At 28.5% G+C, this 138,502-nt stretch overlaps 4 protein-coding genes and 1 non-coding gene across 6 annotated transcripts; 2 read left to right on the top strand and 3 right to left on the bottom strand.

Annotated features, from left to right (window-relative positions):
* Positions 1 to 24,734: 24,734 nt before the first annotated feature.
* LOC135923303 (putative uncharacterized protein DDB_G0282133) lies at positions 24,735 to 63,322 on the bottom strand. The gene is made up of 13 exons (XM_065457975.1): positions 63,150 to 63,322; positions 63,006 to 63,067; positions 39,558 to 39,631; positions 38,272 to 38,356; positions 37,342 to 37,433; positions 36,253 to 36,327; positions 35,616 to 35,809; positions 33,640 to 33,795; positions 30,810 to 32,143; positions 28,665 to 29,041; positions 28,044 to 28,137; positions 26,601 to 26,899; positions 24,735 to 25,240 (listed from the first exon to the last, which is right to left on the bottom strand). Exons 1-13 carry the CDS (start codon positions 63,234 to 63,236, stop codon positions 25,068 to 25,070), a joined length of 3,102 nt encoding a protein of 1,033 aa, XP_065314047.1. The 5' UTR covers positions 63,237 to 63,322; the 3' UTR covers positions 24,735 to 25,067.
* Positions 63,323 to 69,870: 6,548 nt separating this feature from the next.
* Positions 69,871 to 69,989, bottom strand: LOC135925603 (5S ribosomal RNA). Its single transcript, XR_010571688.1, has one exon. It is a non-coding gene; the product is annotated as a 5S ribosomal RNA (ribosomal RNA).
* Positions 69,990 to 73,844: 3,855 nt separating this feature from the next.
* LOC135923704 (thymidine kinase 2, mitochondrial-like) lies at positions 73,845 to 83,844 on the top strand. 2 transcript variants are annotated; one of them, XM_065458606.1, is made up of 9 exons: positions 73,845 to 73,999; positions 74,311 to 74,385; positions 76,005 to 76,058; positions 76,151 to 76,246; positions 76,638 to 76,705; positions 79,710 to 79,798; positions 82,073 to 82,152; positions 82,651 to 82,731; positions 83,636 to 83,838. In XM_065458606.1, exons 1-9 carry the CDS (start codon positions 73,949 to 73,951, stop codon positions 83,711 to 83,713), a joined length of 672 nt encoding a protein of 223 aa, XP_065314678.1. In that variant the 5' UTR covers positions 73,845 to 73,948; the 3' UTR covers positions 83,714 to 83,838. The 2 variants fall into 2 exon arrangements, with proteins under 2 accessions (XP_065314678.1, XP_065314679.1); XM_065458607.1 differs by lacking the exon at positions 74,311 to 74,385 and having other exon boundaries at positions 73,853 to 73,999; positions 83,636 to 83,844.
* A 3,974-nt stretch (positions 83,845 to 87,818) lies between these two features.
* LOC135923705 (thymidine kinase 2, mitochondrial-like) lies at positions 87,819 to 96,196 on the top strand. Its single transcript, XM_065458609.1, has 10 exons — positions 87,819 to 87,998; positions 88,103 to 88,177; positions 89,524 to 89,577; positions 89,644 to 89,736; positions 90,106 to 90,179; positions 92,591 to 92,679; positions 93,612 to 93,691; positions 94,751 to 94,834; positions 95,613 to 95,735; positions 95,869 to 96,196. Exons 1-9 carry the CDS (start codon positions 87,993 to 87,995, stop codon positions 95,688 to 95,690), a joined length of 633 nt encoding a protein of 210 aa, XP_065314681.1. The 5' UTR covers positions 87,819 to 87,992; the 3' UTR covers positions 95,691 to 95,735; positions 95,869 to 96,196.
* A 27,422-nt stretch (positions 96,197 to 123,618) lies between these two features.
* Positions 123,619 to 137,836, bottom strand: LOC135924001 (uncharacterized). The gene is made up of 13 exons (XM_065459044.1): positions 137,772 to 137,836; positions 136,904 to 137,090; positions 135,097 to 135,579; positions 133,817 to 134,065; positions 133,527 to 133,667; positions 132,983 to 133,120; positions 130,830 to 131,109; positions 130,078 to 130,160; positions 129,344 to 129,517; positions 128,295 to 128,453; positions 126,616 to 126,977; positions 125,553 to 125,646; positions 123,619 to 124,202 (listed from the first exon to the last, which is right to left on the bottom strand). The coding sequence occupies exons 1-13, from the start codon at positions 137,823 to 137,825 to the stop codon at positions 123,619 to 123,621; spliced, it is 2,988 nt and encodes a 995-aa protein (XP_065315116.1). The 5' UTR covers positions 137,826 to 137,836.
* Positions 137,837 to 138,502: the final 666 nt, after the last annotated feature.

Here is a 138,502-nt window from a genome sequence, read left to right as displayed (position 1 = left end):
TATAAGGATCTAACTATACCTCTTACCAATTTCACAGTGGGATTTCGTTTTTTCTTTCTTTCAAATACAGCAATAATGGCAACCAAAATATTTAAATTATCGATTATAAAAAAAAATCTTCTTTCTTTCCTTGTTAAAGTTTGTATTCAAAAAGTCTTACAATCTCATTTACCTAGGGAATGGGAGTATATCCAGCAAAGGTGGAAATAAGGATAGCGCACTGCTAGAGAAAGGAAGAAAATTTTACGACTCCTGCATAAACACTGGTGCCATTCAAAATGACTCACAGGGGGTGCAAAACATCATATCTAGATATATTCATTGGCATTCTTTGGAAGAATCAGCTGGTGTGGTGGGTAAACGTCAAAAGCGAGATAGAGATTTTAGTATTATTAATTCGACAATCAATAGAGTGAGAGAAGCGCTAAACAGACGTAGGCGACCAGACGATGATAGTAACTGTAGGGAGTCACGAAGCCTAAAATTTCAAAACGGTAATATTGTTAAGGATAAATGCGGAGTCTCCTTTTCATTGTTGGGTCCTCCTTTTAACATTTCCGGGGCGACATATTACATAAAACATTTCGCAAGGTTGCTGGCGCGTTTACACGGTGAAATGAATTTGGAAGTTTTTTTCGGAATTGGTTCTCACTTTAATCCCTTTCTCCGTCAACACAAGTTATACGTCCAACCGCCCGCGTTGCTTAGCGTGTTACCCGTTATGTACGATGATTTGAACATAGAAGAAATTCCTGACAAATTTAACGAAAGTGAGGGGGAATTTAGTGAAGAGATGCATTATTTGTATAACGTTAAGCAAATCGTGGAGGATATCTTAGGAGGGGATAGGAATATGACTTACGATGTGTTGATGCTCGATAAGAAACTAGCCCAGGTATATATTGATTTTTTTTTATTTTAGATTTTGCACACCCATTAAGGCCTCGCAAGCGGAAAAGTTTTAGTAATGTCGCCTTGTGGAGTTATATATGTGTATAAATAACATTGTTTTTTCAGAATTTAATATATATATATCAAATATACATTAATCTTAATCAGATACATCCGTACGATATGTTAAGAGACTCGGAAGAAGTATCTTTAAAGACACTGGAAGAGTTCACATTCGTGAGTTTAAAAAAAAATAAATATATTTTTTAGATTTGCTAACGAAATGTTCTTTCTCCTAAATTTCCCATCTTTCCATTCAGAGTTTAGTGATAAAAACAAATAATAAAGACAAATTTTAAAATTACAAAAAGAGGATTTTTAAAGGGGAAAATAAAATATAAATTGATTTTTACCTACTACCACCAGTCTAGTAATAAAAAACGAAAAAACAAAACAAAACAAAATAAAAAACACAATAAAAAACATAATGTTCAGATCCGATATCACTAAAACGAATATTTCCATCTATTATCCCGTAAAGATACATTGTGCCTAGTCTCTCTACGAATTAAAATAAAATTTAATAATTTTTAATAAATTTTTTTTCGAATTATAAAAGAAAAAATATGCTATTTAATTGACTTCAATCCCACAATTGATCTATTTAGTGTAAGCTCGAATTTTTGGTCTGGTTACTCCATTACGACTTTTAGTCGTGATCTGAATAACAGAAACTCGACTAATTAACAATAAACACCAAAGACCAGCTTTGTGTTAAACAATTTTTTTAATTTAACCCTTTAGATCCTTAATGAACCTCCCCCCTCTATCATATATTATATTAAATTCGCTATAATCCACAATTGACCGTTTTAGTGTACTAATTTGGCCGCTCGAACCTTTGATCGGGTTACTCCATCACGACTTTTAGTTAGGAGGTCGGAAGAACGGAACTCGACTAATTAGATTAGATACACTAAAAGCCAGATTTGCATTAATTTTTTTTATTTAACCCTTTAGATCCTCATTGAACCTCCCACCTCTATCATATTATTATATTGAATTCGCTATGCTGAAAAACATATGCATTTAAAAAAAAAATTATGTAGACTAATTTGACGAATTATTTCGAATCGAGATTTACCCAAGCTGGATACGATGGCATGAACCACGGAAACATGACTATCATGGCTAACCTTCCATTTCTTCGAAATGTATCACAGATTGTCGGAGAATACTTGACAACGTGTGAAGGCTTTAAGTATAAATGAATGAATTCGAAATTATTTTGGTTTAGGTTTACAAATAAATTTTTGAGCCTTTTTTCATTCGTTCGTTCGTTTTCGTAGTCAGCTGTCTTCATGCAAGTTCCTGAATCGCATTTCCTGGATAATTTATCTATATATATATATATATTATTAACAGGACGTTGGTCTTCTATAAGTTTACGCATTTGATTAATCTCCTCATGTTGACAAGGAGTAAGGAATATAGGGAACATAAAACTGCATTCGAAAGCAGACTCATCGTAAACTACCCCCCTAATTATTCAAGGCAACAGGAATGCTACCAATTATCGTATGCCCTGTTCGAGGATTTTGTAGTAGCTAAATATATAAAAGAATATACAAATACCGAGTCGGTTAAACAAGTATGTTCTTTAATAAAAAAATTAATTTCATAAAAAATCATTAACCATGAAGGGAAAGTGGGCTAAGATTAATAACACATTGTTACATGTCTACTGTTAAAAAAAATTTTGGTAGAAAAGGAGGTGGATATCTGCGAAAAGATATTTACACGAAATGTTACCTGGAAAAAAACTAATGGGGAAGAAACATTACCGCGAAATCGTTATGGCGATGCATTTCCTCAATAAAAATGGATAATTAAAATATTACCGCGAAAAAATTTTCCGCAAAACGAATAAATATCCGTAGAATGTATTATAGCGGAAACATTATGGCGAATGCATTTTTAGGACAATATTACTTCAAAGAGCAATCTATTGCTGATAGATTTTTTTACATTTTACTGATGGGTTAAGTTATAAGTATCTGATTATATCAACGAGTAGCCACCGTTATTCCATACCAAGTTTTGGTAAAAATTAAGAAAAGCTTTTATAATTATTAGTTAATATTATTATAATCCTAGAGCACATCAGGCCCTTTTAGCTTATAAGATATTTATAGTTATGTTTAAGAGTAGGCACATTCGCTTGTAACGGTATCGCGATAATGTTTTCGCAACGAATACGCGGTAATCTATCCGTAATGCATTCGCAATAATAATTTCTCGATCAAATATTCACAATAATATTATTCGCGGTAAGAGTTTCGGGATGACATGATACGATAGACCATTCCAACACTGTTAACAACATCGCCGTCTTTAGGATAAGGTACAAGATGTAGTTAACATTTTAAAATGAGAAAATAATTTTTCATTTTCGTACGCAAATTTAATAAAATACTGGAATTATTCTAAAGAATTGTGTTATTTTTCGTTTGAAAACGTTGGTAAACAGAATATTTTTTTTTTAATTAGAAGCCCTTAAAAAGAGTTGACTTTATATTATTGCTGCCACTGTTGTTAAGCCATTAGTTCCCAACGAACGTCTTCATGGAAGGGGTGGGCATGCCTAGTTCTACATCCAAATCTCCTTAAGAGTATACCTCTACCATAAAATGTATATGGAAGCAAATTGTTCTTACATCCTCCTGCCCCCCCCTCTTTGCTTCGTATAGGCACTGCTAGTCTATAAAGCCAAATTTTATATTATGAATTAACAGGTTAACAAGATGCTGAATATAACGAGGAAGCATTTTATACAAATCATTGAAAATTGGGAATGGTTGTCAAGAGAAAATAAGACACAAATTTTGAAGACGGTAATATTTTATAAAAAAAAAAATTTAATTTTATAAATGCATTCATCCCATTTGGGTTTTTATGTTTTTTTTGGATATAGAAAAAACTACTTTTCAAATGTTACGTTTGTTTATCTTAATATTTAGTGTTGAGTATAATACGCTAAAATCTCGCCTAAGCCTAATTAAGGTTTAACCTAAAATCAGCTAAAACTAAATAGTAAACAAATTAGGCATGGGCTAAGGAACTCGGCTAATCTTTTACGTAAGATAAGTTGTGTTGTTAAATGACTTGACATTATTTCAACCAGTTTAATATTGCTTAAAGCCTTGAGATTTCGCTAATAGATGACCCCAAACATTTGTGCCGCCACCTATGAGCCAAATTCTTCAGGGCTTGCGTTATACCTTTCTGGACTAAAATATCGAGTTAGCCGTTTTTAAAAATCGACTCAAATCGAACCGTTTAAAAACGCTAAGCCTAGCTTCAATTATTTATTTATCTATAAAATTATTAAAAATGATTATTATATAATCATATTAGTTAATTACCTATCACTGATGGGCGATTAGTCGAATTCCTTAGCCGGTGCCAAATTTTCCGACTAAGTCTAAATAGGCTTGAGCCGATTTTTTCCACCTAAAAACTCCGGAAAACCTTGTGGAGTCGGTTAAAACTAGCCGATTAGGCAAGACCATATATTTTAATAAAGCAGGATTTCAAAATGAAAATAAAAAAGGGAGCTGTAAAATATTTAAATAAATTAGCTTATCAACAAAGTAAAAGTATTTTAGTGTTGAAGATGAATTCTTTTTACAGACATTAATTACTAGGGCAGTTGACTTATCAAGCTTGAATCGGGCTAGTGAATTAACTAATCTTTCTTTCTTTCTTTCTTTCTTTTCTTTTCTTTTCTTTTCTTTTCTTTTTCTTTTCTTTTCTTTTCTTTTCTTTTCTTTTCTTCTTTCTTTTCTTTTCTTTTCTTTTCTTTTCTTTTCTTTTCTTTTCTTTTCTTTTTCTTTTCTTTTCTTTTCTTTTCTTTTCTTTTCTTTTCTTTTCTTTTCTTTCTTCTCTTTCTTCTTTTCAATTTTTTAAAAAATTTTTTTTTAATGTTGATTTTTTCGAGAGATAATAAATAAAAAAAAATCTTTGAAGAATGATTTTTTCGAAACTCCGATTATTAATAATAATTATTTTTTTAATAGAATTTTTATTCAATATTTACAAAAAATAAAATGATAAGATAAAAGATATCACTTTCGATGTAGGAGGTCCGGAATATTTACATGATCTAACGAATATAGAAAAAGAGTATGAAAAGGTTTATATCCTTTGGTTTTTTCCATCTTTTATCTTTTATTCATCTCTACTGGCGTGTATGAGGCAATGATAGTTTTGCTTGTTAATTTTCTCAATAAACGATTTAATTTACGCTCTTTTCGGCTCGTGCGCTGCAATTATACCCCGACTCCTAACCTTCGATTTCTTAATATGCCGATAAAATCTATAAAGCCCGGCCCGACCCGAAAAAAATTTAAATGACTGAAATGGGCCGGTCCTTGCAGGCTTATGGGTATAGAACGAAGATTAATTATATTTCTCTGTTCGAGGTCATGGGTAGGGTTCAGTTGAAAAAAAAAGAAAAGAGCAAAGAATCGGGAAGAAGTTTTAAATGTGATTGGCTGTCTTAAATTTTTCTTATTTTAGGATAAAATTCCTTGGATTTTTTGAAATAAATAGCCTTTAGGCAGACTTCCATAAAATGCAATTTATTTGTTTACGTAAAAATTTTTTTTTTATTAAAATAGTTAACTGTAGAATCAGACTCGTACATTGAGAACTATGCCGCTTCTAGGAAGTTTGTGGCCAGCCAAACTATTGAAACGATATTTAAATTCCCAAACAATGGGACTGACATGAAGTATAGTTACATAAGTTTTATTTTTAGTCTAAAATAAAAACGTTTACAAGTTTGATAAAATAATTCGGCCCGAATGTGTTTTCCAGTTTTGAACCAATCCAATTCCTCGATCTAAGTCCAATTCAGCCAAAATTGGAATTGGTGGGACTTGAGCGGACATTCATTCCAATTTAGTCATTACATATAAAAAAAATTGATAGTAGTATTTCACCAATTAGCCAAATTTTATATATATTTTTTTAAAACATATATAAGATGGATGTTCTCGCCAAGCGAAATGATGATATATATGCATTTAAACAAGAATATCAGTAATTAATTATATATATATATATCGTATATTACATGTTGAGCTTTAAACAGCATATACTTGTTTTAAGGTTTTAATTACTTTTGGTCTTTGAATAGTTACCTTAAAATGAAATATATTGAATGATTAAATTGTAAAAAAATATATAATAAATTGCTTAGAAATCACGTATGGAATGCTACAAGAATTGTATTTTCACAAGAGTATGCCCAAGTAATCCATTTAACATTGTTTTTTTTGTGAACCAGTTAAATTAGTAGAAACATAATTAATTTAGTCTAGTATGCTTGTCTCGAGATTTCGTTTATAGATGTACCGACTTTTCAAACTTCTTTGAAAAAAATCTTCAAGATTTCATAATATTTTTTTTGTAAATGGGTTAAACACTAATTTAGTCTGTCGAGCTTAGCTTAAAGAAGAAAAAAAAAACTAAAGCTACTTCACTGACTAAATTCAATTGCTACTTTTTTAAAAACATCTGCAAATGTTATAATTTCGAAATCTTATCTCCTATTTTATTTTTAACATTGAAAAACCTTAAGTTGCGTTTTAAAGATGCGATCCATGGCAAAATTTTTTTATAAAGATATATTATATCTAAGGAGGTAATTTACAAAAATTGGGAGAAAACTTCCATGCTAAGGGATAATATTTGGGTTCTAAGTATATTTGCTTTATATGCCAAAACTAGGTATGTGAGACTTAAAACCAAAACTGCTAGCAAAATGGTCCTTGGATTTATATCACTTTTAATCATATAATTTTTAATTTTTTTGTTCTTAAACATTTTGAACAAAATAACGAATTAGGTTTTGGAACTATGGAGGAATCGGAAGCAAATATATGGTTACTTTAATCGACTTCATAGACAAATGTATAGTTATTTTTTTTATTGATCCATTTAAATTATATATATATGAACACATGCTACAAGCAACCAGGTCCATAAATTAGACCAAATACTAAAAAATTGTTTTCACCAAGGTTTATATTTTGATTCAATATAAAACAAGTTTAAATTATCATTTGGCAGAACTTGATATAGAAGTAATAATCCATAAAGTATAGTGTTTTTAATATAATCACTCCTCAAAATTATGGAGTTTAACTACATGTATTTTAGGTTAAGTCTCTATATTTAAAAAAGTGCAAATTTTTAAAACCGGGCCGGATAGTATAAAATTAAAACCGGGCAGGGCAAAGACATTCCCACATGTCCGGGTCAGACCAGAGAATTTTGTCATTTGCAAAATTAGGTACAATTGCCGAACTACTTCTTAATTTTTAAAAGGTACCACAATGCCAAAAGGGTTTTTACTGTACATGCTGGTTAAAAGAAAATTCCCAGTTTAAAAAACGCTTTTGATAAATTTAATTTAGAAATTAAGATTTTGAAATACCTACAGAATTTCATATCTTGTTTAACATTATATAGTTTTTACTTTATTTTGCCATAAAATCTCTTTTCACGCATCGATTATAAAAACGTTTTCATTTTTAATATATTTTAAATATAAAAACATATAAGACTATTACGAATTCAAGGAGAAATGGACTTGGCGCATCCAAGAATGTTTGCCAAGAAAATCTCAAGTATAAAATATTCTCAAATTACTTTCGACAAAATGTATTAAATCTGTTGTTTTTTTTAAAAATGAAAAATGGAAATTGAGTCAGAAACACGAGCCAAGTTATTTTTCTTATGCTTTCTTTCTTTCTTTCTTTCTTTCTTTCTTTCTTTCTTTCTTTCTTTCTTTCTTTCTTTCTTTCTTTCTTTCTTTCTTTCTTTCTTTCTTTCTTTCTTTCTTTCTTTCTTTCTTTCTTTCTTTCTTTCTTTCTTTCTTTCTTTCTTTCTTTCTTTCTTTCTTTCTTTCTTTCTTTCTTTCTTTCTTTCTTTCTTTCTTTCTTTCTTTCTTTCTTTCTTTCTTTCTTTCTTTCTTTCTTTCTTTCTTTCTTTCTTTCAAACCATATTCATCTTCTCCTAGGGATACAGTGAAAACAGACTAATAAAGAATGGTAGATTAAATATTCGCAATAAAATATCGGTGTTGCTGGGGACCTAATTTCGTAAATTTAAAAGAATATGAGAAAATATCCATCATTTTCCACTTAATTTAAAGAATAAAATTTTTTAAAGATATTTGATTGATATTCCTGAATTCGAACTTGAATCGAATCGAGTATAAATTTTTTTTTATCCCACACCAAGGCTGAGCTGAGCTGAACAAGTCCTAGTAAAAGTTTTCTCTTCAGTTTAGAAATTGGTGAGTGGGGGGGGGGAGGTATATAAAGCTGGGATATATTATTATTCCAACTCGAAATTTAAGGCTCTTTAGATGGTGCCAAAGATATCTTATAACAAATCGTTATTATTTTATACTGTTTTGCTTGGATGGGCCCACTATGGGTTTAAACGAAAATTTTTAAATAAGATTTTAAGATTCTTAATTATGGGTAAAATTTGATCAAATATCCTGCTTGAACATACTCTGAAGATAAAAAAAGAAATAATCATTAAAAAGAACATTTTGATTTCTCTCCCGATCTTGAAGAGATTACTTTGATTTTGAGAAGTTTGTGGAAATTCAAGGTCATAAAATATTTATACAAATATATTTATTGTTTTTCGGGTAAGAGAATTCCACTACGAGCATCAACCTGAGTTCTATCCTGGGTGGGTCTGGTTTTTCTTTCTGCAGCTGAACCTAAGGGGTTTTCGTGCACCGGGGTATAAAAAATAGCAGATCGGCAGCTAGATTATGATGCCAAAATATATACATTAAAATAAGTCTTCCATATTGTTCAGCGAATCACTATATATCGACCTTTTAACCTTAAGCAAATTTAATAAATTTATTTTATTTTATTTTGAAAATTTTTTTAAAAAAAACACGAATTTAGATGACAGAGCCAATGATTAAATTAATCACAATTCTACTCTTATCAAGCAACATAAGCTATCAAGTATTATTTTTTTTTATGATTCTCTCATATATTTTAAAAAGAAAATCATCTATGTCATAGATTATTTTATATATGTTTTATCGGGATAATCTATGGGAATTCTGAGTCTCTCATATTTGTATCATTTACTGAGAGCGAACTTAAAATTTCTAAAGTTCCGATTTAACAGGGGAATATAATCAACACTGCGATTTTCAGACAATTTAGCCTTTAAATTTTTGAATCACACCTTTTAAACTTATATATTTCATTTATATATATATATTTTTTTAAAAAATAAATTAATTTATTCACAAAAGTTTATTACAACAATTGTCCGAAATTTACAGGGAGTAATTACCCAAACAGATGTTGAAATGTATTTCCGGTCAAATCAGACTTGTTCAAATTCAAAAAATTTGCTCTAGAGATTCAGAGTTTCTAAAATCTCCCCAAAAAATCTAATTACTGGAAATATATTCCAGCATGCCTAGACTTACCTTATAATTTATGTATTTAAAACATATATTAAAAGTATATTACAATAGTTCTAGGAAAAATTTTTCTGGAACAGTGCAAACTTAAGTATATGTTGGAATACATTTCCGTTCAATTTAGATATTTCAGATTTAAACACCGCTCTTAGTTATTGATATAAAATTGAGAGCTTCCTACTAACCCTAATGAATTCCTTATCACAATACGACACACAAATATATATATAAATAAGTGAAGGGGAAATTGAGAAAAGGTTTAAGCGCAGCATGTAAAACTTCACCTAAAATTTTTGATGTGAAGCCTCAGCTTTAAATTTTAAAATTCGAGGTATTTTCCCCTCATCACTATTTACTTTTTCCCCGATGGGATAAATCAGAGCTTAGACCTATTGAAAACCATATTAATCCTAGATAGTTTTCCAATTTATAATCCATACTTTTTCTTCTTTTTTTTCCTCAGAGTCTAAATGACGATTTACAGAACAGTGATGAACTGTCGGAAACTCATATGTATCCATTTAAAAATTTTAAAGGCATTTCAAAGAAACTACAAAAAATGAACCAGCAGCAACTGTTTTTCTTACAGACTGTGCAAGTATAATAATACTATCTCTGAAATGAATAATACATATTATATAAAAATCATTTATCGAATAATGAAGAGTTTGTGCAAAACTGGGCTTAATGGGAAAGAAAATGCGTAAGTTAATGATTTTACTTATTACAACCAAAATTATATAAACTTTAATCGGCAATGTGACGTAATCATAAAATAGGTTATCGCAGGCCTGAACAATATTTCAACTAATTCGTATAATTATAGCCTGACCAATCAGGATTGGATATTTTACGGATTATGCTGGAATACACTTTTCGACAAAATCAGATTTTCACATTTTTTTTTAAAAAAAGGAATTTATTTTTAAATTATCTTATTTAGCTCGCTTTTCAAAAATTTAAATAAATTAATATTATCTGATTATATCGATGCACTCAGCTTACAATATACATATATACTTATATGTTTTAATATAATTAAACAAGAATCAATATGGCTTTAGCGATTTCAGAAGAATTTCGTAACGCGTATAGTTGCGAGAAAAAGAGTAGCACCTGTCAATTGTAATGGAAGCTACTTATGATTTTTAGAAATACACAAACAATTGATACATCTTTCGAAAAAATATTATATTTTTAACTTTGGGAACCGGGGTAAAAATTAATTTTTTGGCATTATCACTATCTTTATTGATTTATAAGCTTTCAAAATTATAAGCAAATGATTTGTTTTCTCCTTCTTATTTCTAAATTTTAAAGGGAAAAATGTTAATGTTTGGTGTTTGGGGTTAGATAAAATATCTAGAAAATCATAGTAAATAATTTTTGTGATTTTCGTATCTGACAGTTTTTATTTCTTTAAAATTATTTAATACAATAATTACATCAAGTTATAATAATATTTTAAAATATAGTTTGTATATTTTAAGATAAATCAATAAAAATTTACATTTAGGGGGAAATGTTTATAAATTTTTCATCTATTATAAGCAAATATAGAAAAAATAAGTTTAATTTTTTTCTCTTCTTATTCTAAATTTTAAAGGGAAAATGTTAATATTTGGTGTTTAGGGTTACACAATATATCTTAGCAAATCAGTATAGTAAATAATTTTTGTTATAAGCAAATATAGAAAAAATAAGTTTAATTTTTTTCTCTTCTTATTCTAAATTTTAAAGGGAAAATGTTAATATTTGGTGTTTAGGGTTACACAATATATCTTAGCAAATCAGTATAGTAAATAATTTTTGTTTTAAAAAGTTTTTAATTTTTTTTAATTATTGATATAACAATATTAATTATTATTAAACATATCAAAGTTATAATAATATTTTAAAATATATTTTGTATTATTTTAAGATAAACCAATAAAAATTTATATTTAGCGGGAAATGTTTATGATTTTTTTTAAAATCTAAATTGGAACAATTGCAAATGCATAATTATATTAGAAAGATGGGTTTAATTTCTATGGTCTATTTTTGGGGCAGTGAGTAGTAACCAATATGAGAAATTTTCCACTTCTTGTAAATATCGTTTAAAGCTATTAAATTTTTTTTATCATCGCACACTTCCAACTTACTCCCCCCCCCCCCCTTCTCCCCCATTCCAAAAAGTTACAATATAATACTATAATTCAAATTTTTCGAAAATAAGGTGAAAACTCTAATTTATTATAAGTTTATTCTCAATCAGAGCTTCACCACCGTAGCAGTGACTCGAGATCTAATCGGCTCATTTACTTGTGGAAAATTGCTTGAAATTATGATGAGAAACGTATTTACTCAACTTTAAAAATTGAGGATTTTGTGGTAGAAAATATTGAAAGCCCTAGGAGAAGAGTGGCCGTAGTTCATAGTTATAACGCAATTGTTACTTTTTTCTTGTTAAGTGTGGTAGGTTCATATTTTTATAGTTTATATCTTTTTATTTTAATATTAAATGACAATCAAAATATGTATAAATGTCATAGATTCGTAGTTTACATATGTAAACCTATATAAATATATAAATATATATGACAATATTATAAGTTATGCATGCATGTCAAAATATTGGTATGATGACAATTATTATCATTATGAAAAACGAAGATGATGATTGGGATGTTTTTTTTCGTTATGATTTAAGTGTTATAATGAAGGCTTGATATGAAATATCTACAAGATTGAATGGATAAATAGAATATATGTAGATATGGAAATGGAGAGTTTTTTTTTATATTAAGGGATAGCAAAATTTATTTTGTTGTTGTTTCTTAAAATAGTTCCATTTATAATTTAGAGGTCTTTTAGCGTAATTTGATTTTGAATGTTCCCAGGAATATTTCTAATATATTTCACAATGTTTTAAACATTGTTTTATAAGAGTTTTTAGAATTTTTGGGCACCCATTCGAGGAAAAAAGTAATATCGGAGAAATACCTATCTAGGGATTACCTTGAGTTCGATTGGAGAATTAAATAAGTTTGGTATGTTGATTAAACCCAGGTTGTCATAAAATAATCTATTTGTCTAAGTTTTTTTTAAATATTAATTTAAATAACGTTAAATATACCAATTTTTAAGTAAAATGAAATTTTCAATTTTCTAATAATAAAAATCAGTCTAAATAATTTTATGTATCATGATATAATTCGTGTTGTTGATGTAAGTTGCTATATTTCTAGAAGAGCTTTTTAACAAAATTAAATATTCACAAATAACTAAAAAAAACTACTAATTATTTGTAACTAGTTACCCAAAATTAACTAATTTTTAAGTAAAATGTAACTCTAACTAGTTGCATTTAGATTATTATAACCTGCAACTTTTTAAAAATGTAACAAATTAATTTTGTACTCTCAAATTCGCTTATTTTTTTCAAAAAAATATAGCAAGTAACTGTAACCCGTTACTTTTTAATAACGCAACATTATCAAAAAGTATCTTTAAAAACGTCAAATAACTTTTATATATCCCCCTACCTTACTCCCGATAATCATTACTTTAAAAGTGTTTATTTGATATAAACCTTCGAAATACATAAAAAAACAACTTTTCTATAACAAATTTCTCAATTTCAATAATAATAAAATTAAATTTTTCTAAGTTTTAAAAAATAAAATAAATAATATGGATTTAGCGGATAATATCAGAAAAATTTATTGCAATTGAGTCTCGGCCTGTAAGTTATCAAATTTTTGCAATCGGTTATTAGTTATTTTAACTTTAACAACGTGAGCTAACCTTATCCTGGCAGAATTATTTATATTTAATCTTCATGAGTTGTTGTTGTTGGATAGGTGGTTTATTTTCCAAAGAGATCAAGTTTGTATTTGTGTAGGCACATGTGATTTAAACGGCAATTTCCGCAGTGATTATTAAATTTGACGCGCGGATAAATAATGTTATGACGCGGAGGATAACCTTTCCTTTAAAGAGGTTGAGAGGCGTTAAATAATAATATGATTATACTTTTAAGTTTGAAATTTATATTTAAAAGTGGTAGTGAAATAAAAGACTTTTATTAGTTTTAAGAAGGAAATAAATATTAATTTTGTTTTTCCAAATGTGTATTATGAATTTAAAATACGTTCAAAGTAATCAGCAGCTTATCTCCCCCCCCATCCTCCCATTCTCAGTTCTCCCTTTATAAAAAAAATATTACTGTTTCTATAAAAAAAACTGTATAACATTAGGGTTGATGAAGTTATTGGATCAAATTGATTAAAATCAATATTATTTTTTTTCAAAAAAGTCACAATAATTCAACTCTATTTTATAAGTTTTAATTAGATCAAATTGATTAAAATCAATATTATTTTTTTTCAAAAAAGTCACAATAATTCAACTCTATTTTATAAGTTTTAATTAAATAGCTATAATAATTTTATTTATATGTAATTCGTTATGTTACAACTGATATTCTAATACTTTTTTTTGGTATAATTTATAATATATACCTAAGAAAATTTTGATATTTTGTTAATACCGAAGATTTATTCAGATGCAGCATATAAATATTAATTAGTTTATAATTAATATATTAAAATAATCAAATATTTATCAATATTAAAAATTATTATTTTTTGTTTATGACGAAATTCTTGTTAGTCTTTACCGCCAATTTAGCAACGGTTTGTGCATAAATGTCACAGGAAAAAGAGATTTATAGTAGAGATCCGCAAATCCGGTCTAGCCCGTACCCGGCATGAACTCATAGGGGGGCCGGGCTCGGCGGACAAATAATTTTTTATTTTGGGTCGGGCTTTTCGATATAAATAAATGCAAAATTTTGGTTCTAGATCGATTCGAATTAAGTCCGATGCAGATCGCTAATGTTTATATAATAATGAAATGAATGCATGCTAGATGAATTACATGGCCTCCAGGCCTCCAGTGGAAATATCTTTCTGTAGGGTATAGTCATGAGAATTAATCCCTCTAAATTTTATTTTATATCTGGTTTAAATAACGAGAATCACCATAATCAATATTTTATTTTTACTTCTTTCTTTCTTTCTTTCTTTCTTTCTTTCTTTCTTTCTTTCTTTCTTTCTTTCTTTCTTTCTTTCTTTCTTTCTTTCTTTCTTTCTTTATGGAAGCAGCGAAGGTCTTTGTTTTACCAGGGAGAAAAATTTTTTTAGGAATCAACCTGGGTTTATTTATTGCTTAATTTTTTTGAATTTTTTTTCTTCTTTGCTATAATAGAGTTTGGAAACGAGAATCTGGAATTATCGGAACCCCGTCGAATCTCAGAACTTTCTTTTTCGAATTAATTTTTGGTTCGGGTGTCAGTCAAACTCTAAATAAAATCTCATTCATTTGGATTTAATGCGTCATAAATTAATATCTTTTCCACTGGCTTTCTAATAATCGGAAGGCCTTGATAAAAGATTCCAAAGATGTCGTTTAGTGACTGACTAGGCGTAGGCAGAAAAATTATATTTTGGAGTTCGGAGCAGGGACGCTAATCGTTACCTATCGAGATTTTTGTTCAGGGGTAAATTATGGAAAATTGCTTGGAACATCTATTTGCCAGATTTCGCTCAAAGCTGGAAAAGAATTGCTTGGAACATCTATCTTTAAGGTTCGGCTACGGATCAGCTGTTAAAATTTTAAAAAATTACCTGGTTCGATTACGGGTTTTAAAAAATTATTAAAGCTTTTTTTTCGGACTTAATCAAATTTGTAAGGACGCACGCAAAAAGGTGAAATTAAATCTTACTGAGGAAATTAATTTTTAAAAAAAATTGGGATCCCCTTCAAGGAAAAAATGCTTAGAAAATAAATTTAAATGACAGATCTGAATATAATTTTTATGGGGATATACATGTTTCTTTAAAACCTTCCCACTTTTGATGGGTTTTATTTTACCAATGCACACTTGATTAATTATATTTGTCCAAAAATTCTTACCGTGAATACGTTGATACCGACACAATTAAATAGTGAAAGAGAACGCCTTTGCTTTTACTTTTATTGTCACTGAACCTCAGCCTCAAACAATCATCATGATCGGAATTAAAGATATCTCAAAATTTATTGAATCTATTAAATTATATAAGCACATAAATAAATAGTAATAATAATATCTCCTAAACAAATTAATAATGTAATTATTTTTTTAAAAAACTACATAACGCTATCTTACGATATAAAATATATGATAGTAATTATAGTCTTATTACTTAAAAAAAAATTTTTTAGCTTTTTTTTAAAAAAATTTATTATTATATTATAATTTTATAAATTTATTTGAATTTTTTGGTAAATGATAGTTTAAAAATTGAAACTATTTAAATTTTGTAAAATAGTAAACGTTTTTGTAAAGTCAAAACTAAAGAGTATTATAACATTATTTATATACATTGCATTTTATTTAAAGGTTTACCGTTACTATCGTCAATATTCTGCGTTGCGTCATTTTGCGTCCCATAAAATTATGGGATTATAATTTTTTTAAAAATATTTTTACACTTAAAATTTAACTTACTTTATCTTGAGTATGAGATAAATGTTAGTGTTGTTAAACGGTTCATTTTGAGCCGATTTACAAAAATGGCTAAACCCAACATTTTATGAATCATATTTTATTCTTGACATTTAATTCGACGAGCAAAACACAAAAAGTGACACTTTTGTATGGGCACTTTTATATGCATTTAACGAATGAATCGCCAATCTATTAGCAAATTTCTTCTATAAAGAAACCTAATATTTGATTAAGTTGTTTGTTAAGCTCGGACCTGATTGCAGCGTACGAGAGTTTTGATAATAACTCCTATAAAACGATTTGAAAAAACTAACATAATAATGTTTATTACCCTCGATTTGGGCTTATATGCTGCAATTAGGCGACACCCTAACCTTTGATTTTCTAATATATAATATATCCATATTGGTATAATAATAAGGCTCTATGATGTCATGGGCAAGAAACAGCTGAGATAAAGAAACGAGCTAAGATATAGGAATAAAGGAAATAGGGATTTAAGAAGTGATTGACGCTTTCATTTTTTCTCATTTTTAAAAAAAAATTACTTTAACTTGATTTAAATTGGCCAAAGTTTACGTTTATTATATATATAAATCTACCGAACGCATGAAACATTAATGAATGATTAATGGTAAATTCTGACTCTTACATTACGAACTATGCCGATTCAATGAAATTTCAGGCCGGCCAAACTAATGGAACGATATTTAAGTTCCCAAACAAAGGACGGGATATGAAGTAATTACTGTTACATCAGCTGTTTAATTTGAAAATCAATATAATCCATATTTTCTCTTTTTTTTCGCTCTTATAAATTGGTTAATATATATATAGTATGTGTGGGATAAGAATAATTCGGCGAAGCGTTTCCAAGTCTAAAATCTATTCGAGTCTGATATGACCGAATTCAAATTAGTGGGACTTGTGCTGACATTTATTTTCGGATTTAATTGCAAATACATTTTTTAAAAATAAATTTGGCCATTGAGAGGATGATTTCACTTTTTAAAGATTTTACTGTATTTTAGCCAAATTTATAAAGGATGTTAAATTTTTTAACATATTTAAAGATGGATGTACTCGCCAATCGAATCCTTGGTATATATGTCTTTGGACAAGGATATTAGTAATTAATTTAATAAAATTTCTTTCTTTCTTTCTTTCTTTCTTTCTTTCTTTCTTTCTTTCTTTCTTTCTTTCTTTCTTTCTTTCTTTCTTTCTTTCTTTCTTTCTTTCTTTCTTTCTTTCTTTCTTTCTTTCTTTCTTTCTTTCTCTTCTTTCTTTCTTGCTTCCTTCCTTCCTTCCTTCCTTCCTTCCTTCCTTCCTTCCTTCCTTCCTTCCTTCCTTCCTTCCTTCCTTCCTTCCTTCCTTCCTTCCTTCCTTCCTTCCTTCCTTCCTTCCTTCCTTCCTTTCTTTCTTTCTCTCTTCCTTGAATAGTTATTTTTTAATAAATATATATTACTATAGAAATCATGTACGGAATTCTACAAGAATTGTATTTTCACAAAAAATATGCCAAAGTAAACATATTTAACATTTTTACCAACAAAATGTAAATAAAATGTAAAAGCATAATTCGTAGGTCAGTTCATTAACACTGCTTATAATTCAATGGTAAAAGTTTAAGACTTTTTATAGCGTAGCCATTAAGAATTGATCTAGGAACAAGATATAATAAGGAAAAGCAGTTAACGTAAAAAATTCCATAGAAAGAAAACTTCCTATGAAAATAATATACTACTCTAAGGAGATTTATGAGTTACTAAGTATTTGCTCGATTATTTACCTAAACTAGGTATGGGATAAGGCCTGTTAGCTAATGTAAAATTATATGGGATTTTAGATTATTCAATAAATACAAATTTGCTTGCTATTAATTCTCCAAAACATGGGTAATAAGCCTGAAAATTTTAAAAACGGCTAACTCAATATTTTATCCAGAAAAATATTAAGCAAGCCTGAAAATTTTGCTCATAGAAGGCACGAAGGTCTAGGGCATATATCAGTGAAATTTTGAGGCTTCGGCAATATTTTTTGGCTAAAATATTGAGTTAGCCGTTTTTAAAAATCGGCTCAAAACGAGCCGTTTAACAACACTAGGTAATATGACAAGCTATTAAAACCCCATGAGGTGGGCACTCAAAGGTATACACTAAGGTTTTACGTGGAACTTGTTAGAATTACATTAATACCTTTTTTTTTGCTTGTTTTCAAGCTAAAGCTTGATAAAATTAGAATGTGGTGTGTACACTAATAATGCTCCCTTGAGCAGTAGGGCTTTGCGATGTGCTCCATACGCTTTGTTGTTTAAATTGAAGCGATTTTTAATAATAAGCTCTGTTCAAAAGCTCCAAAAAATTAAATTCACAAACTTTCGAAAACTTTAATGAAAATAAATAAATAAGCCATTTTAAGTACAAAAAATAAAAACATATCCAAAATATTATTCTAGAAGCAATAAAAAAAGTAAACAAGATTTTTACCAACTTTAAAAGACACCATTTTTTAAAAAATAAGTTTATTTAAAAATAAAACGCTCAACCCTGCTTATTCACAATTAGAGCGAATTCGCGACGAAGTGCGGAAAATAAAAAAAAATACATAATATTTTGTATACTTTCCCTCGAATTTACGCTATAACTATTATGAGGAGTTAGCACATCAATTTGGATGCGCTCTAAGGCTTAGAATTTTTTTTTGATTAGGTTTCATATTAATACTTTTTAATTGATAAATACTGTCAAATCTTCTACCAGTAAACAACGCCATTTAATAACTCTTATCAACACAAACTCTGAAAACTAAAATTAATAACAACTTTATTGTCCAAATATATATATATATATCTTGTCCCTTTTATACTTTTTTTTGGGACAATGAAATCACGAGTTTACACACGTGATATACAAAAATCAGGCGACTATTTTATAAATATGATAAATATTAAACAAATTAAATTTTTTTTTAAAAAAAATAAATCACATTATAATATAACAAATACAAATTTTAGTTTTTTTAAAAAATATTTCGCAAAAATTATACGAAAAAGATTTTGGAATTATGGAGGAATCGGAAGCAAATATCTGGAACTTTTAATCGTCTACATAGACACATGTAATAATAATTTATTAATTGATCCATATGAATATTTATATGCGCCCATGCTGGAAGGTGACCAGGTCGATAAATAGTTCAATAACTGGGATATTATTTTAGATTATATGAGCCATTAACTTTTATCATAACAAAGAAAGAAAGAAAAGAAAGAAAGAAAGAAAGAAAGAAAGAAAGAAAGAAAGAAAGAAAGAAAGAAAGAAAGAAAGAAAGAAAGAAAGAAAGAAAGAAAGAAAGAAAGAAAGAAAGAAAGAAAGAAAGAAAGAAAGAAAGAAAGAAAGAAAGAAAGAAAGAAAGAAAGAAAGAAAGAAAGAAAGAAAGAAAGAAAGAAAGAAGGGGGGGAAGAAGAAGAAGAAGAAGAAGAAGAAGAAGAAGAGAGAAGAAGAGAAGAAAGAAGAAGAAAGAAGAAGAAGAAGAAGAAGAAGAAGAGAGAAAATATCTCAAAATTTTAATCGTCTACATACATAGACGCATGTAATAATAATTTATTAATCGATCCATATGAATAGTTATTATGCACCAATGCTAGAAGGCAACCACCGAAAAAGTCGATTAATAGTTCAATAACTGGAATATTATTTTAGGTAATATATGAGGCTCACTTATTTTTTGACTTTTATAATTAACCCCTGCTCTTTAACTAGTGTTGTTAAACGGCTCGTTTCGGTGCGATTTTTAAGAACGGTTAACTCAATATTTTATCCAGAAAAATATTATGCAGGTCTTAAGATTTTGCCCATAGATTGCACAAAGGTTTGAAAACACCTATTAACCCAGATCTCGAGGCTTAGACAATATTTTTCCGGCTAAAATGCTTAGTTAGCCGTTTAACAACACTACCTTTAACCCATACATAAGTATTTTTGGGAGAGGTTTAAGAATTTTTTTTTTTAAAGAATTCGTAAGTGTTCGTCGTTCATTTTAGTAATTTTAGAAAAGATCCAATTTTTATATTGATACTTAGAAGTTATCCCTTAAGGTCTTTTGAAAAATTTTAAAACTATTCGACAATTAGATTAGAAGTCTATTACATATAGCTTAAGTAATTTTATAAGATAGAGTGTTTCATTTACACTTGAGAAGGTAAAATAATGTGAATTAAAATTAAGTTAAAATTTTGAAAATTGTAATAAAAAAATAAATAGATTAAATATTACGTAGTAAAAAAAAAGTTTGTTCGGTTAGTTTACTCTCGGCTTGAAAAGATAATACGTTCGTTAAAAAAAAATGGAAGATAAATTTCATAATGCGTTCATTTAAATCTATAAAACAATTAAAAACGAATGAATGAATTCGATGTTTATGTAGGGTGTATTTATATAATAGGCTATATCATAGCTACCATTGTAATAATTATAAAATGAAATTGAAGCTAGTATACAAGTTTTTTTGTATTGAAGATATTTATAAAAACACCACGCCGTCAAAAATTGGTGGGAGAGGTAAAATCGTCTAAAAAATGGTAAGCTGGGGGGGGGGGGCGTGAGTCCGCAGGTCATATTGCAACACACTCGATTTAGGAAAATTAGATAGAAAATCTTTTCTTTACAAAAAAAAAAATTAAAAAAAACAAGAAATTTTTAAAACGTACTCCCTAGCCAATATCAGGCCTTGGCTCATGTCTAACATATTTTATTTTCCACTAACCTACATCAGCCCTCAAATATATATAAATTTATTTTACTTAAAACAAATAGAAATAATTTTTTTTAGTATGTGGCTATTTTACCGACACGGATTGTACGTAACGTAATAACTATTCATAAAATGTCGAAAATAGGACTACGAACGAATTCCATGGAGATCCAGCTCTTTCAATTTAAAACAGTACTTAGAAGGGAGGGGGGGGGGTAGGAAAAATCTGATTTGACGGATAGTTTCCGGCTGAATTGTCCGAAATTCACAATGCGCACACTCACACATGCCAGAACATCCGGCCAAATCAGATTATTGAGATACCGAATCCCAAAAGATTCCCATATCCCATGTGAAACATTAATATATTCATTTATTTTACAAAAATGTATTTAGTGTATTTTTTTTTAAAAAAACTTTTCTTTCTTCTCTTTATTTATAAATCATTTTAGACTATTATAATTTGAAAAGGAAGTGGTTTTCTCGTATCAAATGTTTACAAAGGAAACGCTAGATGATAATGAAATAAAACACTATTTTTAAATTTTGCTTTAAAAAAAAATAAAATTAAAACTCGGTTCTAAGGAATTCGAGTTAAGATCCGAATATTTTTTCCTCCACTTCCGCCAACCAATTTAAGGTTTAAAAATGGGTTCGGTTCGGGTTTAAGGTAATTTATTTAAACGGGATGGTAACCTCGTGGATATACATCATCTGTATAGTCATTTTTATAATCGAATCTAGTGTTGTTAAAACGGCTAATTAGAATTTATAGCCAGAAGAAATATCGCCAAAAGCCCCGAGATTTCGTTAATTGATTTCTAGACCCTTTTGTGACATCTATGAGCAAAATTTTCAGGCTTTTGTGTATTATTATTCCTGAATAAATTATTGAGTTGGCCCATTTTTAACAATCGGCTCGAATCGAGTCGTTTAAACAACACCAATTGAATCCCTTTATATTTTATTTTGCTTGTTGAAGTATAGAGGAACTCTGACTTATTCTGCACATTTTTCTACTAACTTTTAAACTTAGAATAATTTATATTAGATTTTTCCATATAAATTATAAATGATTCTAAAGGTTAACATCGTAATTGTCTAAATTTCATAAGACAGGTATTCCAAGCGAATGCGATCATAAATTTTTTTATAAATAGCAGAGTTGTTAAAGGATCTAGATATAAAAATGTGGTATCTGTATCTAGATAGATTTTTGATTAAATAATCTGCATCTAGATATTATTTTAGACGTTGTATCTGTATCTAGATCCATTTAAAAATTAAGTATCTTTTAACAACTCTGATAAATAGATATCTTGAAATTATATTTTGAATTCAATTTTTTTTTGTTTCATATGTAATGTCTCGTTATTAACCATGCGCTTTTTTAAAAATATCGAGTATCATCATCAATAATCCTGTTAATTGAACGGTCTAAATGTTTAAGAAAATTGATTTATATTTCTGAACCCGGACGGATCAAAATTTTATCTAGCTTCAGGAACTGCACGAGAGACCCGTGGAAGCTTTCTGGTTAGAAGCCCTGAGTGAAGGAAGGGAAAGCGGTGATATTCAGGCTCACTTAAAATTTAACATATTAATTAAATTATATTTTGATATATATATTTTCAAAAAAAATATCTTAAGAAGGAGAACTCGAGCTGATAATACAATTAGTCGTAATACTACATATATCAAGCAGCATAAGCTATCAAGTAGATTTATATATTTTTTAGGTAAAAATAATATCAAATCATTTTTTCCCCCCAGAGTTTAAATGATGATCTGCAGCACAGTTCTAAACGTTTGTAAGGATACTACAAGCAATGAACCAGCAATAACTGTTTTTCTTACAAAATGTGCAAGTATTAAAAAAAATACATGAATACATCTATATAGAATCTTTATCGAATATGAAGAGTTTGTGTCAATAGGAAAAAAATACGGAGCCCAATCAGATGGAAATTGCGTAAGTCATGACATACAAGTTATCGGCAATGTGCATAGTCTGGCAATACGTGTATTTGCGCTGATTAATAAGCCCGATCCATATAATCTTTATTTATATATAAATTTAAAAAAAATAACTCAAAAGGATTAGGATAGGATAGATAAGTATTCTACATATTTTTTTTTCTCTTTAGCTTTCACCTTTTCTGGTGGTAAGCTCCTTCAATATCTGTCTCCAATTTATGTTATTCATACTATCTCTTTTATCTAATTTATACTTCTTCATATTGGCTCTAACTTTATGGCTCCATTGAAGTTTTGGCCTTCCTTTTTTACGTTTGCCCATCATTTCCAAACTCTCAACCTTATTTCCTATGTAGTTTATAGGCCTTCTCATTGTGTGCCCATACCACCTAAGTCTGTTTACCAATATCTTAGTCTTAATGGGCACTACCTTTCAAACTTTCTAGTATTGTACTTCGCACCTTATCCTTTCTTGTTACCCCAGCATTCTCATCTTACTGGAAAAAATCTGATCTTCAAAATTATTTCACCATTTTCCAACTTTAAATCATTTTTTGCTTGAACTGTATTCTAACATGGTAAAATACCTAACAACCCTATAGATTTTCAGGCATTTATAAAATGTTATACATATTGCCTAATTAAGCATAATGCCAGGTAGCCATTATATATAATATTCTATTTTTTAAAATATATATAGATAAATATACTATACTTATATATAACAAAGAATCAACACTGCATTAACAATTTCAGAAAAATTTCGTACCGCGTACCGTTGTGGAAAAAAAAGTAGTACCTATCCTTTGTAGCGAAACCTCGAGTATTTTTTGAAAATACCTTAGCGGGTGGAAAAATTAAATTAGGAGATCTCTTATTAAAAAATTCTATTATTTGGGGGTGGGATACAATTTTATCTTATTTTTATAATGAAAGATACCAAAGGGTTATATGAAAGATTTCTTTTATTAAAACGCTAATTACACTTCGTAATCAGCTGCTAAATCAAGTTTCACATTTTTGGGCGTTGGTTAATGATGCTTACTACCAAGTGAATGTATGGAAATATTCTAAATACCAACCTAATTTGCTAAATACCGATCAAAAATTTATTAAAATGTAATAAGACCCTTATTATTTAATATATTATAACGGAATCACGTGGTCGAGTCCAGCCTCCTACATAACATCCCCCCAAGGATAGAACCACGCAAGTTAGATTAAGAAAAAAACATGACCATTCCCGGGATTCGAACCCGCGACAATGGGATCAGGAAGCGAAGCTCTTGCCTACTAGGCCATAGAGGCTTTCCTAAAATCACGATTTTTCAAATATATATTATAAATATATTTGGTAGTGCCTATCCAAATAAAAAATAAACAAAATTCAAATTTGATAGGTAGTACCTTAAGGTAGTAAGCATCATTAACCGCGTTGGTTCTTAGTTTAAACCAAAATTTTAAAATGGAAACTTAAATGTTTGCTAATTTGTTTTTGAGTAAATTAAGTGAGTTTTTTTTTGAAAAAAAAAATTTATTTATTTTCTCGAATTATTAATATAAGTTATAAAATTATAATATAAATATTATTATTATTATTTTATAATAATACTTTAAAATATATTTTATATTATTTATGGTTTAAAAATATTTGTATATAAGTATAAACTAAACGGTAATTTAGATTTTTTTTTAAAAAATATAACCATTAAATTTATGTTAATTTTTTTTTGAATTCTATAACAAATGGGGAAATAAATGAATTTTTTAAAAAATTAATTTATTGTATCAAAATCGTTCAGATTAAAATCATAACTTCCGAGATTACATACATATATAAAGTCTTTTAAATAAAAAATATTATAAAAATAATGCATAAATTAATTTGAATATATTTTATATTTATTATAGTTTTTTGTTTTTTGCTTGGTATAAAATCTAATTATCATCTTATTTAATAATAAAAAAAATAATTTAATACTTTAAAAATAGTACTTGAAAAGAGATGTAATTAAGTGTCTAAAATGTAATGTAAAAGTTAATGCTTCCGGTAAAAAACAAATGCAATTAGTTTACTCTATCGAATATTTATATTTAAGGAAAGAGGAAGAAAAAAATAACTTATAAAAAAAAATTTATCTAATTATAAAGATTTAATAGGAATTCTGTTTTAAAAGTTGTAAATGCGCGACATATTATATTTAGAAAATGATAAAAGTGTTCAATTTTTCTATGGTCTATATTTGGTTAGGTAGATATATAAACGTTTTAGATAGATATACATATTGTATACTATATACATTTTTTTTTAAAAATAAATAAATAAATTGTAGTAGATTCGAGATTCATTATTCCAGGCCTCTTTCACTAAGGGGATAAGTGTTTGGGGTCGTGATGGGAAACGAGTTTATCGAACTTAAAAAATCGGTGATTTTTATCGATATTTTTTGAAGGGCTAAATTGTTGCCGATTGCGGGAGCCGTTAGTGAGAGCGGGAGGCGAAAAGTGGGCGTAGTTCCTAACGTTGACGCGATTGTCACCTTTTTTTTAAAAAATTTATATAATACACATATACAGCGTTCCAACGTCTTTTTCAAATTTAAATCATTTTTTAAAGCCCAATTTTTTTGTTTGACTTTTCCCGAGATTTCTGTCATATTTAAGAATACTATATTCCTAATAAAATTCGGACAAGTGTTGCCGATCGATAAATTTCGAGAGATTTATGATTGACATAAAACATCTGCGGAAGAACAAATAATTTCATGGCAAATTTTCCCCTTAAAAAATATTAACCGAGTAGGTTTTTATGAACATGCCGAAATTCATTTTCCGAATTAAATCAAATTTTTAAAAAATTTTAAAAAACAAAAAAGGCGCTCTAAAAATGATTTTAAAGTTGAAAATTAAAAAAACACGTTGACGGGACACATTAACGCTTAGATACATATTTTGAAAAAAATCAAAAACAATTTTTTGTAGTTGTTTCTAAATCAGAGATTTTCATGGACCGCAAATATTTTGATCATAGTTGGGCCAGATCCGCAGTAAAAAAATTATTTAACCAGAGGCTCGGCCCAAGCCTATAATAAGTTCCAAAAATTTTATCGCAAACTCTACCCAAGCCCCAATATTCAAAAATTTAATTTATTGAATTTAAATGAAAAAAAAAACAATATTTAAGTGTAATACAGGCAAACCATTTTGTTTTACAATACTGAAATTTATTATCAGAAGAAAAAAATTGCAATATTTTCCTTAAGTTAGCAAACTGTTTTTTTAAATAAACTAAACTAAATTTAAAAATTTTTCTAGGTCTAAGCCCCTTAACCCAGGCCTGCCATAAAATATAATATTAGACCCATATCATCCCAATCATAAAGGTCTCTTAATTATAGCCCCCCCCCATAAATAATTTTCGGGCCTTTTTGTACGATTTGATTAAGAATAACCCGGAAATCTATTTAATGCGTTCACTATGTTAAAACATTGTTTTATAATGATTTTAAAATTTTGCGGGCCTCTCCTTTTTAAAAAAAAGTGGCCAAGCGTTTTATAATAATTCTCTTGAATATCGGGAAATAAAATTTTTCGCCATTTCAAACTTAAAGGTAAGAGTAAGACCCCCAAATAATTCTAGGTATCATATTGACCAATTTCTACATAAACATGTAACTCTAACCAGTTATGTACCAAGTGCTATAAATATAATTTGTAACTAATTTTAAAGTAAAAACGTAACTAACTAATGTAACTTTAACGAATTGACATTCCCACCCTTTGTTCCCGCTGAACATTACTTTAAAACAGTTTACTTTGTTATAATCTTAATCCAAAAAAAAGGAGAAACCATTTCTTATACAATTTTCATTTCAAAAATAATAATAAAAATGAATTTACGGATATCGGCAAATTTATTGCAATTAACGAGGGGGGTTGGTCTATAAGTCATCGAATTTTGCAGTCGGTTACCGAATATTTTACCATTAACAACGTGGGTCGAGCTATCCTGGCAGGAAATTATATTTTTGTTGATATCAATATTATCGCCGTTAGTTAGGTAATGTTGGATATGCGGTTTAGTTTGCGACGAGTTCAAGTTCGGATTCTGAGACGCGTAACTTAAACGGAGGCTTCCGCTGTGGTTATCGAATTTATCGCGCGGGTAGATAATGTTGCGATGCGGTTGATAACTATTTCTTCAAAACGAGATGAGGGGAAGGGGGGGGGTAGGTTAAATATGATATGCAACATTGAAATTTATAATTATTTGAGATAAAAAAAAGACAGTTAAGAGTAAATGCGAAAGTGGAACTTAAGGTCTGCCTGCAAACAACCTTATCTCCCCCCTCTCAAATCGGTTACTTGGATGGTATGGTTACCTCGCTTAGAGGTTTTACTGTATTTAAATAATCTCACGCATTTAAAAAAAAAATCGTATGAAAGAAACTAGTCGACACGATTAAAGCAAAATTGATTTGAAATAAATATTATTATTATTTTCGAATATTTTAATTATACCACATTTAACTATATTTTATATGAACGTGTCGTCGTAACAGGTCATAGTGCGCACAAATTGAACGTTTCAACGCAGCGCTTCAAAATGCACATAATGCATTTCAAATGGGTTCGTTTAAATTGGACATCATTTTTTTGTTATAAATTTAGACGTTTCGTAATTAAAAAAATAAAAATTAACGTTTAAATTTCTATTTAAACATAGCTGTGTTTACGTTTTTTGTATTCGCGTTTTGGAAGGCTGCGTTGAAACGCTGCCTTTGTGCGCACTATGATGCTTCAAAATAATATAACAATTTTTTGTTGGTACTTTGATTCGGATACTGTGTAACGTACGAATATTAATTAGTTTATAATTAAACATTTATAAGCATCAAAATATAATTTTATAACGACTTTTTTACGCGTAAATTTCACATGGAGGAAAAAAAAAGAAGATGTTTAGTAAAATAAAAAGAATGCATGTTACTTAAATTATTTTACGAAAAAAAAAGTTATTTTCCTATAGGGTATATAGTAAAATTTATTTAATTATACATTTGATTTAAATCAAAAAAAAAATCGTGAAAATTTTTTATTTATTTTAAAAAAATCGCGATTTTTTGGTCAACCCTATAATGACATTCATCATTCTTTATCGGAATTTATAATTATAGTTTCCTAATTACAATTTAACAATGCAAAATGTTAAACTCAACTTAATTTTAGGATAAAAATATTTTTTCGACCCTCTGAAAGATAATGGAAGCAAATGGTGCTACCCCCCCCCTCCTTCGATCGCACTAATAATAGTGAGAAGATAAATATTATATATAAACTCACTTGACGGGCGATACATTGGACATGAGGTATCTGAAATTATCAGTATTCTGATATCGGGCATCGATGATTTCGTTGGACAAATGATCCACTAGGACTAAATAAAAGAAAATATAGAGTGGTTAGAAAAATTACTAGGGGATCCTTTACCAAATCCAAAAGAGTTTATGAATTTGGAACCATGGGTCCGAGCTTAGCAAAATCAATGTGAAATCTCGGTTTTTTTAAAAGTAAGCGCGAATCGCGTAAGCGACGCGACACGCATCGTTGGGTAATTTATCAAAAAAAAAGAGAATAATAGGTAAGGTTTATAATCCAATTAACGAATGCGTTCATTTCGTCGCGTAGCGCGATCATTATAAATCGCCTATTTGCTCGTTTTTTTTTGAAAAATACCCAGCAATGCGTGTCGCGCCACTTGAGAGATTCGCGCTTAATATTAACGAGGTCAAATTTCGATTAAAAAATTTTGACATGAATGGGTTCAACTATTAGATATCCTCATATAAAAATCTCTTTCTCCCACTCTCAATTATAATTTTTAACAATCAATTATTAATGCAAATTTTTTTTTAATTTAAACGAATAAAATAAGCCAAGAAAAAATTAATTGAAGACAAAAACTTTGATTTTGAGGCACCCTATTAAAATTAGGTATATTAGAAGGATTGATCATGGAGTGTTGGGCAGATGACAGCTGTTCCTCGTTATTAGTAGCGGTAAACCGTCTTTGATTGGTTGAGGCGGAAGCGAGTTTGTAGAGACCTAAATTGGTGCTATTCCTCCTTTGGACCTTGGTAACCTGTTTGCCAACCATTTCCTTTGTATTCTGGGAGCGCTTGCATTCGCTAACGTCGCGATCGAAATTCGCCGCAGGTAGGGGACTAGAATTGGGATCGACAGTACGTTGGCGATTATTGCTATTATCGTGGTAGTTCATGATGGTGCTATTTAGACGTGATTCGTGGTTATGAACATTTCCGTTTTCGCACCAGCTAAATCTGATGTTCGATTAAAAATGTTTTTTTAAAAAAAAATTGAAATCATTATTCCTTACATCCCATTGATCACTAACCACCTGGTGTGGAGGTCAGAATTTAAAAAAGATGTCAATGGTCGCAAGGTCTAACAAGTGATAATCGGCAAATTCGGCTAAATTTACAAGGGCAGATAATCAGATGAAGTGTAGAGTTAATTCCCGCTTCTCAGATGTTGAGTTATCTTTTCAAGAATAGAGGTTGAGGCATAAGTTAATAAAAATAAGTTTCAGCGCTTTTGGAATCGGCTAAAAATTCAAGCTATTGTGTCATCTTCTAATATAAGATCCCACCGGTTGGATCATTCGTATTTTTTAAGAATATCGGATACAACGCCGATACAAAATGGCGGATAAAAATTATCTATTCTTTTCGAAATTCGAATAACTCATTTGCCTTAAAAAAATTCATATTTATTTTATTGGTATTATCTTTTGGTTCATAATATTCTATTCTTCTTCCTTATAGACATTTTTTTATCATAATGTTAGTATAAAAAATTGAATCAGCTGATAGATACACTGCCAATATATAGTCGAATCAGCCGATATCCTGATATAGGAATCGAATTGATCTGATCGGACTCACATTTCTAGCTGTTACCTAACAATGTGTAACGGTACACCTTGACTCCTCTAATTTTAAATTTAAGAAAAATCAGAGCCCTTTATTTCTAATGTACGTAGATAGGATTACGACTGTTGGGTCTGAAACCCGGGTCTATGCTCGGAGATGGTTTAGTCGATTTTTAGAACCAAACCCCGGGTCTGGGGTTCACATAACCAACCAATTAACAACACTAAAATAACTATATCGCAAAAAATTTTTGGCGCGAAATGCATTTACCGCGAAAAGTCATTCTCGCGCAATGCATTATAAGTAAATCCAAGTATAAATATAAATAAACCAAAAATAAACATAATAACGTCAATTAGGACTGAGTTCTCTAGTTTTTTTTTGAAAAGAAGGTATGAACTTTCTAAATGAGAGAATATATAGTAGTAGTAGAGAACTTTCTCTAGAGAAATTGGAATCCGATGAAAAAAAATTTATGAACCCGGAACTAGTGTTGTTAAACGGCTCGATTTGAGCCGATATTTAAAAACGGCTAACTCATATATTATTTAGTAAAACATTATGCGAGCCTGAATATTTTGCTCATAGATGGCACAAAGGTTTGGATATCGATTAGCGACAAAACATAGGCAATATTTTTCTGGCTAAAATATGGAGTTAGCCGTTTTTAAAAATCGGCTCAATTCGAGCCGTTTAGCAACACTACCCGGGAACACCCAAAAGGTAACAATATTATAGTTTCCAAATATTCAAAAAAAAATTTTAATTAATTGAAAAATTTCACTATTTATAAGGAAGGAGGTAGGAAAAATGAACAAAGTAGCAAAGGAATTTTTAATACTTTATTATAATAATTATATAAACCATTTTGTCAAAATAAAAATAAATCATTGTAGCATTAGCGACAATGTTTCTGCTCTAATATATTCTCTTTAATGTATTCGCTGTAATGCATCCGCGATATTGTTTTCATGGTAATCTACATATCGCGGAAAAATTTCCGCGGCGTTGAGGTGATACGAATGTTAACTAGTACTAGCGAAACAGGGAGCGATACTGGTATTTAAAAAAAATTTCAAAGAATAGCGGGCAATTAATTTACTTTTATAAAAATGCTTAGAATAATAATTTTAAAAAAATGTATCTTAAATAAAACCTGTTATTAATGTGCGCATCTGATGGTGGTGATTTTAGAAACATTCCTTTGTCTTGGTATACGGCTCTCGGATGACTTAGGCCATCGACGAGATTCGTAGTATCTACAACGTGACCATTTGTCACCATCATGTAGCCGATGGGGTTGAAGTTATCCGCATCGAATCTGTAATGTCGCCCGATGTTAGCATCGATACCTTCCGCAATTAAATCCTGGTAGTGACCGTGGAAGGCACAACCGTTCGCGTTATTGCCGAGTTTATTTGCGAGATGATTCATGTTATCGTGAGAATTCAACAATCCGCTTACCAACAAAGAAGTGGGAGTGGTAAGATCAAAGGGTGGGGGAGGCGGGAAATCGTCATTCTTATAGATCATATCCGTGCTTCCTCTAGTCATATCATCGTCACCAAGGTCATTTTCTCGACAACCATTATCGCAGCGTAGAACTTCGCCGTTATTTATATTCGCGATTTTAGAAGGTGACAGAACAGGTTTAAAGCTTACCTTCCCGGAATCGAGGTTTGTTTCGATAGAGATATCATGATTATTCAAGGAGCCGGAACGATGGTCCTTATTCGAATTGTTTGGATTGACGTTTTGGTTGGTATTATGGGTTTGATCGTGGGACGTGAATCCGGAATCCCTGGAGGATATCGAGGAAAGTCGGCATTCAATAAAGGGTCCATTTATCGTGTTATTACAGGCATCAGGCCCTATAGACAGCATATTTTCCTCTTTAAAAATTGTTTTTTGATCAAATCCAACGTCTTTGGGTTGATATTGAACCATGTGATGATTATTTTGAGTGGGCGGAAGGTCATGGTTTTCTCGAGAATCCCGACAGTTCATCGCGCCATGGTTCACGATATTTTGGTCGCCATTTTTTTCCATCGTATCCGTGTCCCGGTATGCGTAATTTCGACGATGACTCTGAGAAACGTTATCATGAATGAGGTTGTTAAAATTGGGAGTATTATTGCACGCGGAGGACTGGGAGAGAGACATGGATTTTAAGGAAGAATTGAAACTTTTCAGGGACAAGGAATAGGACGAGGTGTCGCCTCCGCCCATATTGACGCAAGGAGGGGGCTTATTCTCACAGGACGATTTCTCCGAGATCAGGCTCTTGTAACTGCTCACGCTATTGTGGCCGCCGACCTCGCGGGAGTGTCCGTTCATATTGATTTTATCGATCGGGGGATGGCGACTGTTATTAGGTATCGTCATGTCGACGCAAACGGTAGACCTCTTGCCGTAATCGTTAATGAACGAGGAAGAGGAAGGGTGGTAAGTCAGGTATTTGATTTTGGCATTCGGGTCTGTTTGATGGGTCTTTGAGGTTTAATTTTTAAACAAAAATTGTATTATTTGATTTTAGTGTTGTTAAACGAACTCAATATTTTATTGAGATTTCGTTAATAGATGTTCGAACCTTTGGACCACCTATGAGAAAAATAGTAAGGCTTCCATAATATTTTTTAGACAATATTTTTCTGGCTAAAATATTGAGTTAGCGTTTTTAAAAATCGGCTTAAATCGCGTTTAACAACATTATTTGATTTATGTAATGGACGCATAATCTTTGCCCAATGGTAAAAGTCCTGGAGGTTTTACTAATATACCCTAGGTTTAGATGGAAAAAAAATCTCATTTGGGATTTTATGCTTTTCGTTTTTCCTCCAACCAAAATCTAAATCCGATCAAATATCACTACCTTTCAAATTTTTATTCCATTCACGTAAGTTATTTATTTTTACAAATAAGTCCTTTAAGTTCCCAAGGATTTTAGGAATCAAAGAAGATCGTAGATCTTTTTTTAAAAACAAGTGCTAATACTGAGGTTTTAAAGGCAAATCTTATTTACAAATGTTGTAATCGTTAGGATTTTGAAGCAGTTATAATATGATGCTCTTTCTAAAATCAACCCCTTTAGATGACTTTTACACCCCGTCGATGAGAGGGTGGTCATATTCTAAACCTAGGCCACAGGGAATATTTTTAATCCCTCCATTAGCTGAAAAATTAATAATACCGTCAAAGAATACAATACACATCATCGGCTGACCAACAAACCCATGTGTCGGACATTTTTTCTAATATTGGTATTTTGGTGATTCTATTATAATCAGAGTAGAACTAAATACATTTGAAAATTTTAGGAAACAGGTTCTAACAAAAGTTTTACATTTTTTTTGAATACTTTAACAGAATTTGGAACTGGAACCTTGGGAAGGGCTGCGCCAAATCTAAAAAGCGGAAATAGAATCCGCTTTTCAAAATTAGGAAACGGAAATCCCTTTTTTTAGAAAATTTTCCGAACTGAAACCAGAACGTTATAATTAGGTGTTATGTCTGTCCTGTTGCTCCCGAAAGCACTTACAAAAAAATGTTAGACAAAAGGGTTGTTGAAGTGCAGTAGCCGATTATAATTCGATTCGTCATTCTAGAATTTTTGTCTTTTTCCCAGCTCTAGTTCCATCTTGTATATAAATTACAAATCAGCTGGTTATTCGCCATTTTGGTTATCCGCATAAAATAATTTACCTTAAAAATTCTACGAAGACCTTAAATATTACAAAAATTGTAATAAGGGAAACCAAAATGGCGTGCCACAGCTGATTTTTTAAGGATGCTAAATGCATTTCAACGAATGAATTTTGAATCTAGATAAGTGCCACCTGTCATTGATTTCGGTAGACAATTAATATATCATCGTAGAATTATAGAAGTCATTAATGTCCAAATAATCATTTTTATATATTAATAATTTCAACATAAAAAAGGCGGGGGAGGGGGGGGGTGGGTCGTTATAAAAAAAAAATTTAAACTCTATTTCTAAGTTCGCGTTCGTCCGAACAAAAAGTATTGACGGGGTTGGGAGGACAGGCGCGGCATACGGTTTGATCTTTGCCGCATCGGTTGACCAAATCCAGCGTCGATTCCTTTATTTTGAGCAATTCGTCGCTGAGATCGCATTCGCTGTCCTACGATTGGTTAACATTTAAAAAAAAACATTAATATGGCGCGCTATTTATAATTTAAAAAAAGTTTTTAGGTTAGGGTTTTATCATGATTTGTAAACGGTATTTGATTTAAAATTTATTTCATTTTCCGAAAAATACAAAGAAATTTATAATGTTAACTACAAATACTTAAGGCTATCTTACAATACCAATATAATAGAATAAAATACTTTTTTATATTGATCTCAAAACTAATGTATTGGTTTTACACAATATTTTTCTTATATTTTATCGTATTTTTTTTTTGATTTATATTGGCATTGAACATAATTAAAATGCCTACAAATTTAGCGCAGAAGAAAAATCATAATTTTTTATTATTCTTATTATAAAAACTCTTGATCGCGTTTTAAAAATAATCATTCTCATTTTCAAAAAAAGGGTGTAAGTTGGATGATTTGTCCGTGTACACTAGAAAAATTTCCAGTCGGCATTATCTAAGTTTTGATTCCCTATATTTTTTGGCAATCACGATACAAATAAATAATTGATAATGAATGAATGCTAAAAAAATATTGCAATCACAGATGCTAAACTAGTATAATAAATGTAGATTAGATAAGTGATCGCTTAAATTAATTAATCTTTAAATCTAAAAAAAAAATTTGTAATTAATTAATTTTTAGAATAATATTAGGTATCATGAAAGAGATTGCCTTTAAAACCAATATATACTTACCTTATTGGAATCGAATCGATTTATTTTCGTATTGGCACAACTGATTGGTTCGAATTGTGTAGGCATTGAAAACCAATAATATATTGGTATCGTTGTCAACCCTACAAATAACTCATCATTCGTAGGGTGTTAAAGTTATTTAAACTCAAAACCGAATCTCTTATTGGGTCAAATAAATAATAAATCATCATTTTGTTAATACCATAATACGGCTGTCAGAGACCTTCCGCGCACTTACTTCTTTCACGTCGCGTTAAAAAGGCATTATATATCCTTTTTTTTCTTGTACAAGCATTCGAAAATGTTTTTTTTTGCATTTATCTTACGTCGTGATGGTGTAAGTTAATATGTTACAGTGTTGTGATGATTTAATGAAACATATTGACGATTTAATTTAAACACATGCATATATAATTATATTATTTCTTTTTTGTTGTACATTTGTAAAGATTATAATTATATATGCATGTGTTTAAATGAATCGTCAATATGTTTCATTAAATCATCACAACACTATATTTAAAATGAAGATTTTTTTTGAGAATACTCAAAAACAGGTTTATTGATCACATTATTTTCCCCGAAAATTCCAAATATTTATTGTAAAAAAAAAACTTTTTATAAAGCAAATATTTTTGTAATTTTTTATGAATAAATAAAAAAAAAAATTTATTTTTACAAGCCTTTTTTTTCAAACTTCTGGTCATTAAATTTATTTATGTGTACTAAAAAAATAAAATAATATTAATTGGATATAAAAATATAAAATCTCATTAAGTATATGCACGGCTTAAAAATTAATAATTACGTACTAAATATACTAGTTAGTTTTCTATCTTTTAACGCTTGCTTGAGTGTTTTTAAACGTAACGCGAAAAATGTATTCCTTAACGAACTCTTATAAGTGGGTAAACCAGGTGCCATGGCGTTTTTTTAAAAATAAATTAATAGTTTTCCTGTAAAATTGATCGTTGGGAGTTCGAAAAAAAACCTAAATATTTCTGATAATACTACTTTTATAAGCGCACCCTACAGGGATATTCTCGGATGCAAATATATGTAATGAATATATCAAGAAGAAAATAAATAAAATAAAAAAAACCAGGATAGGTTTCAGGGCCTTTTCCACGAACCATTGTATCCTGTTTTTTTGTTGGGACAGGGCGAGCTTAAGATACTTATTCTCGTTTTCTCTCAGAATATTGAGAGTGCGAGCCAGGTAATCGGTCGAGGTAGCCATCTTTTCGTTGCATTCGAGGTAAGATTTCGGAGAATTGTCGGAGCCCGGGTCAAAATCTTTAAATTATTTTTTGTTTGTTTTTTCCCGCGTGGATATTTTAAAATTGATAAAATAATTCTATCCCTTTTGTTTTGTGGGGTTGATAGAAAAAAATAGATAATTAAACAAAACTCGTCTTGAACCACCTTGCCCCCCCCCCTAGAGTTTACTGGCTTCTTAATTTATTTTTTTGTTTAAATTGAAAGAAAAATTACGTAAATATGCGAATTTATTCCCGTCCTCCGCGTTACCCTGCATACACAGTTAGTGCGAATCGCGCTAATGGTGAATGCAGGGATAAATATTAAACAACTATCTTTTCTTAATTTAACATTTATTTTTTTAAAAAAAGATTTATTTAAAAGAGAGCAAAGAAAACATATATTCTTTGTCAAAAAAATAAAAGTAAGCATTCAGTAATAGAATAAAAAAAGAATTTTTTTAATAATAAAAAAAAAACCTTTTTGGATTTTTTTGGACAATTTATTGATGTCGGCCTTTAACTTTTTGATTTCGCATTTGTACTTTTTAAAATCTATGATTTGGGAGGTGGGGGGAGAATAAAAATAACGAAAATGTTTAATAAGTACGTTGTAATTATAAGCAAATCGTGCGCTAACAAAGTTCTCCCGATTTTTAGCGGTTGCTTTTCGGGTTTTCCAGTGTCCAGTTATAACGGTTGTTTCTCCTCATTTTTTTCGAGCGTTGATTTTCGGGTATACTCTTTCGGTTATATAAAGGTATCTCCTCTTTTCCCGTCATTTAAAATTTTAACGACATTCGACTTAAAAATATATTAAATCTTTTTTTTTTTTTTTAAAAAACTATTCTCATCCGGTTAAGATTCTGACACCGATCATATCCACCAGGAAAATATTCCATGAAAATACTTAGTATCGTGTTCGGAATCAATGATATATAGTAGAGGCCTGCAGAGGTACCATATGCACGGTCCTGCCCGGATTTAATTTTTCGATACAGCCCTGGTTTTATATTTTCAGACCCGACCCCGATAATGGCGATTTACAATATTTGGTTATAAAATATTACATTTAGTCTATCAGCAGACTATAAAATGGCTTCTAAAAGACTCTTATGTTTGTATTCTTTTAATAAGCGAATCGTCGATGGTTAGTGTGTGTGTGTGAATATCATTGGTTCGGATATTTAAACCATATGAACCTTTCCTCCATTTAATGGAAATAGAGTTCCTTTGATATTAAAACGTTCGCTTTTTGTCAATGTCTAGCGATTTCAAGGTTTCTGAGTCTTGATGGATTACGATTTCATGCATTATATAAACTTTCTATACCACAGAGGAATTTTAAAGAAAAATATGTGACATGTGCCCTTCATAGCTAGAAATATTTTATTGAGGGACATGTCTGAATGCTTCTAAAAAAACATGCACAAGAGTAAAGGATCTGTGTGGGGCTGAGGTCAGTCGATACACATAGGGCTAAATTAATATGTGAGCCGCCATTTTCTATTGAAAATCACGTGATACCAGAATGTTTAAGCATGTATGTATATTTAAATTTATAAAGACCTTTTTCGTGTTCCTTCTCTAAATGATTGTTAGCTTTTCTCCATTCCTCCAACGTTTCGTGATAATCGGATATGAGCGATTGATTAATGACACTTTAAAGGATGTTTTTTTTAAATTAAAAAAAATAAATTAAATGTCAATCCAAGCATTCGTGAATGATCCGAGACGGATCACCACCAATAGATCAACCCGAAATCGAATTGAAAAAAAAAGAGTTTAATAAGAAATAACAAAAGAATAGACATTTTGTCGGTTAAACACCCGTTTTTTAAAGGTCTCAACCGGGATATGTAAAAGTTAGCGACGGTCAACCAGAAGCGGCTTCAGAGCTTTACAACCTGAAAAAAATTTCCATACAAAATTAGTTGGATTAGACCGATTTGGCCGACAAAATTAACTAGATTCCATTTGGTTTCTAAACTCGATCCGAATCAGACAATCACGGGCAGGTTTAGCCCCCGACCAATAGGCCCTTTTTTATTTAAATGTAACTTATTTACAACAGTTGCTAACTTAAATATTGAACATGGGCTTGGGCGGGTCTTGAAAAATTTACGGGCCTGGGTCGAGCTTGATCACCTGTTAGAAATTTATTTTGTATTATGGAGCAGTTTAAACCGGTCCGGCAGAATCTCGTTCACTAGTAAAAAAAACAACTTTATTCCCCTTACCAATTCTCATTCTATTCTACAGATTAGACCTAGACAATATTTAAAAATCCGGTACCCATGGGTCTTAAATCGGTCAGCGCCCGTTGGTCTCTAAATACCTAGCACTATGTTTATCATGGATAGATGGATAGAGATAAAGGTTATCAATATCAACCATTTCCTTTTTCATATTGTGATCAATTAAGAATAAATTGTAAGGTCAACATAATATAATCTTATTTTTTTTAAAAAAATTAAATATTCGATTGTTGTTGTTTACTCCGAAAAAAGTTTGAGCTTTTCGTCCAGGCACCTGTGCTTCAAACAAATTCTAGTCAAGGAAGCGCCTACATCGTACGTCGATCCTAGTCATGATATAATAAAAATATGTCATTTTAAAAAAGTATATGAATGAGACGCAATGACGTATACTAATGTATAGACTGACGATACATTCATAAATTCATTTGAAAGCGTCGTTGAATGAAAATCAGCTGGACCCGCCATTTTGGTAACCCATATAGTTTATTCTCATGTTAAAAACTACTATATGGTAACTTCCTTCCTTATTATCTCGATGTTAGGCAATTCTTCAATAAAGTTTGCGTCAGGCATAGGAATAAATTGACCTCTCGTTTAAAATTTATAATAATGTTATGGGTAACCAAAATGGCGTCCCTAGCTGTTTTCATTAATATATAAGCATCGTCAGTCTAGGTATTATTATATGTCATTGATGTGACGATAGGAATTCCGTATAATCCTGCATTCACTAGCACGAATTAGCGGAGGTGAATAAAAAAATGCAGCATATTTTGTAATAATTAGGGCTAACTATGAATGAGGGGTAAGACTAAGACCATATTAGAGAGTTTAGAAGGCATAATGATAAAAGATAGAAGGTCAAAAATCCAAAGTTGTAAAATATCGTTTCAAAAAAAATTTGGATATTAAAAAAAAAAATTTTATCGTCTGCTTTAACAAGTTTGTATTAATTCCGAATAATTTCCATATTGGATAGTAATAGATGCATAATGATATTTAAAATTTCCTGTATAATTTATAACTACCAAAAGCTCAGTTTCTCAAAGTTTAGAATGCTCTTATATGGACTTAGCCTAACATATCTAAAAGATCTGTATAATTGAGAACTATTTTAATTTTAAAATGGTTAAATGTTTTAAATTCAGATGATCATATCCTGGCCATTGATTCTATATCCCGACCCCCTCTAGATTGTACTGATAAGAGGGGAGATTGCTTCTTACCCAAATGAGGCAAAAAATTTTATTCACTTAAAAACTTAAGCAATACCTTAAATTTGTATTCTCTATTGAGTCGACCTGTTTCTTATTTTATTCCCACTCATCCTTTAAATAATATATCCCATATTCTATCTATCCTATTTTATTTTCCCTCTTTTCATTAATTATTATTTTTTTATAATCACGATTATTCTTTGTAATCTAAACCGATATTCTGTTACTATTTTTATTCTTCCCCATTCATTAATTCAATTTTTTTTTCATAAAGTTCTTGCTATTATATTATTATAAATGGAAATACCCTGAGTATTAGTAGTCGCGTCCGCTATGTGTTGAAACGAATCCCAGACAGCTGACGAAGCGGATATCGTATGTCTTGATATAATGATAATAAAAATATAGGTTGAATTTTTGTACAATAATAAAAGTTTCATTTATATAAGCATTGTATATAAAATGGCGCCCGATTTATAATTTAAACAATCCATATATAATATCACATAAAAATTAGGTTAAGATAAAGTAAATTGTCGCGAAATATTTAATGATTTAGAAAAATATATACATACATATAAAATACCTTAAAATTTACGAGAGCAAATCTTATTATAAGAAGAAGTCAAAATATATTTAATTAAATGTTTTAAATCTTCCAACCCTTTTTAAGCTTTATATTTTTATTGAAGGATAAATTATTATAAAAATATAAAGTGTTAGATATTTTAAACGTATAATTTATAATATTTATTTTATTTTTCCTGAAAGCCAATAAAGTTGATAAGCATAAAAGAGGAGATAGTCATCCTGAGAATTTTATGGTCAATTCCTCGCATTTCCTAAGTGACCTTCATTAGAAAATAAAATACGTCCATTATACCATTTTTTTAAAAGAAATTTTAGAAATAGGAGGACTTCCTCCAGTTATGGCTAATAAAACGACGCCCGCGTAGCCCTCATTCTTTACCTATCCTATGCAACGTCCAGTCAAACTCATTCCCCAGGTAACGCTTTTTTGCGGACAGTAGGGGCAAACGGACTTTGAATTTTGATATAAAATTCGAAAAAAACTTGTTTTGAAAGCAATTCTCAAAAAAAAATTTTGTCAAATCCAATAAGAATTCTCTTCTTTAAAGTCCTTTCCCACACCCCGTTCCACTTTTTCATTATCGGTATTACCTGGGATACTTTTAAATCCGTGAAAATATATTAATAACGAATAAAAACAATCTCGAGTAAGAGTGAGGGGATAAAATTCGAAATTCCTCCAAATCCTTCTTCTTTATTCGAAAAGAAAAGAAGAAAAAAAATCTAATTTTATAAATCAAAGCAAATCAAAACAAAAAACAAGTGAAATATAAATTATGAAGTATAAAAAATAAGGAGGTTCGGTCGCCTACTTTTCTTATTCTTCACTCTCTCTATTTTTTTTTAGTATTTAAATGAGATTTTCCCTATTTCGCAAAAAAATAATTTATTTGAAGGGAAAAATGTATGAGAAAGGAATTAAGAAAAGTAATACAAAAAGGAAAATTGAAATCGATAATTAACCCAAAAAATGATAATTAAAGAAAATATTTTTGATAATTGGTATTTTTTTTTTAAAAAAAATGTAAATATAAGGAAGTTTTCGATTCATCTTCCTAGTGTTTTGCAAAACGGCACGATTTGTCCAAACCTTTGTGCCGCGTAATATTTTTCGTGGATAAAATATTGAGTTAGACGCTTTTAAAAATCGGCCCAAATCGAGGCTAAACCTTCTCCCGCGTTACCCTGCATTCATAATTAGCGCGAATTCTTGGCGAAGTATATAAAAAATGAATGTTAAAAATGTTGTATATTTCGCCCGCGAATTTACGCTAACTATGAAAGCGGGTGGGTTTATGTCTCTAAAAAAATTTAGCGATCGCGAAACTCGGCAGATGACAAAAAAAATACTAAAAAGAGAGATCAATTTTTTTTTAAAAAAAACGTCAACCCAATATTTTAGCTATAAAAATAAATTTACGCGAACCTGAAGATTTCGCTCAAAGATGGCAGCTACCAATGAAATCTTGAGAATTACGTAACTTTGGCTAAAAATCTTAATTTTAAAATTGGATAAATAGAGCCAATAACAACTAGGAGGGGATGGAAGAAAAGATTTATCATTCACTTACTTATTATAACTCTCTCTCAAAAGTAAAAATCTTTAGGTTTAAATTGCATTAACCCAAATCGATATCACAAATGGTTGTTTGTAATCACGTCAATAATTCGTAAACATCGATATAGAATATAGATTTTTTTAATATATTTTTTTAAAGTAATTATTAAAATTTTGTGTCATTTTATTTGGGGTAAAGTTTATAAGAAGGGGGGGGGGAATAATAAAATAATTCCTTTTTGAGTTGTGCCGTTCCAAATTCAATCCAAGATTTCTCCATTCCAAGGATTCAATATTTTTTTTTATTATATTATTCAAAAGATAGATGAATAGATTAGAGCGATGTTTTTAATGAGATAAAAAAAAATGAAAATTGATAATGAAAAAAAAAAAATAAGAAATTTATGAATGTTAAAAACAAGATATTAAGGGCAAGATTAATTTTCATGTTTCGCTTGTAATAGTTTGTTTTTTTTTGCGAGAGTGAAAATGGAATAAGGCAAGGCTGGGGTCTTTGGTTTGGAGAGAATAAGAAGAGAAAAGAAATGAAAAGAGGAAGAAAAAATGTGTATAATTAATTATAATAATTACACTAAATAAAATATGATAGTTATTTATGTTATTATTTATAACAAAAAATAATAGCATGGAGAGAGAGAAGAAGATAAAAAAAACACATCTAATTCCCATGGTATAAAAAAAAATGTAATTTGTATAATGTAACATTGTAACTTGTAAAGCAAGTAATAAAGAATTTAATTTAAAAAAAAAAAATATAAGGTTCATTGACAAAAAATATATAATTTGTTTTTATAAAAAATATGGAGGCTTCTCATATTCTTGAACGCATTATTTCAAAATTATTTATTATAAGAGATTATTAGAATCGTTACAGGAAAACAGTGGCTCAACTCAACTTCCCATAAAAAATTTTGATGAGTGCAATTTTTTATAGAGGTATTTCGTTTTTCTTTCACTTGACATTGGAATGGTAGCAGATCGTATTTTAAAAAAAGAATGTATTATAAAAGTAGAGTAATCCAATTTTATAGCGATGATTATACATTTTATTTATTTTTTCAAGTTTCTAGGGCTGTGAACTTTATAGGGCACGGTAGGATCATAGCTACAATGAATTATTCGTTATTCGATAAGCAGTTTACGAATATCACAATTATCCGATTCGAATATTGGAATCGAATACGAATAATTTTTAAAAAAGCATAAGAATTTTTGAGTCCATTATAGAACCCAAAAATCCCTTTTTTAAAAAAATGGAGGGTCCATAGATTTACGAGATATATTTGCCCTCCCGGAGTTTTTTCAAATATTTTCTGATACGTAAAATCTAGCACTCACAAAGTATCGAAAGTCACATGACCGAAACCGGGTCAAACCATAGAACAAAAACCAATTCGCAAAGATCGGACCAGACCAGCGTTTTCAAAAATAGGTATTCGGTTCTCTCGGATAGGATCGATATACGTTAATTTCACATATAATTAAGGTCATCCTAGAATCCAACTACTTCCGCACTAACAAAAAAAAATAAAAAAACCGGCCCGAAAAACCAATTTACAAAACTCGGTCAAATCGCAAAGTTTTTTAAAAATCGGTTCCATCACCTGCACTACTAGAGCGACGATAGATTTATGGGAATTTTCAATAATCGAAATGAACTTTATAAAACGTGGAAATATTGTCTATAAGAGGATTATTTATCTCCCACATTTCTTTATAAAAAAAAATAATTAAACAACAAAATTAATCCTTTAATTGATTATTCAAAAATTATAATTTTTGAAATTTTGCAAGGTAATAATAAAAAGGGATTATAAATAACACGATTTGGAAGGGATGACGTCATTCAATAAAATAAAAAAAAATGTCGCATTTTAGTATCGAAATGAATCGCGAATAAAACTAATAACCAAATATTACCCCATCTAGCGGGATTCTTTAATCTTTAATAGGCACGTTGGTCATAGACCTGCCCAAATGTGTAGCGAATTATGAGGCCCTTTACTCAAGGATACCAACAAACCTTGTAACTCAGATATGAAGTAAAAATAGGGTGGGACTACACCCGAGCTATTTGTATATGTTAGTAATGAGTAGAGCAAAGGAAGAAAAAAAAATGTAAGAATAAAAAAAGGTCCTTCTTCCAAAAAATTATTTTTTATTTACTTATCTAGAGGGAATTAATATAAATAAAATAAATTTTTAACTCCATCTATAGTTATTACATTTTTTTTTATTTAGGTAAGTTAATTTGAAAAAAAAATGAGATTATATTTTTCCGCATTAAATTTTGTTTTGGCGTAATACGGAAATCACCACGGCACAGGTGGCGTACATATTAAGCGTAAATTACATTTTAATTAAATGAGAAACATAATATTAATCTAATAATATGTTGCCATTATAATATTAATTATAATAAATAATTATCGAGATAATTTTGATCCACAAGGAATCGATATTTTCCCCCCAAAAAATGAACTTATCTGAAGAGGAAGAGAGAGGTGTGATGACCTACCCCGTGTGTATTCTGTTTATTTATTTTTGTGTAAATTTAGGATTAACAAAAAAAAATTTTATTCCACTTTTTGGAAAAAAATGACCATTTTACAGAATTCAATTTTTTAAAAAAAAAATCCTATACAAGGTTAACTATCCTAAGGAAAAACGAAAGAAACTTAATTTTTCTTTAAAAATGCTCGCCTATAAAATTAAAAGTACATAGAATGTTATAATTCTCGGGGGTCGATTTGTTAGGAGTTACAGAGTTATATCGCCTAAAAATCGAAGCCCACTTTTAGAAATTAATTATCTCTAAAAGAGTTGAGGTCTCGATAATCGATAACACCAGTTTTAGCCGCGATTTGTGATGTGAGTGGTTGTCACGTCAATGTGACTGGTTATATCATTTTTTCTTGGATAAAGTTATAACTTTTTTAAACGTAAGTGTTGTTAATTATTAAATATTATCAATAACTGGTTCATCCATCACTAGCTAATTTTTTAAATAAAATAGAGAGGGCAGACATGTTTTAATAATTGGTACCCCCCCCCCCCTCGAGGAATATGGCACTTAGTAGGATTGCCTAAACCTCGAGATTTTGGTAATAGATGTCTATGAGCAGCTTACCAAGACAAACATTGATTTTTAAGAGGAACCTAAGAATTAGTGTTGTTAAACGGCTCAATTTGACCGATTTTAAAAAAACGCCCAACTCAATATTTTATCCAGAAAAATGTTACGCAAGCCTAAATATTTTGCTCATAGGTGGCACGTAGGATTGAACATCTGTTGGCGAAATCTCGACGCTCAGGCGATATTTTTCTAGCTATAATGTTGAGTTAGCCGCCGTTAACAGAATGGAGTTAATTTTTCTTTTAACGACACAAAGAAGAAAAAAAATGAAATACATATTGTCAAAATCAATAAATCCTCACACTCACTTTTATCAAAGACCACATCGTTAACTAATTAGTTTTACGCAAACTGAATACGAAATATATCTATCTTCACCCATTTCTTTCGTTACGTATTTTTATTTTTTTTATTTAAAAAAAAAGCTTTTCTTTTATTTAAAAAAACTTTTCTTTTCTTTTAAAAATTAAAATTTATTTTCTTTTTTTTTTTTCTCTTTCGCAAAAATTATCCTATTAAAATTTAAATATATCATAATATTTCTCCTCCCCTTACTTTTCGATTAGTAAAATTTTTCACACTCTTCTCATATATCAATTTACATTTTTTTAAAAATATTTAAATTTATATAATCATGGATTGGATTGGATGAATAAAAAATATTTTACATCATACTTTCTTACACTTATGGTTAGTTTTTTTTAAAAAAATATGTAAAATAAAATTAAATTTTTTAATTAACTATTTATTATTATTAAAACTAAAAAAAAACCTAAACTAAACTTAATAAAATTAAGTAAATATATACACTATATATTTTATTACACTAAAATAACGTTCGAAGATAGGGAAAGAAAAGGGGAGAAATTAATTAAATAATTAATCTCAATTAAAAAAAATAATAATTAATTATTTATTAAAATCGAAAGCTGATAAATCTTATTAAATTAAACAACTCCCCATCTCTCCTCCACTCCCTGCCCGAGCATCTTTTCTTTATTGAACAAATATTTGATTTTCGAATTATATATAAAAAGTTAACAATAAAGTTGAAGATAATCTGACTAACCTTTGAAATGGTAAAAGGAAAATAATATTTATAAAAAGTTTACCAAGAATAATTGTACAAGTCTTTTGAAAAAGAATATGAAAGGGAAAAATATATCACAATTAAGATTGTAATAAAACTATTTTTTTAAAAATCGGTCTTTTAAAAGTAGTGTTCTTGTTAAACAGCTCAATTTGAGCCGATTTTTAAAAACGGCGAACTCAAAATTTTATCCAGAAAAATATTATGCAAGCCTAAAGATTTGGATCATAGATGGCACGTTGGATTACATCTTTTGGCGAAATCACGACGCTTAGGCAATATTTTCCTGGCTATAATGTTGAGTTAGCCGTTTTTGACTCAAATCCAGCCGTTTAACAACACTACTTATTATCGAGCTAATTTTTCTCTAACAAAGATTTCCCAGGTCTAAACAAACGTACTTACTACGGAAGTGTGTTTAATGTATGCGAGCTAATATGTTAAAAAAACAGTAATTTTCGATTAATAATAAGAAAAGTACACCTTTTTTTATGAGTATTGTAAGGATATTGTTGTTCATCAGAGATCCACAATACACCGGTCCCCGGTAACGCCTGAATAAAAAATTTTGGGGCAGGTCCGGGGAATTTTTTTATATGATTCCAATATTTCATAGAGGTGATGTTCCATAAGGTGTTGTGTTTTTAATTTAACCACTTCCCGAGATTATAAAAAGTTGGGACCGCGCAAAAATTTGGCCGGGCCGGGCTTTGGCTAACTTCCTACCGGACCCGAAACTTATAAATTTGGCCAATTTTCAGACCCCTGATCGCCCATATTCTTATGCCAACCATATATTTATATAACAAAAAAATGGCGCCCTAGCTGCTTTTTTCTGATTAGTATGATTTATTCAAACTAACAAAAAAAAGTTAAGACGAGATAGGAAGGCAGTCTCAATGACATATAATACCTAGACTGACGATGCATTCATAATAATGCATTTGAAAGCGTCGTTGAATGCAAATCAGCTGGACCGGCCATTTTGGTAAACCCATATAGTCAATTATTATCGTGATAAAAACTACTATAAAATGATAACTTGCTTCCTTATTATCCCGATGATCAGGCAATTTCTTTAATAAAGTTTGCGTCAGGCATAGTGATAAATTGGCCTCTCGTCTAAAATTTTTAATAATGATATAAGTATAATCAAAATGGCGTCCCCAGCTGTTTTTCATTGATGTGCACTTTTAATGAATTTATCGTCAGTTATTATTATATATGTCATTGGGAAGTCTATAAACCCCCCCCCCCCAGTTACCCTTCCCAAAACTGGGTAGATCTCAAAATCTCACAATATTTGCCAATTCCCATAAAACATATGGGATTGGCGCGATTGTTTAAAAAAAAAGAAGTATATATATATCAAATACTTGTGCAATATCAAATTAAAATCTAATAAAGATTAAAGGTTTTATATATATTAAAAATAAAATATATATACAAAAAATAGATTTATAAAGATAGTGATAAGTTATTTCCAATAAAATATTCCGTTATCATCAATAATATCATCATTTATACGTTCAAAGAAGCCGCGCGTATATTTATAATTATCAACAAAAAAAGAAGAAGGAATTCACATTTATTTTTCCCTCCTTTCTCATTTTATCGATACCATATGAGATCAAATTCCTTCTTTCTTTTTTTTATATAAAATCAATTCCTGGAAAGGAATAATAAAGGAATAGCGGCATTTTGGTAGTATGATAAAAAGTTTTCCTGTCAATTTAAAAAAAAAACTACTCGATAATCGATTTAGGTTAAATACCGCCGCGATAAAATTTTGATTCTTATTATTTATAAAAAAAAATATTTATTTTAGGAAAAAAGTTGTTTCATAAAACTAAACAACAAAGATTTTTATAATATAGAAAAGAATTTTTTTTTCTGTGTGTGTGTTCGAAATAGATATTTTGTCGTGGTGACATTTTCCAAAAAAATTCGGGGTAGTCATTTTTTTAGCGTTGAGCTTAATAATTTTGATTATAATTTGAACTAACGAACCAAAACTATAATCGTATTTCGTATATTTCGCCGCGAATTCGCGCTAACTGTGAACGTAAGGTTAAGTTGGTTAACGTAGGTGGCCGCTCTACTCCATTAATTAAAATTTAAAGCCAATATTTTTTTCAAGATGCCAATAAAAGAAATATTACCTAAACCTTGAGATTTGGCGCAAAGATGTCAGAAAGAGTTGGACACTCTTCTGACCAAATCTCGAGTACAAAACAAAATAAAGTAATCCATTGGTCTCTTTTCCATGTGGAATATGAGGGCTACAAAAGCCTCTTATTTTCACAATCCCAAAAACCGGCCGTAATTAGTAACCCTCGACGTTAAAAACCCGGCTTCTATAAATAATGAAAACCCTAACCTTTTCGAGCGAATTAAGGCTTATATGTTGGAGCATAAAAAGCAAAGGGTAAAAGAGTTGAATCACCGGGTAAATAAAGGTAATGGGTCCATAGTTGAAGCGCGAGTTAAACAGCTGATAACGAGATCAATATTTGCTTTTTGCCAATATCTAACTAACATCATTAATTCTTATATTTTCAACGTAGTGATTTTGGTATTAAGAAAATTATTATCAGCTGTTAAATCGCGTCCATTGCATTGTGAAATGCACTTCTTAACCCCTTACCCGTTTTAGATCTCTTTATCACTAAGAATTTTAAACACTATTTAGACATTATATGTTAATTATCTAAAATAATTAATTTCATATTTATTTTCGTAATAAAAATTTTTTTTTTCATTTAAATTCGAACCCAAACCCATAATTAAAATAATATAGCATTGAGAAGTATATACATATATATTTTTCCAGACCATCCACCTTGTGCTTCATTAAAAAGATGATTATAAATATTAATCCTATTCAGTGGTTTCTACTTCATCAAGGCAATGGTAGGACACATGATTGTTGATATTCTCATCAGGGACCCCCCCCCCTTTCTTGTCCTTAAAATTTGACCCTCCCCCTTGAATAGGGTAAAAGTTCTGATGGTAAATTTCCTTGGTCCTAAAAGGGTTTTTTCGCGGGTTAAAATCGTCGGTGACATGGGCATAGAAACCGCGAATCCTATTAACTTTGTACAACTAAAAATCCCATAAGTATTAGATTTCGGTATTAGGCGTGTGTCTATTGCCAAAATATGAAATTTGATTGCGTTATGTAGCCATGGTGCTAAGTAGAGCCCTGCAACTTCAAATTTATTTATTTTTAGGCCCGAGTAAGGAAATAAATACAAATCACTGGTGGCACGCCATTTTGGTCCTGTAAAAACAATTTGTGTTAAGAATTTTATGAATATAATCTAATCTTATCTTATAAGGGAAACCAAAATGGCGTTAATCAGCTGATTTGTGTACAACGACGCTTTAAAATGCATTTTATTAAATAAATTGTCAGTCTAGGCAAGTATTATATGTCCTTGGTGACCGAGCCATATCCGAATTTTTATTTTAGACATGAGCCTTGTCATATGTCTTTTTTTTTCATTCTAACGCAACGTCAGGTGTGAGAACTAAAGTCATATAATTTTTGGCAGTATATAAAAATAAAATATGATTCCATTATTTCTGCGACAATAAAAGAAAGTCTGATATACCTGTCAGGTATAAAAAATAATCAATAAACTAAATAAAAAAATTCCTTTTTTCCCCCCTCTTTTAAAAGTTACAAAGTATGAAAACCCTCAAATTGACCACCTCCTTATATTGACCCGTAAAAATGTTTTATATATACGGCTCATTCTTTATATTGATCTGAATGTATGTTAATGATCGCTCACCTTACGAAGGTCTAACCGTACTCCAGAGCTCTAGATCCTCACCCTAAGTCAATGACAAATAAAGCCTATTAATTTGATTATATAAATTAGTAATTAATATTATTAAATTGGTTTTGGTAAAAATAATTAATTGAGAATCGCTTGATTTACTTTCAGATGAGATTTATTTTGAAATGTTTATAAAGAATAGGCCATCGACATTGTTGATATTAAGAATATTAATGGCATGACCGTACCAAGATTTGCGATATGAATAATGTTTTTTGTTTTTTTTTGTTTGATGGTATATGTTTTAGGGCATCGGTTATAGTACTGTGGTATGAGTGTCTTAATGAATGACATAAGTTCGAGTTTTCTATAGGTAAGAAGTCTGTGAAGAGGAAGAATGTTGCAGGAATTCCAAAGATTAAAATTAGAAATAATATATGGGTATATTTGATATTTAAAATGTTTTTTAAAGATTTATTAATAAGAACTTGGGTTTTATTTAAATTAGAATTGGTAAAGTCCCAAGTTTCTATACCATAGGTTAATGAAGATATGATGTAAGTTTTGAAAATTTGAATTTTAAATTTATTTGATAAGATATTAGTATGCCATAATTTGTTGAAGAAAAAAAAAATTTGAATTGGCTTTAGTAAGTTTAGAAGATATGTCCGGTTTAATTGAGCCTTTATAGTCAATAATAATGCCTAAATAATTAAGGGATTTAGTAAAAATAATATTTTTGTTATTAAATTTAAGATTAAGATCTAGAGAGGATATAGAAAGTATTATAATTTTATTAAAATTAATTTTTAAGATTCATTTGAAGAAGAACTAAAGGCATCATCCTATCTTCCCCTTTTTACAAAATATTTACTACGCACATCTTCAACCTTATTTCTGAAGATATTAATAAAAATATTCATAATTCTATTGCATCCTTTAAACCAGGACGTAATACCGCCGAATTAATTACTTCACACAAAATAAGACTTGAAAAAGCCCATATTTATAAAACTGACACATATGTTATTTTTATTGATATCCCAAGAGCCTTTGATTCTATAAAACACCAATACCTTTGGAATATCCTTTTCAAATACAAAATTAATATTCATTTTATTAAAATTATAATGTGTATCTATGAAAATAGTCTCGTTAATATTAAACACAACTTATCCTCACCTTACTTCAAAATCAAATGCGGCATTAAACAATGATGCCCCCTTTCTCCTTCCTTTTTTAATTTAATAATTAGTTATCTCATTTATTCTTGCAATCTTCACAACGTCGATTGGCTCTGATATGCGGATGATATCTATCTGTATTATTACCGAAGATTTTATAATTATATTAATAATATTTTTACGAAAATCTCTTTAGTTCTTCTTCGAATGAATCTTCAAATTAATTTTAATAAAACTAAAATACTTTCTACATCCTCTCCAGATCTTAATCTTAAATCTAATAACAAAAATATTATTATTACTAAATCCCTTAATTATTTAGGCATTATTATTGACTAAAGGCTCAATTAAACAGGACATATCTTCTAAACTTACTAAAGCCAATTCAAAATTTTTTTCTCTTAACAAATTATGGCATACTAATAATCAAATAAATTTAAAATTCAAATTTTCAAAACTTACATCATATCTTCATTAACCTATGGCATAGAAACTTGGGACTTTACCAATTCTAATTTAAATAAAACCCAAGTTTTTATTAATAAATCTTTAAAAAAACATTTTAAATATCAAATATACCCATATATTATTTCTAATTTTAATCTTTGGAATTCTTGCAACATTCTTCCTCTTCACAGACTTCTTACCTATAGAAAACTCGAACTTTTATGTCATTCATTAAGACACACATACCACAGTACTATAACCGATGCTCTAAAACATATACCATCAAACAAAAAAAACAAAAAACATTATTATTCATATCGCAAATCTTGGTACTGTCATGCCATTAATATTCATCAACAATGTAGATGGCCTATTCCTTATAAACATTTCTCAAAATAAATCTCATCTGAAAACTTGGCTAAATCAAGCAATTCTCGATTAATTATTTTTACCAAACCAATTTAATAATATTAATTACTAATTTATATATATTAATATTTTTTCGCATTTACTAATATTATAAATTTTGTATTAATATATATAAATTTATAATCATAAATAATTAATAAAATAAAATAATTCTATACAATTCATTTGCCTAATCTTTCTCTTTACATAATTTCCCAATTCTTTCCTACTTTAATCCTTTTTAATCCATCTCTTTTTTCATCTTTTTAAAATTACTAAATTCCTTTTTATATATCCCATAACTATACATTATTACTATATATATATAAACTTCTCTTCTTACAATTTAGTGGATACCAGCTTTATCCACAAGAGATACCGTAAGCTCTCTTAAATTAAAAGGGCCCTGACAGTAAGGTAAATGACTGCCAATTTTTTTAGTGAATCATTGCTTATTCACGAGAGGTACCGTAAGTCCTCTTAAATTAAACGGACCCTGACAGTAGGGTAAATTAATGCCAAACAGTGAATGCAAATTCACTGCACTGGAGACGCCCTCTATGGGGTGGTGGAATGCCCACTTAATTGTGGGATGTCTCCCCAGTGTATAATAGGATAGGATAATTTTTGGCAGTATCTAATAATAAAATACGATTCCATTATTCCTGCGACAATAAACGAAAGTCTGATATATCTGTCAGGTATAAAAAATAATCAATAAACTAAATAAAAAAATTCCTTTTTTCCCCCTCTTTTAAAAGTTTCAAAATATGAAAACCCTCAAATTGACTACCTCCTTATATTGACCCGTAAAAATGTTTTATATATACAACTCATTCTTTATATTGATCTAAATGTATGTTAATGATCGCTCATCTTACGAAGGTTTAACCGTACTCCAGAGCTCTAGATCCTCATCCTATATTATTAAATGAATACTGACCAAGTTTATCGACTAAGAGGACACCTCCTGAGTTATCGCCCGAGATTTCGATAACGCAATCGCATCGTAACCCCACCCAGCGTTAAAGTGCCTGAGCCTTGCCATATTAGTGGTTGACAAAGCTCAATCAGGAAATCGAGTTGGGCTTGGAAATAAATACTATTTTTTTAAAAAAAATGATTAAATTGTATATTCTTTTACGATATCACATCTTTCAAGATTATTCCTCATAACTAGCGTTGTCAAAAATAACTAACGGGGAAAAAATAACTGCAAACCGTGACGATTGAAAAGATGTAACTAAATACAGTTACAAATGTAACTTTTAACAACACTACTTTAATATACATACTGAAAAATAAATAAAATTAATTTTTAGAATCGATTTCGGGCTGGAATTAATTATAAGATGGGAATGATCGGGAAATTGGGATTATTGTCATTTAGGACCGGGTAAAAAAAATTGGTCTCTCGAAAGTCCCTCTGTCATAGTTCCAGAATTATATAGTGGGTCTAGAATTGGAGTGCCCCATCTGGGCAAATGTTTAAGAAAATCAAATTAATGTTGTAAACGGCTTGTTTTGAGCCGATTTTTAAAAACGGCACTCAATATTTTTGTCAGAAAAACATTGATTAAGCCTCGAAATTTCAAGAATATATGTCTAGACCTTTGCTCCTTCTATGAACAAAATTTTCAGGCTTGAGTAAAATTTTTCTGGATAAATTACTGTGTTAGCCGTTTTTAAAAATCGGCTCAAAACGAGCCGTTTAACAACACTAAATCAAATATTAAAATAGGAAAACCTTAGCAAAAATTAATATTTTTTTTAAAATCTAGTTTTTATTTATATATATATATATATCAGAGACCTGCAGAGGTACCATTTGTACCGCCCGACCCGGATTTTTTTTAAAAAAAATTTTCAGGCCCGGCCCTGGGTTAATCTCTGATATATATTGAGAATTAATAAGTTATTATCCACTTCTAATTCAAAAATTTTGAAAAATGTCGAGTGGAACACTCCAATTCTAGACCGATTATATATAATAAATAAGAAATTAATTAATTAATAATAATAACATTAAAAACCAATTTAATTTAATAGACATTTTCATTTAAAATTAATAAGGGTTTTTGTAGTATCTATACATCTATTTAATAAATAGCGCGAATTCGTTCACCTGTAAAAGATATATATTTTAAAAAAAAAATAAAAAAAATATAAATATAATTAATTTATGATTTTATTTCTTTCAAAAAAAAGTAAGAAGAAAAAAAAAGCGACACTTACCTGTCCAAAAAGTTTTTATTTTCCAATATTTTATTAAATATATTAAAAATTATTTATGATTTGCTAAAAAAATAAATAAAAATAAATCTAATAATAGTTTATATATATATATATATTAGAGACCTGAAGAGGTACCGGATTTTATTTCCAAAAATTTATTTCGGCCAAGCCCGGCCCGGATTTTTTCAGCCCGGCCCGGATTTTTTTTTAAATATTTTTATTTTTGATTATTATATAGCTAATAATGGCGATTTCAAATATTTTGTTGTAAAACCGGTGAAAAAAATTTTCAAGCCAGGCCCGGCCCGGGTTTTTAAAAAAAAATACGGAATATTCGCGTTCAATTTTTACGATGAACAAGAAATCGTTCGTTTTATATTTATATACATAGGAGAAACTATTTTATATATTTCTTGTATTTTAAGATAGGAATCGCCATGAATTTTTAGAAAACTACTCTAAAATTTATAATGTACAAATGAAGAAAAAAAAATACACAAAAGTTTGCGGAAGGCGTCAGAATGTTATAGGGTAGGTTAACTTCTACGCGCGCTGGACAGTATTAAATTTCCGATTAAATGGGATTTTTTTTAAAAAAATTTTTTTTAAATTGTCCTCGGTAAATGATTCGTTAATTAGATATCCAAACTTTTCTGCCATAGGCTTGAATAATATTTTTTAGCTAAAATAATGGGTTAGCCGTAAATCGAGCTGTTTAACCACCCTAGTGGCCATTTCTTTACCCTACTTGGTCCGATAGACGCCAATCAATTATTTACTTTTTTTAAAAAGATATATCAGAACCCGAGTACATACAAAAAATAAGATCATATATTTTATTTAATATTATAGTATATTTTAAAAAAATAATGTATTTTTAATATTAAATTTTTAATCTAAAAATCGCTTTATAAAACAAAAAATTGAACGTAATTTTTTTTTAAAAAAATGATTTTTTATTTTCGAAGAAGAAGAAGATCGATAATGCCATCATAACTAACGACTACAAGTCATAATCTAAAAATCATAAGAAGGACACAAATTAAATTGATTTGGGTTTTTGATTTTCAAAATTTCTTTCTTTCTTTCCATTTTTAGAAAATTTTGCGTGATACGTGATCAAAGCGTTTTCGCCCTCTGGTTGTGGATACAACCAGAGCTACGCTATGTTTTCCTCAAATCCATCAAAGTGGATATTAGATTTAGGGGGGAAAAAATGAAGAGCCCTTTACGCGTTTGTGGGCAAGCCGCAAGTATTTGAACACACAACAGTCCGAGAACTGTTGTTTAAGCGTCTTATAGACTTATAACAGAAGAGTTGGGTAAAACGAAAGCCTATACCCGTAATGACCGGACCCATGCAGGGTTGAAAAGTAAAGAAAAAACTATTTACAAGCCCGGACCAAAAAAAAATACGAGATTCGGTTTTTCGAATCATTGAGAAAAAAAAATAATAAGATGATACACGATTTAATTAAACTGATTTTTAATTTTTTTTTCTTTTCACAAAAAAAAAATATAAGCCATTTTTTATGTAAAATTAAAATATTGGCCTAAATTATTTTTTTTTTCTAATTGGCGAAAAGTTTTGTGATTTTTAAAAGTTTTACGAAAATTTAATCATTAAAAATTTTGAAATTAGTGAAATATTTGCGAGAAATATCAGATAATACCGATTTCAATGGGTGTAATATCGACTCAAAGTGAATATTTTAAATGGATAATATAACGATACTTTTGAAAATTTAATGGAAGAATTCGGAACATGTTTCGTATCTCTCAAAACTCACGAAAGTTATGCAATTCTCTTAAAACTTTTGAATAGTTTTGTTTTATATTTAGGACACATCTTTAAGAAGATTAAAAATAAAAAAAATCGATTCAAAATGTCACGAGAAAGTGGAATATAAACTCAGAAATCATTTTTTTTATATATAAAAAATGCGCGCCATAAATTATTTAAATTTTATTCTAATAAACACCAAATTCTTCTTGCTCGTCTTTCGTTTCTTTTCGAATGTTCATAAGAGTTTCTTTCCTTATTCCATTTATTTATTTTTTTGTCAAATAGATATCAGTCTCGAAACTGTGCAGCCATTTTTAAGGCTGTGTCCAAACCCGTCATGATTTTATTTTTATATTCAAAATAGCTTATTTATTTTTTTTTATTAAAGTTTCGAAAATTTGGGAATTTAATCTTTTGATATTTTGGACACGGCCTAAGGTGATAACAAGATGGAACCCTTTTTATAACTCCGTGAAATTAAATAAGTCTTATTAAGGAGATGGCCAATTCGATTAATCATACCGATTTTTAGAAGGAATATCAGATCCGCTGATAGCCATATATTATGGAGATAAAAGATATAGAAGATGAAGGCAAAAAAATATATTATAATAATGTAATAACACCCCCCAAAAAATTAAGGTGCTTAGAAAAAAAGAGGGATTTTAAGTTATTTAGGACATATCTATACACTTTAAATCCAAAGTAACCTGGGGTATTTTGGGTCTAGCATATCTTTATTAAGCTGGGTATTAATATCTGCATTCGGAATTTATTTTAACCGCGTATACGGATCTCATAAAACGGTATAAAATAAATATTCGTTAAATTATAATGGCATTTTATATAATAATTTATATATTTTTTATGCAAATATAAAACGATTATAAAAAATAAAATATTGATATGTCCTTCAATAAAGTGTAAAGATGATGAATTTGAATTATATTATATATATTACTGGCACATAAATAACAAAATAATTTATTTTTTTTAAAAAAAAAAGACACTTTACTAGTCCAATATCCTTTATTATTTATGAGAGTTTTAAATAGTGCTGTTAAACTCAATATTTTAGCCAAAAAAAATATAGTCTAAGCCTCGAGATTTCGTTACTAGATGTTCAAACCTGTGTGTCACCTGTGAGCAAAATCTTAAGAAGGGCCTGCATAATAATTTTCCTAATAAAACATTAATTTGATTTTCTCATTTTAAACATTTGCGCAGGTAGGCACTCCAATTATAGACCCACTATATAATACTGGAACTATGACAGAGAGACTTTCGAGAGACCAATTTTTTTTACCCGATCCTAAATGACAATAATCGGTCTTTAAAATTTAAATATGAATTGGAAAATTCTCATTTTTACCCCAAAATTTCTAATCTTCTTTCAAAAAAAAAATCATTTCATTAAATCTTTTTGTGATTATTTTGCATATAAAAAAAAAATCTTTTTGGTGATAAAAATCATATTTTGAAAAAAAACATACAATTTTGTGATCACTCAAAAGTCTTTTTTTTGCCACAAAATTTTGGGCGAAATTTTTTTTTAACTCTTATCATTTATTCATTACTTATGTCGTATTGGGATATGTAATCTATGTGGATACAGAATTTGAAAAGTTCTGATTTGGCCAGTAAATGTAATCCAGCAATTACCCCCCCCCTTCCTTTACTGTACCGCACATATTCTGAAGGAATGTTAGAAAAATCTTAGCTCCTTCCATTCAGCAACATAAGCCTGGCTTATATTTAACTCGGCTTAAAAAAAATATTTATTTAATTCTTACTTTCCTTGGTGAAAATTATTACGATATATATATATAAAACGACCAAATATTTTGAAATCCTAGCCTTTTTAATTTATCATGTTTCTTTGGAAAGCTATAATATTATCAATTTTTTGGTTAAAAAAAATAAAACAAAAATAGAAAGGGGGAAAAAACAGATTTTTTTTTTTCAAACAGGCAAAGATTTTAAAAATTAGATAAAAAAAAATTTTTGGGCACGCGAGAATAAAATTAATCAATTAATCATTTATTTATTATACTTTTTTTATAAGCCTTTTCTTACAAGAATAGAGAAAACATCGTGTTTACACGTATAATGAGATCGGTAAACCCCAGGTCCACCCAACCCGGCTAGTTAAGAAAACCGGCCCTCGGCTGGACCGGTTAAGATTTTTCGGCCATTTTTTAAAATCTATCAAGAATCAAGATCCCCCCGCGTCAAATAAGATGATTTTCAAGTAAACAAAACCAACTCCCCCCCCCCCCCTCCTGCTAACGCCCGTCTTATTAAAATTCCTCCTAATTTAATGTATAAATGATATTAAGATGTAAAAATAAAAAATAAATGGCCATTCGTTACTTTGAAAGAGTAACTAACGAGTTACCCGTTACATTTTATGTAAACGTATACGGGCATGAATGAAAAACTTTTTTCAATTTCCTAATCACAAATTTCCAAACAAAAAAAATATTTTTTTTAAGTAATAAAAAAAAACACATTTGTCCATTTACTCTAAATAATTATATCCGAAATGGAGTTTAAAATAAATAAAAAGCATTTATAAAATACGGAACTATAAAAAAACGAAATGTTTAATATCGCCACCATTATGGCCTTGACGATGCATTCATTAAAAGCGTGCATCGATGAAAAACAGCTGGGGACGCCATTTTGGTTACCCATATATTAAAAATTTTAAACCGAGAGGACAAGAATTTATTCCTATCTCTGACGCAAACTTTATTAAAGAATTTGCCTGATCATCGAGATAATTAGGAAGCCAGTTATCCATTTAATAGTGGCTTTGTAACACGAGAATAATGGCTATATGGGTTACCAAAATGGCGGGTCCAGCTGATTTGAATTCAACGACGCTTTCAAATGCATTATTATGAATGCATCGTCAGTCTAGGTGTTATTACTAACCATAATAGAAAATTACAAATTGAAACGAAAGAAATAAATAATTTTTTTTTAAAAAAAATGAAGAAATATAGAAAATAATTAAAGGTTAAAATTATAATTTCTGTCCATTTTATGATTAGATTTTTTTGGGGGGAGGGGCGGGGGAGAAAGGAAGGGGGTAGTGTTGTTAAACGGCTCGTTTTGAGACGATTCATAAAAACGTCTAACTCAGTATTTTATCCAGAAAAAATATTAAGAAAGCCTAAAGATTTTGCTCATAGAAGGAACAATGGTCTAGATATATATTAGCAAAATTTCGAGGCTTAGGCAATATTTTTCTGGCTAGAATATTGAGTTAGCCGTTTTGAAAAATCGGCTCAAAAACGCGCAGTTTAACTACACTAGAAGGGAAAATTAAATATTTATTTTCTGGGAAATTTTTTTTCCAAATGATCATCGAAGATTTCTTGTAACCCGAAAAGTCAAAAATAAAAATCATTGTAAAATGATGGATATATAAATATGAACAATTAATATAAAACTTATTTTATTTGACTTTTTTTGACAAAAGAAAATTATTTATCTTTTATTTATCATAAAAAGAGTAATAAACGTAAATAAAAAGTGTGGCCTTATTATACAAAGAGAACAAAGTTGTAATGCATGCGTATTATTTTACAAATTTATACAAATATACACGAAAACTAGACATAATGTTTTTAATTTTTTGGTATTTTATCGATATCTAATATCTATCTTCTCCTCTCATTCATAAAAATCATTAAATAATTCAATTTTGAAAGTTTAAAAAAAAAAGAAGTGAAATTATGAAGAATTATATGATATAGTAGGTTATTTGTTTCCGTCATCTACCTTAGATTCGAAATTGAAAATAATGAATGAACGAGTGTCTACCGTGATTTTCGACAATGCCAACTTCACTTCCGGCTTTAGTAAAAGCTGTCTTTTTATCTGTATAATAAAGAAGCAAAGGCCAAGAAAGCCAAAAATCCGCCGACCCGTTAAGAAAATTTTTATATTATATCCGCCGCAGTGTTTCGTAATGGTTACGATTTCTGCCTAACACAATAATCAGATGGGCGATTCCACGTATCCCGTGGCAAAAATACACTGTAAACATTTCATTTTTTTTTGAATAACTTTATTAATCACAAGAAGCTTGTATTATAAATTACATTTAAAATTCATGGGATGCTAAATTTGATTTTCCAAGCATTATTTTATCGAAATCTGAGGTTAGATATTTTTAAAATTAAAATCATGTTTTTTTCAAAAAAAATATAAATAGATAGTATATGATATAACTACACCTGTATAATTATAAAATATAAATATACATTAATATATAAAATACAACCACTAACTATGGTAATTGTAGCTTCCTTACTTACTATATAAATAAAATTAAAAAAACTTCAAGATTTCATAAATTCGATAAGGAAAAGGGAAATATTTTATTCTTTATCTTTCTTTCTTTTTTTTTGAGTAATGTAACTTTTCAATGAACAATAGGGAAGAAAATATGTTTGTTGTGTTTGTGTATGTTTGGCAAAATAGCTGGGGTAATTTACAAAAAAATAAAAGGTACATAAATTTTTTTTAAAGAAAAGTTGAATATATTTTTTTTTTATTTTTTTAAAAAAAATAATTTTTAAACCGAAATAAAGGATATCATTTTTTTTTCGCGACACGGGGGTCTGCAAGTAACAAAATTTTCGAGCCAGGGCCGGGTTGGAATTCAGTTTTTGCTTGGCCGGTCAAAATTCGTATCCGGGCCGGTTTCAATTTTTTACCAAGGTGCCCCGTTCCTATTTCTTATTAGCCAGAAATTCTAACTTACTTGTTTTTACGTATTTTATATTATAGCAATAAAGGCAAAATGAAGAAATAGTATTTATGAAATTAAATGATTACGATAGCGAATAAAACGATTTATATAAAAAAAAATATATCGGCCTATATTTAAGACTCGAGTGGGGCTGGAATTTACGATAATAGTTCAAATCGAGGGATGTACAACTGAATGAGATCTTTTAATTTTGATGGAATGTATTTTAAAATTAAACTAGTTATCTGAGGTAAAGGAGTGGGAAGGATTAAAATGGTTGAAGAGATGTAGGTTAGGGTTAAGATATATTAAAAAATGGTTTTTGTTTAAAATAAAATCATTAATAATTTTCCAAATTTTGGAAAATCACGCTATAACATATAGAACAAATAGAAATTTTAGATAAATCAGCTGTTGTTACGGCAATTTCCTAGCGTTGGACCATAATCGGATCTAGCATTCCAAAAATGGAGGGAAAAAATTGAGGAACTAATTAAGGTACGGAATCTGAATAAACTTTCCCAAATTCTAGCTACTATAAATTTCACAATGTAAAAAAAAAACCTTGGCAATTTTTTTTTCGCACGTAGACTAGAGATTTTACTATTGTTTTTTTTAGAGTAAATTTTCCAAATAATTTATTGAATAAATAATTTATAAAATATAGCATTTGCAATAATAATATATTAGACCTAAATATACAAGGTTAACAAGTGTGATGGTTAAATTTACCTAAGATTTATTTATTCATAGTTAACGGTGATGTTAAACGGCTCCGTTTTGAGCCAACTCAATATTTTGTTCAGAAAAAATATTGCTTAAGTTTCGAGAATTCGCTTATAGATGTCCAAACCGTTGTTGCTTCTACAAACAAAATCTTCAGGCTTGCGTCGTAACATTATTCTGGATGAAATATTATGTTAGCCGTTTTTAAAAATCGGCTCAAAACGAGCCGTTTAATAACACTAAATAGTTATTCAAAAAAATATATAATTATTTAATTGTAATATTAAAAAATATAATGATGCTAATAAGAAGTTATGTTAATAATTGTAATATTAATAAAAATATATAAATATACTATTGTTAAAAATTTGAAAAGATCATTTTAAAATTAAATAATTCATTATTCACATTGGTAGTGTTGTTGAACGTCTCGATTCGAGCCGATTTTTAAAAATGGCTAACTCAATACTTTTATCTAAAAAAAATATTAGGCAGGCGCCCAAAGATTTTGCTCACAGATGGCACAAGGATTTGAACATCTATTCGCAAATCTCAGGATTTAAACATTATTTTTTTGGCTAAAATATCGAGGTCACCGTTTTTAAAAATCGCTAAAATCCTTGCTGTTTAACAACACTATTCACTAGTTTAACCTCCTAACATATTATATTAGATATATCAGATCAAGTTTTTCTACTGGTAGATCTAATAATGATTTATAGTTTACCAGAAGAAAAAATAATAGATTCGCAGTAATAAAATAAATATTCAAATTGTAGGAACGCACAGAAAATAGTTTAAAAAAATTAATTAATTAATTATAAAGTTATGTTATGATAACAAATCAAAATTACTTTCAAAGATTGTTTATAAGTATGTATTTTTCAAACATGTTATTTTACAATTTAAATAATATTATATCATTCTTTTTGTAATACTTAAAAATGAAAATTTTTGTCAAAAAATGATTTTTTAAATTTAAGCCTTTAAAATATAGTATTTTGAAATTTTTTTTATTTTTTTTGACAATAATTTACATTTTAAATATTAAAAGATATTAAAGTTTCATTTGTAAAATTACATGTTTTCGAAACTACCCTCTCATTGTGTAACCCAACCCCATAAATAAGAATGTATAAAAAAAATTAATCACAAGATAAAAAAAATTATTTTAAATTAGCTTTGGTTGACAATAATATAATAAATGACACTAAATACAAATGAATGTATAGATATTCTAATAAAATACAAAATAAATTTATAAAGCTAATAATTTTAAGTTTTCTTAAAGCTGTGTCCAACCCCATTTTATAGAAATTTGAAAAGTTTGAAAACTTTCGCAAATCTTAATATTATAAAAAAATTGTATATTAATTGAAATTTATAAAATTTTCTAGAATTATGTTTTGGGCATGATTTTATTTTTAAATTGAAAATAGCCTATTTATTTTTTTTCATTAAAGTTTCAAAAGTTTGTGAAATTAATTTTTGATATTTTAAACACAGCCTTAACAAAAATATTTTCTTTTAATAAAATCACTTTAAACAATTACTGTCTTATAACCCCAACATTGGTAATAACTAATAACAATCCTGTTAGAATATTTTTGGAGAGTTGAGAAGGTAGGGAATATATTTTTGAAACAAGAAAATTAATTAAAAACTTTCCAAGAATAAAAAAAAAATCAAATAACAAATTTTATAAATATTTATCTAACAAATTATTCGAATTAAATATTCATAAAATATATATAGGAATGTGTTTTAAGTTTTAGTTAATTTTTGGTTATTATCATTGAGATGGCCAGGCCATAATATTTAAGATCTAGCACTGGTCACAAACTAGATTTAATATATAAATTGAAACAGTTGAATATAACATATAAGTTTTAATAAGTAATACTTCATTAAAAAAATAATAATCAATAATTAAAAATTATTAAAGAAAGCATAATATATTTGTATGTAATTTGATAATAAATGATTGTTTATTATTGGAATAAAATATGAAATATACTTGAGTGAGGAATGAAATTTGGTGACTTTGCAGTAAAAATCTTCCCATAATGGAGGAGCAATCTAATATATAATTTATAATTATTTTAAGATTATTTAGGAATATTTTATGAAACTAAAAATTTTAAGTGATTATTTCTTATACCTTCATTTCATTTATAATATGCTGAAATTTTTCTGCTATAGCTTTTATATCCTTTTCAACTATCTCCCCTCCTTGCAGCTTCTTCATTCTTCTTATTCTATCACGTTGGTTTGTTTTGTCTAAATATACCGTTTAAAAAATTTGGTTTCTAAACATATGATTTTGGAATTCGAACTAATTTGTTTACCTTCACAAGGAAAGGCATAAATAAATTCTTTATATTTAATAAACTATATTTTTGGGAAGAAAATTAATTAAAAAAAGTTTTTACGTTGTTTTGGGAAGATTTAAAAAAAATATGGGCATTAAATTCACAAAAATGGGTAGTATTTTTGTTATCAAAAAATAAATGTTTTTAGCACTATTTATAAACAAAAAGCAGTAAAATCATGAAAAAATCATAGTATAAATAAGATTCTCATTTTTTTAAATTTAATATGAGATTTTTGATAGTGCAAATGCCTATATAAACTTTATTTTCTGCAGGCGATAATAGATCAACTGGAATGTGTAATTGAAGGGAATATTTTAATTGAATGAAGTTAATTTAAAATTAAACAAGTATCTAATAAAACAAATATAAATATTAGCTAGAAAGAGATGAGCTCTGATTAATTAAAGGTTTTCGAGCTATTGATTATGACTAAGATGTATTAGTTTTGAAAGTGGTGGTATTGAACTTATAGAAATTATATAGTAAAAACTTAAGCGAATTATTAAGTTAAAGCAAATAAATCTAAAAACGTATATCATGATTAATACCAAAGATTTACTAAAATAAAATAAAACTATTTTATTTCATAAAATAATAAAACGGTAAAGATTTTAAAATTTTTCTTCTTTTTATATAAACATATTTAAATCATTTTATAAAAATTAGAATACGCATAGTTTAAATATTACTTTGCTAAAACAGACGATTTACTTTTTATAAACTAATAATTTATACAAAATAAAAAAAACTATTTTATAATAAGGAAAAATATGAAAAATCGATTTACCAAAAATTAAATAATCCAAAAAAGCTATTTTTGTGAGGAATGTCAATGTTTGCATATAAAAACAAAATATTTAATTACAAATTTATTTAAATAGAATAAAAATAATGCATGAGACAATCTTCCAACATCCCTTTTCTTTGAAGAACCTAACAGCGGTATTCTGCGTCATCTTCTAGCCGGATTTTCCACCGATTGCCTGGGCAGTATCAACTGCCCGCTCCTCACTAGGGCTGTTACCATGTAGTCCCTTAAAAATGTTTACCTCCGAAGCCCAAGCAAACTCTTATCAGGTATGGTAAGTATGGCCTCCTTGATATATATTGTTCCTCTCGTCTACTTTGATCCATGGTTATTGTCTTTAACTTTTTGATCCTCTCCCTAGAGGCGGAATGCCTCTTTTCTGGCCCGTTGTAACCAATCTCTAGATTCTCTGGGACTCTATTTTACGGATCTCCATATTTACAATTTTATTTCCTACTCGAATAATAAAACCTATCCCTTCCTTTCCTATTTCTTCTATCTAGTGAAGGTCACGGTCCGGTCTTTGGTCCGGACTGGACCGATAATCTCGGACCAGACCACGGTCCTTAAGAAAAAGATCGATGTAGACCGTGGTCCTAAATAAAAAGACCGGTCCTGGACCGGTCTTTTTATTTCTTTAAAAAACATATTTTTTTAACCTAATTTGATTTGTTTTATCATTTTATTAATATAAGAGTATTATATAAACAATAAAATTTATCCAATGGTATTGAATAAATGATTTTGTGCTTGTAGAGGGCATATTAAAATTAAGAGTAGATTGTGTTTTTTGAGATATTTTCATTTTCATCATTAGAAGTATATATTTTATGTTTTATCAGATGTCTGCTTAAGGTACCTAATTATTTTATAAAGAATAAGGTTAAGTAATTTTTACAATAAATTATACAGACAGTTTCTTTAAAAAAAATAGAACTATATAATAACTAAAATATTTTAATAATATTATTGCTTATTTTGATTAATTTATTGCTTAAAAAATTATAAACAATTATTTTGTTACTAGGTGCTGACTACATTAAATTTGGTACTGCAGTGAACACATACTTTATGTTTTTATTGGGACTATAAGTAAAATGTTTCTTGGACAAACTTATGGTTTTCATATTGTAAAATAATAATTAACAAAATCTAAAATGACTCTTCTAGAAAAATATCATAAAATAAAATATACAAAAAAATTATATTAATTGTATAGTAAAGCAAACTTAAACAATAATAAAAGACCGGTCCGGACCGCGGTCTGGACCGTAAAAAATAAAAAGACCGGTCCGAACCACAGTCCTCATGAAAAAGATCGGTCCGACAATCGGTCCGGTCCGATCCCGGTCTAAGACCGATAGAACCGGACCGTTGACCTTCACTACTTCTATCTTACCCTTATTTCTCCGTAATCTCTACCCCTAAAGCTCCACTTTATAGTCCCTTGATAATTTTCCATTTTTTTTTTCATTACCAACCTCTAATTATAAGTTTTCTACATGTATTTCCTTTTTTTCACTAAAAACGTCCAGTTACTATATTTTGCTATCATCCAAAAATTCTTTTTCAATAAAAATTTAAACTACTATAATTTTTCTATCATCCCAAAATTTCCTTTTCATTAAAAACCTTGATTTCCTTTAATATATCTAGTTTAAATTACTCTCTATTCTCGGTCGTTTCCATTTCACATGTCTCGCCATGTATCCATCTGGCCTTCAATTTCTACCTCACTTTCTTTCTTCCTAATTTTTCTTTACTACCCTTGCCCCATTTAATAGGACCATCAAAAAACAATACCCAAGCACGATTCCCTATTGGAAATTTCTCAACATTTATTTGTTCACTCGATGTTAATTTTCCTTTAAAAAATCTAATTCAGATCTCGTTTTTCTTCCTAAAAATATCCCAGCTCGGGATTTCCTTTTAGATGTCTTCATATTTTTGATTTCTAACAACGATAACTACTATTTTCCTTTTCCATATTTTTCCCTTTTTTAACCAACACTATTACTTGGTAATGTGGTAGCGAAACTAAATGATGTATCTTCCATCTTTCGCCAAATAAACCAAATGCTCTACCTTTAAAAGCTAAACTTCCATCTGATACTAACATTTTCATTAATCCATATTTTCCTATAAATTTTTTTATCTTGTCCAAGGCTACTCTTGTTGATAAACCAGAAACCTGCTGACTGGCAATCCATTTATTTTGAACTCGCATCTACCATGATTAAATATCCTTTCTTCTCATATAAAAAATCTACATGTATTCTTTCGCATGGAATGCTGGTCTTTGCCATTTATCTTTTTTGTTTCTTGCTGATATATTAGTCCACGTGCTACATGTATCATAATTTTTAGCTACTTCATCTATCTCACATTCGGCCAACAAATATATTCTTTCTATGCTTTGATGTCCGGCATGCACAGGCTAAAATATCCTTTCTTAATAAATCAGGTATAACTAAACGATATCCTCTCATTACACAGTTGTCTTTTATGTAATTTTTTCACAGTTTATCGGGAAATAAATCTTGTTCAATTTCTAAGCTAGATAACTCAACCTTATCATTCTCGCTTTGCATTATTTCTCCAGTTACATTGTTCCTCTCATGGACAGTTTCACATAAAGACTACCAATTATAATCAGGACCTATATTCTAGATGTCACTCCAACCTAAGAGATGTAATCCATAACATTATATCCTTATTTATATATAATAATTTTAAAAACCTAAAATCTTTACCATACTACCGTTTACTTGTTTAGCTCATATACTTCTTGCTATTAAATTTACTTCTGGCAAACATTTATTAAAATCTTTTACAATCATTAAACTGATCTCGACTCCTATAACTAATAAAAAGAACGTTCCTATTCTTATCTTAATCATAGGGCATCTACTTCTCTTTATTATTTCTTCTAATTCAATTTTCCACATATTTCCTGTTTCAATTTCTTTTACAATAATATTTCCATTTTTGATAATATCTTAATTTACAAATATTAAATTATTTATATTTGTTTCATTTTTTTCTAAATTCATATTATTAAAAAATTGGGACATACATACTTACATACTATTACTTTTATTATTTATAATATTATTCTTATTCTCCTTTATTACATTTCTCTTGTGAATTCCCTTCTTGTTCGCATTTCAAATTATTGCCAAAAAATCTTCTACAATTAGTAGATACGTAACCATTACGCTCACATTACATTATGCTTAGATGCATAGTTAACTCGCATTGTCGCGACATGTGTCCGTGTGGCCACCACAATAACAAATAATCGGTTTGTAATAATCTATCTTTCTAGTATTATTTTACCTTCTTATAATACTCTTAATTTTTTATAATTCTCTAGTTTCCATCTATATACATGCCGTATTTCTCCAAGGTTCAAAGGGGGTAGCCATTGTTTTAATATCATAACGCGGTCATGAATAAAGCAAAAAAAGCTAATGCCCAAATATTAGAATGTAAATAAAAGACATGAGTGAATGGCGCGACTACTTGTGAGAAAGATGCATTAATGCGATAATGAATGAATTTAAAGCTAAGTCTTACCCAGATGCGAAAATAAAAAATTGATAAAAAAAAAGAAGCCCATATATATAACGCGAAATTTATCAAATATGACGCCGTTTAAATAAGGGAAATAAAGTCATGTTACGGGTCGGCGGAAATGAAGGACTGAGCTGTCAAATAGGTTTAATTATAATAAGCGAATGATCAAGATATGCAAGTCACGATAACGAATACCTAGAAAAATGATGGCGAATAATATTGAAATAAAGAGACGTGAATTATTAATATGCGATTAATGATTTATTAACTTTGCGCAACCTAACCAATAAACCATAATCTTGCGATAATTAATTTAGTAATATTAAAAAAAAAGGGCCTTGAATATTAATGGTTTTTTTAAAAATAATTAATTTCTGATACCAAAACGGAATAGCTACAAATTTGAACGAAAATTAATCTAAATATTGGTAAGTTTTAATAAACACGACAAGCCTCAATTGGATATAAAAAAATGGATAATAGCGCGAAAATTTAAAGCTAAATGGCGAAATATAAAAGAGGGATAATTGGAATTGAAAAGTAAAAGGGAATACACAATACTTACCGTAATAAGTCTATGAATTAATATGAGAAAATAGCAAAGGAATAATAAATATGTAGCCACGAAATCAGTGTTGTTAAACGGCAAACTCAAAATTTTAGCCAAAGAAATATTGCCTAAGGCTCCAAATTTCGCTAATAGATGTCTAGACCCTTGTGCTATCTATAAGCAAAATCTTCAGGCTTGAGTAATATTTTTCTGGTGAAAATATTGAATCGTTTTAAAAATCGGCTCTAAGAGCTGTTTGCAAAGCGCGAGAAAGACGCTTGGTATGAGAGGTTTCTAGATATTATTTATTATTTTTTAAAAAAAATGTTTACCTTGAAACTATTATCAACGATTTATTTTAATTAATTTAAAATTTTTTTTTTTTAAAAAAAGAAAGAAAATAAAAATATAAGAACATGGAATTAATATTTTATATGGTAAAGAAGGAAAGAAGATTTCATCCAAAGGGAAGAGTCAGGCTTGTTAATCGATACTTTCAAAATGATCGAAACACGATCTTATCCAGGATCGATATTTTTATAAATAAAAAATCAATTTATGAAGGAAATTCATGCTTGATGCGAAATTAACTAATTAATATTAATAATAAAAAAATTTTGAAAAATATTTTCATTTAAACGTCTAACGGATTTTACTAAGAACATGTTAGCTTTGATTTACTAAGCAAGCACTCCACAGCGCTTGCTGGCAAAGGTGTGTTATATTCAATAAATAAATATTTTTTTAAAATTTATATCAATATTAATTAAATATTGAATAAATAAATCACCATTTGAATAAAATAGGAAAAATAAAAACGCATTTTTGCAAATAATTTCTCCCAAAGAGAGCGTCAATTTAATCCCTACAATAATTTGAATGAGCATCTGTATGCGGTGATCCTGTATGGTTTTTCTAATGGATAAATAAGCTTTCTTATATCAAGAGCTTTAGCGGTATATAAGGCCAATTAAGTTCAAATTTTGGGTGAATTATTCCTGCTAATAAGTAAATCTATATTAAGAAATGATAATTAACCTTTATCATACGGTGCTGAGGAAAGGAGAAAATGTTCTCATTTATATCTGTCACATCAATAACTGTATGTATATTATTTTCTAGATCTATAATAGTCACTAATAAAAACCTTAAAATAATTTATTTTATTTTTTCATAAATTTTTAAAAGGATGGAAGGATTGGATATTAAACAAAATGATCTATATCATGATTCTCAATTTAAAATCCGGATAAATTTCCAATATTAAGATCGAATCCAGGATCATCGATAATTTGATCCCGAATTTTTGACAACTTTGGAAAGAGTGAATGCTTGGAAATAATTTGAAAGGGTATTCGACGGACAAAGATTACCTCTTTGGGATTTCTTTTACTGCTAAAAATTCTGATGAGTTTATGTTGACACCGAATACTCCTGGATGTGTTGATGAAAATAAGTTCTACTTCTATTGGTTTGCTTTTCTCATCTCTGCTTAATAATAAAAAAATATCTGCGTTTCCTTTATAAATATCAAATAAAATTAAAAAGAATATCTATTAATAATCAAAAAAGATTACGACACCTGGGATTCCCAGGCGGTCACCCATCCAAGTACTAACCAGGCTCAACGTTGCTTAACTTCGGTGTTCGAAAGGGAACCGGTGTTTTCAACGTGATATGGTCGTAATCGAAATTAAAAAACTTTATTTTATAATTTGAAATTGATTCAATTTTGAAATTCTCAGGAAAATACAAAATACTCTTCCTTAACTCTCTTTACAAAATTTAATTAGTTTTTAATATTTTTATAATAAATGGTGTAATTATTTTAAATTAGAAAGCATTAAATATTTGGGTTGTATAAAATATTAAAGCATAACACTATTTTTTTAATTATTTTTTTATTCTTTTTTTAAAAGCATATTTTATTAACAGTTTAATTAATGATTCAACTAGTGACATTATATTATATGTTATATCTAAAAAAAAATTTCTAGTCTTTATTTAGATCATTTTAAACCCAGTAAATTTAACTTTCCTAGAGATCTGCAAAAGTAGGTCCGGCCCGTACCCGGTTCTGGCGGGGTCGGGCCTAATATTTTTAAATAAAATGGCCGGGTCGGGCCGGGCCTTGTAAATTTTTTTAAATATATATTTAAATTTATCAATTTTATATTGAATTTTTTTATGTAAAATAAAAATATTTTATTTTATTTATAGAACTAGACGCCATATAACATATGCCTTTTATTTTGAGTAATTATAAAGGTAAATTTTCTTTAAAGAAATTTCGGGTTCGGGCCGGGCCGGCAAAACTTTTAAAAAACCGGGCCGGGCTTGAAAAATTAGGCCCGATGCAGATCACTATCTTCCATATCCCATCCTTCACCGATAGTTTCATACAAGGGCTTCATTCTATTTTATCATGTTAATAAATGTATGTTTTAACGGTCTTTCATATAGTTTATTCAATTTGACAATTTATAGTATACAAAACTTTGAGAAATGGGAAACGAAATTTAAGCGGGATAGTATACGCGTTATCTTCAAGCGATGTGTTATTTCAATTGATTGCAAAGCTAAAATAGTGATAATTATTTTATATAATATTTAAGAAAATTCATATATACCTTTTCTATCGAATTCGCTAATATTATTTACAACGCATAGCAACATATGTTTTTCAAATTTTATCATAGCGATATCATCATATAACGCGTCATATTTATAAATTTATACTTATTTATTATATTAAAGATATTTTGCACAATTTATCCGGCCCTGGCCGAATTTTTAACCTGTTAGTGCCGGGAAGCGAAGACTTTTAATCCTTGCGTCCACGTCCAAAGCAGATTTACTTTTCGTAAGCAATAATGTATTGGGATTCAACTGTCATAAATTATTTGTTTGAACAACTAAATCTGAAAATATTATATGCTTTAATTTTTCCCGAAATTTCTATGTTGCGGGAATGAATTATATCCGGAAAAATTTAGTTGAGACTATCTACGGTCATCCTAACAATTCCTAATGGAACTTCATTTTTCGAATTGTTGAGCTTTTTGGGGGAAACTTTTGCACAAGGTGGAATTTTGATGGTTAAGCCTCTCTTTTTATTAATTCCTCAAATGATTTTTAAATTAATCATAGTGGCTCCTGCCAAAATGTTTAACATAAATATTTATATTAAAAAAAAAATTGAATTATCTTAATTTGCCTACAACAATAATTTTGGTATATCAGATTATAAAATGATAAAAATGTTTACACTGATTAACTAAAATCCACGAAAAATGTCAAATGTTTAAAGTTACAATTGATAAAATATCTGTCTCTTTTGTCATTGAGGGATAAAAAGGATCTTCTTAGCATTAGGCGTAGAGGGTGGTGAAGAAAGGGGTAAGGGATAGTTCCCTTTTTCTTCAGGATTGTAATGCCCTTTTAAGCTCACCCCCCCCCAAAAAAAAATATATATAATATATTAAATAATAGATTGTTTATATTTTAACGTTTAAGGCGTTATGTTAGATTGTAATTGGACTTTGTTATTATATTATAAATAATATTTTATTTTATTTCAATTTAAAATTTAATGTTTATGTATATCATTGTCTAAGGCGTTAATTTAACATATTACCGATTAAATTATTTGACCAAGTATATATATATATATACTAGATTATGTATACATGATATAATATCCGAAGTTGCAAGAAAATTAAAGATTAAATTATTCTCATTCGGATATCGACCAAACCACATAATAGTTCAAGACCAACCCCCCTCTTGTTTCATAATTTATCATCACTATAAATAAGAATATGAAAGAAAAATTTAGTAAACTATAATTCAAAATTTTTAGAAAAAAAAGAAGTGAAAAAAAAACCAATATATTAATTTTTTATAAAATTCTAATTATAGGCAAAGGCCTACAATAAGTAGGATCTAAAAATATCCAATAAAATTTATAAGGGAAAAAACCGACTATTCTTTCCCTCCCCTCTCTTCGCGAATAACTTACCATGGCTGTGTATATCTCAGAAAAATGCGTTTGCGAGACTGTTCAACTCTGGGCCACCTACATTTATACGGCATATTAAATAAGATGCATTAGATCATGTGATTTAACTCTATTCATTGCTTTATTTCTACTAAATAATTAATTTATAAGTTTGGGGATTTCAGATCTCCCACCGATCTTGCTCTCACTTCCTTTATTTCGAGCAGTCTACTCGAAACCCACAATTACGTACCACACCTCACAAAATGACTTTTCCTTAGATGATGCTATCCTGCTATGGAAGACACGTGTAGCCAGTTGTAGCATGCTGCGTTGAAGCCCAATTATCTGGCATGCTTCCAGGCCCAACAGATCGTTCTCTCCTTTCACTTCTTTACTTATTGGATTCGGGCATTAATTTTTGGAATTCATTCCTTCCAAAAATCTTCAACTCCAATTAACTAACAGAGCTTACCCCACGCAATAGGAATCCGTCTGAATTCTACAATAACCTTTCCTCACTTTTGCTCTGTCTGCAGAATACCCATAGACTGCAAAGGAAGACACGGTTTACAATGCTGATCGTTTAAAAGACGAATTTTCAGGCACACCCAATGTAATTCCTTGACCTAGTGAGCATTAAAGTCCGCCCAAATTCTTGAACCACCAGGATTAGATCCGATGGAAAGCGGCCTGATGGAATCACTTTGATCCCATGGAAACGGGATCAATCTCTGGTTTGGGACTATTCTTGTGTAGATCCATTAGCTTTATCTAACCAAACTCCAAAACCCACTTGAGCAAAAAGAACAATATAAAATTTTCAAATATTCGGAAATATCTGAAAATCACATTAAACACCTATTAGCCACCTTTGGAAAGCTTGCATTATCCTTCTTCAAGAATTTAGGATCTCACATCCGCAAGCATACTGGCGATCCGCGAGAAGGCATCTTCCTCAGACAGAGACTGGTCATAGCTATCCTTAAAGAGAATTATCGAAGTTTCAATGGCAGCCTTCTCTCAACTGACCTTCGCTAGATATACTTTTTCTTCCTTATTCTTATCATTTTACACTATATTATTTCACTTTTATATTATTTATTTTTCCATATATAATTTTTTGTGTTAACTTATATTATATTTGATTAAATAAATTTATATTATAATGGTAAATGAGATTAAAAAAAATTGAAATCGGAAAAATATGGACGCTTTATCACAAAGGCCTTAAAAAAATTTTTTGGTATATACATGTCTAAAAAAATCTATAAATTTCGTGGTATAACGATGCATATCTAGAAATTTACCTTTTCAATTTTAAATTTATAAAGGCATATGTATAAAAGATTCGCGTATTTATGTAAACTTTTCCTCAACTTGGCAAAGCCTTAATATTATCCATTATGCTATTATCTCATGATTCTTTTGATAATTTATATCAGTATCTTTTATATTTAAAAAATAAAAAATAATTTAAAAGTCGATTATTAAATTAATAATTTTATTTAAAAATAAAATAATAAAACTAATTTAATAATATAGTGTTATGAAAAAGGATGGTTTTTTTTTCGGTTTTAAACAGTCGTTTAATTTTCAATAATTACTATTTATTAAACTCCATACAAAAAAAAATTCGTTAGATTAAATGATTCATTCAAAAAGAGAAGAAAATCAGAAGGGAAGGAAAAAAATGAACGTAATTATTATATATTCGCAATTTTGAGTATCTATGGCTTATAGGATATGTCCAAAAATCTCTCTTTTTTAAAAAAAAAAAAATTCAATTCAAAATTTTCAAAACTTTTGCAAATTTTTAAAATTTATAGCATTATGATTTGGACATGTTTTTGTGTTTATTTATAAAATAGATTATTTATTTTATTTTCATTAAAATTGCGAAAGTTGGTGAAATTAATTAATTTTTGATCTTTTTGAACAAAATTTTTAAATTAAAATGATTATATAAATTCTTTTTCCCCTTCTTTCTGGGATGATTTGTTTTTTCAGGTTATAGTTGAAGGCAATGGAGGTGTAGGGAAGTCGACTATTCTTTCGTATTTTCAAAAGTTTCCAGATGTCTCGGTAAATTATATTATTATATTGTAGTGTTGTTAAATGGCTTTGAGCCGATTTTTAAAAACGGCTAACTCAATATTTCATCCAGAAAAACATTACGCAAGTCTGAAGATTTTGTTCATAGAAGGAACAAAAGTCAAGACATGTATCATTGAAATCTCGAGGCTTAGACATTTTTCTGGATAAAATATTGAGTTAGCCTTTTTTAAAAATCGGCAACCAGCTGTTTGACAACACTATTATATTGTAATAATTTTATGATAGTTCTTATCCGGAACGCTTCATATGAAATTTCGGAATTTTTTTCAATTTAAAAAATCATCTATCGGGAGGCGGGGGGGGGGGGGTACGCGCCAAGTCGAAGATAAAATTTTGTTTAACGAAGATTTTTCGAAACAATTTATAATTCCGAATCACTTCACAAATTTTTGTTATTTATGCATTATACATTAAATTACACTGCTTGTTTATATTTTTTCCGATTCCATCTTGAAAAAATTTATCGCGAACGCGATAATGATATTTACATCGTTAGAATGGCTAGTTTTTTTTTATCAACCTGTGGGCTCTTTTCAGGGTTGCTAAATTTTCAGGAAACTCCCCTAACTATCAACACTTTAGCTAACTAGTTTATGTAAAATCTATCCATTTGAGGCCGATTTTTAAAAGCGGTCTTAACTCAATATTTTAGTCAGGAAAAAAAGTATTAGGCAAGTCCGAAGATTTTGGTCACAGATGGCACAAAGGTTCGAACATTTTCTAAGCCAAATCTTGAGGCTTAGACAATATTTTCCTGGCTAAAGATATTAAGTTAGAATGGAGCGATTTAATATCAATAGAGCTAACGGAGATTATATCTAAAATAAAAATTACGTTAAGTGATTTTTTAAAGAATTTACCACTTCAAATAGGAGAATGTATTTGAAGAGCGAAAAATTATGGTTTAGGCCGCGTCCGAAACATGTTTCGAAAGTTCTATAACTTTGATGGTGGCCTAAATTTTTAAATATTCGAAAATTTCGCAAAATTTTTAAAGGTAAATATATGTTTTGGTTGCTTTTTTAAAATTTTTATTGGAAAAAAAAATATATATACTATTTCGTCTTTATCAATAAAGTTTTGAAAATTTCCGGATCATTTTTGATAAGGGAGGTAACGACCACCATTGTAGAAATAAAAAGACGCCATAGCTAGTCCTGAACATTATGTACCCGTCAATCAAAAATTAAATTTCGTTTCACTCATCGAAGTTTCTGAAAGAATGAAAAATATATAAGATTACAATACCTATGTATTGAATAGTTTTTTATGTAATAAAATCTAACAATATACTATCCTTTCTATGGCCCCTTTAAAAAAAAGGAAGATTATACTTGGACAATAAAAGAAAGAAAGAAAGAAAGAAAGAAAGAAAGAAAGAAAGAAAGAAAGAAAGAAAGAAAGAAAGAAAGAAAGAAAGAAAGAAAGAAAGAAAGAAAGAAAGAAAGAAAGAAAGAAAGAAAGAAAGAAAGAAAGAAAGAAAGAAAGAAAGAAAGAAAGAAAGAAAGAAAGAAAGAAAAAAAGAAAGAAATTATTAATTCCTCATATTTATCGAAATATTTCATAAATTAACTAAAATAATATAGTGTCACCACGAACCTGTCAATAAATGGTCCAATTATTACGGGCATAATATGTTGGTAAACCAATATTTCTTGTTTATCATAATATATTATATTTTAAAAAAAAGCTTAGATCTTATAATAATTTTTTAATGTTCCCTTTTTGTTAGGAATTGTATTACCGGGATCAAAATCGATGGTCATTTCCGTTCCAAGTTATGGTGCAAAAGACTTTTCTAGATCTTTATGATGATGACAAAGATTTGGTTGATTATGATATACATTTAATATAACTGTCTAATTCATCCCTAATAATTTATAAATGTCATATAATCCCAATATTTCAAATAAACCTTGTTAGAAATTATATATATTAATGTACCCATATCGATATCCATCCAAATCTAAAATATAAAGAAAATAAATCACGTGATTTCGAATAATGATTTAAAAAACCATAATAATCTTCTCGAAAATACAATTGACAAAACGTCCATAAATGTCAATTACAAATTGACAGATACTACCATAACAACAACTACAAAAAATAATTAAGGGGATGAATGATTATAGGGCCATTTTATTTATTTTTTTGTAGGTTTCGTAAAAAGCAAAAAGTAATTTATATGATTTTTTTTTCTTTTTTAAAATTTCTAGCCAATCAAAATATACGAACGCTCCCTATATGCCAGTTTCAACGTTTTTGGCAAAGCTATGAAGGAAAGGTATAAATTAGAATATATGCTATATTTTTATTATGTATAGTGTTGTAGACGTGAAATGAAATGTAAAATAAAATATATAGATTAATTTAAATAAAATTAAAAATTAGAATATTAATTAAAATAATATTAAAATAATTATAATGTTTTGAGTGACCTCTTATAAAATATATCTCGATTTCTACATAACCTTTTATAAAAAATATATAGCAAATTGTACTTAACTTTATATTCAAATTTATATTATTTTATAATACATAGAAGACTGACGATTCATTCATTGAAAGTGTACAACAATGCAAATCAGCTGGAGACGCCATCTTGGTTACAACTAATCATTATTAAAATTTTAAACTAGAGTCTAATTTATTCCTATATCTGATGCAAACTTTATTAAAGAATTACCGGATCATCGAGATAACAAGTAATCAAGTTATCAATTTAATGGTAGTTTTTACCACCAGAATAATTACTATATGCGTTACCAAAATGACGGATCCAGCTGATTTGCTTTTAACGACGCCTAAAAATGCATTTTAATGATTGAAACGTCAGTCTAGTTATTATATATGTCATTGAATTAATTCTATATAAACTTTAAAATTTAGATATGTTGCGTCATAATGTAAAAATCTTCTTTTTTTAAATTTTAATAAATTAGTTTTCGCAATCTTAGCTAAAACCATGTGTTTCCATCATATAGTTAGTTCGATTCGAAATAATTACGGGAGAATTAAAAAATCTCAATTATTTTTAAGTAATTTTATACCGAGCGATTTTTTAAAATTCGAAAAATGGTGGTTTTCCCCGGAAATGGGTTTCAGTATGGGATAGGTGAAGATTTTCTCCAAAAATAATATTATTTGTAAGCCTCAAGATTCGGCATATTGTAGGTCCAAACCTATATACCATCTGTGAACAAAATCTCCGGGTTTTTATATATTATTTTGGGAGGCGGAAATAAAAATCAGATCCTTTTTTTAAGAAATTGACTGATATTGGGCCTTTTAATGTCACTATATCTAACCCTTCAAATATCGTACAATTTTGGGTCATCCACTCTTTGTATTAAATATTGTTTTCTGAAATTCATGGAGGGGGGGGGATATAGTGTTGTTAAATCACCTTGCTTTTCTGCAATTCCAAAATGGCTCTGTCATATCCTAGAGAATTCGTTCCAATATTAAGTTCAGGTTCAAGTTAGAGGTTTCATTCTCAATTTTTTCATAAATTGACCCAATGTTTTAGGCCGAATTCATGGTGGGATCGGATACGACAAAATTTAACAGCTGATCGATTTTTAAATCGGTTTATGAGAATCGATTTTTAATAATTTAATTTTATCTTTAATTTTATACACGATATTGGTTTTAATAAAGAAAAATTGATTCTCATAAACCGATTTAAAAATCGATCAGCTGTTAAATTTTGTCGGATCCGATCCCACTATGAATTCGGCCTTAGCCAGAAAATATTATCAAGCCTATGGCAAAAAAGTTTGGACAATTTATTAAACAAAATCCTAAAATATTGAGCTAGACATTTTTAAAAATGTAACAGTTTAAAAAAAAACACTAAGGCCATTATTCCAGAAAAAAGTTAAAATCTTTCCAAAAAAAAAAAATAAACAATCGAACTATTTTATAGTGTTAAATGGCTCGTTTTGAGTCGATTTTTAAAAACGGCTAACTCAATATTTCATCCATAAAAAAATATTATGCATGCCTGAAGACTTTGCTCATAGAAGGAACACAGGTCTAGACATATAATATAGAAATCTCGAGTAGGCAATATTTTTCTGGCTAAAATATTGAATTAGCGCTCAAAACAAGTCATTTAACACCACCAACTATTTATCATTTTAAAAATAAAAGTCTTTATATTACGCTTCTCCGTAACGTAATAATCATTTTTAAAAATATTGTTAGATACACTTTTCCTTTTACCCTTTTTAGACTAGAATTATGAGAGTCTAAGAGCAACGAAATATTTATTTATGGTTGCCGCCATATTCACCAAAAATAACGCTATTTTTTTTTTTAAAAAAAAACGAATTTTTTAAATGTCGCTAATAGTTTAGAATTTCAAATCATATTTTTTTTTTGACTTCCGTGCAAATCATCGGATATTAACTTTGGGTAGTTAGTGTGAAGAAGCAATGTTAGTCAAACGACTCTTTTTGAGCCGATTTTTAAGAAATACCCTAACTCAATACTTTAGCTAAAAAAAATTATAGCCTTAAACCTCAAAATTTTACTAATACAGGCCTATACCTTTGTCCCTTCTAGGAACAAAATTTTCAGGCTCGCTTAATATTTTTTCTGGATAAAATATTGAGTTAGTCGTTCTTTATAAATCGGCTGAAAACGAGCCGTTTAACAACACTATTTAAGAGGAATAATATACCTTAATGTTTATAGAAAATACATTTTTTTTAGGGGAGAAATGTGACCCATTTATATTTACAGGAGTAAAAATAAAAAAATAACTAAAATTTGGCGGGGAAATTATAAAATTTAAAATTTTTTTTTAATTATATATGTAAAAATGGGTTTAAAATTCTTGTAAAAAAAATGTAAACTCATCAGGGATGCGAACCAGGCAAAATTTTTGCCAAGGTTCGGTTCGGGTTCATATTTTGTTCCAAAAACCCGTGTTTTCATCTCCGGGTTTGGTTAGAATCCCCGCTTAAAATTATATAATTTGTTAAGAAATATTTAGTAGGAATATTGTTGGGAAAAAATTACCTAGCCAATGGCCATAATTTTAGCATGATATTCATATTTTTTTAGCCAAAAAATTTTTTTTGATAATATAGAATCAACTTTGAATGAAAGGCATAAATTAGCTCTCATGCCACAATGCTTATCGGATTTTCTCCAGCACCTGCCTATAGAATAAACCGAGCCAGACAATTATATATTTTTTAGCCAAAGATTATTTTTTCTTTCTAAGAAAAGATAATTAAAAACAAACTATTGTTATACGATTTTAATTATTTATATAGTAACTTCCTGAACGATATCGAATACACGATACTAACACAATTTTACGAGCTTCACTGCAAACATTTGTCCGGAAAATTCGATTTAATCGGTAAAATTTCTTTATTTATATAATGTTTCAATATTCGCAATAAATAAGTATTAATTTTTTTTTGGATTAAATCTAAATATTCTACTTATTTTATAGTAAATTTCATTTTATTTTCAATTCCAAAATAATCACATAATTTAAAAAATATATATTAAAAAATGGTTATCGAACTAGCTAGAGCCCTTTCTAATATATTAATTTTCCTAAGAATTTTTTTTTAATGCAATTTCGATCACGGTGGCATCTTTGTGGGCGTAGCTTTTATATCAATAAATTAATCAATACCTAACAAGAGATCCAATATTACTATGGCTATGCTAGGTTCCTACATAATTTCCACTGAAAAATGATATTGCTACTTCTATAGATTGCGGCAGATATTATATTATCCTTCACAAAACAAAAAAAAATAAAACAGCCTCTAGTCTAGTCATTTAAATATAATAGTGAAATTTTTATAATTACGCATGTTTGCGAAACAACCCATTTATAATATAATAACTCAGGATATATATTTTATTAGAGGATCTTGTTTATTAAATATAGTATAATTTTGAATAAAATATCCATATAAATTTTAGGTAAACTACATCTTTAACTGGGCCGGGCCAGGCCGCTCAAATAATTTTGGCCCCTGGCAACGAAAAGTATAAGCATGTGGACACTTAGCTAGAAACTTGTATCCAAACTCGAGCTGTAACATCATTAGGAATTATAACAATTAGAACTGAGAACATAATAAGCCGTGTCCTAGGATCGACTTATTTTTACTTAAATAACCAAAAAGGCAAAAGATAAAATAAGTTTTAAAAAAAAACGAATAAATCAAAAAAAAAACGAAAAGAAAAGAAACAAAATAAACCGAGAATAAAATATCGGTAAATTTTTAATTGGATTTATATAAGGTATAGAGACAAATTAGTATTTTAAAAAAAAATATTATGAAAATATAATTTAATAATAAATTATATACATAATAATGATTTATCAAAAAAATAAACAGATCTTATTGCAAATTTTGTCAAATTTAGTCTACTTAATATAGTAATTAAGGATGGATATTGTATTTATTACTATAGCAAAAATTTTTACGAAAATAAGTAATACATTGGTAATTTTAATGGGATATTTTTTTCCCCAGTACCATTTAGAATATCAGCAATTTTTGTTGTTTAAGCAATGCGATTTTGTTGTGTCTAATTACCTACACGCCATCGTTCAAATATGGTTTCATCGGCAGCCACCTCGCATTTCATTTTAAAATCAATACCCAGATTGATGGGTGTTTACTTCCAACCAGATTAGAAAAACGATGATTCGAACCTTCGCATTGATTATTTATGAGTTATTCGTTGGAAAGAGTGCTCTGATTCAAGTTTCTGGAGAAAATCGAGGCCCAATTCGACCTGTCTAGGATTGAGAATTGCCTCTTGTGACCTCCCTTGATACTCCATTGATGTAATTTTTATCGAAATATTCAAGAATATCCTTACCATCTCGGAGTAACCGATCTAAGGAAAGCCATTGCATTGCCCATATCACATAATGGAACAAATGCTAAGCTGTCCATCATGCCACAAAAGAAGCTTAGAGCTTCAAGGATTCTGTATTGGCTTTCCAGAACTAGCTTTTAAATTTTTATATGGGTACTTTGACATAAATGGTAAAAGCATCCTCTGATTATGATGTGATCCCCAAATTGGAAAAATAAATATAAATAATTTAACATAAAGATACCAATGACAGTTTTAACCGCGCTCATAGCAGACTTTTCGAAATCCATGTATATATATAATGGATCAGGAAATAAATCCAGTTCTTGACATTTAGACATTATTACTTCGAATATTTTTTCGTAAATATTTTGTGTTTTTTTTTGGGAGTCTAAAAGCTGTTAATGATTGTGGCATTCGCTTATAAAATTATTTATCAATATTAATTATTGCTAGGTTATACTAAAAAAATTAAGAGAAAATTGAGAAGAAAAAAATTGAGAAAAGGTTAGAAAAATAAAGATTAACAATGACTTAAAGCAAAAATTGGAAGAAAATAATAAATTGAGAAAAAAAATTTAAGAAAAATTGGCATGAAAATTTTTTTAAAAAAATAACGCTTTTCTTTTTTTTTAAATTTTTTTTCCTCGGGGTTTTTTTGGCGGTTTTTTCTCCTGGGAATTTTTTTCCAGGGGTTTTTTTTCCTATTACCTACATGATACAGACCTAAACCTTTTTATCTTCTTAATAATAATCATTATTTATATATCCATATCAAAAGTATATTTAAGATTGGATCCAGAAATTTGCTATCAAAGAATGACGCAACGAGCGAGACCGGAAGAAAAATGTGTTAAAAAAGTTCACATAAACAAAATCAATATATTTCGGTTATCGAAAAATTAAATTATTTTCTTCACCAACAAGTAATGTTGGTTAATTTGCTTGAACGTAAAATTTACGACCCAATTTTGTCCGGAGACCAGACCCGGGTTCAGATCCGTGGTTTAGACCCGACAAGATTGAAAGAATAAGGCTCTTCGGGTGTCTTTCCCTACTAATATCCTATTATGAAATGTTTATCAAAATAATCTTTTATTATTTATCTCATCATTATGTCAACCAAAAAAAAATTACTGCCCCTTGAGTGAGCTTATGGAGTTATCTCAAACTATAATTGATTATTGGACAATCAATTTTATTAACGAGAAATAAAAGATTTATTTTTTTTTATTAATCACTTTAAGCAACCTCCAAAAAAGTTTCGATGAAAATTGTCTAATGAAAACCATTTATTATTCCATATAAAACCTTTTTATTATTATGTTTATATTTTCTAAACATTTTTTACGTGAATAGGAATTTATATACGATTTACACAAATATTACGAAGAATGGTTATATGACCGTACGGTTCCAGGGTTTGACATTCCAATATTGGTAAGTTATATCTTCTATAAACAAATTCAATCTTTTTTTAAAAAAACAACTAATAAAAAACGAAAAAAACATCCAAAAAAGGAGAGAATAAAATACTAAAAAATAACAATACCACCATACTTAAAACAAGCCAAAATATGGTATAATCTTTCAAAAACTTTTTAGCTTATACTAAAAAAGTACCAAATTAAGCTCACCTAGAACACAGCCTAACAATTTTTAATCATATACATTTAACCAATTTAAATATCCTTAATATAATAAGATTAAATAATTGAAAGTTTTAAATTACACATGTATTAAAAATAGAGATAGATATAAGTGATGCATTAATTTAATGTAAAATGGCTGCGATTTAATAACTTTTTCGTAGTTTTTACAAGAATATTAAAATATATAAGGGAAGTTATGTAATCATGTCTTAAGGTTTTTAAGTGAAATAATCCGAACTCATGCTTGCATTATTTTTCTAGATGCTAGTTATTATGCCGAGTTTCTATGTATTTCTTTTTCAGGGATATAGGCGCCGCGTTTTATAAAACGTATCAGTATTTAAAAAAACTACTTTTTTAAAAAAATTTTATTTGATTAATTGTTATCAAATAGAGAAATATTCAAATATTATTTAATAACAATAATGTTCAAATTAATTCGCTGCCTTATTCGAGTTGGTTTTTTCCCTCGTCATAATTTCTGGTAGAGTAGTTAGCTGTCATTGGAAATTTTCTACCAAATTTCCTAAGTCTCAGAGGGATAGCGATAGAATTAAACTAGACTTAAAAATTGTCTGAGCCTAGTTCTAACAACTATCTTTAATATAAAAGCCATGAAAAAAATATTTATATATATACTCCTTTTGACATTTTTAAGACTTCCATTTTTTTTCTCGTTATTATAATTTAAGATTGTCGACGCGAATATCAACAAAAATCAATTGCAAATTTTAGCTCAAGATCTTCACTCTCAATGGGTTCAAAAATAATTTTTACCCAATCGATTATCGCTATAATCGTTTTTAATTAGAAATGGGCATTATTAGTAGAAATATTATTATTGTTTAACTTAATTATTTTATTATTATATTTCTTTGACGATATTAATAAAGGTCTATAAAAAATTAACAAGAAGAATATATATTTTTTAAAAAAAATTCGCTCGTTCGTAAAACATTATTTTCATTTTATATTAATTAGTTTAATTTATAAGAATAATATACTTATATTAAATTATTTTTTTAAAAAAAACCCATTATAGTATAATAATATCAGATAAAAAAATACTAAATAATTACTAACTTATTTATATAACTTTAAGAAAAGTATCTTATTTCTAAATTTGTAACGCTTTATAGAGGGGGGGGGGTTGATATAAAAGTGATTCATTCACATTTTGACGGTAGAAACTTGATGTCCATAAAAATACCAAGAGCCATAAAAGTCCCATATCTAAATGACGTTTAAATTAGTTATTATCATTTTATTATTTTATAAATAAAATTATCTACTTTGTGATTTGAAGAAATAAAATAAAAATATGTGTCTTAAAAATTTGATTGTGTACTAGCAAAAAAAGAAACAATGTAGACCGGGGTTATAATTGTCCATAAAAAATTGAAAGTGCTATAAAAAAAAATAGGGCAGCAAAATTTTTCCAAAATGTATAAAACTTAGTTTAATTCTTTACATGTATCTATATCTATCTCTACGGTAAAAATTAATATTTAAGAAAAAAAAAATTTAAGAATTATGTAAAACAATCGGGGTAACTATTATCCTTTCGCCTTTGCTTGTCATATAGCGCTTCTTTATTTTTAGATTTAAAAGAAAAAAAATTTTTTTTTTTATATATATTTAAATGTTAATTTCTAAATAAACGAAAAAAATTGTTAAATATGTTAAATTTACCCAAGTTAATCTTTATTATATATAACACCCGGAATAAGTAACTTAAAACTGTGCAATTTGTCTAATGAATGAAAGAAAGAAAGAAAGAAAGAAAGAAAGAAAGAAAGAAAGAAAGAAAGAAAGAAAGAAAGAAAGAAAGAAAGAAATGCAACCACGGTTAAAACTTTACAAAACTATTTATTAATAAGTAATATTTATATCTTGGTTGGACTACCCAATTTTTTTATTTGAGAAATGAACTCATACTATCGCATAGGTCATTCCACCTGAATATGGATGGAACATTCAACGACTGTTACCTCCTTTATTTTTTGAAGATCTTTCCACCTGCATTCCATTAGTATATTTCCACATTTCCCCCACCACACTCAATAGTGAATCATTTACAAATTTTCTTTTAGTTTGATATTCCACAAAAATTATCTTTTTAGTAGACAGGATAAAGTGCGACAGGGACATCGGATGTGCCTGGGTAAGATTATTTTCTTCATTTAATCGAAAGGTGTAAGCATTATAAAAGTGAAAAAAAAATACTATACTAAATATCATTTCTTTTACTAAATTTTAAAAAGTTCATTCTCATAATCGTTTGACCACATTCAGTAAAAAATGACAAAATTGGAGGCGCTATTGGTAAACTGCGGCAATTAGCTAATCTGAAATTACGAACTCTTTCAAAACTTCTTGCGATAATTCTGAATTTTCATCATAAGAATGTGTTCCAGACATTCTACCGCATGCCAAAGACCTTTGATTGTCTTTTAGGGAATTTTCTGTGTAAATCTTTAAAAATAAAATCATAATTTAGAAAAAAACTATATTATATAATAAGCTGCTATGCGCCTATAAAACTACGCGTCTTTGCAGACCCCAAATCTAGCGTTGCTTACTTATTTTCAGTGCTGATGTTTGTACCAAAATTTTGCGGCGGCGACACGTTACTCTAGAAAAAAAATGGAGGAAGATTTTTGTTATATTTCGAATTTGAGGCAAAGTTTTTTTAAAAAAATTTTTTTAATCAGGGATGTGAACCCTTCTGCAAAAAAATGAGTTAGTCTGGGTCAGGGATTCAATTTTTTGGAAAACATTAAGGAATATTGACAGATATATGGACCAACCTATCTAACCTGGGGTAATATGGGATCGGAGCGGGTTATGATCTTTTTTTTCAGAAAATTGGATTTCGATTAAGTTCCTGTTATCAAAATTTCCTCTAAATAGAGTGTCGAATTTCCTGAACCTGACCTCGGGTCTAGAACGTCCTGGTTTTTTCTAATCAATATAAATTTATAGAGGAACTTGTTCTTCCTCTTCTATAACTTCATCGTCACAAATTTTAAACCATTTTGAAATTATAAAGAAATCGAAAAATCTATTTTAATGTTTTGTGTTTTTATAGGCAACCATTAATTATATCATTTTAATAAATAAATTATTTAAATCTGGTATAATAATTAATTTTAATTTTTATATTAATTGTAAATTTGGCTTCTACCCCCCTCCCTCCAAAAAAAACAATAAATTTTAGGCCTGTCAAAGCGTCCATGACAATGATTAAACATAAATATCGACACGAAATGAGAAAAATTGAATTAGCCAATTTGGCATAAAACAATAAGTTGGTTTGTCACAATATTATAAATGAATAAATATAAAGATACAGGAAAAGAAAGATAAGAGAAAGAGAAAAATTAATGCAAAAATCCACGAAACAAAAATGTTTAAATGTTTAAATTAAATGTGACTATTGAATTTTTTTTTTTCAAATGAAAACTTAAGAATGTAATATCTGTGTTCTTGTCATATTTATATAGATAGAAAAAAGTATATTCGATACAAATATAAGTATATTATTAAAAAATGTCAAAAAAAAGATACAAAATACAAGTTACAACTCTACCTTAGATCCAGACTATACCACTCCTTTTAAGATATTTATTTTACCAAAGCGTTCGCCTATATTAAAACCTTGGATTTAAAGAGAGAAAAAAATGATGAGTTTAGCTTATCGAAAAATTTGCTTCACCAACGATATATTTTCGATTTAATTATATAACCTCCTTTGAGTCAGTCATTTATGATTTATATAAAAAAAATTTAATATAAATTAAATTTTTAAGTTATAAAGTTCATTACAAAATTGACTGAAATTTATAGGGTTGGTATTCCAAACATGAAGAAATATATTTCCGGTTAAAATCAGATTTTTAAATTTTTTTATAAAAAAAAAATACGCGCTCAATAATGTGATTTAAAGTTGTAAAAAAAAATACATTTCACTTGACTCTAACATTTACAACAGAAAATTATTTAAGTGTTATTATTTTCATTGATCGACGGGGCTTAATGACCCATGTATGGATATGCAGTTAGAACGGCAAGATTTCAGTTGATATTTCTCTGTCGAAAGCTGTGATTAAGCGTAACCTTTGCCCTATTGTTTTGAATAGTTTTAGGGCTTGGGGTCCAAATGATCCACAGGTATCTGAGACTGCCGGAACAAACAAAACATTATCAAGGTAGCTATATTTGTTTGTTTTTGTTGTTTTCGGCTTTCGTGATAGAGTTGGAAGAAAAAGATCTGGCAAAACGGTCCACGCAAGTATAATCCCAGGCGAGAGGTAGACCTTGGTTTCCAAGGGACTAGCGGCCATACCAAATTAAATGTTTAATTATCATTTTATTTTAATGTAGTTTTTATATAAAATTTTATTTTCATTTATTATCTCTAAAAAAACTTCATTTTAAAAAAATTTTAAATTTTTTTTAAAAAAAGAGTGAAATCGAGAAAATAATGCACACGGTTTATTTAATAAAATTAAAGGCTTTTAAAATTTTTTGAAAAAAAACACATACACACGGAGCTGCCATAAATTAGATCTCCACGTGATAAAGATGCGTAATATTTCTTAATTAAGTTACCTTAATAAATTAAAATTTTTAAAATTTTTTTTTTAAAGAAACATATGTAATATTAAAGAGTCGCGAAATTTATGGAACTGTATCAAATTCAAGTTTGGCAAAGCTTCGATATCCTTATACCATTATCTCGTGATTCTTGTTGGATATCCTCTCCCTGCCTGCCTTCAAAATATGACAAAAAAGATGATTTTAAAAACTCTTAATTATTTAAAATTAAAATAATTTAATATATATATATAAATAATTTTTGTGGTGTTTCACATTCAGTTACATTTGAATTTTTTTTAATAATTAATTACTAAAATTTATTCAAATTCTTATTCTTAATTTTTCTTTTTAAACTTTTAAATTTTTAAAAAAAAACTCAAAAAAATATCGCTTTAAAAAATAAGAAATAATTCATTTCAAATAACGGAGAGGAGAGGATAAAAAAAAATGAATGTAAAATAAATTTATATATATATTATTCGTTTTATTTTGATTGGTTAATTATTTATGAAAATTTTTTTTTTGTTTCTTTTTCTTCACGGTGATTGGTTGATCAGGTTATAGTTGAAGGTAATATGGGTTCAGGGAAGTCGACCATTCTCAGTTATTTTCAAAATCTGCCAGATGTCTCGGTAAAATTATATTATATTATTATTTATTATCATATTTTGATTATTGTTAGAAATTTAAAAAACTTAATTATTAATTTTTGGTTTGTTTTAATTTTATTTCAAATTTTAAGATAAATTTTTTGAAATCGAATTCCAAATGTTATCATTGATGTTGTTAAACGGCTCCAATTGAGTCGATTTTTAAAAACGGCGAGCTCAATATTTTATCCAGATGAATATTACGCAAGCCTGAATATTTTGCTCGTAGATGATCAGAGATTATAGCCATCTAATAGCGAAATCTAGAGGCTTGGGTAATATTTTCCTGGCCAAATTATTGAATTAGCCGTATATAAAAAGGGCTTAAGTTAAATATTTTAGCCAGAAAAACACATATTTTACCCTAACCCTCGAAATTTTGTTAATAGATTGTTGTTTTAAAAACCTTTGTAAACCATATATGAGCTTAATCTTAAGGCTTTGCTTATTAATAATTTTTCCTGGATAAAATATTGAGATAGCCGTTCATAAAAATCGGCTCAAAACGAGCCGTTTAACAACACTAGTTACCAATTTATGTTGTTAAAAGGCTCGATTTAGGTTAATTTTTAAAAAGGGCTTAAGTTAAATATTTTAGCCAGAAAAACACATATTTTACCCTAACCCTCGAAATTTTGTTAATAGATTGTTGTTTTAAAAACCTTTGTAAACCATATATGAGCTTAATCTTAAGGCTTTGCTTATTAATAATTTTTCCTGGATAAAATATTGAGATAGCCATTTATAAAAATCGGCTCTTAAAATGGTCGTTTAGCAAACACTAGTGAAATGTTACTACTTAACCAAAACAAATTAGTTTTTATAGAAAATGTATTAAATTATTTATAAAATATATCGTTTTAACGTCAAATGTGGTTTTTTTCCAGCTATGCTTTATTTTTTACAACTTTAAAATTATATTTTGAGCCTCATGTTTGGAATACCTATCTTATGAATTAATTTTGTTGTTCGGAGTCATTTATAATTAATATATATGGAAAAATTTCAGAGTTGTTAAAGGATCTAGATCCTGTATCTAGATACAAAAATGTGGTATCTGTATCTAGATCCATTTAAAAAGTATCTTTCAACAACTCTGGAAAATTTAAATATAAATTATATTAAGTTTAAAAGTTCATAGAAAAAAATTGTCTGAATTTTTATAAGTTAGGTTATTCCAAACAAGATGGCCATTAAATTTCCGGTAAAATCATAATTTTTTTTAAATTTTTAAAAAATGCGCTCAATATATGAGTTAAAGTTGGAAAAAAAAATAAATAACACATTGGCGATAACATATTCATATAATTATTACTAAAATAATATAGTGTCACCCAGAACCTGTCGCAAAATGGACAAACTTTTATGGGCATAATCTTTTGGTAAATAACAATTGATACATTTATTTTAAAATAATTTCATAATTACCCCTTTTTTTTGATGAAAAGGAAATATATTACAGTAATCAAAAGCGTTGGGCGTTTCCGTTTCAACTTGTAGCACAAAAATCGTCTATAGATCTTCTGGATGACGACGATTCGGTTTATATTTATTATAAATCAAAAGTATTTAAAAAAACAAAATAAATTTTTAATAAACAAAACGCCTTGTAATTTGGTAAATAATATATATCAGAGACCAGCAGGCCCGAATTTTTTTAAAAATTTTTTTAGACCGCTCTGGTTTTATATTTTGAGGGCCCTCCCGACCTGGCTTTTTTAAAAATGTATTATAATTATTTTTAAAATTTTTATAACTAATAATACTAATAATTGCGATTTCAAATAATTGGTTTTTAAAATATACGGCCAGGTCCGAGTATTTTTTAAAAAAAATTAAAATACTGCCCGACGCGGGTTGAGTCCGGGCCTGCAGGTCTCTGATAAATATTTTTTTAAATATATTTCTAGTCATCTTTGATCAATATATACGAACGTTCCATATATTCCAATTTCAACGTTTTCTGCAGAGCTATGAAAGAAGGGTATATTAAATAAAAATACATATATTATAATGTATAATATAATGTATAATAAATAATATGCCATTATTATAATATCATTTTATTCGGGAAATACTTATACTTATGGTGGGGAAATTTAAAATTTCTCACTTTTTAGGTCTCATTTAACTGAGCGATTTTTTAATTCCACCAAAAAAATGTGTTTCACACCCCTTTGTATCCAACCCCAAAAAATATCGGAACATGATGGACTGTAATATTATATATTATTGTTCTGAATTGTGTTGTTAAACTGCTAGTTTTAGGCCGATTTTTAAAAATGGCTAACTCAATATTTTAGCCAGAAAAATATTGCCTAAGCCTCAAGATTTTGAAAATATATGTCTAGACCTTTGTTCCTTCTATGAGCAAAATCTTCAGGCTTTGAGTACTATTTTTCTGGAAGTATTGAGTTAGCCGTATTTATAAATCCGCTCAAAACGAACCGTTTAACAAGACTAGTTCTGAATTTAAAAAGAGGAAACATACTTCTTCACCACTAGTGTTGTTATGCTTGGCTCGATTGCTAACTCAATATTTCAGCCAGATCTTCTAGAGATTTCGTTAATAGATATTCTTCGAAAGCCACCTTATGAGCAAAATCTTAAGGCTTGCGTAATATTTTTCTGGATAAAATATTGAGTCAGTCAACACCTTCTCCTAACACCATGCCAGAAATACATTTCCGGGTAAAATAAATTATTTCGTTTCTTAAATATTAAGTGGTCCTTCTTATATATTCTTGGGAATTGAAAAAGAGACGAACTTTATACCGCGAGTTAAAGATCTTTTCAAAATAAAAAATATATAAACGATTATAAGCGACCTAAAAAATTTTAAATTTATTTTTTGAAATATACGAAATCGAATTAGGACCCTTAATGTATAAATGCGAGAATCATTTATTTCTTTTTCATTTTGGACACACCCTTAGACTTCTTTGGAACCGATAATCGGGTTTTAGACTATTTGGCAACAGATTATGCCCTTTAGATTAGAGGTATCGGGGGAAGAAGTGAGTAAGAGAAATTTTTTTTTGATTTAAACGTTGACCCAACATACATCTCAAGAACTTATTTATAAATTTTGCTGTAGTTGGAATTTCAAATCATTATCGTGGGGATCTGTTTAGAACCTATTCTTCATTTTAAAAAAAAATTAAGGCTTGGAGATTAGAAGTTTACAATTATTATAAAAGAGAAAGGAAAGAGGGGAAAAAAGGCAATATTAAGAGGGAGTGTTGTTTAAAATGGTTCGATTTTTATAAACCCGGATAATTTACCCGCAAACCTGGAGATTTTGCTCATTGACTGTAGAAAGGTCAGGATATCTATTAACGAAGTCTCTAGACTTAGGTAAATATACTTGTGAAATATTGAATTAGCCCTTATTTAAAAATAGGGCCTTTTAAACTACTAGTTACGAGAGTGAACCCTATGTTTTTCGAAAATAATTTTTAGAGAGAAATGTGACCTTTTTTTTATATTTAGCGAAGAAACCAAAAAAAATACAAAAATAAGCTAGTAATTTTATGTAAGATTATAATATATTTTAAAGAATTTAATGATATACGGAAAAGATGAGTTCAAAAACTAATATTTTGTTAAGATAAGTTAAACCTTTTAAAAGGATATTATTCATCGTAAATATTTGGTCGATATAAGACAATTAGTATTGTTAAACGGCTCGTTTTGAGCCGATTTTTTTAAAAAGGCTAACTCAATATTTTATCCCAGGAAAAATATTACGCAAACCTGAAGATTTTTCTCATAGAAGTAACAAAGGTCCAGAAATACATTATCGAAATCTTGAACCTTAAGGCAATATTTTTCTGGCTAAAATATTGAGTAAACGGTTTTAAAAAATCGGCTCAGAATTAGCCGTTTAACAACACTAAGGGCGATAGTTAGAAAATTACGCAGATATTAAGGAACAATCTTATCCGGCTTTTTAGCCCCGAAAACGAAAACATAAATCATCTGATTATTTTGAAGAAAGTAAAAAAAAAAAATTAATTAACTTTCTTTTCACCTTTCAAATAAATATTTTTTCGGTTAACACGCCTGTAGAATAAACCGAACAATTTTTTTCTACGCTATTACCCCAACTTATATTCATATATTTTTTTGAGAGACAATTTTGAACTAAACTAGTGTTGTTTTAACTCAATATTTTATCCCGGAAAAATATTACGCAAGCCTGAAGATTTTGTTCATAGAAGGAACAAAGGTCTAGACACATATTATGGAAATTACGAGAGGTAATATTTTTTTGGCTAAAATATTGAGTTAGCCGTTTTTAAAAATCGGCTCAAAACGAGTCGTTTAACAATACTTAACTTAAAGTTCTTTTAGAAAGATAATTAAAAAATATTTTGTTTTTTATTCAAATAGAGATTTTCTGAGCGACATCGAATACATGATATTAAAAGATTTTTACCAGAGCAACTACAAACGTTCATCCGAAAAATTTGATTTAATCGGTAAAATATTTATTAAAATTATAAACTATATTAGCATTTCATCTTATTTGTTCTTGGATCCTGTAGAATATTATATCTGTTCTTAAGAATTGTTGCTAAGAATATTGTTAAATTTAAAGCCAATATATTACCTAAAGATCTGCAAAAGTAGGGTCGGACCTATTTTTTTTTTTAAAAAATTCAGGCCGGGTCGGGTCTTAGAATTTTTTTTTATATATATCGAAATTTATCAATTTTAATGTTTAATTTTTTTTTTATTTAAATATAAAATAGTCGATTTTATTTATAGAATTTAAGACGCCATATGTAAAATATATCTTTTTATTTTGAGTAAATTATAAAAAAAATTAATTTCTATATTTTAATAAATTAGGGCCCGAGTCGGGCTGACAAAACTTTTCAAAAAAAAATTTCGGGCAGGGCCAGGCTTAAAAAATTAGGCCTAATGCAGATCACTAATATTACCTTTGTTAAGCGGTCAGCCTGAGCCAGACCATTATATTAACATCAACCTAGTATGGATGGAGGTACTTGAATTAGATTTTTTTTATTCTGATATTTAACATTAAAAATAACAACTACAAAGATAATTTTCGCGTCTAGCAAGGTGAAAAAATTCTAAGCACGGCCCCTGGTAGACAATTAGCTTAGAGTATATATCCAAAGCTTTTAAGTTCTCATTAAGAAATATAATCATTCGAAAATGAGAACATAGGCCGTGTCCTAGGTTCGACTTATTAATAAAATAACCAAAAATGTGCAAAAAATAAAAAACGAATAAAACAACAATGAACGAGAATTAAATACGAAAAAAAAAACAATAGCTTTTTAACCTTATATTTAAAAAAAACAATTAAGTCCACAGGGAACAGCCCTAACCCCTTTTTTTTTATTTTTTAAATTAATCGTTAAATTTTATCAATATCTAAAAGTATATTTAAGACTCGATCCAGAAATTGGTTATCAAAGAATGACGAAGCGAGGAAGACCGGAAGAAATGGGTGTTAATAAAGTTTGTCGTTCCCTTTATATATATATATTATATATTTTTTTTAATATCGAAAAATAGTGTTGTTATAACGGCTCGATTTATATGGCAAACTTGGAGAATTTGTTTATGGATGGTAGAAAGGTTTGGACCCAGAGGCCTGCAGAGGTACTATTTGCACGGCCGGGCCCGGGTCCGGTCCAGCTCGGCCCTAAATCCGGCCGGGCTTAAGGCCGGGCCTTCGTGTCTCTGGTTTGGACTTCTAACGAAATTTTAAGACTTGCATAACATTTTTTTTTTGGCTAAAATATTGAGTTTATATTCATAAAAATTGGGCCATTCAACAATACTAATAATCAAATTTATTCTCTTACCAACAAAGAACTGAACTTGCCCACTTTAGATTGGGTCCTTTCCCCTTTTGCGTGAAATTATAAAATGTTTATCAAAATAAATTCTTTATATTTACCGCGATTCCTATGTTGACTAAAAAAAAATAAATGTGAACACCCTTGAGCCAGCTATGAAGATTAGTGCCCCCTCCCCTACACATTCTGAAGCGATGGAAGCAGAATAACCCCTCTGAAAAGTACCACCCTCTCTCCCGCCCCTTCCGAAAATAAAACGGTAAATTATCTTTTTTGACATCGGCAATAGTAATACATCATGAGGTAGTTAGGAATGGTTAATGAATATTTATATAAAAAAATGTGATAAATTAAAGGAAAGTAGATAAAAGTTTAAAGTAAACCAATAAGATAGAATAATCGAATCCTAGTCATGAATAATATCCTTCAAATTTTATGAAGCGGTTGCTTCGGACCTCCCCACCCCCAACCCGTTATAGCGGCCGCTGATGAAGGTTTCAATCCAATTACTTAATGACGATTAAACTCATTAATAATAAAATCTATTAATTCTTTATTAATAATATATAAGGACTTTCCCAAATTTAGCTAAAAATTGCACCCGGATTTTATGGACCATTTAAATATTCCATTAAAACTTTTATTACTTTACTTAATATTTTCTAAAAATAATATGTTCAATATATATATATATATAATAATTTACGTTAAACAGGAGTTTATGAACGATTTACACAGATATCACGAAGATTGGCTATATCATAGAACGGTTGTTCCAAATTTTGATATTCCAATATTGGTAAGTCATAATAACAATTTTTTTTTTTAATCCATTTACATTTAACTTATATTTTAATATCCTAGTGTTGTTATGTCCCATAACTTTAGCCAATTCCAAGAAAGCTTAGCTAAGCTTTCAACCTAAAAAATAGACTGAAACCTCTAACTTGAACCTGAACTTAAATATTGGAAAGGATAAAAACTTGCCAGAGTCATTTTGGAATTGGTCAAAGTTAGGTGATTTAGCAACACTAAATATACAAAAAAGATTAAATAATCGAAAATTTTTATTTTCAACTTTGTATTTTTTTTAAATAAAGATATAAGTGAAGCATTTATTTAATATAATATGGCGACGATTTAATTACTTTTTGCAGTGTAGAAGAATATTGTAAGAGATATGTGTAAATCCTAACTCATAGTTGCATAGGTTTTTCTAGATACAGTTATTGCTAGGTTTATGTATATATATATATTTCTTTTATCAGCTAGAAGGATATTTCCGACAAATAAGCTTTTTTTTAATATCAAATAGGGAAATAATATTAAAGCATTATTTAAAAAAACAATATTGTTCAAATTAATTTTATACTTTTGTTTTTTTAGTTGTATTTTTCCAGTCATAATTTTGACTAGAGTAGCTAAGCTATCGTTGGGAATTTTTTTCCAGTCTTCCTAAGTCAAATGGACAGCTATAAAATTAGGTAGGAGGTTCTAACAACTGCTGAAAAAAATATACAAACGTCTTTTTTGACATTATGAAGACTTCCAATTTTTTTTTGTTATTATAAATTAAGATTGTCGACGCTAATATCACCCTGAATCAAATGGAAATTTTAGCTCAGGAACTTCACTCCCAATGGATTCAAAAATAATTCATATCTATTAGACTATCGCTATACTTTTAACTAATAAAAATAGTATATATTTTAATATATGATGTATTATATTATATATTTAAAATTTATTTTTTTATATCGCTTTTTTTGTAAATATTATTTTCATTTTATAATATTAATTTAATTTAATTTTATAAACACAAATATATTTTAGAGAATATAAATAAAGCTAAGAACATTTTTGTATAACGTTTCAAGTGGGATAGTATTCTTCCTTCCTTCCCTCCTTTTGTATTCGTATACATATATTTTATAATTTATGAATTTTTATTATAAATCGACGAGGGTTATATATTAATTTGAATATGTAAAAAAGAAAATTATGTTTTTTATAGACTGGTAATTTTTAATTATGTTTATGAATACTGGTAATTTTTATTATTTTTAATGAATGTTCAATATACTTGTAATATTTGCATATTAAAAAGATGTATCTAAATGAAAATATTTTAAAATAAAATCAGTACATAGTTTTTTTTGAATTGAAGAAATTTAGAGTTGTTCCCTTGAATTCTCTCCTACGAACCTTCGATAAGTTGATTACAAGTCATATAAGGAATTGTAACATTAGTAAGATTATTAACCAAATTATTAAATATTTATATATTAATTTTATTTATTACTAGATTCTTTAATTGTATTAAGTCTCTCCCACTAGCCTCGACAAATAAATATCAATCCTATATATAAGGATTGGTAACACTTCCTTCCTTCCTTCCTTCCTTCCTTCCTTCCTTCCTTCCTTCCTTCCTTCCTTCCTTCCTTCCTTCCTTCCTTCCTTCCTTTCTTTATTTATTTAGATTTTAATGGAAGTAACATGAAACCCAAAATAAAATACTTTCTATTTCTCGTGACAATTAGAATTAGTTATAAAAATTGAAACCTGAACTTTAGAAAAGCCAATTGCAGAACTATTTAAATCCTTTAAAAAAAATAAGAACTAGAACCTAAAATTCCTTAAGGTTGTTCATACATTTTACTACAACTTAGAACAAATGTATTTAAAAAAATATTTTATGATAAAACAAATTCTTGAATAAATTATCTTAAATTCTAAAATTTTATTTTTCGTTCTAAAACCAGAACCTAAAATCCCATAATCTAGAATCTCGAAGATTCCAATCCCGATTAGAGCCTCCTTCTTCCCTTCCTCCATATTTTGTGCTAAAGTATTAACTCAGTGGTACGCCTTCCTTGTGTTACGGTGGCTTCTTTGTCTCGTTATGAATACATTTAATTGCTGTCCGATCTTTCTCTCTATATAAAACATTTATTTTGTCTCCTCATTACCTTTCTCCCACGGAAAACAAATATTATTTTATGCATTCTCTATACTTCTCTCAACGTAACTCACTTGTACAGAGATGTATCACCGATTCTATATCTCCATAATTAAAATCATATGTTTATTGGAAACAATACCAATTTTTTTTTCAAAGCCCCTTTACCATATGTATAATACAGTGTTGTGATGATTTAATGAAACATATTGACGATTAAATTAAAACCCATCCATAGAAAAATTATTGTGGCAAAAATAATTTAAATATACCCAAAGCATTATTGAAAATTCTTTTATTCCTCTTTGTGTTATTTTAATTATCTTTGAAAACAAAATATTTTATATTGGATGGATGGGTTTTCAAACGTCGATATGTTTCATTGAATTATCACAAAAATGTAAAACAACGATATCTTTATCAAATTCTTCACTAGAAAAATCTGTCATATCATCCTTAGTACATTGTGATAACTGAAAATTAATACTATTTAATAAATTTTTAAATGATGATCATCATCTTCACTCGAAACATCGGGCATATCATCTTTAATCAACTGGTAAATTTATTATCAGAATATCCACATTAAAAATACGATTTTAATTTACTTTAAATTTAATTTTGTCTAATTCGATTTTAAATTTCTACATAGTGGATAATAGGAGCACCAGTTTAGTGCAAGCTGGTAAGGAATGAGTCCAGTATGTTCTTCACTCTCTTTCTAAGGATGATTAAGCAATACATGAAAACATTTTCCAATATTTCTGGGCGGGCATTAACTTTGTTATATTAATATATTAATATAGACGATATGATTATTAAAAAGCATAGTTTTTAATATCTTTTTGATTTCACTTTAAAATTTTCTATCATTTACAAAATTACCTTTATATATTATTATTATCTAATTTTGTCCAATAAATAGTTAGCCTAATCCCATCATGGTGGATATATAAATTGCTTCAAAATAATAGTGATTTTAAAGGCTTTGGACCTTAATTAGCTGAAAATATTGTGGATGAATAAAAAATTTTCAAAAAGATTGATAAAGATATGGCGGTTAGTAATATGGACAATTGATATAATTTATCCTATCAGCAAATGAAAGATTTTTTTCAAAATAAAAGGTTGAAAAGGATATGATTACTAGAATATTTGAACTTTTTAATTCCAAACCAGATAGAATGTAGTCATCCAGAGAATTTTTAGATCGGTTTGAAGAGTGTGGTTCTGTGCTGAATACGAGATATATTGCGATACACTTAATGATTGACTGTCGTTAATAAAATCTAAGAAGGATTTGAACATTACTGGCGATATAGAAATGTCAATCGTTGGAAGTTACACTTAATAAAATCTGTACAAAGAAAAATTTGTGGAGAAGAGACGATGCATCTAAATGGCAAGGAAGCACTATAGAGGGGCTGTCAACATCATCAACAACAACAAGAAAAAGATATTATACAGAAACCGTATAGTTTAAAGCCACGATTATATTAATAATTTTTCGTTGATGTTGGATCTCCTATGGAAAGGCTCGCTAATTGTGCAAACATTGAATATGTTCCAGGAAATTATTCTCTTATGATCACAGTCGTTAGGAAAGTTATCATATCTAAGGTTAAATGTTTATATGTGATATTAAATAATACAAATTTTTTGTATTAGATGGGGATGGATGGACCACCTTTATGTGGTCAGGATTGGGTTAAAGAGTGATGGAATTAGCTCACTATTTATTCTGAAATTGGATAATAATAATATAATACTAAAAAAGTAATTTTGTATATGATAAAAAAGAAAAAATTACAAAGTAAAAGCACAATGTTTTTTTTTAAAGATAATGTGATTATATGTATCTCATATCGTCTTTTTTGTATATATAAAAAATCAATCATGTATATTCATAGTGTTAAACAGCTCGATAGGAGTCGATTATTAAAAACGGCTAACTCAATATTTTATACAGGAAAATATTGTTCAAGTCTCATTCGTTAATAGATGTCCAAACCCTTTGTGTCATCCATGAGCACCATCTTTAGGCTTGCATAATATTTTTCTGAATAAAACATTGAGTTAGTCGTTTTAAAAAATCGGCTCAAATATCTGTTTTACAAGACTATATGTTTGTGTATAGCGGCAAAACAGTAAATCAAACAAATTTAATATATTTCTTGTTGCTATGGTGGTTAATTTGGCATATTAACTTTCTCCTTGTTAAATAAATAAATATACTATATAAGAATATACATACAAGATGCATAAGTTAAAAAAATATATATGTTACATGTGGACAGTTGAATTAGAGGTCTGCATTGGACTTGACCATAAGCCCGCCCACTCATTAGTTTAAAAACCTTACCCGCCCGTCCGCCCATTATTTATAAAATAATTTTAACCCAAGCTCGCTATTATAAAATTTAATTATCGCCATTCTTTCAATTATTTAAGCATCTAATTTAAAAAAAATTTCAGCATTACACCTATACAAAAAGATTTTAGGAAATTACTATATTTTCCTTATTCTAATTTTTTATAATATTCACATTCGCATTCTATAATAAATATTTATTAATTTGTAGTCATTATGTTGTTTTTATCAAAAGCTATTAATATTAAAAAAATTGTTTAAAATTATATCAGAAAAAAAATGAACAAATGACTTTAAGAGTTAGGATATAGTTCTCCTTGAAAATTGCAACATTAAAAAAAAGAAAGGTTTATCAAATCAGTAATGCTGGAAAATCATTTATTTAATAAACTAATTTTAAAATAAAAATAACATTTTCTTTATAATATATAAGTGTAAAGTTGTAAATAAAGTAATAATAGAAATTTAATAGTAAGAAAATCCCTTATATACCATAATAAAATAATTGAAAAAATATGCTATTTCCATATAAAAAAAAGAAGATAGAAAGATAAAATACATCCAATTTTTTATTCATTCATAATATTCATCGAGGAACGTTATGAATGAATATGAAGGCTTTAATGCTTATATCCTCATCAAGATATTTCGGTCTACCGCTCTCAAATTGAATGATTATCTTTATCTGGTACTCGAGATTTGTAGTAACATTGTCAAACATGAAATGAATTAAACTCATAGGAGCCTTTAATAAAAATAATAAAAAATATATATTTCTACGATTTATTTGTAAAATATATCCAAAAAAAAATTAGTGCTAATAGAAGATTAAAGAATTGTCACTTAAAATTATGGACTTTTTGGTAGAGTCAGAAAATCCTATAAAATAAATGGAATAATTTGCAATTTTACTTAATCGATTTTACATTATTTTCTATTCATAACTCGCTTTTCGTTAATCTTTCAAATAGATAATATATTGCCATTTTGTATTTTTTTTAAAAAAAAATTTTTTCGTATAGATATAAGATTTACATTCACAAATTCTAGTTTTCGATGTTCAATCATGTCTGGGCGAGTAGGTAACAGTTCGATACGGAAGCCTTTAATCATTAAGCTACTCTTCAAATCAGGAAAACTCCAAAACACATCTAAAGAGGGTTGATTACCAGTATCATATAAAAGAGCGTTAAGTATCTTATTAGAAGACGCGTAAACATCTGTGAAATAATATATAGAATTATTGCATTTTGTGGTAAAAGATTTATAGTGTGGCCATTTATTGCCTGCTTTTGTGATTCACTTTAAATTAGAAGGTTATACTTTATATATTTTTATTAATGCTTTAATTTTATGATTTAAGGGCCTACAAATATTATTATTATTGGGATAGGGAAAAGTAGATGTGTGTATTCAGTAAAATGGATAATGTAATCGGCTATGAGATTACATATAATATAAAAATATAAAATTCGAAAATTATTTACCGATTTTGTTCTCTAATGATTCATTATCTGTAATTTTATTTTTTTAAAATATACATTCATTTTATATTTAAAAATAAAATAATTTGCAATATATTCCTAAACAATTCATTTTTAATTTCCTATACATAACAAACACGAAATAACAGAATTTACTGACTAAGATACTCATTTTAATATTTGTAACGACCTTATAGGGAAGATTTTTCCAAAAATAGGAAGTATGAATAATAATTATAAAATTATAAAGAATATATTTAATGGCTCATATAAAGATTTTATAAACACCTCTCTAAATATCTTCATATGTAAAAATAATATTGCAAAGTCAATCACATGCTATGGGCATAATTATACATTTTAAGCAAAATTTCAATATTTAGTATACGTGCTTAAATTATAAAATAAAATAAAACGATTAGCTGCGTTTATTAAAATTGTTAAAGAATCTTACTTTGGAATAAAATGTTTTCTAGTGGTGCAAAATATCTTCTATCCTATAAATTTCAGATAATTTTATCATATACTAGACATATCAAATCTAACCAAAGACAAGAAATAGTAAGCATAAATGAAATCGAAAATTATGATATTAAATATTTATTTTTTTAAAAAAATTTATTATTGATTGAATACGAAGCATAAATATACTGATTATTAATATTATAGCATTTACATTTGAATGTGCGACTAGCAGCAAACTCTCTTCTAAGTGAATCAAGTTTATTTTGTTGATCCACATATTCGCCGAAAACGATTATGAAGTATTTTCCGCTTTTCTCTAAACCCTTAATAACGAGTTTGTAGTTTTTTCTCTAATTTGATTTTTTAAAAAAAATAATATAAAATAACTGATTCATATTTTTAAATACCTTCTTGCTTGTTATATTGATTGTACCTTCTTTAATAACTATGGTTCCAACATTAAATTCATCCGTATATTTGTACACGCTATACAAAAAACCTTTAATAGAATATCCAGGGACAGGCGTGACTGGTGCGCTAAATTTTACCTCTAAATTATAAAAGGCTTTCTTATTCTTCTTAAGATATAATGTCATATTTCTTATCCCATAAATGGATTCATTTTGGATTTTACAGTAAGACATCCCTTCTGGCAATGTGGATACATTCGTTGCTATAAAAATTAATTTTTCAATTGATAAAAAAAAAGAAGGTTTATTGTATACCAATAGAAGGTACGGTATTCAGGTCTACGACAGCAAGGCATAACAAAGAGAGGAATAGGATGTAAAAGCAATCTTTTGATACCATTGTTTATAGAATTCGATCTTAAATATATTAAATATATATTTGAAAAATAAAAATATTATATGATTGTAATTAAATTCAAAAGCTAAGTTTTTATATATTTTCAAAAGATGCGTTATAAATAATTTTAAAATGTTTACTCAAGCTTCCGATTTGCCTAACAAATTTTTTTAAAAAAATTTGAAAAATATATATATTTAGCTCATGAGTAATAAGAAATTAAATATAATTTTAACAAAAAAAAAGGTTGCATATAATAAATATTTTGATAGTATAATATTTTAAGAAAACTGATTATTTTTATATTTGCTTACATAAAAATTATTTCATCAATTATATCGCTAGGAACGAATTATAAGTTATTTTTCCACTTTGCAAGCAGGATAGAAAAAAATTAGATATCAATTTGATAGGGAATGATAAGAAAAAGCAAATTATTAATCAAAAATGTTATTTATACAATTCGGAAACCTGCAGGCTTGGTCCGTATATCCCGGCCCGTGCTTTAATTTTTTTTAAATTGTAACCGGCCTAGGAATAAAAAATTTTTTTTTAAAAAATACTCGAGACCTGTGTATCATTCAAAATTGACTCTGTTAAATTTAGACTTTTGTCATTTTACCACAGACAATCATTTCACAACAGTCGTAACCGTTTGTAAATTGACAGCTGTCCAATGACATATAATAATACCTAGACTGACGATGCATTCATTAAAAGTGTACATCAATGAAAAACAGCTGGGGACACCATTTTAGTTACCCGTATCGTTATTAAAAATTTTGCCAATTTATTCCTATGTCTGACGCAAACTTTATTAAAGAATTGGCTGATCATCGAGATAATAAGGAAAGAAGTTATCAATTCAGTAGCAGTTTTTAACATAAGGATAATTACTATATGAGTTACCAAAATGGCGGGTCCAGCTAATTTGCATTCAACGACGCCTTCAAATGCATTATTATGAATGCATCGTCAGTCTAGTCTAGGTATTATTATATGTCATTGCTGCTGTTATAAACTTCACGCTTAAAATATATTGGCATCCATTTTATCTATGAAAATCGATATTTAAATCCCAATTAATTGACTACTATTAATATGGCAGCTAAAAATATTAATTACTCGCTTCAAAAATACTCCTTTTTCCCTAAGAAAATCTATTTTTGAAAATAATAATTGGAATTATAATTTTTACGATAGGATAAAAATTTGATTTTTTTTTAATTTTCAGGGCGCAAATTCTCCCCTCACTCTATGATGTTAAAGCAAGATTGCAAGAATTATATTTAAAAAAAATTAAAAAATATACCCCCCCCCTTAACGTACCCGAAAAAAGATACAAAAATTTAATTATCAGACCTTTCTGTGAATTAAGTTAGGTTACAACATATTTATCATGTATAACATTTAATAACTAACCTTCTATAATACAAAGTGACAATCGGGCTTCCTGATTCTGAAATTTCTAGGTTTTGTAGAGGAATACTTCGAAAAGATTTATCTCCAGTTTTGTATGAGAATCTATTTATTTGAAAAATATTTCACAGTAAATACTTTAATCTTTTTACACCATTTGGCAAAGGCATAATTTTATTTCAATTTCCGAAACAAAATGATTATCATTCAAGATAACAATATCAGTGCCTTTGGTTCCTTTCCCTAACTAAATAAAAATAATTTAATGAATTTGTTCAAAATCGCAAAAAAAATGCTAAATATATTAATAATAAAAATTAATAATAATTACACAGATTAATATTTAAATATTATTTCGCACATGAATAATTGGTATGTGCGCACTTAAATGTATGGTTTAAATTTTTTTTATTAATTTTTAAGGAATTAGTCTCTAACATCCATAATTTTACATTGAAACTCGTGAAGGCTTTTTAAGTCAAAGGCTAGAAATAGTAATTCACAGGTCTAGTTACATAAATTGCTTCCTGGGTATCCTCGAGATCTTTAAAAAAATCTAAATATTTACCCTAAATGATTAGTTTTAAAGTTACCAACTTTTATATTAATGAAATCACGAACACCTAAATATAATTCCTTATTTTTGTTGATCATTTTAAATAGCTGTAAAGTGCAAATACATCGTTGATCCCTATAACAGGCTCAGCATAAGGAATAGAGGAAAAAATAAAATACATCTTTTTAATAAGTAAAACATCAAATATTTAGGTGTGAAAATAATAATGTAAACTCTCCAGTAGGGTCTAATAAACCTCAATTTATTTAATTTATTTTGATATATGATAAAACTAATATTAATTTTTTTATAAAATATTTAATTTAATTGATTAAGTATGGATGTTGTAGATAATTATTACTCATGCCAAAATTTCCGAAAAGATGGTTAAAAAAATTTAACTTTAAATATTAAGTATTAAAAAATTTATTGGGCATTATAAAACCTTAGATATTTTATAAAATTATTATTATTCAAAACAAGGATTTCTCAAACCCTACCACATCTTAAAAACTACACAACCAAAATAAATAAAATTTAGAGATATTTCAAGATATATTTAACGAAGCTACTGAAAACTATAGACCAAATTAATTTACTATTTTTATGTAATATCAATTCTAGCATGTTAGGAGTGCTATAGACCCCACTGAAGAATTGGCACCTTTTGATACCACCTTTACCCCCTCCCTCGCCATTTCCCCCAATTGTAAATTTATATGAATTAAGATGTCAATGTAAGAAATGTGTTACTATTTAAAAAAAAAGTTTTCAAGAAAGTATCGACCGGTCATTATAAGCTAGTCATTGTAATTAGATGTAAACTATAAAAAATATTGTCCACCCGTATTTTGAATTAAGTTACAAAAAAAATATTACAAAATGAATTTTAATTTTTCCTCCATTTCCTTTCTCCCCTTTACTACCCCACCCTACTTTCCTTTACGATAAAAATAATTTACAAAAAAATGCGCAATTATTTTATATTATATTATATTATCCAATGACATTTCAGCGCGTTAAAGGCTGTTAATCAAAACAATTCGATAGACGCAAGCTTGCAATTTTTATTTTTTTAAAAAAAAATTTTATTATATTTTTTTATATTCAACATTTACAAAATGATCTATTTTAAGTTAAAAAATTTGATTTTTTTAAATTTTCAGGGCGCAAATTTCCCCCTCCCTCTATGACGTTACAGCAAGATTGCAAGAATAATATATAAAAAAATTTAAAAAATATCCCCCTAATTTAATTATAAGACCTTTCTGTGAATTAAGTTAGGTTATAACATTATAATATTTAAAATCTAACCTTCTAATACAAAGTGACAATCGGGCTCCCTGATTCTGAATTTTCTAGGTTTTGTTGAGGGATACTCTGAAAAGATTTATCTCTAGTTTTGGACGCGAACCTGTTTTTTTTTGAAAAATATTTCTCAGCATTTGAGCTTCCATATTGTGTTCTCTAGGTTTGGTTGAGGAATACCCCAAAACAAAACTCTAGTTTTGGGAACCTTACAAAATAACAGTTTTTTTTTTGAAAAATATTTCTCATTATATACTTTAAGCTAATACCTTTTGGCATGGGCATATTTCTATTTCTTATTTTTTTTTTACAAAAGTAGGTTATTAAAAAAAAATTCTAATCATTATTTTATCTCTAATTTCCGAAACAAAATGATTATCAATCAAGATAACAATATCAGTGCCTTAGGTTTCTTTCTCGGACTTAAAACAAAAAATGAAATTGTTTAAAATCGCAAAAAAAGAAGCTAAATATAATACAAATTAATCATACAATTAAACGGTCATTACAAGCTAGTCATTGTAATTATTTTTTTATACTAAACATTTTTATTATAATCTATCAAATAAAATTATATGAAAATTAGCATATCAAATATTATAAATAAAATAAAATATTCTATAAAAACGGATGTGGGACTGCAAGTTCCCCAAAAACAAGAATAATTATATTTTAAAATAGTAATTTGCAGATTTTGTTTTAAAAAAATAATATTCTTTAGGTTCTGATGTCAGGGCTCTTATCTTGTCGCCTATATTTTTTTAAAAAAATTTTAAAGTTCCGCATGACATATGTCCTAGGGAAGAGATAACGATTGGTATAAAATCGATATCTGTTATTTTTGAATATTTAATTGTTTTTTTTCTCTCTGCTATATCAACCGGATTAGAATTTAATTTTTTGGAAAAGAAGATACGCAGGGTCCCAAATTAAGGATTTCCTTAACGACCAAGGCACGGAAGTTAAGCCATCTGGTCTTAGGCCATCATCTCATGATAAATTAGTAGGCTCCAGGATGTTTGGTATTCGGGCCCTGGTAAGAGAAGGGCTAATAGCTAAATTAATTTTTCCTCCATTTTCTTTCTCCCCCTTTACTAACAACTCCCCCCCCCTCCCTCTCCGCTTTATAGTAAAAATAATTTATAATAAATGCGCATTAATATCATATCATCCAAATGGTTCGCTTCGCCAATGCCTTTGAAATGAGAAATTAATATTATTAGGCAGTCATATTAAAAAAGATCATTGTAAATGTTGAATATAAAAAAATATATATAATTTTTTTTGAAAAAAAAAAATATTGCAAGCTTGCGTCTATCGAATTGTTTTTGATAAACAGCCTTTAACGCGATAATATAAATAATAAAATAAATGCGCATTTATTTATAAATTATTTTTACTAAAGAGGGGAGAAGAGGGGGTTGTAAAGGGGAAAAAGGAAATGGAGGAAAAATTAAAATTTATTTTACTAAATTTTTTTCTTCCTTAAAACAAATAAAAATGACAAGGTTTAAAGTGACAACTTTTTTAATAATCAATGTCTAATTATTAAGACTAGCTTGTAATGACTGCCTCCTTATAATTAACAACCCTTGATGATCATTATAAATAGTGGCACTATAAGACGCTCATCTTATAATTGGTCAATATATGGTTATCATTTTTAGTAGTTAAAAACCTTCTTAACCTCTAAAAATGATCGGACACTTAAGGTGGTCACTTTCCTCTATATTTTTTAATTCCTTGTAATGACCACCTCATTTAAATACATTTACAATCGAGGGGAGGGTGGGGGTGGGGTAAAGGTGGTATTAAAGGATGCTCGCCATATGATAGAATAATTTTAAATATGTAAAGGAAGTTAGTTAACACTTCGAAATTCCAGTGGAGTTTATAGCACTCCTGGCATGCTAGAATCGATGTTACACATATAATTGGTTAAATATTATGATATATAATATTCATATTGGAATATCTCTAAATTTTATTTATTTTGGTTGTGTAGTTTTTAAGATAGAAACATTTCTGATTTAATGGGGTCTGTGAAATCCTTCTAGAGTAAATTCGCAAGTATTTTTAAACCTTAGTTAAGATAGGGATTACTTTTTTTAAAAAATTTCAATTTTATTAATTTAATACTTATTATTTAGTGTTAAATTTTTAATTTAACATAAGTAATATTTTAAAATTTTACACCAAAAATTAAATTAAAATATATTTTTAAATTAAGGTTAGTTCCATCTTATATCAAAATATTAAATCAATAAATAGAAATGGAGATATATTCAACCGACTAGAGCAATTATGTCCTTTTTTATACCTGTAAATTTAATATAAGTATGTGATCATTATTTAAGGTTTTTATTATTAAAAGTTAGAATTTTTTTTTTCCCCAATTTCTTATGATGCGCCCTTTTATAGGGACCAACTGTTGATGAGCACCTTATAGTCACCAACAAGAAAGAAAGAAAGAAAGAAAGAAAGAAAGAAAGAAAGAAAGAAAGAAAGAAAGAAAGAAAGAAAGAAAGAAAGAAAGAAAGAAAGAAAGAAAGAAAGAAAGAAAGAAAGAAAGAAAGAAAGAAAGAAAGAAAGAAAGAAAGAAAGAGAGAGAAAGAAAGAAAGAAAGAAAGAAAGAAAGAAAGAAAGAAAGAAAGAAAGAAAGAAAGCGACTTGTAAATTGCTATGCATGCCTTTGCCTCATCACGGGTTCATAGATAATTTTGCGGCTGTGAGAGACTAGTTCCTTAAAGATTTTACTAAATTTTTTTTTATATAATTGGCACATCTAGTGCACGCTTACCAATAAATCAAATTTTTTCATTTTAATTATTGTTTTAACCTTTTTTTAGTGATTTAAATTTTAAAACAATTTAATCATTATTTTCTAGAGAAAATAGGTAAATTAATATATATGTTGACTGTCAATATTTTGATATTTTAAGGAATTGTTTAATGGAGACATTATGGAAAAATAAATTTAATTTTTAATGAATATTTATTATCCTTTTAATAAAAATATGTTTGTATCAATTTCCATAATATATTAACTAAGGGAGACCTGGGAACAATGGGAGCTCTAATGGCAAACGTAAATATTATTAAAACTACTTGATTTTTCCAACGTGACAAGCCTAGCCCAAATGTCTGTCACTATTTCTTTTATTGTAAATTGGAAGAGGAAAGATTTTAAACATAACATCAACTTAATGGCAATAATAGATCGGTTTAGCTCACAATGTTAAAGGATACCAAACAAAAATCAATCGTAATATTTAAAAAATTATATATTTCTCACATTATAAATGTTATCGTCTGCTTACTACGTGTAATTTTATCGTCTGTTTGATCCGCTTTATTTTTATAGTAACTAAATCTATTACTCTTTCAATAATTTTACTTTCAGTGACACATTTTTATTTATAACTTCAAATTGAAGAAATATTCTTCGTGGAATAGTTACCGCTATTCTATGCTATAGCTTCCTATGCAGAACTTAAAATTAGGATCTCGAATAAATAAGATATATTGATTTGATGTCATTACATTCTATGAATTTATGTGGATGAATATTCTAACTTTTAATTAAATTTTAAATATGATTGCGCCATTTATGCAACTTAAATCTATAAAATATGCGACATGAATCTGTAAAATATGATATCAAAAAAGACCTGGCTATTGCTCTATGGTATATTTGTATGTTGGCTCATCTAAATTATAATCTAAACATTCAAATAAAATATTTACTACGTAATCTATATTGATATGTAAACAGTATTTATTTAGAAAATTAAAAGAGTGGGATGCTAAAAATCTTATAAATATTTTCTTATCAAAGAATTTTAAAATTAATTAAATACCTTGAGTTTTTTTTTAAGCTAAAAATATATTTTTTATGTGATAAGAATTGTTCTCAAATTGTTTCGTAAAATTCATGAAAAATTTTTTAAAGTATAATGTTATAAAATATTAACCCTTTTTATTGTCGAAGATTTGTTTGGACTATTTTCTTTTATAGCCCCCCCCCTTACAACCACCTCCTTCCCCTCGCCCCTAACGTCATCAAATTCTCAGGAAAATTTCAACCATACAAATAATTATTCGATATAAATAATTATTATTAATTTTATTTTAATATCTGAAAGGAAAAGTGCTAAAATAAAACCTTTTTCTTAAATTTTAAATATAAATTTTCAATTTTACAAATTTGTAAATAAAAGTTATAATAATAGAATAAATTTGCGTAATATATTTACAAATATAAAAAAAAAGTACACATATGATGTCTAAGGTCAATCTCATATTCATCGAATTTCTACCAGCTGTTATAAGGATATCTCTGCATTGACTTTGTGACCTAAAGTTGTTCTATGTGATTTTGGAAGGCAAATGAATTTGAAAGGGAGGTATCCTAAATATCCTAGTTGGTGATATATGAAATTACGTTAATAGGTTGAATAATTGATGATGTGCATGTGACCCACCGGGGATAAGAATATTATAAATTTTCTTATATCCTTGCTCCACCAGTCCTTGTCATTACCCAAAACGAGTGATAAATGTACTAGAACATGATCCTGTGCCAAACAATATAATTCGCATCTCGCTCGCTTTAAGGTATTATATGTGAATTTATTTGATCCTGCTAATTATTCATTTTTCTTAATTTGAATTGTTTTTTAAGTTTGTTGATTGAGATATTTATATAAAAATATTTAATCTAAAACATCTTGAATTTTTACCTAACGACTAAATTTGCAGATCGTGGGCTTACTCTATGAGTGTTGACCGGTAAATGGGAGAACAATCTAGGCAGGAGGTTTCCAATAAGTTGAAGTATCAGATTATCATTGATTGTAATGGTTTTGGCATATTTATCCAAATGGTAATATAAATACCGGGATAATGATTATATTATAAAGGCAAAATTTATTTTAAAAAACAAGCAAAACGTTTGACCTTTCAAATTAGTTCTCGAATTTAAGTTTTAAAAAATATATATATTATTGTTGTTAAATTTCCACATGATAAAACCATAAAGTTAAGTTTACAAATAGATTTAATTTTATATGACTTAAAATATATGGCTAATTTTTTTTTTTTTTTTTTTTAGAAAGGGGTAAAAAAAACCTATCTCCCAACTTCGTCACCGATTAAAAAATCAAGTAACTCGTTGCTAGCTTACATCACTGTGTTCAGAGGCAACACAATGCTCCGCGCCAGAATAGGAGTGAGGTACCTCTATGATAAAACTAATCAGGGGTATGCGAGGCTTTCACTCGCTAAAAAAACATCCCCTCTGCTCCTTCCGTTTCTTCATCTGATTGAAAAAAAAACGACATACTCATCAGGGCTCTGCCTCTGGGCCCTAATAGTAGAGCTCTAACTAGTGTTTTAATATGACAAAATCCTTATCCACCTCATCAAATTTAAAGTTGTAAAAAAGTGGGTAACCTACTTCTTGAGTCAAACTCTGCATTTTTTAATTCCTAAAAAAATTATAGACGATCTTTATCTCCTTTACACTTTGTTCAGCTTGATCTTGCTTAATTCAGATCGGTTCTTATTTTGCTTACTATGTTTTACTTGACCTGGCTTACCTTAGAATGTATTAGGCTTGGCTTATCTAGTTTGGCTTTCTAAAGCTTGGCCTTGTTCGGATCAACTTTGTCTGGCTTGGCTTTGTATAGCTTTCCTTTGTCGCGATTGGCTTTGTCAGGCTTAATTTTGTTAGTCTTAGCTTTGTCACGATTGGTTTTGTCAGGCCTGGCTTTATCGGGCTTAGCTTTGTCACGATTGGTTTTGTCAGGCTTGGATGTGTCGGGATTCTCTTTGTTAGTCATAACCTTGTCACGATTGGCTTTGTCAGACTTGATTTTGTTAGGATTGGCTGTGTCACGATTGGCTTTGTCAGGCATGGCTTTGTCAGACTTTGCTTTGTCATGATTGGCTTTGTCGGGCTCTGATTTGTTAAGCCCGGCTTTGTCAGGATTGGCTTTGTTAGGCTCCCAAAAACGAAACAAAACGAATCGAAACAAAACGCTGCCAAACAATTGCGAGACAAGACGAAGCATAACAGAACGAAGTGAAATAAAACACCGAGAAACAAAACGAAGCGTAACATAACAAAGCGAAACAAATCATTGCCAAACAAAACGAAGCGAAACAAAACGCGACGAAACAAGAAGAAGCCAAACATAACTCCGCAAAACAAAACGAAGCGTAACAAGACTATGCGAAATAAAACGTCGCGAAACAAAACGAGGCGTAACAGAACTGAGAGAAACAAAACGTTGCAAAACAAAACGAAGCGTAACAGAACAAAGTAACAAAAACACAGCGAAACAAAATAAATCTAAAAAAAACGAAGCGAACCAAAACGCTACGAAACAAAATAAATCTAAACAAAACGAAGCGAACCAAAACGCTACGAAACAAAATAAATCTAAACAAAACGAAACAAAACAAAAATAAAAGATACGAGACAAAACAAATCTTAATAAATTTAAACAAATGCACTAACTATAAAACTATAAATGAAAATCTTCAAAAATTGTAATTGTAGCAATCAAATAAATTAAATATATTAATTATTCTTGCCTATAATTTACTTTTTCCATTTCATCGATTACTCACGACTAAGAGTTTGTGACTTACACATTTCCCGTAACCGATTAGATCTAAATATTTATATGTTTCACAAAATTATATTTAATTCTAACCAATTCATGTTTAAAATATTTAACAATCAATTTATTCTGATATAGCTTTTAGCATATAATATTTTGGTAATATAAACAGTTCTGATAATTTATTGTTCCAAATAATTTCGTATATTTTTCAACAATCAGACCTATAGACGGTGTAATTTGTAGAAACAATGTTAATCGGAATAAGATACAATTAAATATCTATAAACCTAATCTTTGAGAGTTTTGAGAATAATCTAAGCAAAACGAAGCGATGTATAACAAAACAAAATAAAAGATAAGAGATAAAACGATCTTGACAAATTTAAATAAATGCTCTAACTATAAACCTATTCTTTAAAAATTATAATGTAGCAATAAAAAATATTTAAATTTGAAATATATTAAATATTGTTACCTATAATTTACTTTTCCATCTCATCGATTCTCACCACCCAGAGTTCGTGACTTTCACATTTCCAGTATCCGCATAGACCTAAATATTTATATGTTTCACAAAATAATTTTCAATTCTTCATGTAGATTATGTAAATCAATTCATGTTTAAAATATTTAAAAAAAATTTTTTTTGACGAGTATAATATATTTATTGATGTAATAATTTCGTATGTTTTTCAACAATCAGACCTTAAGACGATGTAATTTGTAGAAACAATGTTAATCGGAATAAGATACAATTAAATATCTATACACCTAATCTTTGAGAGTTTTGAACATAATCTAAACAAAACGAAGCGAAGTAAAACGAAACAAAACAAAAATAAAAGATAAGAGATAAAACCAAATGCTCTAATTATAAAACTAATCTTCAGAGATTATAATGTAGTAATCAAAATATTTAAATTTGAAATATTTTAAATATTGTTACCTATAATTTACATTTCCGTCTCATCGATTCTCACCACCCAGAGTTTGTGACTTTCACATTTCCAGTATCCGCATAGACCTAAATATTTATATGTTTCACAAAATTAATTTCAATTCTTCATAAGAAGTAGATTATGTAAATCAATTCATGTTTAAAATATTTAAATCAATTTATTTTGACATAGCTTTTAGCATATAACTTTTTGGTAATATAAACAGTTCTGATAATTTATTGTTGCAATATTCGTATATTTTTCAACAATCTGACCTTTAGACGGTGTAATTTGTAGAAACAATGTTAATCAGAATAAGATACAATTAAATATCTATAAACCTAATCTTTGAGAGTTTTGAGCATAATCTAAACAAAACGAAGCAAAGTAAAACAAAAAAAAACAAAAATAAAAGATAAGAGATTATAAACCTATTCTTCAAAAATTATAATGTCGCAATCAAAAATATTTAAATTTGAAATATATTAAATATTGTTACCTAAAATTTACTTTTCCGACTCATCGATTCTCACAACGCACAATTTGTAACTTTCACTTTTCAGTATCGCAGAGACCTAAATATTTATATGTTTCACAAAATTATTTTCAATTCTTCATAAGAAGTAGATTATGTAAATCAATTCATGTTTAAAATATTTAAATCAATTTATTTTGACATAGCTTTTAGCATATAACTTTTTGGTAATATAAACAGTTCTGATAATTTATTGTTGCAATATTCGTATATTTTTCAACAATCAGACCTTTAGACGGTGTAATTTGTAGAAATAATGTATATCGTAATAAGATACAATCAGATCTCGTTACCCCTAATTTTTGACAGTTTAGAGCATATAAAAAAATAATTGTATTAAGTTGAATGTTTAAATGAAACAAAAATAAAGCAACAAAACAAAAATAAAAGATACGAGACAAAACAATCTTAACAAATTTAAAGAAATGCTCTAATTTTAAAGCTTTAAATGGAAATCTTCAAATATTGTAATGTATTAATCAAAAATATTTAAATTTAAAATATATTAAATATTGTTACTTAGTTTACTTTTCCATCTCATTGAATCTCACGACCCATAGTTTGTGACTTTCACATTTCCGGTATCCGCTTAGACCTATATATTTATATGTTTCATAAAATTATTTTAATTCTTCATAAGAAGTAATTATGTAAACCAATTTATGTTTAAAATATTTCAAATTCATGTTTAAAATATTTAACAATCAATTTATTTTGACATATCTTTATATAACATTTTTGTAATATAAACAGTTCATAATTTATTGTTGTAATAATTTTGTATATTTTTCAACAATCAAACCTTTAGATGGTGTAATTTGTAGAAATAATGTTTATCCGAATAAGAGACAATAGAATCTAGCTTTAAAAATTTCATAGTATATTAAGTTCAAGTTTAAATAAGGATTAAATCCTGAACTCGATGGTTTTATTAAAACAAGTTTTTTAGAAATTTATATTATTATTATGTGTTAAAAACGCTTTTACCATCTAACAATCAACAAATGCTTCATGAATTTTTTTTAAAAGTGGTCTCTATATTTCTTAAGAGATGTTATAAGTAAAACAAAAATTCATACTTTAAATATCCGATATAGCAAAATAGACACAATATCTTACATTTTTATGATTGCAATATTGTTCATAGGGATAAAGATGACGCAAGTAACATAAGTGTTATTCGTATCACTACTATGTGTTCAGTGATAAGTTTTTAAATTTTGATTTCTAGCCTGTAGAGTTGGTTTGCATTTTAATTTTTTAGCTTTGTTGTCAAAATTTGTCACGGATAACAAGATTAAAGCATACGTACTATAATGATTTTAAAACATAATATCATTATAGAATCCATTCCATTTAATATCGAGATAAATTTGAAAATTAAATCATTTAGCCTAATGTCGTTAATTAATTACTCTATTATATCATCATCATCCTTCACATCATCATCATCATCAATATTACAAGTTTGAAATATGGAATCTAAAGAGTAAATATGATTATGAAAAATATTTATGTAATTTCCAAAATAACTACGACAATTACTTTTAGAACGCACCTTCTTAATTTTATGATTCTCATAAATATAATCTAAAAGGACACCTAGTAAATCAAAATATTTTAAATATACCCAGTTAATAGTTCAGAGCCATTTCTCTTTAATAGTGAAATGACTTATTTTGTGTAGGTTTACTTACGGAAGACTGGGTTTCTAAGGTGGGTTATTCTGATTTAGATAAAATGCTAATTTTAAGGATTAAAGTTGAATCTTGGAGAGTCTCCTTCACTATTATGGCTACAAAATAAAACCAAGCAACCATCCCTCCTTTAATACTCTGAGCGCTATCTAAGATTTAAAAAATTAATCTATAAAAAACAAGATATTAGAAATCAATTAGAATGATAAACTATATCATTTTTCATAAATAATCATCCATGTGGGCTAATTTAGATATGTAATTGGCTATTCTGGCCAGCTTTTTATCTGTATCTATACTGGAATTATTGTTATCCCTGATCCTGTAAAATCTTGGATATTTTGCCAATTATTGTCGTATATAGCTTGGGGTTAGTAAGCAAGCTTAAATTTCTCTAGAGACTCTTTTAGATGTGTTAAAACTATGAAACTAAGTTTATTCAGGAGGGAATATATCATGCAATTTTAATAAATTTTAGAAAGAATACTTTTGCATCCTATCAAAAAAACACCCCAAAATATCTTTTGGTGAAGGGGGGCTAAAAATACTTTTTGTTTAACATCCTTTGAACATGGACAAAATGATTGGTGTTAGACTTTTTACCTCAACTGCAAAGTAACCCTGACACCTCCCTTCAGATAATTATGTTTGGCTCTGTTCTATATCTTACATTTTACTTCCTTTCTTAATTACATCGTATTCATTTTCCAATATATTGCAAATGGAAACTATAAGTTCTAAAAAAAATAAACTAGATTACTAATAAAAATAATATAATGATATAATCGCAGGAATGATTATGGAGGTTTAATGCGCGTAGGTGAATCTAAAAATATTTTATGAATTATAATATGTTTTAAACAGTTTTATTTTTTTAAAACATCTATCGGCGCAAATTTGTCTCCGTATATTTTTTTAAGGACATAATGTGCAAACCATTAAGAAGGTTGGGAGTAGAAAATAAAAATTGGTGGATATTGTGGCCTTAAATAACGGCATATATAGATAAATTCCTTAATTAAAATCGAAAAAAATTTTAATATTGTTTTTAAAATCTTTTTAATGTTTATTTTTCGAATTTTGCAAATCTCTAACAAAAATTATTCCACTATCAATGTTCATATTATTTTTTAATACTAAGATATAGGGGTTGAAAATGCAGTAACCAAAATTATGTTATCCCAATATGATTGACATTTTATTTTTTTACCAATTATATTCCCCAAAAAAGAATGATATTTTTTTTATTTCACAATCGTAAAAATTTTGTAATGGATTTTAGTCCTAAAAAGTTTAAGAATGAGAAAATGTTATGAAAAAAATAATAATATAATTAAACATAAAAAAAAAGAGATAAGAAAATACAACTATTAATGTATATTCCCTTTATTATTGAATATATCCTAATAAGTTAATTTTCTATAAGTTATTTATATCTATATAATGTTGCAATAATGGGGTAAGTTTGCAATTTAAGTTGAAGCTTAATCAGGCAATTCTTTAATAAAAATTTGCCTCAGACATAGAAATAAATTTACCTCTCGTTTAAAATTTTTACCCAATGATATGGGTATTCAAAATGACGTTCTCAGCTGTTTTTGATGTACACTTTTAATGAATTCATCGTCACATCTAGGTATTATTATACGTCATTGGTTTTTGTTTTCGGTTTTACATTAGAAATAAAATAAAATGAAATTGATAGTGTTGCTAAAAAGCCCAATTCGAGTCGATTTTTTAAAAGGGTCCGACTAAGTTTTTAGCTAAATATTATGAATGTATAAGAAAGAAAGAAAGAAAGAAAGAAAGAAAGAAAGAAAGAAAGAAAGAAAGAAAGAAAGAAAGAAAGAAAGAAAGAAAGAAAGAAAGAAAGAAAGAAAGAAAGAAAGAAAGAATATATATAGTAGAATTTATTAGGTTAATAGAAAGTTAGTTATATTTTATAATAAATAAATTTAAAATAAAGTATAATTTTGTATCAAAAATCTTTTATAATTTTTACACCATATTAGCATGGTGGCAATGGTGGAATCAGTTAGTTATATTTTATAATAAAATAAATTTAAAATAAAGTAATTTTGTATCGATATCTTTTTAATTTTTAAACCATGTTAGCAATCGAGATCTGGCAGATAGATGTACCAAGCATTTCTGCTAGCTAGGAGCACAATCTTTAGGCTTCCATAATGTTATTCTGTTTATAAATCAAAACTAGCTTTTGGAAGTTTGAAAATAATCTTCGAAAAAAAATTCACTCTTGAACAAAAATATATTATTATTTTATTTAAATATTTACAAGAAAATCGTAAATTTTTACTTTATAATAGAATATTTTTTTTTAAGAAAGATTTTGCCATTTTTAGAGTAAAATTTGATCAAAAATCTTTGTTCTTCGAAGACAAACTCGAATTTATTTGACATTCCATCTCTGACTTATTCTATAGAAAAGATAATAAAACAAAAATTATTACAAATAAAATTAAACGATCTTTATCGTGCCGATCCTATTTTCCTGGAAAATCACTTAAAAAAAATCAGTGCATATCCGATTTACCTCACGTGAGTCATGATCATGATCATGTTCCAAGCTAGAAACATGGCGGCTTTTTTTTTAGCGCCAAGGTGTTTTTTCCGGGAAATGTGTTATTTTTACTCATTAAATCATTTTTTGAGCCTTTTTTTTAAATTTAAAAATCGAATTTTACCGAAATAAATATTTTATCATGTTTGGAATACCAATCTTATAAATTTTGGAAATTATTGCCGCTAATCTTTGCATCATTTATAATTTGTATAAAAAAAATATATGGAAAATTTAAATATAAATTATATTAAGTTTAAACGTTAGTGTAAAGTGTTACATATTAGTAACGATTTTATTTTGTTTATATATATATTTTTTTTTATTGTAGATAATGAAGGTTTAAGGCTATCAAATTAAACTTTTACTTTATATCAATTTTTATAAGAAACGTTATATTATATGATATATATTTATATTATAAAATTGATTTATTTTTGTATATACAAAGAGATCATTATTATAAATCTTTACCAGTTAACTTTTGAAAATAAAGAATTTAATTTATTATTTTTAAATCGATTCTTATTAATTCCTACAAGATTGTCTGAAATTCATATAGATATTCAAAACATGACGGAATACATTTTTCGGGCAAAATCAGATTTTAAATTTTTTTAAAAAGGGCTCAAAAAATGATTTTAAAGTTGAAAAAAATAACACATTACCGGAAAAAAACACTTTGGCGCTAACGTATATAAATTATTCAGAAATATAGTTCATGAAGATTAGTTACTCAATTTTAGTTATGCAATTTGGACGCTTAAACTCTTAATAACATAAATATAAAATTCATTGATTAATCATATCTAATATATATAATCTCCATAATCACATGATGATCGTTTTCGTATCTCCTTAATGTATTTAAAATTTAAGGAGACTATATAGTGTAATGTTAATTTTTTATTTTAATTTTTTTTTTTGCCATCACCGGGATTCGAACTTGCGACTTCACGATTGGAAAGGCAAACGTTCTTTCAAAGCAGCCCCCCTTAACTTTTTATTTTACGATAATTCTTCATATATATTTAATTTAAATTAACAATAATTTTATGCACCAATTTCAACATAATTAATTATATAGTTGAAGGGTAATTATTTAGTTTGTGTGTATGGTATTAAATATACTTTATTAATAAATTTTATTAAAAACTCTGCAGGGGGAATTGACGGTTTTCGCCCCTCTTATTTCCAATTTTTAATTAACCCTAAAAATCCTTATCAAGATTCATTTGTAAATTCAATGATAATACTTAGTGAAAATATATTGAACAATGATTTACCTAGTCAAATTCACCAAATTATTTTTGGCGCAAGATTAATTGCTTTTTCTAAGCTTGATGGTGGAGTTCGGCCAATTGCAATAGGGTCTTTTTTTAGGAGACTTTTAGCTAAAATAATCGTTGAGCGCATCAAACCTGATGCTTCAAAAATGTTCCAAACATATCAACTAGGCTTTGGTACCAAAGGGGGATGCGAAATAGCCGCTCACTCTCTTCGCATATATATCGAAGATCCTCCTCCAGACGCCGTAGTCTGTAAGCTTGATTTTAAAAATGCTTTTAATTCTTTATCCAGAAAAACATTTTGAACATTTTTTATGAAAAATTCCCAGTTTATGCAAGATTTATTGAACAGTCTTATGGCTGTAGAACCCCTCTCAAATTCGGGGAATATACCATTCCTTCTGACGAAGGTATTCAACAAGGAGATGGGCCCTCTGATCTTTAGTTTAGGTATACATAACCTAGTTCATTGTCTAAAATCCTCTTTTAATTTAGATTTAAACATATGGTATCTAGATGATGGTACCATTTGCGGACCTTCTAAAAATATTCTTGCAGCGATAGATTATATAGAGAAGAATTCTCTAAACATAGGCCTTACTCTAAATAAAGCTAAATCGGAAATATGCTTTTTAAATTCAAATACTCTCAAAGTCCAAGGGTTTAAAATCATCAAAAAAAGTGAAATTAATCTTCTAGGTTCACCTTTAAGCAGTTTTTCCAACTGTGAGGTGTTCGTGGAAAAATTTTTCGAAGGCTTATCAGGTCTTGAAACTATTTTAAACGAAATTCCTTCACACCAGAGCTTTTTTCTTTTAAAAAATATTTATTTTTACCAAAGATTGTACATATTTTTAGATCTCCTTCCTTTTTTTTAAATAATGAAATTATTAATCGTGTTCATGAATTTTTTAGAAGCTTATTAGAAAATATTTTAAATATTAAATTGGAAGATTTTAATTGGGGTTTCTCACAATTACCCTCGAAAATGGGTGGTTTAGATTTATATCCTTTAAACCTTCTATCTCTTTCCTCATTTTTGGCATCGCGTTTGATAAATAACGCCATGATATCTTCTTTTATCTCTCCTAAAGATAACCTTTTAAACTCAGCCTTGACAACCTGGGTATCTTTAGCTCCATCTGAAGCTGTCTTACCCACGATCTTAACACACCAATCTATTTTCGAACCTTTAATTAAAAATTTTTTTTAAATAATCTCATCAAACCCCCCTTTGGAGTATATTCAACTATTACAGAATGCTGACTGTACTAGTGGTTATGAATGGTTGGAAGCATTACCAAGTCGTAACCTAGGTAACCTCTTATCAGATGAACAATTAAGAGTTGCCATAGGCCATCGACTTGGATGTAACATTGTTCAACCACATACATGCATCAAATGTAAAACATTAGTTGACTCCAAAGGGAGACATGGTCTAAATTGTATATAGTCAAGGCAGGCATGCAAGGCATTCAGCAATTAATTTAGCTATTAGCCGTTCTCTTACCAGGGCCCGAATACCAAACATCCTGGAGCCTACAAATTTATCGTTAGATGATGGCTTAAGACCTGATGGCTTAACTTCCGTGCCTTGGTCTTTAGGGAAATCCTTAATTTGGGACTTCACATGCGCATCTTCTTTCCCCAAAAATTTAAATTCTAATCCGGTTGATATAGCCGAGAAAAAAAAAACAATAAAATATTCCAAATTCACAAATTATATTTTTACACCGATTGTTATCTCTTCCCTTGGACATATGCCAAGTGGAACTTTAAAGTTTTTAAAAAATATAGGGGATAAGATAAGAGCCCTTACATCAGAACCTAAAGAATTTTATTTCTTAAAACAAAACCTACAAATCATAATTTTAAAATATAATTACGCATGTTTTTTGGGAACTTGTAGTCCCACCACGGTTTTTATATAATATTTTTATTTTATTTTATTTTTGATAACTATATATTGAATAAAAAGATAGCACAAAAAAAAAAAAAATTTAAGAATAAGATAGGTAAAATTGTTCATTGTATACTGTGAGCATGTATTAGAAATATCAAATTAAAAATGTGATGGAAATCATATTGAATAAAATTTAAAATAGAGGTGCTAAGATTTTTGAATTTTAAATATGTATAAATTGGTCTGAAATTTTTTTTGCAGACAGCCAGAACTGATCAAAAAAAAATGTGTTGAAGGGTAATTATTTACTTTGTGTGTATGGTATTAAATATACTTTATTAATAAATTTTATATAAATATTAAAATTTAAAAGTAAAAGAGATAAAATTGTTCAATGTATACTGTGAGCATGTATTAGAAATATCAAAATTTAAAAATGTGATGGAAATCATATTGAATAAAATTTAAAATAGAGGTGCTAAGATTTTTGAATTTTAAATATGGGTTATAGATTGGTCTGAAATTTTTTTGCAGACAGCCAGAACTGATCAAAAAACCATGTGTTGAAGGGTAATTATTTAGTTGGTGTGTATGGTATTAAATATACTTTATTAATAAATTTTATATATATATTAAAATTTAAGAGTAAAAGAGGTAAAATTGTTTCAATGTGTACTGTGAGCATGTATTGGAAATATCAAAATTTAAAATGGTTTGTTTAAAATTTAAATTAGGATGAACATATTTTCAGAATGGTACTTTAATATGTATTCATGAATTTCATATAAATACCAGGAGCTCACCAGTAGAATCATAGGTAAATCAGAAATTTACCCTTCATTTGATTATAATTTTGAAATTAGACAGATTTAATTCTTATAAGCCCCTTACATCAGACCTATTTTTCTGGATCAAATAAATTATTTGGGATTTCCTGGGCTTGGGAAATATTTTTCACCATTAATATGGACTTGGACCTAGCTTGAGAAACATTTTTCATAATTATTATAGTCTAAGATTCCTGTGAATTTTTTAATTTTAAATATGGACTAGAAATTGGCCTGAAAATTTCTTTTGAAGACATGGCAAGGCCTGATCAAAAACCAAGGCCCATGCAAATTTCATATTCTGATTGTATTTTTAAATGCATTGTGACTTTTTAAATATTTTATTTCAGTCCTCAACTATCAAAATTATTATGGTCTTTTGCGGGTTTAAGAAAACCAAGTGCGAGGACCTGGCTTGGGATTTTTTTAAATATTAGGCATAGGTGTAATATTTAACATAGAATATTTATATGGCCCTAAGGTAAAGTCTAATTTAAATATATTTTTATTCAAAAAAATAGTATTCACTCTTAGTCTTAATGGATTGGCCTTGGTTGGAGTGAGCTAGGTTAAAATAGACTAAAAAATAGATATGGTTTTTAGAGATTTACCTATCTCCAGGCTTGGAAAATTACTATCGGTTAGCCAGGTTTGATAAATTTTTTTTATAAAATTATTATGGGTTGGGCTGGGCTTGGAAAATATTTTTATAAATTATATTGGGCTGGGCTTGGGGAAAATTTTTCAAAATTATTATAAGCTTGGACGCTTGAGAATTTTTTTATTATTAATTATAGGTCAGACAATGGCCCAAAACAAATTTTTTTGCAGGCCTGGGCTTGACCTGATCAAAAAACCAAGGCGGCCCATGAAAATCTGAATTTTGATTGTATTTTTAAATTCATTATGATTATTTAAATATTTTATTTCAGTTCTCAACTACCAAAATTATTATGATCTTTCATTGGGCTTGGAAGAATTTTCATAATTAATATGGCTTTGTACTTTGCCTGGAAATTTTTTTTAATATTAAATATTAGGTATAAGTAATCAGTAATATTTAACAAATAATATTGGTATTATCAAGTAAATGCTTTAAATTTATTATTACTCAAACCATAGAACTTAGTTTTAATGGATTATACCTGGCCTGAAGGGATGAGGGGGTAAGAAGAATAAAAATTGGATATTATATTCAAATAACAGGTAACATGCATAAAAGTAAGAAGAAAATTTTCATTTCCCGTCATTTTTGACGGGATATTTACTAGTATATATATAATATATATATCCAGATACGTCTAGATAAATGGATTACGCGAAAATTTCGTATTTTATTATTATCTCTTAAAATTAAGCTCTGAAAGGACGTTTTAGTTTATTTATTTTTTACATTTGATTAATTTTTTTTTAATTAAAACTGCTAATAATCTTTCTTTCTTTCTTTCTTTCTTTCTTTCTTTCTTTCTTTCTTTCTCTTTCTTTCTTTCTTTCTTTCTTTATTGAAAATGAAATTGATCTAAGGATGTGTGAAATAAATATTTATTTGATTTTAGACTGAATGTTATATGTTATAAAGATGATAATAGTAATTACATTTTTTTTTCTTTTCTTTAAAAAAAAAAGTAATAATAGCAACAGATAGATATACACACTAAAAAAATAATTATTTACAGAGTTTCAGCTTAAATTTTATAAAAAAAAACGAAAATTTGATTTTTTTGTAATTACATTTTAAAAAAAAAACAAACAAATAACGATATATTATATTTACAAATTATTATATTAAAAAATGTTAGTATCTTTCTTCGCTCATCCCTTGAGCAAGATGGGTTGATTCATTTTATGGTGCTCGAATTTTTTGTCCTTCATGTGCATTATGAAGGGAAGCAAAAATTGGATCGGATCCATAGTTGACTTAATCCTGGATTTGTACATCTTCTTGGTAACCAGTCCGAATAAAGCGTCGTTAGCGTATTCATCCCCGGCCGAATTTACTTGGTCTTCATTATCGCGATCGAGTTTTTGTCCTAATTCGTCCAATTTTCTGTCTTTGGATTTAAGCCTCATTTCGTTCGCCTTTATTTGCAGGGCTATCGGTAAATGTTGGCCTTTGTAGGCCTCGACGAGTTGCGCGGGATTAGAAGGGTACTTCTCCGCTGCGGAGTATCTGGGAGGTAAGTTGTACGAATTGTAGGCCGACGGGTAAGAGCCTATGGTTCGCATTTGATTTCCGGGCTGAGCACCTCCCGCCATAGATCCGATCCCATACATAGATAAAGATGGCATGGACGGATTATTGGAAGATATTTGGGGGTCGTTTTGAATCATCCTATCAGCGCCGCCCTGGTATGGATCGTAATGAGGGTTGAAATATGGATTATTCGAATCAGAACCTATTGTATTTCAATAAAATTGGTTTAAAAAAAGGATGGGTAGGTGGTTTGTCTCACCACAAAAACGTTTAATTAACAATTTTTTCAAAATAAGCTTTCTTTTATTTGGATTTATGATGTATATGTTAGCATCATCAATGTGTTTTTTTCCCCGGAACGTGTCATTTTTACAACTTTAAAATCATTTTTTGAGCTCATTTGTTTTAAATTTAAAAAAATCTAATTTTACCGGAAATATGTTCCATCATGGAATACCTATTTTATGAACTGTAGACAATATTTGATGTTACCCTTTGAGTCATTCATAATTTATATAGAAAAAAAATATATGAAAAATTTAATATAAATTTTTATTAAGTTTAAAAGTTCATGGAAAAATTATATGAAATCCATAGGGTAGTCATTTCAAACATTTCTAAAATAACACATTGCCGGGAAAATTCACATTGACGCTAACACATATATATTAATAATATGTTTTCTAATCGTACCTTAAAGTCTCGTTAATATTCGATAGATATGTCTTAAGTTTTTATTCATTATTTAAAACTTCCATTTCAATCCCCTATTATTAAAAATTGGACTCAAAAAATAATAAATATATTTTACAAAAAAAAAAGAAGAATGTTAATATTTTCTCATTTAAAATTGGAATGTCTAATTATTTAGTACCCTCGTTTGGCTATCCTATTACTAGTGTTGTTAAAAACTCAATATTTCATCCAGAAAAATATTAAGCAAGCCTGAAGATTTTTCTCATAGAAGCAACAAAGGTCTAGACTTATATTATCGAAATCTCGAGGCCTAGGCAATATTTTTGTAGCTAAAATATTGAGTTAGCCGTTTTTAAAAATCGGCTCAAAACGAGCCGTTTAACAACACTACCTATTACATTTAAATTTATCATTAAGTAAAAAAATTTTTTATTAAATGTTAGACGATTTTGCGCTGAGATTCATGATGAGCTGCCATATAAAATATATCTAACTCTAATCAACAATTTTTTAAAAAAAAATGTTTCTAAGCTGCAGCAAAAAAAACAAACTATAAATACAACTACAACTATTTGAAAAAATATTTTCGCTTTTCGAAATATTATAAAAATCTAGTCTATATCTCCGCTAAGTCATAACCTACGGGTTAGGTGCCATGTCACCCGATTAATGGATAGGTATATGTTTCTTAGGAAAAGTAATGCTTTTAGAAAAATAAGATAATTATGGGGGGCTAAACATTTTTATATTTCAGTGCATTAAAATATTTGAGGCATCGTTGAATAATGGAATTGTATAAATTAAATGATATCTTTGGATCATATGATAAAAAAATTTTGATTTTTTTAAAATTTACCATCTAATTCGGAATTGCCATTCAACATATTTTGAGAATCGGGAGATTCTAAATCGATCTTAGTTTCTGAAACTCTTATAAGGGGCTCTTCATTCTTTGTGGAATAAATTTAAATATATAAATAAAATAAATGTAAAATTTATTGAGGGATAGATATGCGTATAGAGTCGCAAAATATACGGCTAAAATGCCATATATTAATTTATGATATCATCATCAGACTTTAAAATGGATAATGTATTTATTTTTTCTTACAGCTTACGCATGTGCTCTACTTAAGGTAAGTAGAAGATACTGGGAAAAATCCTCAATTTCTGAGAATTGATGGGGGAGGGATGGGCTTGATAATTTTGTATAAAAAAAATTATTAGAGCAATTTTTTTTCTCCGGGGAATTATCTTCCCTGATTCCTATCTGAAGTTTTCAAAAATATTTAAAATTTAACTTTAAGATAGAACACTCCAATTCTCAGCTGCGATTTATTCTAATATATTTCAAAAAAAATAGTATCATAAATTAAACAATTAATAACACCCCCCCCCCCCCTCCCTTCCTCCTTAGAGATAAAAACTCCAGCGGAAAAGATATCCGGATAATAAAAGCCACACCCTCTCAGAAAAATATTTTTATTTTTAAAAAAAATAAGAGATATAATTATATTGGTCGGTGCTTAGCAAATTAGGTTGCTATTTAGAATATTATCATATGTTGACTTAGCAGTATTTATCGTTAACCGTTTTTTATTATATTATTTTCAGGAGCTCACCCCCCCCCCCCCCACTATTTATAATGATTAGAAACTAGCAATGATTATAAGGATGATATATAGCAGGGTCTTCTAACACGGGGAGTGGGTATAAAGCAGTTGTGTTTTTAATTTTTTGGAGGTAGGGGGGGGGGGGGTGTATCACAACTGGGTACCCCAATACAGTATCCATCTTATTTTTGAATTATTTTATATTTTAGTAAACATATAATAGATTTATACAGCAAATAAAACCCCTGGCTACTCCTTTAAGTAGATCTCTCTGATATTGAAACTGCGATTTATGCAATATATTACCTGATAATTGCTGAAATAGCTGGGTTTGATTCCTATGAAATTTCCATTCACCCCGCTATAGTCCCCTCCATTTGTATTGAGTCCTGTATCAATATTCTTGTTTCCGGTGCCCGTTTTCCCCGATAAATTCGAAAATAGGGCTGAAATCCATTCTGGTTGCAAATTTAAATTCATCTGTTCGCTTTCATATCCGGAAATCCCATCAACCATGGCTGCTTGGTCTCCAGGCACGAAAATAGAACCTTCATCGTTCAGTTTTCCCCTTCTATGGAGTTCGTCCTTAGATTTGAGCATTGAGGCCATATCGGCGGCGAATTGATAAGCCGTTTGATCGAAATTTTTCTGTGGATCAGACTTTATGGCTTTTTTATTTTTGAGTTAAAAAAAAACATCCTACAATATTTAAATATTGAAATTATTTTGATTAAGAAACTTTGAACTACCCTTTATTTTTGATTTACTCTGGAAATTTACAGAGTTAATGTACTCTATACATGCAAAAAATACGATTCTGTCTAAACCAGGCCTTCCAAAATTTAAAATTGAGTGTTCATATATTATATGAGTTTTTATTATCTGCTAAACTATGAAGCATAGTCCAGCCTATACTCCTATGGCTACTATGTTTTGTATTTGTGTAAAATTACTGATATATTATTTATATAGCGAAGTAGAATTAAGAATTGGGTTTAGACAAAAATTTAATATCAATGTGTAGCACCATCCTTAATCTTTAAAATAAAATGTGAGAATTTTAAATCCAAATGAGTTTATATGAAAGTTGGTTTAGAAGAGAGTAGAAGAGAGTAGAAGAGAAGAAGAAGAGAAGAGAAGAGAAGAGAAGAGAAGAGAAGAGAAGAGAAGAGAAGAGAAGAGAAGAGAGAGAGAAGAGAGAGAGAAGAGAAGAGAAGAGAAGATAAGATAAGATAAGATAAGATAAGATAAGTGGGAAATACTTTTCAGTATGTGTAGACTGGTGTACTTAACCCAATGACATTTAATAATACCCAGACCGACGATGCATTCATTTAAAGTGTGCATCAATGAAAAGAGCTGGGAGGCCATTTTGGTTTCCCATATGATTGTTAAAATTTTTAAACGAGTGGCTAATTTATTCCTATATCTGACGCAAACCATGTTCGAGATAATTGGGAAGCAAGTTATCAATTTAATGGTAGTTTTTAACATGAGAATAATTACTATACAGGTTACAAGAATGGCGGGTCCAGCTGATTTGCATTCAGTGATGCTTTCAAATGCATTATATCGTCAATCTAGATATTATTATGTGTCATTGACCCATCCTAAGAAACTCAGGTAATTTTGCCTTGAATATATAAATTTTTTTAAAAAAATACACAAATGGGAGAAACTTATAGGATAGATAACTCTACATCTGCTTGGACTGCGTTTTAAATATAATCAGATCTTTCAAACTCAAAAATAGCACTCTTTTCGAGAAAATCTGATGACGTATAACTTTCTATTCAAATAAAACCACTTCAATAGAACCATTAATTGACATAAATGCGTTGACACATTAAAAAGAAGGCTACAGGTTCGTTTGTAAGTGGAATTTGGGCATCTTTGTTCCTATACCATAACCCCCCCCCCCCCCTAATTTAAATTGTCCTTGTTACTATAATTACTTTCCCATATATCATCAAAATATTTGTTACCAGCTGATTGGCCCCCAAATAAGCCCGTCATCATTACGGGATTAGAAGCGGATTGAGCTCCATTTTCAACTTGCGATGCCATTTTATTTTTCCTGTCTCTTCTATCGCTGTGAGCTAGGTTTCGTCTGACTACCCGCTCCTTCTGCGAAACATTCGAATCTGTGCTTAGGAAATAATTTAGACCATAGTAAAAAAAAAGGAAGAATGTGAGTGACGTTGCATTTATATTGAACGCGTTATTATTCGGGCGTCGCGTTATTTGATGCAGCTTTGCTGATTCTAATTTAAGATAAGACTAAAATAGAGATAATTTTTTTTTATAATCGGCAACATATGTTTTTCATATTTAGCGTTATCGTCATACCAATTTAATGGATTTATTTACATAATAACGCTACGTTAAATAACACAACCGTTGAAGATAACGCGATTATTTTAGAGATGAGCACTGAAAGTTTTTACCTAAAAATACGATTAACTTCATACATCAATCGACCTTTTTATCAGGACAAGTGTTGTTAAACGACTCATTTTGAGCCGATATATAAGAACGCTTAACTCAATATTTCATCCAGAAAAATACTACGCAAGCCTGAAGATTTTGCTCATAGAAGGAACAATGGTATAGACATTTATCATTAAAATCTAGAGGCTTAGGCAATATTTTTCTGGCTAAAATATTGAGTTAGCCCTGTTTAACAACACTAATTAGGACACTAATTGTTTAAATAATTCAATATATCAAATCAGTTTTTTTTTGCTATAATTTAGATATTAGATTATATTAATATCCATCCATGAATAATTAATTGATAGTAAGTGAAAGTAATACCTAATATTATTAATTGTTTAATTTATAGATTTATACCAACTTTTCTAAAAAACGTTCAAATTTTTCCTTATAAGTCTGAATTCGGGTTCAGGAATTTTAAACTCTATTTAGAGAAAATTTAGCACCGGAGTTTGATGGGTTGTCCATCAATCGATCTCGGTTTATTCTATTCGAATTTCTGAACACGAAAAAAAAGAAAATGATATTATTGTTTTACATTCATTATTTTTTCCCTTTATTTCCTCTTCGTCATCGTAATACAATCCTTCCATCAATGGCATACCTCGGGTTCTACTCGAAAATCTTGCTAGATTTCCCAATCTTCCACTCCTCATTAAACCATCTCTAAATGACGAATCTTTGTTACCGGGCACCATAAAATTTCCTATTCCTAAATATATAACATTTTTTAAACATACATAAGAATTTATAATAAGGCTCCTATTTAAACGCTTTCAAAAATATGAAAGTAAATACTCAAGCAAAAAAATGTATATGTAAAGGTTCAGATTAAAAAATATTTGACTTACCTGAATGTACAAAAAAAAACTTAATCCAAGAGGAAAAAAATAATTGCTAAGATTTAAAAAATTGGCAATTCACATTAAAAAAATACAAGATATATGAAACACTCAGAAATAGTTACTTAACTGAATTAATTTTAAAACCTAATGTTTAAAATGATGTCATAAACCCCCCTCCCCTTACCATTTTTAGTTGTATTTTTTTAAAAAATATTGATATTTGATATTCGTGTAATCATTAAATTAAAAATTTTAACGGTTATTATTTGAAAATGAAAATTTTCTAAATTATAAAAACTAATCTTGATTTCCAAAATGGATAATTTTACTTTTAGAAATATGCTATAGTAAATTTTTGTAAAATATAAAAAAATGAAGGTTTATATGTTGGTTACAATTTTACAATCATTTTAAAAAAAATGATCACCTGAATTCTTGCCGTTATCGCCGATAACCGACCTCTGCCTAAAAAACCTATTTGAAAGTGGATTAAAATCGGCCATGTTAGATCTAAAATGTTAAAATTAATTTTAATTTTAATTTTAATTTTTTTTTTAACATTTGAAATATAGTTAGTATTGAAGAATTGAAATTTATTATAAAATATCTTTCCTTTATTAAATTGTCGAACTCGAAATACTGATAATCTATGCTTTGGAGGGGTAAAAATCGTATCCTATAAAGAGTAGTGTCGTTAAAAGGTCCGATTCAGGTCGATTTGACCTATTCAGATATTAGCCGAAATAATATTTTGTAAAGCCAAGTGATTTCTCTCATAGATGGGCAAATTAGGTTTGAACATCTGTTAGCCTAATCTCGAAGATTTCAATAATAGTACTTTGGAAATCGGACTTTTTAACAACAACTACTAAAAAAGCATTTCTATAAGGCGATATTCATTTAAATTCGATTTTTTATAAAAAAAATTTGACATATAAACATATAGTCTAAATGTGTTAAACATTTTAAAGGAACGAAATAATATTAATCCAAGTATAAAAAAAATTAAAAAAATGGTAGTCATGATTAGATTAAATAATTTTCCTTATACTAAACCAAGCCCACAAATGATTAAATTTCATATATTTATTTATTTATAATGAATACAACGAGTAATAATTTAATTAAACCTATTTCAAAACAAAACTTATTTTTTTCGGGAAAGTAAAAAAATATAACCTTGTTCCAGATATATGAGCAGTAGGTTCTAACGCGCTCTGGGGGAAATTAGGGCTAGTACAGATGGGACAGCCATTACTACCCTGGCAACATTTTTGCATCCCCGGGCAAGAGAAATCATGGATGCAAGATCCGGCGCAGCTAGGAATGGGTATAGTTATGGCTACCACGGCTATCAAAGGATTTGCAGTAGAAGAATTGAATAATGGGATGGTATAGTTTACGGTGGAAGTGAATTGATCCTGAATTATGACACTGGGGCAGGTACCCGGCTTCATGGCTTTTTAAAGATGGATGATTGTGTGTATAAGATAGGTATAATAAAAAGAAAAAGAAGCCTTCAATAGCTAAATTAATTTTTTTATTATATTAAAAAATAATCTTTCTCTAATACAATTTGTAACTCAAACCGAACTGTCTCTTTGTTTAATTTTAAAAAATTTTCCAACAAATTTATGAATTCTACATATTTTTAAAACATAACTAAAGAATCCTCCAAACAAATCATTCTACTCCATACATTTCCTTATTTGTGAGACAGTTATAATTCCTTAAAGTGTTATCATTGAATTTCGAAGGAAGCGATACTAATTAATTTTAAACAATCTGTTAAGATACTATTTATATAATTCGATAAGTTTATTGGTAAATATTTAAAATGATAAAGTGACGTGATTTTTATTATTTTTATTATTACGGCATTTGGACTTCTGATCTGGTTTAGATTTTAGTCTAAATACAGGAAATGGCAATGGGCTAGATTTATATGAAGGATATCAAGGTTGGATTTATATTTTTTATTATTATTCAATGCAAGATTATTGGTTATGCACAGAGAGTATATTTTTGTCAGATAAATAATTTTGTTATGTAAATTTAGATGAAAACGCGAGATAATTGTAGAGATGATTTAATATTTTAACGGTTAACACTTGTTTAGTTATACACTCCTTTTATATTTTTTTACAATTTTCATAATTTTTATTTTATTTATATTATTTACCTTACGGATACTAATTATGATTATTTGAATGAATAAAGATTATTGACAGGATTATATTATTAATTAGGAATCTTTATTATTTATATATACATTCATTTTTCTCCATTACAAGGGTTACTCCAATACATCCGATTATAAAAAACTTGCTCCATTACCTTCTATCAATATAACAAAATATGAAGGTGGGAGGGGGGGGAGTAGATCCAGAGGCATCCAATGGGCGCACATCTGCCTGCGATTAAAATAAAAGCGGGAACGTGGCTGCCCCGCAATTCACGAAAGCGAGACATGACCGTCATAAAGGACATTACGCTTTGTGAGGAACTGGTGACAGTGTATGGATCGTTAGGTAGAAAACCTTCGAGAATGAACAGGAAGAATGAGGAGAAGGGGTTGAAACATTTAACAGAAGAAGAGGTTGACAAACATGTGACTAGATGAAAAGGTAAAAGTGCAAAAATGATTGGCATGACATATATGGTAATGTACAAGTATTTTTTAGCATGGATGATAAACGTCGGGGTCACATTTCTTCTTGCAGAGAAGTTTATTGGGATGTGAAAATAAATATTAATCGTATATTAGCTATCAAAGTGACAATTGTCAAGTGAATATTTAACACAATTTCGGCAAATGTAGAGCAGTAAAGACAAAAATGTATTTTTTGTACATATATATAAATTAATAGAAGTGACATCAGGACTGCCTTTAGAGAAGGCCATTGATGACCTTTAGATGGTGACCAAAATTTGTAAGGCAGAGCGAATATTGAGGGTAAAATCTAGTGACGCCACTGACCTGCGGTAGCCCTTGCCAGCCGCTATTTATAATAAAATTAATAAAAGTCACGTGCCATTTTTTTTTAGTTTTTTTACCAATTTATTTTTTTTCGCAATAACCGTTAATAAAAATGGAAATCAAAATTACTCAAAATTGTTTATTTTTAATTCGCTAATCACCTTAAGGAATTTGTTCTTTTAAATATTAAAGTAATATATAGAAAATAAGTGATAATAAAATATAAATAAATAATCTTATTGCTTAGTTATATCAGCTATTTTAAACATCAAATTTAGTATTAATTTCATTTTAAATGCAATAACTGATAATTCTTAAGTTTTACGTCTAAAAAATATTAATATTAAATTACCATTGCAACACATATTGACGACTCCGAAATTTAGGGCTATAGGTATACACCTGAAATTGGGTGGACAGTCATTGGACGAGGTGTTAGTCCTACAAACTCCACGTGATAAGGCTAAAGTTTGATCTGGACATAAGTCCTCTAATCATTTTTTCAAAAAAAAATTTAAATTGTGTTAGAAACTATTGCTCTCTTATTTAAAATTAAACCAACAGTCGGGATTAAACGTTTTATACGTTTGCTGACTCAAAGTTGTTGACTATTACAGATCTTATCCTTTAAAACTCAATAAATGCTAAGGTTAGTTCTTGTTTATTATATCATAATTTAATATTTTCGTCTTCTCATATTCAAATAATCATAATTTTTATACCTATAGCATCTATATATATATTTTCTTTCTTACAGTTCTACCTATGTGCAATTTTTAAAAAACAAATAAATAAATGTATGTTATATTTCCTTTGATATCTTATATTATTATTTAACCTGCTGACTGAACATCATATAGAAATATAAAAAAAACCATCAGATAATTTCATTAAACCTCTTAAACAACACTTTCCGAATTCGTCCAAGCCTCTCCGCATATCGCATTCGTAATTGATGGGACACATGCCTTCACTGGGCCCGCAAATGATATTCAATAAAGGCTCGCCTCTCTTGCACAGATGTCCTAAATCTTGATCTATATTTTAAAAAAAATTTATTTTGTATATATTTTTTCTATTATTAAAATAAAAGGAAATGAAATGAAATGAAATGAAATAAAAAGAAATGAAAAGAAAGAAAGATAAAGGAGGATAGAAAAAAAAAGAGAATGAATGAATAACCTACCTATGCCGGGTGTGAGTCTAGGTGGAAAATTATCGTTTATCCTTATACGCGGAGGGTATCTCCTAGGTTGCCTTACGGAAGATGTTTCCTTCTTCATATTCATAGTTACTTGCTTTTTGGATCTGGAAGTAGTCCATTTTTTGGATCTGGAAGTAGTCCATTTTTTGGACTGAGTCGTCGTTTGCTTCTTAGTGGGTTGAGTTATTGGTTGTTTATTATTTCCGACATTTCCACCGTATCCACCACCTCCTTTTTTTTTATTCATTAAATGCATTTTTGTTGTTGTTAAAATTACACAGTCTTTCCCCCTGTGGTTTTGAAACCTAAGAAGTTTTAAGGCGTTTTTTAAAATAAAAATCGCTCTATGTGGAGTTGTTAAACGGTTATAGATTCGAGCCGATTTTTCAAAAATGGCATGCTCAATATTTTAGCCAGAAAACTATTGTCTGAACTGCAAAAATTTTGCTAAATAGATGTCCAAATCTTTGTGCCATCTGTGAGCAAAATCTTCACTGGATAAAATATTTGATTTGGCCATTTTTTTTAAAACCCTAAATTCAACGAGATCGATAAATAGTCAAAAAAAATAGGATTTTAATTAACAAATGAAAAGGGGGTAATAAAACTCATAAAATTAATGGATAAAAATAGGAATTACTAAAGTCGAATAAAAATTAAAGTGATTATATTTAATTTGGTCAAATAAATATAAAAAAATTGTATTAGTTTAATGAATTACTACTGCTACAAATGAGTATAATATTCGGGAACTCTAGTGCATTAAACTAATAAAGCATATCATTCTCCATTTATGATAAGCTGTATTAGTTTAATAAATTACTACTGCTACAAATGAGTATAATATTCGGGAACGCTAGTGTTTACCGTACTACTAATAGTTAGTAGCGTCACTAAAAAAGAGAAGAGGCTTCACAGGGGCTCAGGTCCCGTAAAAAAATTTGAAGAGTCCCCTGAAAATTTTGATTTTTTTTTATAAAAATTATGTAAGCTATAGAGAAAAGGTCTCAAAAATAAAAAGTTTTTTTTTGGAGCCCACCCATGAAATTAAAGGGCAGTGTCGCCGATGCTAAGAGTCGGATCCAACCTTGAATTTCCTAATGATTAAATCATAGGGAAAACTGGCCAACCTGGGTAAACCTGGAAATCGCGAATAAACGGAGAAGAAGAAGATTAGTAGTAGCTTTCAAATTAGTACATGCTCCGTTGAAATTTGTATTGAAAGAAATATAATAATTATAGGATAATAATGATAAATTAACCTCCTCCGTATCCTTGATTAAATCCTCCACTATATCCACCACTCCCACCGTTGTATCCTCCTCCTACCGAGCTTCCGAATCCGCCATATCCACCTCCGCCACCGGTGAAAAATGGTATCTGGTCATTATTCGCCGATATTAGACCTCCAGAATTATCCCCCATTGCGTAGGGTGAACCCGGTCCAGGGCCGACCATGCCGGGGTATTCCCATTGAAAACTTTGTTGTGGGGCATTTACCACTCGTCTTCCCACTTGATTTTGATGACGCATTATGTTAGGATTAGAGTTAGGATTTATGAGAAAATGGCGATGACCTAAGGAACTGTACTTGCGTCTGTTTCTATTTCTATCACCGATTAGGCCAGAATGTCTTGGCTTGTCGAATTTAATATGACCCTGAGGGCTGCGCGGATCATTTGCTAATTGCTTCTTAGAGGCGTCTTTGCCACTTGTATTAGGGGGAGAACGTTGTCTGGCATTACCTTGTTTTATATATAATTTAAATACTATGTAAATTTTTCTGAATGATATAGTTAAGGATAATTCATATTTAAAAATAGAAGGTTTAAAATTGTATAATTCAATTTTTTTTAAAGAGTATTAGTATTTTATAGTGGAATTTCTGATAGTTTCTTTCCTTCTTTCCTTCCTTCTTTCTTTTTCTTTCTTTCTTTCTTTCTTTCTTTCTTTCTTTCTTTCTTTCTTTCTTTCTTTCTTTCTTTCTTTCTTTCTTTCTTTCTTTCTTTCTTTCTTTCTTTCTTTCTTTCTTTCTTTCTTTCTTTCTTTCTTTCTTTCTTTCTTTCTTTCTTTCTTTCTTTCTTTCTTTCTTTCTTTCTTTCTTTCTTTCTTTCTTTCTTTCTTTCTTTATCACATAAATATGAATATTTTAAATATAGATTACAAAACTATATAATACCAAATTTTAGTAAAACCAAAGGGGTATAGCTTATGATTGAAAATTAAATGAACGAACGTTTAAATGCATGTCTATTCAGAAAGATAGTGGATGATTATACATTGGATGCCTTAAATAGAAAGTATCAAAGCTCTTAAATCAAATGTATATGGTTATTCATCTTCAAGATACATCGCCCCAATAAACTAATTTAAGTTGGACACGATTTTCAAAAAAATATTTCCTGATGATCTTAAAATGTGTATAGATAGCTTATACTTTAACACGAGTTGTGAATGCTCATCTATTTCAATTTTTATAACACTGAAATGTATTAAGAGCGATTTAGGAATAGATTCTCCTTTAATAATACTATCTAAAGCAGAACCCCAGACCTTCTCATGTATGAAGGATCTGGTTATGTTACGGGTTCAGATGCAAAAAAATTAAAAGTTCTTGTTTGGTTAAGGTTTTTAACATAATTGTATGAAGTTTTTTTTTCAGGTTTTAAATATATTTATTTATAGATACATAAAAACATACAATATATATATATAATAGTTATTTAAAAACTCACCAAGGAAAAAAGTAAAAGTGTAAGTTATATTTATATATAAAACAAAACGGTCTTAAACCGGTTCAATAAAAAATTATAACGGTTCGTGCCGCTCCTCTTAGCGGATTTGGCATAAAGGTTCGGTTACGGTTTAGAAAATCATAAAAGCTCGTTCGTTCGGTTTGCCCCGATTTTCCGAATTCAAGTCACTATTGGTAACGAAGCTTTGATTGGGGTATTGAGAAAAAATAAATAAATAAAAGGTTACTTTTAAAAAATTTTAGTATTAAAATAAAAAGCTTATTATGATTTGAATTTATTTTCTATCTAGAGAATATTATCATAAATATGTTACTTGGATTTTGATGTTGTGGATGAGGAGAATTATTACCAGCATCTGTCGGGCCCTGATGTGTATCGATCGAACTTACTTTATCCTGGGTTCGAAGATGGGTTCCTGAATCTACGACAGGGGGATAACTTCTACGTGGCCTAAATGAAGAAGGAGAATCAACTATAGAACCTAAACTATCCGCGTTCACCTAATTTTTAAATTGATATAATACATAACATACATTTATTTTATTATTAAAAATATACAATTAAATATTTGATTTGTTTAAAGCTTTACTCTATTCTTGATACAATATCTCATATTTACTGAATTTTTATATAATTCCATTTTTTTTAAATTATTTTTTGAGATGATACACTTTTATTTATTAGATAGATAATATAATCAAAATACATTCAGACTCATATAATTTAATTAGGACACAAAAAAATTTTCCACTAGAATTTGTATTTTTAGAAATGCGAAAAAGATATATCTGTGATATGTGATTAAAATAAACATATAAATAACATTTTTATATGACTAAAATAATTATTAAATAATCAAAAATAAATATTATAAGTGTTGTCAAACGGCTCGTTTTAAGCCGATTTTTATAAACGGCTAACTCAATATTTTAACCAGAAAAATATAGCCCTTAGCCTCGAAATTTCGATAATATATGACTACACCTTATGTTCCTTCAATGAACAAAATCTTCAGGCTTGCATTATATTTTTATGGATGAAATATTGAGATAGCCGTTTTTAGAAATCTACTAAAAACGAGCCGTTCAACACTAAATATCAAATAAAATTATTAAACATTTTATAACCATTTGCACTGTAAAAAACTTTATATTTTATTGTAAAAGTGTGAAATTGATTACGTATATTAGCAACTCCCTACACATGACCAGTATGAGGATTTGGCATTTGTACATGTTTTTTTTTACCTCCGGAAATACTTTTTTTTCTTTAAATAATAGAATAAAATTTATTTAATAATTTTTTTTTTACATGTTTTAGATTTCTTTATAAATAATTGCGTACAAAATCTAAAATAGTCCTCGTGGATTTCGAATTTGCAAGAAATGGGCACTAAAATAAAAGTCTCAAAATTTTATTTTAATAAATAAATATTTTTGGTATATAATTTTTGTAATTATAAATATAAAATAATTTGCAAAAAAAAGTCTTATTAGGGTGTTCAGGACTTTCAAAGGCTTAAAATTTTTTTTTTTTATTTATTCATTATGGATTATTCAAAATTATCACTTTTCTTATCATTTAAACCTTACCCAGCTAGTGTTGGTCAAACGGCTCGTTTTGATCCGGTTCTTCTTTAAAACGGCTAACTAAATATTTTAGGCAGAAAAAAAAATAGTGCCTAAGCCTCCAGAGTTTGCTAATAGATGTCTAGACCTCTGTGACCAATCTATAAGCAAAATATTCGATCTTCCGTAATATTTTTCTGAATTATATATTGAGTTTTGTCATTTAACAACACTTATCTTTCTCTATATTTATTAATTCAGATAACTAAAAAAGATATGTTTTTTTTATAAAAAAAAAACTAGATTCAGTTAGCATGATCACTATTTTTGTTTTGTTTTTTTCT

Source organism: Gordionus sp. m RMFG-2023, chromosome 2 (assembly GCF_954871325.1).
Source record: "Gordionus sp. m RMFG-2023 chromosome 2, tfGorSpeb1-WG-v2, whole genome shotgun sequence".
Classification (NCBI taxonomy): Eukaryota; Metazoa; Nematomorpha; class Gordioida; order Chordodea; family Parachordodidae; genus Gordionus; species Gordionus sp. m RMFG-2023.
The sequence above is the reverse complement of the archived record's forward strand: the minus strand, read 5'-3'. Positions and strand labels throughout refer to the sequence as shown.

Coding starts and splice junctions, on each gene's coding strand:
- LOC135923303 (XM_065457975.1), bottom strand. CDS start 63,236: ATGAAGAAGCTGCAAGGAGGGGAGATAGTTGAAAAGGATATAAAAGCT. Junction 38,357..39,557: donor CGCGACTACTAATACTCAGG/GTATTTCCATTT, acceptor TATCATGACTAG/GATCGACGTACGATGTAGGC. Junction 33,796..35,615: donor AGGCCCTGAAACCTATCCTG/GTTTTTTTTATT, acceptor AACCAATCGTAG/GACAGCGAATGCGATCTCAG.
- LOC135923704 (XM_065458606.1), top strand. CDS start 73,949: ATGATTCATTCAAAAAGAGAAGAAAATCAGAAGGGAAGGAAAAAAATG. Junction 74,386..76,004: donor AAAAGTTTCCAGATGTCTCG/GTAAATTATATT, acceptor AAAATAATATAG/TGTCACCACGAACCTGTCAA. Junction 82,732..83,635: donor GGTTTGACATTCCAATATTG/GTAAGTTATATC, acceptor TTATAATTTAAG/ATTGTCGACGCGAATATCAA.
- LOC135923705 (XM_065458609.1), top strand. Junction 88,178..89,523: donor AAAATCTGCCAGATGTCTCG/GTAAAATTATAT, acceptor AAAATAATATAG/TGTCACCCAGAACCTGTCGC. Junction 93,692..94,750: donor AAGAAATGGGTGTTAATAAA/GTTTGTCGTTCC, acceptor TACGTTAAACAG/GAGTTTATGAACGATTTACA.
- LOC135924001 (XM_065459044.1), bottom strand. CDS start 137,825: ATGTACAAATGCCAAATCCTCATACTGGTCATGTGTAGGGAGTTGCTA. Junction 135,580..136,903: donor TCCACAACATCAAAATCCAA/GTAACATATTTA, acceptor ATATAAAACAAG/GTAATGCCAGACAACGTTCT. Junction 130,161..130,829: donor GCTCATATATCTGGAACAAG/GTTATATTTTTT, acceptor TTAACATTTTAG/ATCTAACATGGCCGATTTTA.